This window comes from Bombyx mandarina, chromosome 28, assembly GCF_030267445.1.
Source record: "Bombyx mandarina strain Sakado chromosome 28, ASM3026744v2".
Taxonomy (NCBI): domain Eukaryota; kingdom Metazoa; phylum Arthropoda; class Insecta; order Lepidoptera; family Bombycidae; genus Bombyx; species Bombyx mandarina.
Genome location: NC_143233.1, coordinates 9,554,356 through 9,659,969, shown reverse-complemented (window position 1 = coordinate 9,659,969; position 105,614 = coordinate 9,554,356). Strand labels below are relative to the sequence as shown.

Here is a 105,614-nt window from a genome sequence, read left to right as displayed (position 1 = left end):
TGCATTTATTTTTTTGGCACAGTAAGTTTATAAATATTAGTGGGACAGCAGCTTACGTATGTAACGAGTAGCCTTTACAGAAATTAACTTGAGGGAGTTCATATAGAGTCCCTTCTTTATTTCGCCGTAAAGTCGTGTTTTATATAATTAACACCACAGTTGAAACAATATAAATTTTATTGTTGTAGCGGCATAAGCAATTCTAAGTAATTATAGTACATTAGTTATTAAACACATTATAAATTATTTTTTACGTTTTAATTTTTCGGCGGTAAAAAGGTCCCGTGTCACAGACTATATTCTTTTTTCCACCTCTCGTGCGTTCCGGCTTACGCATCATAAAAAGGTGCGTTCTTAAACGCCACAAACTATTGCAATTTGCATAGCAACGTGATATTCCGACCTGATAATGGTGATATGTAGTTCGTCATACCACTATGCAATAAATTATAAAGAACAACTAGTAGTGTCGTACAGTTTACCCATTAGTAGTAATTCACGATTCACAAGATGGCAACACATAATGTGGCTCAAAATTTTAAGTTTTTTTTGTAGGTATTCTTACCCACTTTAATGGGTGAAAGAGCTTCCCGGCCAACCTGCTTTTAAGTGGTTACCATAGGTCAGAAAAATCACATCCAAAACTGCCACTCAGCCTGAGATATGAAATTGATATCTCATTTTTATTGTGTAACGGTAATGGCTGTCGACCCATTAAACTTTTTTCTCTACCTAAGCGCTGGTTGCCTAAGGGCCTATTCCAGCTACGCTCGGAGTTAGGTGAGCTCTTGAACCTAAGGGAATTACCAACACTGGACCTAGCAAAGGCAGTGCTTCACTGAATCTTATCACCAGATCAGAATCACGACTCACTGAGAATATCCGGCGTGTAACTCAGTGAGTTGCGTCTATAGTCTACGTTGCATGTCGAACACTTCGTCGTATTCGACAAGAATGGTGACTAGTGCTTGGAGATGGAGGTGAATCTGAAGAATCGAAACCGGAACTTGAAATGGTTTCGCAACAGAAGTGAAGTTTCAAAAAATTTGCGAATACATATAATTTTATTGCTTACACAAGACTAGGCAATTAGTTAAAAACAACATATTAAATAATTTCGAATCATGTCAACAATTTAAAATTAAACAAAACTAAATTCACTCATAATAATAGTTTTCTATGTAACAATAAGAAATCAGCTGATGTGCGGGGTCAACGCCCCTACAATGTAATAAGTTACCAGAGCTTGGCTTCTGAATTACATTGGAATTTTACAAAAACTTAACTTCTAACTTAATGAATTGAACATAGGTTTTTTTTTAATATTTGTGTTTTTTTTAATTTATTTCTTAGATGGGTGGACAAGCTCACAGCCCGCCTGGTTAAGTGGGTACTGGAGCCCATATTATAAGTTCTAAGGTCAGTCTCAGTATAGTTACAATGGCTTCCCTGCCCTTCAAACCGAAACACATTACTGCTTCACAGCAGAAATAGGCAGGGTGGTGGGACCTCCCTGTGCTGACTCACAAGACATCCTACCACCAGTGTGGTCCTTTCTTAATAAATCACTGTGTACTGATGAATTTCTTGACACTTTTCTCACTCAATACACAATTCCACTTATGAAACACTGCAATTTAACATTATCATCTGTCTGTAAGCACAATGTCACAAGTCTCTTGTGCACAATACTACATAATGTAGTATTCGTTGATATGTGATCAACGTTCAAGAAAAGTGCTAGTTTCTTTGCGTCAACACGACACTGTACTATTTCTGAGCTATCTTCATTTCCTTGGCTGTCCGTTTCAGGGTCCGAATTTTCTACTGGGCCTGTGAAAATCAGTATAAAATATTAAGATTATAGTTGATGACTAAGTCAGACGTTGAATTTTATAACGCTTGGCTATACTGAAAGAGCTGATAGAGAAACCATAAATTATGATACTTTATAAGATTTTTAAGAGTCCTAATCATAATTTGTTCATGAACAAGAACCTAGGAGGGGTTAGATTATGTTAATAGATAAGAATCACTGGTGGTAATCAATCTTGCGAGTATGCGCGGGTAGGTACCCTGCCTATTTCTGCCGTGAAGCAGTAATGCGTTTCGGTTTGAACGGCAGGGCAGCCGTTGTAACTATACTTGAGACCTTAGAACTTATGTCTCAAGATGGGTGGCGCATTTACGTTGTAGATGTCTATGGGCTCCAGTAACCACTTAACACCAGGTGAGCTGTGAGCTCGTTCACCCATCTAAGCAAGAAAAAAAAACTATCTAGTCTTTTTTTAATCGGGAGAGAAACGAAAGTATTTAATCAATGTCACATGTAACATATTCTCATGTTATTTCCTACCTAAATCTACTGTTTTGAGTGAAAAAATTTAAAATGACAGGGCAAAGGCTTAAGAAAAACTCACCATCAAAATGAGCAACATTCAAATCTTTAAACCTTGTAGACACTTTAGCCATGTCTGCTCTGATCTGTAAGATTAATTGACCACCTGCAGAAGCTCGCACCATCACCTCAGATGCCATTGTTCTCATACGATCTATCGTTGTACGTAGCTGTTTCAAACTTGGTAATTCTATCGATATCTAGAATTTCAAAGAATTGATTGATGATTGTGATTTCTACAAATCAATGTTAACAAATTTAATAGACATATTAATAAAATATTCTTCTCGTAATCTAAAATCCCAGGTATGTTTACTTTAAAATACAAGTCTTTGGAATGTTAGAGAAAGCAGCTAAGTTAAACTTTTATCCTACCTTATTACATACACAATTAGCAATAACAATCGTTATTTTTTATGATCAAAAATTAAATTAATACTGAGGTGGATATTTTTTAGGGTTCAAGTAATACTAAACATCTGTAATACTGGACATCAGTGGATGGACAGGCTGATATATTGATGATGAAGTAATACTAACATCAGGGTCTGGTACTCTGGGCTCATAAAAGTCCGGCCAGTTTTTCCATGGCACAACTGCTACTGGAATGTCATGCACAATCTGCCTCGTCTGATGAGAGGTTGTAGACGGCTGCAAACAAGCGACATGTACATCAAAGATTTCCATTTTTCAAACTAAGCATTCCAAATTGTAATTGATTTTTAGTAGATGTATCATAAAGATTTATGGGGTGTTTGGAGGATTTGTCATTAAGCACACAGGCACAGCATAACTTTACCTGATTTTATTAGACACAACTGAAGACTAACAAGATGCAAATAGCAATGCAGCGGCTTTTATGGCCTTTGTAAACAGACAGGCTTGTGGACACCTGATGGTGAGTAGTTGCCCTCGTACATGGAGCAAAGTCAGCAATGCCAGGGGCACAGCCAAGTTGCTACCGCTAAGTACTCTTTGTAAGCCTTGTTTGAAGAAGCACATGTCATAGCGCTCGGGAAATACTGGAGGAGGAGTTCATTGCAGAACCAGATGGTATGTGGAAAATATCTCTGCAAATGCACTGTGAATAAATACAACACTTTCAAATAGTATTGACAAATTTTATTCCAAAGGCGGGGGTGCATTTGATTGTTTAAAAATCGAAATAAGCACTATACTGGAACTTGATACTTACAACATACAGTGTAGTCTTTGATTTCAATAAAAATAAATGTATGCCTTTTACACATTCATACATTCTACATCGAATGAAACTTGCATTAGTACTTAGAATATAAATCAACTAGGTGGAAATCAATTAAGAATAGTACTGGCAGAGGGCGATTTAATTTCCCTAGTTACTAAATAAATATGAATACTGAACATTTCTAATGAGGAACCGCCTAATAACACTTGGATGGACTGCGTGAAAGAGCACATGCGAGAGAAGGGTATGAGTGCAGAGATAGCGTATGATAGGTCTGAATATAGAAAGAGGACATGCTGACATGAATGAATAGGTCCTCTACACAACGGGATGAAGGCAACAATTAGAAGACTCAAGATTTATAATGTGTTACATATTAACAACAACAACAAATTCGTGGGGCTTCATTTTATTAAGGTCATTCCTAGGTCTACGTTAACCAAGTCATAAGTGAACAGGTGCTATTTATTAAAAGCATACCACTTCAATTTCCAATGTTAGGCACGGACACTGCTTCTTTGTTAATTTCATTTTTAATGATTTTACATTTTTCAAGGAGACAAAAGATCTTGCGAGATTACCTGAAAATTACAGTAAGTTGTATTACGGCATTTTACAATTTTGCTATCTGCCACAGCCATGCTCCTAGTATTACTGATATTCACGAATGATGATGGGCTTTAGAGGGGCCATGATTCTGTTTATTAGCAATAAAAAAGGAACACATTAAAATTCAACATTCCTTATAGTAATTTACTGCACAGTGACATGATTTTTTGTCTGTCTGTCTGTAATATTTATCTTTTAAGCATTGTTATTGATACTTTGCTATAGGGGTGGTTGTTACAGGAAAATCAAGGGTTTTTTGTGATTTGGTAAACTAAACTAAATGATGCATAATGAAATTGATGGATTGGTTACAAGAACTAACTATGATAACTTGGAAAACGATCTAACAGTCCTCAAGTATTCAATATAAATAAGTATCTAAGATACTGTTGATTATTTTACTTTAAGTACACTGGTGGTAGGACCTCTTGTGAGTCCGCGCGGGTAGGTACCACCGCCCTGCCTATTTTTGCCATGAAGCAATAATGCGTTTCGGTTTGAAGGGCTGGCCAGCCGTTGTAACTATACTTGAGACCTTAGAACTTATATCTCAAGGTGGGTGGGGCATTTACGTTGTGGATGTCTATGGGCTCCAGCAACCACTTAACACCAGGTGGGCTGTGAGCTCGTCCAACCATCTAAGCAATAAAAAAAAAGTGCAACACATTGTCATAAAAAACTAACAGTTTCAGAACTGTTTTTAAACTGCTAACTCCTACACACAAACACCTAAATCTTACAGATACACCTTAGCACACACAACCTAACCATGCCAAACACTTAAATTACATTTGTGTTCAATTGTCTCTATGTTTATTGTTATTTAATTTTCTCTATGTTGAACCGTGTATTAAACAAAGAATACTAGGCAAAAAGTAAATACATGTAAAAAGCGGTTTAAGCTATTAATATTGCACGATTCTCATTTAAAACATTTTGGAGTGCAAGTAAACAATGATTTCTAATATCTGATTATAACCCCTAAATGTCTGGAAGTCTGGCATCTTAAGCATAAGCTTAAGGTCCGCTAGTCCTACAATTTTTCCACTCTTTATATATTTATTTATTTATTTTATATATTTCTAGACGCCATGGAACTTTATACGGTATTGGGAAAACAACAATTTATTATTTATTTAAGATGTATCTGAATGAAGATCACCACTTTTTTAAATTTAATGGCTATTAAGTTCATATCAATGATTATCAATATCTAAACATTCGATATTGGAAATATTCACCAAGAATAATTTATTTATTTTATCATAGCACTTTTTAATGGAAATTATAATACCCGAATTCAATCCTAAATAAATGTCTTGGTGAGTTTCATCCATTCCAACCAATTGATATTCAGAGAAAAATAGACTTTGTGGTATTTCACACCATAGTACTGGAGGGGCTGGTCCAGTGTTTTCATCGCTGACAATGAAATACAACATATCGTCTGCTATCCTTAGGACACACTCCTTAGACAGTTTTGATATCGTACTAACAATAGCTGAAAACAAAATTCTGGTTACAATAATCAAAAACTAGTAAGCAACACCATTAAAGCGGAGTTTTACTTGAGAATTCGCGTATTGGAGAAGAGTTATTCATAACAGCACGGAATTTCATAGTGATATGTTTTTCGTCTTTTGAAAACAATTGTTTAATTCGTGCAAAATGAGATGATGAATTGCACACTATTTTAAGATATATAATAATTAGTGACTAAACACAGTTTCGACATGTAATTTATGTTTTATTTTTCCAATAATGTGTTGTTTTCAAAACTTAAGCAGCGCGAAAATTGAGTGAGCATTGACAATAAAGATTTGGCTAGTATTGCTACTGCACAAAAACTCTTATCAGTATTGAAATCGACTTAAAGTGCAAAGGTGCAAACATTTTGGTTCATTGAGAATAATAACGAAGGCTATCCAGCTGTAGTTTCTGTGGACTAATAATAATGAGATACCCCGATGAAACTGTTAAGAAAGCCGAGAAATAAGTAATGGCTTTGATCTTTCACAAGAATGCTCCTACGATATTCAATTTGTAATTTTAAACATTCTTGCTAAACGGTGTAATAGCAGAGACTTTTAGCTGATTAAAGTTTTTCGGAATGTGTGCCTAAGATATATTACAGACCCAATTGATTTAGTCCCTAAATGTAGAATGATGCTCGTAAGAAAATATTAGGATATTTCTACCGTTTTTGTTGATCATCTTCTGTTAAAGAAGAAAACTCTCGTTTACGCCAATCTGAATCTACTATATCTGTACGTATAGAATATACTACGTGAGCCGGAAACACCTAAAAGAAAAGATCAGAGTATATTTTCAGCGTGAGACGAAGTTTGATACAAAATTCGTTCTATTGTAAAGAATGGTTAATATTGGCGATGATAAATATATAATACCCTACACGGCGTGAATAACTTGACAAGTCGACTAATATCAAATTTTAAGTTATAGCAGAATTGTCGTCCAGATTACTTGTTTTATATGGGGAATAAATGAGTAACTCGATTCTCTCACGTATTTTTGGGATATCGCACTTGTGAATTACTAAACAACTCTGTTTCCAACGAGAACATAATGACATTTAGATATGTCTAAACATATTAGTGTTATTTATTTAATTAACTCAACACGTTAAGTTATTTACGTCACATAATTAAATGAACTAACAGAATACCTTTAGATGATCAATTATTCACATAGCCCATAATTGTGTTCGCGACTATACATATCCGATTGTCAAGTTATTACCGGCATGAAAAAGCATAATAATATTCAGAAAAAAGAAAGGATAAAGATGAAGCAAAGTGCAACTCATCCAGTCGAACATATACATATGATCTTCAGCAGTGCTTACCCACTCCCTATCTTAAAACTTCTGTTTCTTTTTATAAACGACCGCTATGGTCCTACAATCTCACAATCTATGATTTAGCAACTAATAAGGCTACATGTTACATGTAGGACGAAACCATCGGTGCTCGTCAAATCGCGTCGTGTCTGTGGCATTTTCTTCAGAATTTGCCTTCAAAAGATAAACAGGGTACATTTTATTCAGATACATGTGGAGGCCAAAACAAAAATAATACGGGTGCAATGATGTTCATGTATTTACTTCATGTGTATCCAACGCTAGAAACTATTAATCACAAGTTTCTTGGATTGTGATTCACATGATGTGTGATTCGGATAATGCCTTGATTGAGAGAACCAAACAGAAAAGGCGACTTAAAATTAACTATCTATTTTAATGACTGGGTGCAACTAATAAGATCTTGTAAGATTAATAACGCATATGCCGTTGTACCAATTAAGTGCGAAAATTTCCTAAATTAAGTTCGAAAAAGAGCCATTCACGATTTAAAAAAGACAGTTCTGAAGATAAATTCTTGCGGCAAACTGTAAAATGGCTGCAATACAAAAAACCTATTGGAGAAATACGTTTCAAGATAAATTTGACAGTGAAAGCTCTTTTAAGGTAATCAACTTTCAGAAAAGGAGCAAATATAATATAGACGTAACGTATATAACGTCCAGATAGAAGTTGTCTCCAAAAACATCTTGCCAATAAGTACAGAAAAGAGAAGAATTTGGTGGATTTATTACCTTTAACAGACAGAACATTTCACGATTTTTATAAAAACATAAAGACTGACAACCCACCAAAAAATGCCACGACTTAGATACTGAAGACCCTGATTTAGAGGGAAACGGAGAAGAACAGTAAAGAATAATATAATAGTAATTCCAGAAGCAGAATAATTTCAGTTTCTTTTAATTAATAAAAAATAAAATTAAGTACAAGTTTTGGGTTTTAGTTTGAGATTGATCAATTCAAATGACTTATTATTACATCATTATTCTCCTGCCCTTCTCCCAGTTACCTGGGGTCGGCGCAACTTGTTTTCTCCTTCCATACTCCTCTATCATATAGCATTTCTTCGCTCACTCTTACACATATTGTCTTTCACGCAATCCATCCATTTCATCTTAGGTCTACCTCTTCCTCTATATCCTTCCACATTTATAGTTAACACTCTCTTACCAACCTCATTATCATTTCGTCTCAGCACATTTTTTTTATTGCGTAGATGGGTGGACGAGCTCACAGCCCACCTGGTGTTAAGTGGTTACTGGAGCCCATAGACAACTACATCGTAAATGCACCACCCACCTTGAGATATAAGTTCTAAGGTCTCACATGTCCATACCATCCCATCACATCCCATCCCATCTCACGATCCAACCACCCTCAAATGGCTATTACGTATTTATGTATTTTTTTTAAATCTCTTATCTTAACAATCTTATTACTTTTCTCGGATTTTAATAAATTGCTTAGGTGAATAAATTGACAAGTCGTCGGTGAGCAACTTGATATGTCATTTTTTTCTTGATTAAAACGTTAATTGATTATTATACTTACACTGTGTGAAAATTCCGATGAAATTACTTAAATACGCATAAAAATTATATAAAAGGATAAAAAAATACATTTACCAATAATATGTAAACTTAAAAATGGCTGCCCTGAAAAGTATGTATTTTCGACTTGTCAATGTATTCACGCCGTGTACGGTATAGGTATAGGTACATACATTTACATGTAACTGTCTCTATCACAGAGCTTAGTAGTTTGGGCGTTAACAACAAAGGTAAGATCTTACACCGAGCGGATTAAAATTACTCGGTAAACTAACGGTTCTAATGTTGTGGTTCGAAACTCGTATATATGCAAATTTATCTTGAAAATTTTGTTAGCAAGATTCAGGCTTTATTGCTTAGATGGATAGACGAGCTCACAGCCCACCTGGTGTTAAGTGGTTACTAGAGCCCAAGGACAACGTAAATGCGCCCACCTTGAGATATAAGTTCTAAGAACCCAAGTATAGTTATAATGGCTGCCCCACCCTTCAAACCACAACGCATTACTATTTCACCGCAGAATATAGGCAGGGTGGTGGTACCTACTTATTATAATGTTATAATGTTCGCCGAAGCACGAGTCGATTGATTCTTTACGACCATGCGGAAAAGATGCACATCCCTGATTCGCCGGGTCCGGGTCAGCCCTAACAGCATCCTGAAGGCATTAACATACCATTAAGACTGTTGGTACTTGAATCATTGTACCATGGGTCATTTGCGGACTAAATAATAATAATCGCGTTTGTAATAATGGTTGGTTCGAAGTAATTATCAGTTGAATGGAATATTTTAGATGTATTCAACTGATAATTATTTTTACTAAATGTATCTTTTGATGATTGAATGATGATTTGAACTTGATTTAGTCGAATCCATTCCTTTGAGATCTGGCATCTTTGACCATAGACTACAAACGTCACTGGTCTTGAAGGTAGATGGCGCTAACATGTCATCCATGTTGACAAGTTTCTGTTTACGGTTAGGTATTTGTCTCTATCTTGCACGAGAGTTTTACGGTATGCGAAATAAGGTAAGCGATGTTCCATTTTGAGTGTAACGAAAACTAACGAATTGTGGTTATACTATGACTTAAAAAGTTTTTATTTATTTTTATCAAATTATTGTGCAATTCAAACTATTTTGATTCAATTACACGTATTATTTATTTTTTAACTTTAGATTCACGACCTTTGTTTTGTTAAATATTTGTTTAATCAGAAGAATTTATGGAGAATAATGAACGGTCAAGGTATGTTTGCGATCGATAATGTCGTCACACGGATGTGGAATACACGTAATTACTTATAAATGCACCAAAAGATAGTCGTAGTCGCCAAATGTAACCGATATAACATAAGTTTGAGTTATAAATAAGCATTATTTGTTCTTATTAGAATGTATGTTGATACTGGCTAGGTTCACGGCTACCGTTTCATTCTTTTAACGTATTTCCTTCGAATTCGATCTTCGAATATATAACGGATTATTTTTGAAAACCTTTCGTATTTGTCAAATATGAATTACTGTACGTCTCATTGGCCGCTCATGTTAATAATGTTCCTATCGCTTAATAGTTTTTCGGTCCAGAAATATTCCATTTACGCTGTTGTTGTCAGTTCAATGTCGGACGCGATATTATGCAACGGACGGCCATTTTATTAGCGAATGTACGATTTCTAATTCTTTAGGTTGTGCACTTTATACCTACTAGTTCACCTTTGTTTCACTTATTATTTTGTAAAATTTAACAACGATATGAGTAACTACACAGTCATTTGCAATGTCCTGTCAATTATTTACGTTATTACAACACATTGGTATATATCCTACGTTTGCGTTTTGGATTCTATAATGTAGTGCACAGTATAATTTAGCCACAGCTGGTTAAATTGGTTTAGTGGCACGCATTATTTTTTAATTGATCGCCTTGATCGCCATATTCGAGTTCCGAGTTGGCTTTCACGTATGAATCGGTATTTGTCCGAGCTTTATCCTCCCTAATTGCCACTTGAACGGAAGCTTTGGTTGACAGCGACTATTGTTTTTTTTTCTTACCTAAGCTGATGGTCTAGAGAAGCCATATCAGTGTAACCTTAACTAGTAAGTGAGCTCATGGGGCTCAAACATCACGACGTTGCTATCACGAACCCTAGCAGAGCCATGCTTCGCGGAATCTACCACCGGATCGGAAACGCAGCCCACTGACAAGATCTGGCGAGAAACTCAGTGGGCTGTATCTGTAGGTTAATTTACTTGCAGAGCCCTTCGTCACAAGCGACGGGTTCGACGAGAACGATGACCGGTGCTTGGGGTACCTAAAAGCACATGGATCGGGAGGATCCGACATGACATGCGACTATTGTGTGCTCTGGCATTGCTGTGCTCGATGATATATAGTAACCAGTTATGATTAATAGGGCATAAGATGGTCCAGCTTAGACGACAATAAAACAATTCGTATTCAAAGTCTGCCGGGATCTTGTCTAAGTCTGTTTCCGGTATTTACAATGCAGTAGAATGTTCGAGGTTTGGGTGGTACATACATACAATATTTTTTATTATTTTTGTATTGCTAGATGCGTGGACGAGCTCACAGTCCACCTGGTGTTAAGTGGTTACTGGAGCCCATAGACATACAACGTAAATGCGCCACCCACCTTAAGATATAGTTCGAAGGTCTCAGTATAGTTATATAGTTGCGGTAGGTAGCGGCTTGGCTCTGCCCCTGGCATTGCTGAAGTCCATGGGCGACGGTAACCACTCACCATCAGGTGGGCCATATGCTCGTCTGCCTACAAGCGCAATAAAAATAAAAAGTTATATGGTATACATACATTCAAATGTAACTTAACCTTCCGAAGAATACGATAGGTCTTTATGGCAATTAAAGTTAATCAGTTTGATTGATTTAGTAATCGATGTTATTAATGACGTGGCGTTTTAATAGATCGTGCGTAAGATTCGTATTAATAACATTAACGATAATAATATGGTTCGAACGACAAATTCAACATTGAACTTACGGAAACATATATGGACTGTGGTTTTCTAACTAACGAATGAATTAATTCATATTTCTTTTTCTCTTTCGATATTGATAAGATGACTAACAACTTTACATATAGTTAATATAAGTTACACGTACTGATAAATTATAACAATCACAATAAATATGTTTACGTACTAATATAAAAACATCGCAACATCTGTGCGTAATTGTAGTCTTTTTTTTTATTGCTTAGATGCGTGGACGAGCTCACACACACACCTAGTGTTAAGTGGTTACTGGAGCCCATGGACATCTACAAGGTAAATGCGCCACCCACCTTGAGATGTAAGTTCTAAGGTCTTAGTATAGTTACAACGGCCGCCCCAGCCTTCAAACCGAAGCGCATTACTGCTTCACGGCAGAAATAGGCGGGCTGCTGGTACCTACCCGCGCGGACTCACAAGTGGTCCTTCCACCAGTAAAGTACCGTAAGAGGTGTACCGTGAACCGTAAACATCTGCAATAAATAACGAAATTCGTAAACCCACCATATATCATTTATTTTATACTTCGTGGGTGTAATGTATGCACGAGCTTCTAGAAGAAAAGCTGCTCTTTTAGCCTTAATAAATAGACACATTTAGACGTGCTGTGTAAGCTGGTATCTTAAATTGGTTTGACATTTCTATCTGTGACTGTACTGACTGTGCTATTCAGTGATTGAAGAGAATAGATAAAGAATAGATTTGAAGTCGTCGTCGCCTTAAGGATAAGACGCCCGGTGCATTCGTGTCGAGGCAACGGTGTTCGAATCCCGCAGGCGGGTACCAATTTTTCTAATGAAATACGTACTCAACAAATGTTCACGATTGACTTCCACGGTGAAGGTATAACATCGTGTACTAAAAATCAAACCCGCAAAATTATAATTTGCGTAATGATTGGTGGTGGGGTGGGGACATCTTGTGAGTCCACACGGGTAGGTAACCACTATCCCACATATTTCTACCGTGAAGCAGTGTTTCGGTTTGAAGGGTGGGGCAGCCGTTGTACTGTTAAAACCTTACGTCTTGAGATGGGTGGCGGCATTTACGTTGTAGATGTCTATGGGCTCCGGCTACCTCTTAACACCAGGTGGGCTGTGAGCTCGTCCAACCATCTAAGCTATATAAAAAAAATTAAGTTGTTCTACGTTCGATAATGCTCAACCCGGGTCTGATATAATTTTAATCAATAATAGGAGTATCAACCTATCAACTTGACCTAGTATTTGAACCTTACATTAATCTAATTTTAGTAGACGAAATCTAATGAAATCTTGAGCGGCTCTTCCGTCCTAGACAGCCAAGCTTCTGGTCACTGCTAAAAGCATTTAAAGCTCTATAGCAAAACGAAGATTCTGCCAGAAAACTACTTTGAGGAAAGATCATCCTATATCCCCACGGCGGCAACAAAGATCCCTTGAAGAAAATCCTTGTGGAAGAACGTGGTTGTTAATTAGAAACCCAATGGCATTCGATCTAATGGTAGAAACGAGATGATGAGATCTTCTCATATAATCACTCCCCCTTGAAACACGGTATAACAGTCAAGGTCATTCCGCGCTCTAGAGGTTTCAGAGAGATCAGCTCTCGATATCTATATATTAATACGTGAAACAAAAACTTTGTACCCCTTTTTACGAAAATTGCGCGGACATAGGATTATGACATATCCCACACTTATAGAGAATATAGGGAAGGAGTGCAGAATATTATATTTTTTTTTTTTATATTATACGTAAAAAATATATTAAATCAATAAATAAAAAAACCTTACACATGCTACCATGTATTTGACACAGACACGCATGCATACTATTTGTTTATTGTCAAACTTTTCTTATTTCTTAAAGTCTGTGGTCAAATCGAGAATAGATTAACATTGTTTGTCCATAGTTAAGTAGTCTTGGTGAAATCTGTAATTAGATAAGTATAGTAAGTAGTCTTTGACAATAGAACCATAATAATGTTCAAACTTATAATTTCAATTATAGTCGGATTTCGACTACCAGGGGACCACTAATCTGGATAATTTGTCATCAAAGAACATCAGCAACATCAGTGTCTTTGTTTGTTTCAGCATGGAGGAAGGCAGCACGAAGTCGTATCTGCAGTTTCAGATCGAGAGATTGAAAGCTCTGCAGGCGAAGCTTTCCACTGAAGAGGAGGACGACTTCGCCATCGTCAAAGAAGAGTGAGTGGTAGATTTAAGAGTTTCAGATAATCAGAAACCGAAGACAGTATAAGGACGTAGCCTTCACTACATAGTACAAAACAAAGTCGCTTTCTCTGTCCCTATGTATGCTTAAATCTTTAAAACTACGCAACGGATTTTGATGCGTTTTTTTTAATAGATAGAGTGATTGAAGAGGAAGGTTTATGTGTATAATAACTTCCATTAAATAGTGGAGAAATCAATAATAAATTACAGTTTCCGAAGCGAAGCGAGGGCGGGTCGCTAGTATATTTATAAAACATCGGGAAGGCTAGGAAAAATAAACGTGATTTACAACTTTTCTATCTTTGATGAAGTTACCCTGACTTGTGTACCACAGCGTCTGAATTTAATTCTGTATTGGAGCATTCTTGTAATAGACAGTTCGTATTTCGTCCTGTGTGTGGTATCATAGATCATAGATATATAAAAATGAATTGCTGTTCGTTAGTCTCGCTAAAACTCGAGAACGGCTGGACCGATTTGGCTAATTTTGGTCTAAATTATTCATGGAAGTCCAGAGACGGTTTAAAAGGTGAATAAATATGAAAATGCTCGGAATTATATAAAAACAAACAATTTTTGTTTTTCCTTTGATGTGTCCCCTGTCGGTCGGATTCCTTTTGGTTTTTTCAAGTTTATTTCATACAAAAGTTTAGGTCTTTTATTTATCGATTGAGGCACTACGAAATCGGCCGGGTCAGCTAGTCATAGATATAATACACATAAATTAGTTACAGATAAGCAACTCAAGCACTCAACAAAAATGTTTACGGACGTCCGCCACTAGATGGCTTCGCTTAGATTAGTTTCTCATTGCTCCTGTAGATGGCAGTAACATATTAACTATCCTATATTTTATTTTTAATGAAGGATTTTGTAAATTTTCAGAAACCACAAATTGATAAAACTTAATCAATTTGTCTATAACAAATTAAGCTAGTGTGATTAATATTTTTTTTATTTTCTGTATTTAGTTATACAGTAATTAAATGCCTTAACTTTAACAAAATATAAGTTTAGGGGCATCCGCTACAAGATGTCGCGTTTCCATACCGAAAAATATTTGTCTTAAAATATCGGAGTTTCAGGGCCCTGTGTGGTATACCTATGGGATACCATATATGATAATATACCTAGTAGGTAGGTAGGTATTACCTACTATTCCTAATCTCGTGTGTGTTTCTCGCATACACCAAAGAAAGCGGTTTGGAGATAGTTTATGCTAAGTGTTCCATTACATTCACGACCGTATTGACATGCTTAGGGCGACTTCGACTGCTTACCATTTGATCCACAGGATCGGGTATGATTTTACGTATTAAAATAATTACATATCGATAGGCAGTTTATCGGGAATAACGTGTTTAATTCTGTTTGAATTAAATCTTTTTAGGCGAACGAAACCGCGCGGCATTTTATAACGAAATATGACGTCATATGATTAGAGTGACTCTCTCAGCTGTTTGAAAATATTACGATGTTATCATTCGGTAAGTAACGGCTTGGCTCTGCTCCTGGCATTGCTGTAGTCCATGGGCGACGGTAACCACTCACCGTCAGATGGGCCGTACGCTCGTCTGTCTACTAGGGCAATAAAATAAAATAAAAATAAAATTGTATGGGCTGCGAATTAATGAGTTTTTATTGTCATTATAGTATTTCCTAAATTACAAGTACCTACTTTACGTTCAAAGACCGAATAATTATAATCTATTATTTATCATTAACTAGTTTATATGTATTATCTATGGTTTTAATTATGTCCACGTCACGTGAATACTAAAGAAAATACTATATTTAAATGTTATCAGGTACATAGTTGATTGGTCACATTGTTGAAATGCTTACACGGAACAGAGAATACAGATGTTTACAATTTTATTTTCGGTTGTCTTACCACAACCGCTTGAGAGGTTTTTTTTGCTTACAAACTACTTACACGAATTATTTTAAAGCACTATATAAATAAGTGTTAATTTAATAATAAAAGTGTGGTTTACTCGATCGTCTAAATTTTAATTTTAATTAAAAAAAAAAAACTTTTATTACAATTTTATTGATACATTAAGTACAGATACAGCATTCCAGGGTTATTTTGTTAGCGCGGAACTCGCATTCTGGGTATGTTCGGTGTTGCAAGCTCAAGAATCTGTTTGGGAATTACAGAATTTAAAATTACATTTTAAAAGAACGCCAGGTTCGACAAATGCTTAGTTGTTTTTCTAATTTAAGTTATATTACTAACATTGTATATATATATTAATTTCTATCGTTTATTACTAGGCATATGGGTTGTTATTTAGACTTATAAGTTAACCTTTTTTTCGTGGCTTTTTCTTACACGCATGTTGAAATTGTATAATAGGTTTAATCAAAATTTACAAAGCGTGTGGTATGCATCATATCACATTTGAGGCAGTAAAAATGCTACCGTGTCAATTAAAATACTCCATATGTCCAGGGAGACCGAACCTCCTACAAGGTTTGTGGAACTAAACGGTCCGATGATATTGGAACTGGACCGCGGACACAAGGATGGTATTTAGGGCTCTGTCCATGAAACGACTTCCCTGCATTATTACCTAAGCATCCATGTCTATTAAAATACTGACTTCGGTCTTCTTTTTTTTCAATTAACTTACATATCAGAAGACAACCCTCTAATGGTATGTCATCACGTCACCTATTAATTTCAGGCATGCTGAGCATGAATCATAAAGTTTTTCTGTTTCGAGAGCTGTTGGACATCTACGTTCACGTAAATCAATAAATATAAATAATACTTTAATGTTTTGTAACGATAGAGAATCTAAATGTAAAAATCAATAAAATAAAATAAATAGATATATTAAATAAATAAATTAATTAAATAAACCCAGTACAATTATGCAAATTCCTAGTAATCTTAATATTATTACTTTGCAACCCCGAACAGCCGGCCCCTTCGGCAAAGCGTGCACCATGTTCATTTCGTTCATTCAGTCAGTCTGGCTCCGCGTGCGCCACGGCCGTGATTCCGCGCGGGTCCGATCGCCTAAAAACTTTTTTAATATTATTATTTCCCGGTTTTTTTTTATCATTCCAAATATCATGTCGGAATAAGATATTTATGTGATCCCTATTTAATGTGATGATGTTAAAAGTGATTTATTGTCGTACGTTTGCGTGTCTTCGTAGTGTTTAAGCAATGCAATATCAAAGTAATGATGATGACGATTTGCAATATCGGATTTTTGGAGAGTCCTTCGACTTCCCCGTCGGGAACAACTCGAACGCGGGCCGCAGGAAAAAGTGAGTTTTTTCTCTTTAAATATAATGAGGCCATTACTTACGAAGGCTCCGTAATTTTTTCTCGAAATTAGTTCGAAAGAAAAAGTTTTGCAAGCAAGTTTTGTTTGTTATATTACTGTGCCATAATAATATGATAATTTTCTTCAAATGGGGTTTTCAAGGGCTGATTTACGGTAGGCCTAGTTTTACCTGGTATTATTGGGCTCCATATGTTTTGGCAAATATTCGCACGAGGGTCGATCACTCTAACAGCGGTCAAAAATATTAAGATCGCAAAGATACTGTCTATTCTTAATTTACCCTCATTTTAATACTGAACTCTGACAGCAATGAAGAGTTTTAATTTCAATAAAATTTAACTCTAAATACTAAGTGACCAGAGATGGTAAGTTAATGAAACATTATGTAATATTGTAATGATTTTGATATGTATCTTATAGGTATTTTTGAAAACCGGTAAAGGTCGTTTACCGTGTTTCAACTTCTTGATATGCTCATAACGTGAGGATGCATGAGGAATTTGAAGTAACGCGGTTTTTTAGAGATCGAAGACAATATCGCCATGGCTCAGATATGCTTTGCTAGTTTGTGGACGAGCTTAGGGGTTGGTGTCAGACGAAGCCGGGAAAAAGACACATGTTTCATTATTACAAATTAGCTAACTATCGCTATTACAATACTATAAAACATTCAATCATTAAAATAATCTTTGATACTAAAATCTACAACTGTCTCTATCCTGTTCTAACTTAATATTGAAATAAAATAGTGCGAACAGGACGCAGAAACGATCGTCGTGCTTTGGATTATCTCTCGTGCTTTTGTTGACCTTGAATTTCGTGATTGAGATTTATACACAAGTCAAGGCCTCACGTACGATGATATGTGCTTAGCCTTCTCGATAGAGCCACCTTGAGGTCGCAACGAACGAATTTCGCGAGACAAAAAAATAATTATTATGAAGTGTATTTAAATTACAATTGAATATGCAATTTCGAAAAGGGCACATCTCTGAAAATGTAAAATGTTCAAGAAATGAAAAAAAACTGATTATTTTCTAAAGCAGTGTAAAATTTAAAATATTAACTTTTGAGATATATTTTAGTATTAATTAGCAATTGAAAATTACTGGAATTATTATAAAATGAGTGTAGGTAAGCCTCAAAACTACATGTATGTATATGAAAAAACGTATTTGACAAAATATGCGACATGTGCCCTTTTCGAAATTGCATATTCAATTATACTCATCAGTGTGTGGAAGTTGATTAGTTAATACTGCCGTGCTTACGATAAATACAGTAAGTCACATTTTTGTCGATATTGAGTTAAGTATATATTTGAAATGTAGAGATTGAGATCTACATTTCTGTATATTTAAAATTTTAAAATGTGGTATAGAAACTTAAATAAGCTTAAGCATAATTACAGTAAGAAACATTTTGCGCCAAAACATACTTATTATAATTGCAGTATGGGCACATACAGTTGATTTTTTCATAAAGCTTAAACCATTTCCTATGTATTGATACAGTAAGTAATTTTGTTGTTATTATTTTTAAGATATGAGTATTTTTCATCAAGTATCACTGAAACATATTAGCAGTAAGTACCACATACTATTATTATATTAATTGTTGAAAATAAAGCATTAGTTACTAAACCTTAACATATCTACAGTAAGTTGAACTTACTGTGTATATGATAAGTCAGCAAATTAAAATATTTATTTTTATGCATAGTCGTAACAACAGCAAGATTCACTACTGTAATTATATTAAGGAATACTTCATATTATGCGTAGACTTTCCTGGAACATGTGAGGTAAACACGTTACTTACTGCAAATATTATAAGGTGTTTAGTTAAAGTTGAGAGGGCTCATTTCATACTAATGTATAAAACAGATCATAATGAGATGTTTCAATCATTGGACTTTTTACAAGCTAAAATTGTGAAGACCCAAAAGCTTCCTGAGGTGAAGTCTAAAAATAGTCCCAGAGGAATCACTGCAGATCGTAAAGTAGATATTATACAGAAGCTTGTACCTCTGATGCCTGAGAATAGAAGAGATTTTTGGTTAAGTATTTCGAATTCTGCAACAAATCTATTAACCGAAGAGTTTTGAGTTCAGATATATTTTTTTAAATAACAGGGGTTATTTAAAATTGCCGTTTTATTGTAATAGGTACCTACTTCGAATTGACATAGAACCTTTATGGTTTGAGATTTTTTAGTGAACATGTGTAACGTTCGATTATCGACTTTCAGTTTTTTATTATTATTCAGCATAGACAAGAAAGATGGATACTTCGAAAATTCGAGTGATTTTTTAATAAGAGTTCCGACGCGGAACTAACGCTGCAAAAGCAGCACGCAACATCAATGTTGGGTTTGGAGAAGGGACTACTAATGAACGCAGTGTGCGTTTTAGTTTAAACGCTTTCGTGATGGAAATTTTGATTTGAAGAACGAACCACGTGGAAAAGATCGCCCACAGAAGTGAATAACAATGAATTGAAAGAGATGGTGAGAGCTGATCCGAGCCAAACTACCCAGGAATTAGCGATATGGTTTAATGTTACCTTATCAACAATATTGACTCAAATGCACCAAATCAATAAAATTAAAAAAAGGGAAAAATGGGTGCATTATGATTTGACTGATCTGCCGAAAGAAACGCGTGTTGAACCTTGTGTTGCCTTGTTGAATCGATACAGAAATGAAGTACTATTGGATCGAATTGTGACATGTGATAAAAAGCGATTCTTTACGATAACCGTAAGCGAAAAATGCAATGGCTGACCCCAGGTCAAACTCCGCAACAGTGTCCTGAAGCAAAGCTTACCAATATATGTATAGTAATGGTAAGTGTTTGGGGATCTCAGCATGGTGCTATTCACCATAGGTTTCTCCGATCTGGTCAAGAAATAACGGTAAATGTCTACTATGCCGTACTCCGAACAATGATAGTAAAACTTGTAGTGAAACAGCCCTGAATCCTGAATCGATCTTCACCATTATTGCTCTATGATGACGCCAGACCTCACACAGCACGAGAAACCGTTTTAACTCTACAGGAACTGCAATTAGAAACCATTGCTCACCCCCCGTATTTGCTAGACCTTGCTCCAACGGAATACCATTTTTTTCGGATTTGGACAATTTTCTACGTGATAAAAACTTTTCTTCCCAGGAGGCAGTACAAAATGCTTTCACACAGTTTGTAGAATCTAGATCACCAGAGTTCTATGGCAAAGATATAAATGACCTTTCTATTAGATGGTAGCAATGTATAGATAATAACTGTAGATATTTTGATTAAATAAATATGTTAAATAAATAAAAAACGCATTTCAATTTTTCAGGTCAAATCGGCAATTTCATACTTTAACCCCTAATATGCCTATATTATGTAAGCCTACATATTACTAGTCAATTAAAGGACATTTACTATTTTACCATAAACTGATACACAGGTGCTAATATTATTGATTTGTAAGATTGACTAATTTGATAATTTCTCGTATCGAGGATTTCATAATCTACATCATAGTTTAGTAGTACATAATAACCGTCTTAAGAGGTTAAATGACTTATTAAAGATTTTAAAGTACCTTATTAGATCAGGGTTGTGCAGTTGCGTTCTGTCAATCTACATATTATTATTTTTATTATAAAGATTCCAAAGAGAACGGTATTCGTTTTTTTAGAAACAAAGTGTTTATTTTTGGTGCTTTTTTTATTGTGTACAAAGAAGTACAAACACGAATTTTAAAAAAATAAGTACGGTAAAGGTGTTGTTTGTGTAGATACCTACAGAGCTTAGTTTATTTGGTTTATGATTCTGTCATGTACGAAGGAGATTGTATAAACACGAATTGATTCTTTATAATTAGTTTATAATATGATTCTCAATGCATAAAAAATTCAATAAATGGAACTGATTTTAAAATTTTATAGTATTAACAAAGTTGTGTAATTATTCTATTAAGCTGTGGTTTCATAAGATCTCTTTTGTTTCTTTTATCTACAAATAATATCGAGGAAGAGTAATTAATTATGGTTCCAGTGCTTTATGGTAGATGCCATAAGTTTACATATTGCTCATAGCTATAATTACAGTAAGTGATTAAGTTTCATTAGGCAAATTGTGCAATTTTTGTTATTCTATTTAAACTTTCACCTCATTCCGTAATCATAATTGCAGTATGTAGTTCAAACTAAAGATTGGTACAGTAAGTCACACACTTACTGTACCAATGCTAAAAAAATGTTTTTTTTTAATTATTAATTCCTTAATATAAATAATTTTTCAAGCTTTATAATTTAAATATTATTTCTGAATAAAAATAATAATAGGCAAATTGTTACAAAAGCCTATATTTATCTTAAAAAATTATAAAAACTTAGGTATGCTTTATACTTCGCGAGAAACGTCAAAAGTAAAATTGAAATCTTTAACCGCGTTTTTCTCAAAAGTGTCTCCAAGGCACTTACTGTATATATCACAAGCACGGCAGAATATAATAGCTAAAAAAATATTGCCGCTTTGGTTCATTGCAACGAAATTACCCGCCAAATGTGTATCATTTCTAAATCTATATATTAATACGTGAAGCAAAAACTTTGTATCCCTTTTTACGAAAATTGCGCGGACGGAGGAGTATGAAATTTTCCACACTTATAAAGAATATAGAGAAGAAATGCACAATGCTAATATTTTTTTAAAATAATGCATAAAAGATACATTAAATCAATAAAGAAAACATTACACACACTACATACCATGTATTTGACGCACACACGCATGCATACTATTTATTGTCAAACTTTTGTTCTTGACGTCTGTGGTCAAATTGAGAATAGATTAAATATTGTTTGTCATTATTCATATTTTTTTATAGTGTAGTCTTGGCGAAATTTGTGATTATAGAAGTATAAAATACAATCATAATAGTGTACAAACTTACAATTGCAATTAATTGTAGTCGAATTTCGACTACTGCGGGTCCTCTAGTATAAATTAAAAATGTCAAAAGGATCTTATATGTGAAATCAGATTAGGACATATTGGTACACGATGATTACCTACGTCGACTTATGTTGTACCTGTTGTCTATTTGAATTTTGATTCCTATCGTGAGTTCTGATGGTATGGAGTGGTAGAGAATGTACTCACTCATACGAAATAACACTATCATTATGCTTATGTACCGAACCGAAATGACATTCCAGTCTAAAGGATAAAATATTTATTTGACTTCCGCACCGGTAACGTCATTTCGCTTTGAGCGTAGATAATAGCTACATTAAACTCACTGAGTTTCTCGCCGGATCTTTTCGGTTTGTCGCGATTCCGATCCGGTGGTAGATTCAACTAAGCACTGCTCTAGCTAGGGCCAGTGTTAGCAAATTCTCTCAGGTTGAGCTCACGATCTCACCTACCGGTCTGCGCGAAGTTGGAATAGCTCTTTAGGCTATCAACGACTTTGTAGTATAAAAAGCTTACACAGCTAGACTGGTCTGTCTAAAGAAAAACTAGTATGACTTCAAAGGTTTTGCGTCATCGGTTCTCTTGAGTTTTTTTTTAAAGGTTTATATAGGCTTTTTAGCATTTACGTATAATAAATAGCATGTGAATATTAAACGATTTTCTCGACTTCTGACATAATAATTTGTAGGTACACGGCAACACGTAGAAGAATAGGGTGCGTAAAGCGGAAATACAACCCTCAGACACAGCCCACTGAGTTTCTCGCCGGATCTTCTCAGTGGGTCGCGTTTCCGATCCTGTGGTAGATTCTGCGAAGCACTGCTCTTGCTAGGACCAGTGTGAGCAACGTCGTCAGGTTTGAGCCCCGTGAGCTCACCTACTAGTTAAGGCTACGCTGATATAGCCTCTCAAGGCTCTCAGCTTAGGTAGGATAAAAAAAAGAAGGAAATAGCAATATTACTTGTTTTCGAGGTGCGAAGTGCTTTTATTGGTAAAAACGGCTAAAAGCTTTTTGTGACCCGACTATTGATCACGTTTTGTACATAAAGATTTTATGGTTTTAATTGTCTTCACAACAAAACATGCAGAAGCTATTCGTGATTTAAACACTTATGTTGTCTTATTTTGATTTCACGCGGGATTAATTGAAACGAAAAATCCTTGGTCTTGTCACGCTATCTGTCACGAAGAAGAGGAGGGTCTTCTCAGCCCACAGACGACCACTGCTGGATATAGGCCTCCCCCAAGCCTCGCCACAAGAAGAGGAGGGTATTTGACAATAATCTGAATCGCGCTATCAATATTAGCTGGGTAGGCTTGCCCGGGTAGTGGCTTAGGACTGTAGTAACTACGAACTTCGGGATCTGAGTGCATACGTCGGACGAGTTTGTATCTCTCTGAAAGTTATTTATCATTTAAGTTATTGGGAGCATTTGTTCTTTTATCGGATGTGTAGTTGACACACACATCATAAGAAGAAGTGTTAGCTTGTGGCCCTTAAATATTACATATTCAACATTAAATCCTCGAAGACCCTTTAGATATCTTTAACAAAAGGGTCTTGAAAGGGTCCAATTGTAAATCTAAAGTAATCTAAACCATCCAGGGGTACATTTCAAAATCAATATATATATAGGAAAACATTTGTATTAAATTCCAATTTGTCGTGATGAAATTATCCTACCTTCATCGACGATTTCACCATTACCGCTTAGCAGCAGGTGGGCGGTCAACAAGTCTACTCTAAAATATTGTACAGCACACCGCTATAAATCAACTAATAGCCGCGTAACCTCATTAGTTAAATTCTAAGTGTTGCGCTTTGAATAAATTAAGCAATGATAAAGGTGTGCCTGAAATTAATTTATTTTGATAATACGGTTCGAATTGTGAGACCGTCGTCATTACTGTGCAAATCTTCTAGGTAATCGGATCGTGATTCAGTTTGTGAAAATTAAATTGGAAGATTTCCTTAGGTAACAATAGTTTAAAAAGTAGGTAAAATTGTCTTCTTCAAGCTTCTATGAGTAGGTAGGAAAGTGTCATAGATGGATTCGCAAAATGAAATAATCTATCCATCTGTGACATGTTTTCTTCTGACTAAACCTGCATAAAAACATGTCGTCCGTAAAATCAAACTTAAAAAAAAAACTATATTAAAATACTAGCTTTTGCCCGCGACTCCGTCCGCGTGGAATAGTTACTTTGGCATTACGCTAAATTTTACCCCCACTTCATTTACGTAGAAAGTGAAAATATTTTTGAATTATAGAATGTTAAGGAGCTACTTATTTAAATCCTTATTTTGAAACATTCTTTATTGGTGCTCCACTTTTATTAGCCTTAACGTAATTTTATATAGCCTATAGCCTTCCAGTAGTTCCTGAGATTAGCGCGTTCAAACAAACAAACTCTTCAGCTTTATAAAATTAAGTATAGATAAACATTCTCGTACCGTGAGAAAAATACGTACAGCAAACATCGCGGTGCATTGACCACCGTATCCATCCCCTCTGCACGGGGGTAACGACCAGCTACCAGAGGGTGGCACCCCCGATGCATTAATTGCCTCACGTGCATCGGGGCAGATGTTACGCAAGGTGCTGCAATAGGGATGCCCTTTTGTTTATCGATAAAATTCACACGATTTCCGGTCGTTAGCTACATAAATATGGAAGCTCTAAATTACGTATGTGACTGCTCGTCTTTAGAGTTTAGTTTTTTTTTTAGGTCGAAGTTAATCTAATTGCTTGGCTTAATTATATTCAATTTGATGGATCAATATGTAGTATTTCTCACAGGGTTTAACATATCGCGATTTTTTTTTTATATATTCTATAGACGGGTGAATGAGCTTACGGCCTACTGGTCCTAAGTGATTGCCGAAACCATATATAGGACAACATAAATGCTGCTACCCACTTTGAGGCTAGAGATATGCTGATTCATTTGTAGTTATGATATTATATTCCTTCATCGTGGAAGTAGGTTGGCAGCGGCTCGGCTCTGCCCCTGGCATTGATGAAGTCCATGGGCGACGGTAACCACTCACCATCAGGTGGGCCGTATGCTCGTCTGCCTATAAGGGCAATAAAAATAAAAGTTATTCGTGTACCTGCCTGTGGGATTTGAACATCGACATAGTAGCATGGCTGATATCAGTACACCAGCCATCTTATCCTTTCGGCCACGGTGACTGTATACGAAAGATAATTGAAGACATGAGTGAGGGAAGGGGATATGAGATAATTTTGAGAAAACGGGCAACGAATTTTTGCATTTACATAGCTTCTTAATCACATGCAATTTCTAAAAATAGTCTTTAAACCTGGAGTTTTAGGTGTAATATCGTTTATAGGCACACAACATCATTCAATGTAAAATCTAAAAAAATCTTAAAAATGTACTTAACCCCTTCATCCACTCATGTCTTTAATTAACACGTTGTACGCTTTACGGTGGGCCTAGCGTACCATACCATTCAGGTCCAGCCAAGATCAGGGAATCAGCAATTTTTATAGCTCTTTATAGCCCTTTAAATAATATAAATAAATTCTAAAATAAAAAAAATATCGTTTATTTGGACGGAAGATAAAAATTAGCAAGAGTCGCTACTCGTCGCTACCGTCTAGTTTTGATATTTTAAAGAGCTCAATACGGGTGACCCTCATGGCCCGAATGGTTCAGTAAGACAGGCTCACCAGTGAGCACCGTAGTCTCAGTGAAAATACTCGATCTTTCATATGGCGTTGAACGTGTTCATTCGATACTTCTCTATGAGGTTCGGTGACCACTACATAAAGTTTAAGCTTATCTACCCATTAGCGGCAATAAAATACCCGCTTCGTTTATGCCAGCTTTTATTTTATTTTACCGTAACTACGAGTTGTGATGTTCTTCGATTTCGTCATAAATATAACGATTTAATTTCAATAGGGCTCTTTGCAAAACGTCACAGCTTCTTAGGTATACAGTATGTATAAAATGTCTCTGTAGTTAAATTCTTAGGTATACAGTAAGTATGTGTAAAATGTCTCTGTAGTTAAAGTATACTGTTAAAATCGGTACAGAAGGGGCACTTGGGCCCTACAAAATTAGTTCAATTCATCCGTGGCGTGTCTTAGTCCATTTAATACAAAGTTTACGATCTTTCGATCTGTTCAATTCACAATATTACATAGAGACCCGTCGAATTTCCGACAAGCCTGCTTTTTTTGTTGATAAAAAGCTTTGAATAGACCAGCTGGTTTGACGCCCGGCGTAAGAAATATTGTATAAACTCGCAAGGGGAGCCCAAGAAATAGAGGGAACCCCATTATTTTTCGTTACACGCCAAAAGGGACAAAAGTACTCGTTCGATCGTCTTGCCTATTCCTTTTGTTCACCACGAGACAGATTCGCGATGGTCTGACAATGTTTTTTTTATGCATTCGGATTATGAATACCCAACATGGGTCGCGCCGCGTACCTAACGTGTCAAAGTTCATCAAGGTCCCTTGCGAAATCTTCGATGTTTTGTGTGATTGCCACGCTGTCGAGATCCATTGTCAAGCTCCTACCCGCTAATGTAACTTATGATTAGTAATCATTGCTAGCGGTGTAGTTGGGTAAAAGTATTTTAATATGCAGAGCTCGATTGTAAACGGGCTATAGCTATGCACGTGTAGGCGTAGATGAGGATTACTCGGCCCGTGGCATCCAATAAAAACAGGTATCCGATGTAGGTACCACGCATCCTGTCCCTACAACTTTTGTAGTAAACGATTTTGATTTCTCTTTTGTTACTTTGAACTCTCCCGATACGAGATCATGGGCTCGTTTAATAGAAAAACTGAGATCGATCGTTTGGTAAAGATACACTCGCAAAGGTCTTTTCGGATTTAGATCTTACCTGGAAAATATCCTGCTTTATTTTTATTTCAGAAGAATATTTACTTGTCCGATGCATTAGAAAGTTAAAATACAACAAGGCAATTGTAATGTACCAGTAATTTATGAAGTTTATTTTTATATATGATGTACCTGAGACATGCATGCGCGTGTTATAATTGATGCCGCATTCACAATTGTATATGCAATGAAGATAGTCTTACTCTTTTTATTTATGTAAATGAGGTGTTTACTATCGATGCGTCAGATTTCTTCGTACCCTCAACCTCTTAGAATTCAAAAAGGCACTTAACTTCACCGATAACAATGAAGTTAGGACGTTTTATGATCAGATTATCGTGCGTTTAAATCGAGGAAATTCCATTCATGTCAAATTATACTTGGAAACAACTGTTTTTCTGTTTTTCTATTTAGCCATATGGTCGCTGATGGATAAGTTAAGTAACAATATCAAAATAAACTGTTAAACTTTAGCGATGCTCACAATACATTTGTTTGTTGATTCGATAACGTAACCTTCAAATGTTGTGTGAAGAGCTCTGAGAAACTGCGCCGGAATAATTACCATTCATGATTTGCGTTTTCAAAGGAAGCTTGAAAAGGAAGAAGAACGAAAAATGCTTTGCGACAAGTATCGGTGGGACTGCGGTTGTAACCACATGTCCATGGTGGGCTTCGGATTTTCGACAACGATAAATTAGATACACAACAAAGCTCTTGCTTGAAGCGAATCACATAAGATATACAATATAAATATTAAGTGGTTTGCATTAAGCCTAGTAAACATGAGAATGGCCAAAGACAATGACCATGTCACTGTATCACCTGTACCACCTGCTCCGACTTTCCGCATTAATATTGACCACCGCACCATTAAAGAACTTAGTTTATATTGTTATAAAACCACAAATGCCGCTAAAACTAAAAAGTTGCCTACATGCGGGTCGTAACACCCGTATGCGTTAGGTTCCTTTTTTACTATCATGTAAACTATTTTTCGTGTACCTTTTATCGTTAAAGAGGGTAGTTATCTAACACTTAGAAATACGGCTAGCTACTAGCCTATTTTTTTGTTTAATCTCCTCAAAAAGTTTTGTAAAGTGAACAAAGAATATAAACAAGCTCTAAATTCTTTTCGATTCTCAGTTGTGAAACAGAATAACGAATCACTGGTAAAGACATAATTGTTTGGAAGAGCTTTTAAAGGCCCATTGGAATAAAACGAGTCAATTTTTTTGTAAAATCTTAAATCCAAATCTCCTAACAGGTAAAACGTCCAGTGTAGTTGTCTAGAGAGAATGTACCAGGGTTTACCAGTTAGGTACCGAGAAATTAATGTTTTTTTTATTTTTTATTGCCCTTGTAGGAATACGAGCGTACGGCCCACCTGATGGTGACTGGTTACCGTCGCCCATGGACTTCAGCGATGCCAGGGGCAGAGTCAAGCCGCTGCCTACCGCTTAATACTCTCCACCTTGGGTATCCGTCTTGTGCTGCTACACGCATTGTGTAGTGTATTGTGTAGTGAAATATCGTTGCCGTTAATATGGGTGTGCGTAATTAAGATGATTCTACACTGGTAGGCTTCACTATTCTGTATTGCCTGTTTCTATCGCGAAGCACTTAGTTTTTCATCTTGAAGGTTGTAATCACACAGTTGAGCCTTGCACTTGGTTTGCAGGTTGGTTTCCTCGATGTAGCTATGGAATTCATCTTCCAATTTAAAGTATTTAGTATCCAGTCGTAAATCAAAGTAATCGAATTGGTTGGACCACATTTCAGACATAGAATTTGAAAAATTGTGCACCGATTTCGCACTAAAAACTATTGAAAATCTATTCGTCAACCACTTTACAGCGAATTATAATTCTATCCTTGCGAGTTTTTAAAGTTTACAAACACGATCACGTATGACATTTTTTGAAGTTCACACGACTATCTCGAGAATCGGTCGGGACTGTTTTGATTCGATTTCAATAACTTGATTCTGTTTACGGGTATATTCAACAGCGAGGCTATTGTTGTTCACTTGAAAGAGCGAGAACCGTGAACCGAAAAGTGAAAATCGGCTCAGTAGCTTAGGTGTCCATGGCGGACAAACAACTTGTCACGTAATTTATATATAATAAAATATATAGATATATACGTGTCCAAAATATCGGAGAATCCTGGATTGCACTGTTGACGATGACCTTTGAGAGATATTAAGTTCTTTTAGGATCGAGGCGTTGGTGCGATGCTCAGTCCAAGATGAGCGGAGCATCCTTCTCCGGCACCATATTTCTATTGCATCGGTCCGTCTTCTTTCTCTTTCTTTAACAGTCCAGCGGAGTCTATCGAGAAACTTGTTGTTCGGGTAGGGTCAATGGTAAAAGATCTCGTGGACAAAACTCAATGCGCTAGACTGATCAGATGAAAATCCTTACCAAAACCCCCCTTAACGAGTGCGTGCGCCAAGCTTCAGTTCGCGAACTATGGAGAACAGCTGTCCAGGCTTTAATAAACAAGGACTCCACATGACCACAACTGCTCTGCCAAGAGTAACCGATTATGATGATGATAGATATATACGTACATATATAGATTGATTCTCTCCATGTAAACGACATTAACATTCATCTCGTAGTACTGTTAAATGAAATACAAACACCGAATCACCTAACCGTGTAATGTTTAACATCCCTTATTAATTGCATCGAATGCTGATCGTTTAGTTAATTAATAAGCATGACGCCTCGTTCATGGTCCGACGACCGCAGGATTCGATGTGGGAATCTTTTAAATGCTATGTACTTTGTTTATTTCGGTATGTTATGCAACATGTGTCCGAACTCCCATGGGGTTATTGGCGCCGTATTTAGATCGCGTATCTTACTTATTGCCTTTATGGACGCTTAAATTAACGAAGGTCTTAAGTGCTGATCTGAGCTAATAATATTTTAATGACAACTCATCTCAGTCTTTGAGCTCTTTCCAAAGTTTCGTGGTCAACTACTACTAGGTACTCTGAGGCGCTGATGTTGCTAGTTGAATGATGACACGCCTATTAAAATTTGAAGCAAATCTGATGTAAGATCATGATGACATGATCTGGTTAGACAACCACATGGATGAATTCTCACGTAATTTGTTTCCTCCTGCTACGCTTTAGACGCCAAGTGATTGTTTTGACGGAGAAACTGAAAAATACTAGTATTCACTTAGATAATTGATCCTGAGTTCTCCAAGAGTCGAGAAATTGGTTTGGTCTATGATTTATACAACATTATTTGTGACTGCATAATCATCTTGTAAATCTATGGATTTTTATCGGTGTTCTGGGTAACTAAAACGCATATCAGCTGATGATACGGCAGCGATGGTGATTCGACCTCGGACTCAGTGGTCCGAGGCACCTAGATGACCGAATTGTGACGAAAATAAAGAGGCAATATAATTACAAGATTTGTATAATTATCACGGTTCTCATGATAGCTTACATCCTTTTGCAGCTGAAACCAAAATAACGTTTATACTTATATCCAACATACGCGATTACTATAAAAATAAAATGAACCGTAAGCACAGACATAAAAATAGCCAAAAATACGTACTGATTATAATTTATTGCAGGTATATAATTAACGTGTTAATAAAACTACCCTACTTTTTGAATAATATATGTTTCGTGTTCCCACGTTTAAAAGTCGCGCCCCTAACATGAATACGGACAGTGGGGACAATGCGAACAGCGTGGTCGCGATTCTTTTCAGTGGGCTTGTGTTTGAGAGAGTTATCTTTTTCAAAATCTAAAGAAACAAATATTGACCTATATATATTGAAATCTTATTTCGATACGAGACTTTTATCAATATAGTATATTTGAATGTTATTCGTTATCGTATTGTTCTATATTATTTTAATTCTTTAACCAGAAGATTAATAGAAGAATAGATAGAAATCTATTTACAGCATTAGTGGAAAAAGTAATTAAATACTTAATTGTTTTCGTTTTTCTTAGAGTCTATCGCTGTAAATAGCACCGTTTTGCCTTTACCAATTTCGATAATCGACCGGAATCAGGTAGTTTCAACTCTTAAAAAAGAAACCTATTAAATACGTGGTATTATGTATAATACCAGAACTATGTTTTTCGGGAATACAATGTACCGAATGTCTTTTTTTGGTTCCACACAAATTTATTAGGAAAGTTCCACACTTAGTTGTCTGTCTTCGAAAACCGGTTTCAAGAAACAATTCTTCGTCGAACGTCATAGAAATTCTACCCCCTTCAAATTCGAGGGTTAACTAACCTTTTGTTGAGATTATTATTATGTACGAAAAGTGCATTGCCCTGAAAATTGGTCAGACGTAGTATTTATTTTATAATATTACGTTTCACGAAATCTAAGCCTTTTAAATAGACTCACTTTCGCGTGATGAGGGCTCTTCCGTAATTTAATACAACGGAACTTCACGCCTCTAAGATCGCCAGTTATTGTTTCAGATGAGAGATTTGACTGTGTATCGAATGGCTCGCAGAAAAATTTGTTAAGACATCCGGTGTTGTGTTTCTATTTGTCTGGGTCGGAGACATGGATTATTTTAAGTAATTACGTAGTTCTAATGTCGGCCCAATTATCAGAATTTGAACCTAATCACAGGAACCTCAAGATTTAAATTCGTTTTCATGTATTTTATTATTTCTTTTATCGACGAGACCGTAATATGCAATGCTTAAATAAAAAAAATGCATATGTGTATGTTATTATCATTTTCAAAATTTATAAAATGTGGGTAGTTGTAATTTGATGATAATTTTTCGGATTAATAAAAATAATATATGTAGTTATTATATAATATTTATATCGGATTATTTAAGCTCTATCGCTTGGTAGCACATGTGTGGTGATTTTGTTGGCAATAGAGGATTTAAGGTGCCGTCCAAACTCGATTTAAAATTAGTTTTAATACTTTAACTTAAAGTTGCAAATTGCATATCATATTTGATGATGCGTGATTGTTTTTTTAATCTGATGTCAAAGAAAAAAAATCTTGTTGAAATGTTACTAATCTTTCTCTTTTATGAATATAATACTGCAATTACATTTGTTTCATATTAATATTTTTTATTCAGCTACCCTCATCTACCTGCACTCGGATCTAAAATACAAAGTTTCGTCCTTTTTATGATCTGATAACGCCTCAATTATAATAAACCTCAAGGAATCCACTTTGTAGTATCCAAACTCCGGTGTGTTTTCTGAGGTGTGTGCTTTAAAACCCGTGCAAAGTAACGCGTTTGACAGAATGTCCTCATTGTTCGAGGGCGAATGCCAAATATAGCAAATATCGAATCGGAAGTTTGCGTCCGGTAACGCAATTGCTTTATGGCGTTTAATCAAAACGTAGAAACTTTATTGATGCTTTACGTTGTCCCTAGCTTTTATTGCACTTAATGAGTTCGAACCCATAGACACTTTCAACTTTAACGTACAAGACTTCAGTCAAAAATCTAATTTAAAGATAATAAAAACAGCAATATACCGTCGAGGCATCAAATTCACCATTCTGCTAAACGGTAGGCAATAGCTTGGCTCTGCCCCTCGCATTGCTGACGTCCATGGGCGACGGCAATCGCTCACCATCAGGTGCTTCGTATGCTCATCTGTCTACAAAGGCAATAATAATAATTACAATAAATAATACGACAACGTCCCGAACACGAAGCCGCTAGTCCTCTATTAACCGGTCACCGTCCTCGTCGAACCCGTCGCTTGCGACGAAGGGCTCGACGAGCGAATTAACCCATAGACACAGCCCGCTGAGTTTCTCGCCGGATCTTCTCAGTGGGTCGCGTTTCCGATCCGGTGGTAGATTCTGCGAGGCACTGCTCTTGCTAGGGTCAGTGTTAGCATCACTCCTGTTTGAGCGCCGTGAGCTCACCTACTAGTTAAGATTACGCTGAAATAGTCTCTAAAGGCTATCATCAGTATGTTCCATGGGGAGTGCTCTGAGGAATTGTTCGAGATGATACCGACATCTCGTTTTTACCATCGCACCGCCCGCCACCGCAGTAGAGCTCATCCGTACTATCTGGAGCCACTGCGGTCATCCACGGTGCGTTTCCAGAGGTCTTTTTTGCCACGTACACTCCGGCTATGGAATGAGCTCCCCTCCACGAGGCTTGTGGAGGGTATTAGGCGGTAGGTAGCGGCTTCGTCTGCCCCTGGCATAAAAAAAGCTTAGGTAGGAAAAAAAAACCTCTATTAAAAATATCGATTTATCGTTTTAAACGCAATTCGTTCTGTGCGCGTGCGACGGCGACATATGCGCATACGCGACCCCCACGCACAATGCGATGCTGATTACGTAGCAGCTGCGAGCACATTACAACACACCGGGGGATGCGCCTATCATTACGTGAACTATACATTAAAACTTTATATCAAAACTTTATATCAAAACTAGCTATACTTGAGACCTTAGCACTTTTATCTCAAGATGGGCGCCTTCACGTTGTAGATGTTTATGGGCTCCAGTAACTACTTAACACTAGGTGGGCTGTGAGCTCGTCCACCCATCTACGCAATAAATAAAGAAACTACCAAAAGCTACTAGTCTTAGTTACCATGTCATAAAATCCCTTAAAAAAAACTCATGTTCGAATTTGACTATGGGCTTCAGTAACCAGTTAACATCAGGTGGGCTGTAAGCTCGTACACCCGTCTAAGCAATAAAAAAAAATTGCTGACCCGGCAAACGTTGCTTTGTCGTACACGTTATTTCTAGGAATTTTTTTTTTGGGTGGACGACCCTTAGTGTTTTGGTGTATGAAAAATAGATGACCGATTCTCAGACCTAGCCGATATGCACATAAAATTTCATGAGAATCGATTGAGCCATTTTGGAAGAGTTTGGCAAAAAACACACGAGCGACACGAGAATTATATATATTTGATATAAAAATAAAATTTCCCTTTACACCCTATAGGAAATGTAATAAAAAAATCAATACGATTGATGGAACGATTTCCTTTTGTTTTTGCATGATTTTGACTTAAGGGCTTTAGTTGACTGGGTCCTTCGTCGTCACTTTCACGAGCCAACATTTTTAATGATAATTTTAAAGGTAATACTAATTATAATACAATTAATCCGAACAATGTAACCACTATTTCAAAATGAACACTTCATTGTAAGGCTATAAATTTGCCTACTATTATCCGCAACATTACAGGGGTAGCTTACAGTAAACAAAGAATATGCTAAATATAAACATCTTGATTTTGTCAAATAATAGTTATTATTCCCCGTTCTGTGGGAATTCCCCGGCCCAAGAGGTATTGCTTACTTGAAGTAGAACACAGTACGGTTCGTTTCACGCAATGAATGGTGAATCTACTTTTTTTTAGTGATTAATATTAAAAGTAACTACATTTTTCGCGGTTTACTGTATACTGTGTAGCTGGAATACAGTGTACAGCAAAAGCAGTAAAATTACAGTAAATCTACTGTAATTACAGTGCACCTGGCATCACTGTTTGTACTATACCTTTAAGACAGAAATAAATAAATTATTAATCTATATAATAAACGTGAAGCAAAAACTTAGAATCTCTTTTTACGAAAACTGCGCGGACGGAGGAGTATGAAATTTTCCACACTTATAGAGAATACAGAGAAGAAGTGCACAATGCTAATACTTTTTTTAAATAATGCTGAAATAATGCATAAAAGATACATTAAATCAATAAAGAAAACATTACACACACTACATACCATGTATTTGACGCACACACGCATGCATACTATTTATTGTCAAACTTTTGTTCTTGACGTCTGTTGTCAAATTGAGAATAGATTAAATATTATTTATAGTGTAGTCTTGGCGAAATTTGTGATTATAGAAGTATAAAATACAATCATAGTAGTGTACAAACTTACAATTCCAATTAATTATAGTCGAATTTCGACTACTGCGGGACCTCTTGTATTATTTATTACAAATCTCACGTGTGTAATGTAAGGCTTCGCGTGCAACAAGCAGTCCATGTTAACAAAGCATAAATACTCATTCGTCTATTAACGTAAGCTCATTAAAACAAATATAATATAGTTTATAGGGTTGACCTTAATGAAGTGAATTCTTCCCTACATAGGCATCTCAAGGTGGTAAAAATGCAAGTAACCTAATGTGAGCGATTATAAAATATTCTTACATTGTATATGACTTGGTTTTTGTTTGCTGGCATTAAGGTCTCTATTAAAAAAACAACTTTCTGTTCGTCCCTTCGCATTGTAGTATTGTAGTTCAATAGTATTTTGATAGAACATTAATGGAACGTTTGTTCTATAGTTAAACCCTATTAATAGAATAGAAATGTGGTACCGAAATTTTTTATTTCACAAGAGCTTAATTCGTGTCGTAAGTACTTATATTGGCTTAACGAATTAGTTACAAATGTTCTGAGGTTTTTTTTTTTGTTTGGACTGGTAAATTATACATGGCATGATTAAATAAAGTAGCGAAGTGGTGGATACGTAAGGTTTTAGTAAAAGACGATCCCATTGAATTTCTTGCTGGATCTTCTCAGCCCACGGGTCCCGATTCCGATCCGGTGTTGGATTCTTTTTTTTTATGATTGAAAGATTACTGGTGGCCCGGAGGCCTTTTCAGCTTCACCAGGACAGGTGGGCGAGCAAAGGCTCAGCCAGGAGGGGTGGGATTTGCGAACAACTGCCCGAGCGCCTCCGAAGGAGACCCAACAACTCTTCGCAATTGCTTCGCGAATGAATCTACTACCGGATCGGAATCGCGACCCACTGAGAAGATCCGGCGAGAAACTCAGCGGGCTGATGCATGGGTTAGGTTCGTTGGATTCTGCGAAGCACTGCTCTTGCTAAGGCTAGTGTTAGCAAATTCTCTCAGGTTGACCCCGTGAGCTCACCTACCCGACGGGGCATAGCTAGAATAGCCCCCTAGGTTACTATAAACAGGGCTAATAGGCAGGGTTCGTAGTCCTCGACGAGGATTTCAAGTGTATAAATGTATAACACTCGCACATATATTTCAGATTTACTGTCATTGTGTTTGCCTAAACGTGAATGTGTATCCTTACAGTGAAGCGACTTATTTTGTCTCAAAGTAAGACTAAGATACATATAAAAGATAAGATAGATAGATATATAAATAGACTCGCGCGACTTGATGCTGTTGTCGATGTGTACATGTCCTTTTGTGTCGAATATTTATTCTAAAATACATTTCGTTTTCAAACTTCCGAAACACGAGAAAACATTAAACTAACGCGTGATTTGCTTGACAAATTCCGGTTTAGCTGATAATATAATAAGTGGTTTTATGTTATATATCTCTATTGCTTTCTATTAATGTGTCACAGTTACTTATCGAAAGTTCTACGCTTCAGTTAGGACTTGATGATAAACGACTGAAATTATCGCTGTTATTATCGCCGTATTAACAATTAAACAAAACTAAACTAACTTGGTCGTATTACGGTGCTGGCAGAATGCGAGGTTCTGTCAAATGAGAATCTTGGTATTGTTGGTAACGTTCATTTTCGTATCGTAACAGGAATAATGTACTGGTGGTAGGGCTTCTTGTGAGTCCGCACGGGTAGGTACCACTGCCCTGCCTATTTCTGCCGTGAAGCAATAATGTGTTTCGGTTTGAAGGGTGGGGCAGCCGTTGTAACTATACTGAGACCTTAAAACTTATATTGCAAGATGGGTGGCGTATGACGTTGTAGATGTCTATGGACTCCAGTAACCACTTAACACCAGGTGGGCTGTGAGCCCGTCCACCCATCAAAGCAATAAATAAAAATAATTAAACTGTAACGATGCAATTGATTTGTATCAAAAACCGCGTATTTACCACTATACCTAGTTAGGTATAACTTTTTAAAACCAAACTAGTTAGTTTGGTTTTAAAAAAAAAACAAATAAATACAAACGAAATGTGAAAACATAAATCTATTCCTAAAAATCAGTCAACAGCATTTTAATTTCACGCTGGACAGACAGCGCGCTTATTTGTACAATGACGTCAACGTATAAAGAGCTCGCGAAGTCTATGACAACACTCGTGTTGTGGGAAAGAGAGAACGAGCTTCCCGTCTTGATCTTCACCAAAAGTATTGAATTCTACAAGGTTCAATTATTTCTGGAATATTTTAAATTTTATTTAATACTAGCTGACCCGGAAGACTTCGTAGTGCCTCAATCAATAAATAAAAGGCCTAAACTTTTGTATAAAATACACTTAAAACAAACAAAAGGAATCTGTCTGACGGGGGACACATCAAAGGAAAAACAAAATAGTTATTTTTATTTAATTCCGAGCATTTTCATATTTATCTACCTTTTAAACCTTCCCTGGACTTCCACAAATAATTCAAGACCAAAATTAGCCAAATCGGTCCAGCCGTTCTCGAGTTTTAGCGACACTAACGAACAGCAATTCATTTTTATATATATTGTATATTAATTAATATTAATGTGTCAATTATTTCTTCAATATATATTTTTGCGTCCACCCTTAGGCTCTTTTGGTAATCTATAAACACGACACTAGTTGACTACCCGATCGCTTATATGACTACTCAAGTGGTATTCTTCACTGCTCCCAATACTTTACCACCCATGCCAACTTTTAAAAAAAAGTTCTTCTTCTTTTTCTCCACCTTATCCCACTAGGTGGGGTCGGCACAGCAAATTTTTCTCTTCCATTCTCTTCTATCAGCCGTCATCTCAACACTCACTCCTCTCTCTCTCATATCGTCATTCACACACTCCATCCATGTCTTCTTCGGTCGACCTCTTCCCCCTCTACCTTGCACTACCATTTCCATACATCTCCATACATTAAAAAAAAAAGTTCCGTTATTAAATTATAACCTGGCAAAACTATAATATATCAAAATCGATAAAACTCATTGGAATTAACACATTACAGTTAATTTCATACAGGAAATATAATCGATCAAATATTCTTAAAAACGTTCCCACCCGTTTCGCATCCACGTGGCCGACACCATGTGTTATCTCACCTGCCCGATGCCGTCTGAAGACTAGTAGGTACCCGAGGGTTCGGCGCTCGTTGATTCCGTAACTCGATGTCTAAATGTTCTTTCATGGTTTTATCGCTGTGTGATCTGTAAGCAAATGTTCCATACGCGATTAACATAAAAAAATATTTTTACAGCTTTAATCGTACGTGGTTTGTTTTAGTCTCACTTTTTTTATAGTATTTCTCCAGATCTGCCATTGATATATATTATGTTGTTTATTGTAGTCTTAAAAACTTATATTGATCACGGCTAAATTGAAAAATGAACGTAAATTGATCTGAACATGTTCGAAAAAGAATTGTTATCAACTTACTTACTATGTACTTCTATTTGGAGAAATGCTTACAAAAAGCAACCCACAACTTTAGACCCATTGGAGTATGGTTGGATTGAGCAGGACAACATATATGCCTTCAAATGGTTCGAAGGTGATCAACTTCCATCTTTTGTGAGTGACTTAATCACCAGTGTTCCTGGGGTAATCCTAGGTACAATGATCCTAGATACAAACATAATCAGTTCATGTAACATGCACCTGATTTATTTTAGAGCTTCTCTGATCCTAAATTATTCAAAAGGTCAACGAGTTCAACCGGACCGTAGAACAATAACTCATACCAAATTTAGCCGTACGACTTGGCGCTTGGAACAATGATCTCATAGAATAAACAGTCTTCCTCTCGAACACTGCGAGGCCCCAACAAGCGGGACGCTTCATTCATTTAAACAAGTTGTAATAATATTTTAGAACTGGGACAACGCGTATACGATCGCAACTACCGAGCCTTAATTCTTGTCACAATGTTTACGTTACGTAATTTTTGTATAACGCGTAAAGCTTTTGTTCACGATCGACTTCCACGGTGAAGGAATAACATCGTCGTGTAATAAAAATCAAACCCACAAAATTGTAATTTGCGTAATTACTGGTGGTAGGACCTGTAGTGAGTCCGCGCGGGTAATTATTAATAAATAAATTTAAAAAAATATTAATATTCTGCATTCCTTCTCTATATTGTCTATAAGTGTGGGAAATTTCATACTCTTCCGTTGGCGCAATTTTCGTAAAAAGGGGTACAAAGTTACAATAATATATAGTACAGTGTAAACATATCCATAGCAATGTATGGTGTGCGATATTGTTGTGCTATGAGCTATATACTATTATATCATAGCGTAGTCTGAAAGCAGCGTAAGTTTTTCTAACTGATTTGTTTTTATTCCACAGATGGGACTAGCTCACGGCCCAACTGGTGTTTACCAAAGCCCATAGACATAGAGAACGTAAATGCCGCCGCCCACCTCGAAATATGAGTTCTAAGTCTCAGTTTTACTGTGCCACAGCTGCACCGCCCTTCAAACCCAAACCAATACCCAACCCGAGCTTATAATACGTCATACCACCAGTACATATTAAAACCATTGGTGGTAGGACCTCTTATGAGTCCGAACGGGTAGGTACCACCACCGACTATTTCTGCCGTGAAGCAGTAATGCGTTTCGGCTTGAAGGGTGGGGCAGCCGTTGTAACTATACTGAGACCTTAGATATCTCAAGGTGGGTGGCGCATTTACGTTGTAGATGTGTATGGGCTCCAGTAATCACTTAACACCGGATAGGCTGTGAGCTGGTCCACCCAACTAAGCAATAAAAAAAAACGCACCAAATAAAACGTCCCAAAAATCTTGAAAATTAGCTTCGTCAATTACTATAGTTCTCTTATCGAAAATATATAACATAGAAAACACATTGAATAGTCAGAATATGAGTGACCGACAATTAAATATCAGCCATATTCATTTACGAGCAATAAAATAATAGCACGAAGCCGAGCTTAATTAGAGCTTTCACTAAACACCTTTCGAACGCGTGTCCTCGTAATTATTCGTCGTAACGAGGGTAGGAAGTAAAAAAAATAATATGGAGGGTGCAAATGTCAGCCATGTGCGCGTGCGGGGGTGTTTGTTCCCGAGACATTAATCTTAGGGCTACCGGCCTGGTGAATAGCCTTTGTACTTTCTTAATTTTTTTTTGTTGAGAAAAAAATATTTGCGAGCATATTTATTTGGGAATCATAAATTATGTCGACCTAAAGGTTTACGTAAAATTTTTAGGATAATCAAAGGATTAAGTTTGGAAACTTATTTTGTTGCAATTTCAATATCTCATCGAATACATTTGCTGAGGTTTTGTGAAGTATATATTATTATGTTTTTTTGTCACTTCTAAGTCGATTTTTTTTTATTATTAAAACAGAAGCAATTAAACTTATTATAATTCGAAAGGGCCATAGACGTGCGCGTGAAATCAACAAAATTAATAGATTATTTTTCCATAAAAAAATGCCAAGAGTAAATTATATTTTCATTCCTTATTTTGGACATAATTAAGTATTATAAACGAATAAATAATAAACAATCATAAGAAAATCATTATTCTAAACCTGTGTGTAAAATTGTGTATTTACCTTGACAATTAGTTTTTTTTTATTATTGTAACAAAAACCTTTTTTTTTAAGTCGTGACCCCGCTGAGTTGGGATTAAAATACTTACAATATCTCACCGAAACCACAATAGTGCTGGAGACCACTTCCCGTTTTAATGAAGACTTCCGTTTTGACTCACAGTTCCTGTGTTCGAATTCAATGCTGTAGACGAAGGAACGAATTAACTGCTTGTAGGGCTGTCTTGTGAGCCCGCGCGGGTAGGTACCACCTGCCTATTTCTGTCACGAACCAGCCACGCATGTCGCCTTAAGGGCTTGTACACAAAATTGCGAGGCGACGTCGCCAGAATTTTCGAATTTATTCTTTGTTTCTTTCTTTTTTATGATTGAAGGATTACTGGTGGCCCGAAGGCCTTTTCAGTTTCACCAGGACAGGTGGGCGAGCAGAGGCTCAGCCAGGAGCGGTGGGATTTTCTATAAGCTGCTCGAGCGCCTCCAAAAGAGACCTTCGCGTTCGGAACCGCGACCTGCTGAGAAGATCCGGCAAGAAACACAGCGGGCTGATGCATGGGTTAAGTTGCACATCGACTTCTTTGGCAAGTTCGACGAGTACGGTTACCCCTAAGCCTGCTCCTAGTGTTAGAGCTGAAGGCGTCTAATGTAAAGATTATTGGATCTGATGGATTCGTAAGGACGTGTCTAGGACGTCGACGGTGATTGGCTCGTGTTTCTTTTTCCGGTGTCTCCTCAGCAGTAACAAAGTTCTTTTTATTATCCATGTCACCATCTAGTTTACAAAATACGTTAAGTACTATTTACGGTCGTCGAAGGTCGAAGCATTGTGCGTTGGGAACTTGCATCGCGCTGATTCGCAGTTTTTTGCACAAACCCTAAGGAGTAAGAAAACCAACTATCTATCTAGTGCGGTGATGCTCGTGTGGTCGCACACCACATTGCCCCACCAGAAACTAGTACCTTCGACATACTGAGTCTAGAGACTAGAGACTATAATGAGACCTTAGAACTTATATCTCAAGGCGGGTGGCGCATTTACGTTGTAGTTGTCTATGGGCTCCAGTAACCACTTAAACGCAGGTGGGCTGTGAGCTAATTCACCCATCTAAGCAATAAAAATAATAAAAAACTGGATTTGAACAGTGGCGTACTTGCAGCGCTGGGTATGAAGACATCGCGAATGGTATTTATCAGGTCACAATATTTGATTATTTAAATTTGAAAATAAATATATACACACACATTTCATGCTGTTCTTTTCTTGGAATAAATAAAACGTTAGTTTCTATTTGATTGTCTACATAATAATATGCTTGTTATTAAAAATGTTACGCAAAAGCCTGCATTGTACCACAAGAAAACCTTTTTGTATTTATCATAAATTGGATAGTTCTTGAAATAACATAATATAAGAGAAGATAAATGAAGTTTATTTTTGCTTGTCTAATAAATAATTAAAATAAAGCACAACCAAAAAAATAAAACTAAGGCCGCGTCTACACGATAATTCACACTTGACCGATTTTCGTTAAATTAATAGCAAAGACAATAACCGAGCGGACCGCATGTCGCGTCGCGATGACACATTCGGAACATATGCGATCTCGCTGGCCCCCCAATTTAGGAGCATCTGTAGTAGGCTACACCGGTTGACTTCCATAGGCATGTTTGTAACAAAAATTTACTAGCTATAATGCCTTTGTGATTTTTTTCCGTACGTATTCACTGGTAGCCTATGAGGCTATTTCAGCTACGCCCCACGGTTAGGTGAGTCTACGGGCACAGCCTGAAAGAATTTGCTAACACTAACCCTAGCAATAGCAGTTTTTTTTCCTACCTATGCTAGTAACCTCGAGAGGTTATTCTCAAACCGGAAGTGTTGCTAGCACTAGTCCTAGCAAGAGCAGCGCTTCGCAGAATCTACCACCGGATCGGAATTGCGACCCACTGAGAAGATCCGGCGAGAGACTCAGTGGGCTGTGTCTCTGAGTTAATTCGCTCGTTGAGCCCTTCGTCGCAAGCGACGGGTTCGACGAGGACGGTGACCGGCGCTTGAGGGTCCTAAAAGCACCGATAGTGAATCCGGGGGATCCGACAAGACATATTTCGGGCGATGGCGGCTTGGCATTGCCCTGTCACAGTCGGATAAGCCTTGTGATTCAAAAAAGATCGCGGCCGACGAGAGAATCTTCTCCTCCCGGCATTCTGTCACCGGGAATTCTTGGACTGCGAATGCTTCGAGGTCTTTTTTAACTTCGTCAAGCAAACGATGTCTTGGTGGACTTTTTCCGCTAGGGTGTTTAAAAAAATGCTTTTGTCATTTATCTTTCATTGGATACAATTGAAAATACTTCAAGTTTACTTTTGCTTTTGTTTCATTCCTTTGATTTGCACCTAAGCATATGCATCAAAATTCATTCGATATTTTTTTGTTTTGCTATTTTTATAATATTACTAGCTGACCCGGCAGACTTCGTGCCTCAATCGATAAATAAAAGACCCAAACTTTTGTATAAAATAAATTAAAACAAACAAAAGGAATCCGTCCGATGGGGGACATCAAAGGAAAAACAAAATGGTTATTTTATACGGTAACCGTACTCGTCGAACTCGACAAAGAGGTCGACTTGCAACCTAACCCATGCATCAGCCCGCTGAGTTTCTCGCCGGATCTTCTCAGTGGGTCGCGATTCCGATCCGCTAGTAGATTCATTCGCGAAGTAATTGCTCTTGAGTTGTTAGGTCTCCTTCGGCGCTCGGGCAGTTGTTAGCAAATCCCACCCCTCCTGGCTGAGTCTTTGCTGCCCAACTATCCTGGTGAAGTTGGAAAGGCCTCCGGGCCACCAGTAATCTTTCAACCATAAAAAAAACCTTCTCTGGACTCCCACTAATAATTCAAGGCCAAAATTAACCAAATCGGTCCAGTCGTTCCCGAGTTTTAGCGAGACTAACGACAGCAATTCATTTATATATTTATATAGATTTACGTTTAGTTTCAGCCAAACAAACAAACAAAGTGTTACAATAAAACCTGTTAAAGTTGCACACGTTAAACTAAAATAAAAACCTTTTGTTTTGTAATTATTTCAGAATTACGAGAACATCATCATTCATCATTATCCTGCCCTTCTCCCAGTCACCTGGGGTCGGCGCAACATGTTTTCTCCTTCCATACTCTTCTATCATATACCATTTCTTCGCTCACCCCCCTCTTACCCATATCGTCTTTCACACAATCTATCCATTTCTTCTTAGGTCTACCTCTTCCTCTATATCCTTCCACATTCATAGTTCACACTCTTTTACCAACCTCATTTTCATTTCAGAATTATGAGAACAAACACGACAAATAAACTTCCTAAACATTCTAAAGCTAAACTAACTATCGTATAATTACGATTCATGACACGCATACGTGATGTTATACATCACACAGATGACGCTTAAAGCGACAAAGGTGAGCTTAATAGACATCTGCCCTTCGAAGTATAAACATCGCACATACCCTACTATATTTTCTCGAACTTTGTTTATTTATTTTATTTATTTATTAAGTTGCACCAACAAAGTGATCATCAATACAAAACATTGAACAGTTGACAAAAGTTCATGGCAGATGTCACCTCAATTATAGGTGCAATCGACAGTGCATTAACATCAAAAATAAAAAAAAATATACAGCTAAGATTTGATTACATTTCATTCATTGCTTAAGATTAATTTATATTTAATTGGGAGGTGATCCGGTGATTAGAATATATCTATATATATTAATACGTGAAGCAAAAACTTAGTATCCCTTTTTACGAAAATTGTGCGGACGGAGGAGTATGAAATTTTCCACACTTATAGAGAATATAGAGAAGAAGTGCACAATGCTAATATTTTTTTTAAATAATGCATAAAAGATACATTAAATCAATAAAGAAAACATTACACACACTACATACCATGTATTTGACGCACACACGCATGCACACTATTTAATGTCAAACTTCTGTTTTTGACGTCTGTCATAGATAGGTTTGGTACTTCAGTGACGTCTGTGGTCAAATTGAGAATAGATTAAATATTGTTTGTCTTTATTAATATTTTTTTATAGTGTAGTCTTGGCGAAATTTGTGATTATAGAAGTATAAAATACAATCATAATAGTGTACAAACTTACAATTCCAATTAATTATAGTCGAATTTCGGCTACCAGGGCATCACTAGTTAGAATAAAATTATCATCATTACGACTATTGATAACTTCCTATCTATATTCGAGAGGCCTCAATCTTACATTTATTCATTAATTTCTACGTATCGTGAGTCACTGAAGAATATGTGCTTTAGATTACTCCGCAAAGAGGTCAGAAGCTTAACACGTGCGAGCTCTGTGCGTTTTTTTAAGGGATTTTATGACCTGGTAACTAAGACCTTTAGGTCAAATTTTAATTTATATTCTTAATTTAATGAAAAATGATAATATGGAGTGAAATGAAATGAAGATTATTAATTTAAGACATTAATCAACTGGGATGAAATTAAATGAGTTGAGATGATATGGGATGAAATATAATCTCAGTAAAATGGTGGTCATTTACTGAGATTATTTCAGTGGACTGAGGATCCCGAGAAGTTACGTCTAGCGGCTTTGTTTCATTTTCCCGCATTTGTGCACTTTCACAGATATTAAACAGTTAATAAACCACGGTTACGGTTAAACTCTGAATGAATTTTGTGTCTGATTATATTAGGAAAACATTTAATGTCGTCGTCGTGGCCTAGAGGATAAGATGTCCGGTGCATTCGTGTTGAGCGATGCACCGGTGTTCGAATCTCAGGCGGGTACCAATTTTTCTAATGAAATACGTACGTACTCAACAAATGTTCACGATTGACTTCCACGGTGAAGGAATAACATCGTGTAATAAAAATCAAACCCCCAAAATTATAATTCGCGTAATTACTGGTGGTAGGACATCTTGTGAGTCCGCGCGGGTACGTACCACCACCCTGCCTATTTCTGCCGTGAAGCAGTAATGCGTTTCGGTTTGAAGGGTGGGGCAGCCGTTGTAACTATACTGAGACCTTAGAACTTATATCTCAAGGTGGGTGGCGCATTTACGTTGTGGATGTCTATGGGCTTCAGTAACCACTTAACACCAGGTAGGCTGTGAGCTCTTCCACCCACCTAAGCAATAAAAAAAAAAAATTACTGAATGTGTATCAACGGTGACAAAAATTAAAGAAATACGGAGAATTGAGATTTAGTATAGTTTAATTTTCAAAGTATCAAGAGTGACAATACCTACTTTTGTAATTGTAAATATCTAAATCTGGAAGATTTTATCTTTAATGTGCAAAAAACAACTTTATTACATTGATAATTTCTCACATGCTCTAATCAAATTATACAATAGGTATACTGTAGAATTATTACTAGTAGTGATTATTTATTCTATAATATTATTTGCGGTTTACCCTTTGCGTTAATTAAATGGTACAAACTATAATAAAGTCATGCAACATGTGCTTGTTCAGTAGATTATGACCTTCAATGGATTAGCTGACTGTATAGAAAAGTATTTGAATACACAATAATAAAATAATCTGTTACTGGTGGTAGGACCTCTTTTGAGTCCGCGCGGGTAGGTACCGCCGCCCTGCCTATTTCTGCCGTGAAGCAGTAATGCGTTTCGGTTTTAAGGGTGGGGCAGCCGTTGTAACTATACTTGAGACCTTAAAACTTATATCTCAAAAAAAAAAACACTTTCGATGGGAAAAAACAGGACGAAGGTCCCATATTCCATAGCGGATACCGCTGCACTGATATTAGGTAACGGGACTGGGTTTTTGCGTTTTGTGAAAAGACTACGGGAATTTCTCGAGATATTATTCTTGAGATATGCGTTTCGGTTTGAAGGGTGGGGCAGCCGCTGTTACTATACGGAGACCTTAGAACTTATATCTCAAGTTGGGTGGCGCATTTACGTTGTAGATGTCTATGGGCTCCAGTAACCACTTAACACCAGGTGGGCTGTGAGCTCGTCCACACATCTAAGCGATAAAAATAAAAAACACAATTTAATTCACGCCATTCAAATATTGGGGGAGGCCTATACGAAAGCAAAACAATCTTATCCGATATCAAATGAAAAGAAAGAAAAAAAAGTATATACCTAAATATGAATTAAGGTTGTTATTAAAGGCTTCATTATCTTTATCTTTATTCAAATAACTAAAGAAGTTTTTCTGTTATGATATTTTTTTCAAATTATAAACTTTGAATGGCTCTGAATGTAATGTTGCAAAAATGTCGCATGACTCATATAGCCTTTCACCTTTCGTTATATACTTTAACCTTTATACAGAAAAGTGAGTTATATCTAAGAATATATAATATATTATTGTTTTGATTAACACTTATCGGCTAAGTCACGTTATGAGGAACGCTCTAAGTTTGGTAAATTATCTTATGATGTCACATAATATTATTGTAGACTAGAGGTCCCGCAGTAGTCGACATTCGACTATAATTAATTGAAATTATAAGTTTGTATACTATTATGATTCTATTGTCAAAGACTATTATACTTCTATAATCACAGATTTCGCCAAGACTATGTATACTTTAGACAAATATTAATGAAGACAAACAATATTTAACCTATTCTTAACTTGACCACAGACTATGAGCAATAAGAAAAGTTTGACAATAAACAAATAGTAGTTATGCATGCGTGTGTGTGTCAAATACATGGTAGTGTGTGTAATGTTTTCTTTATTGATTTAATGTATCTTCTATGCATTATTTTAAAAAAATATTAGCATTGTGCACTTCTTCTCCTATATTCTCTATAAGTGTGGAAAATTTCATACTCCTCCGTCCGCGCAATTTTCTTAAAAAGGGATACAAAGTTTTTGCTTCACGTATTAATATATAGATTTCGACAGTAAAGTGACTTGTTAAACAAAAGAAGAGTTTTCATTCGCGTTTTCTTATTCTAAATATATAGTAATATTATAAGGCGGAAGAGTTTGTTTGTTTGAACGCGCTAATCTCAGGAACGATTGGTCCGATTAGAAAAATTCTTTTACTGTTAGATAGCCCATTTATTGAGGAACGCTATTATAGGCTACATAAAACCACGGTAAGACCAATACAAGTGGAGCACTAATGAAGAATGTTTCAAAATAAGTGTTTAAATAGCTTCCATAACATTATATAATTCAAAAATATTTTCACTTTCTACGTAAATGAAGTGGGAGTTAAAATTTAGCGTAATGCCAAACTAACTATTCCACGCGGACGGAGTCGCGGGCAAAAGTTTGTCTTTATATATATTAGTTCTGTGCGTGTTTTTGTCACTGAACTCCTCCTAAACGGCTGGAACGATTTGAATGATTTTTGAAGTTATACTTCTGTAGGCGCGTTATGAAAATTTGATGAGAGTGAAATTTTACGATGCGCGCGCACCGTGACACAAAATTAACAGAATGAAGTTGCCCACTAAATCGCTCCTTACAATACGACCGACGTAACTTGGCGAGTCTGAATATAGTCCGTAGGTGAACTTCAGAACCGTACCGAGAGCTACCGAATTTATACGATGTCAAGAAAAGGGATGTCCAATATGCGTGTTTGAGGATGTAGTTTAATCGATTTTTTTTCAAATTGAATAAAATTTAAATAAATAAAAAGAAATAAATTTAATAAAAATAAAGTATAACTTCTTACGCGCGTACATAAGTATACGCACCCTTTTTTTTGTATGCGTTCGGGTGGCATCCTGGATGGTTTAGATTCACAAATCGGCCCGGCAGATGGCGCTGCAGTCGGTATCTAGGTTATTTATCTGTACTACAACTAAACGACTGGATCGACTTGAATTAATTTTTGCAGGACAACCTCAGTCCGGTCTGCTAGTATTGAATAAATTGCAAACATGCTCTGTGTGATTTTATGTGAGCAAATAAACAAATAGGTAAATAAAATTTACGTAAAACAATCACATTATACCGTATTAACCAAGCAACGTGATTTTAATGAATTTGAAGCCTCTCATTGATGTGTATGGAATATTAGCCGTATAATAAAATATAAACATAATATTCCATACAATAAACAAGAATAAACTTCTAAACACTTGTCAGATATATCGTCAATAAATAGTAGACAATAGGAGAAACACATTTAGCGCAAGTTTTAAATTCTATCGCCCTATTCTACGATGGTCGAATTGTCACGCAAATTCAAAGTAACTTTAATTCCTTTTATGAAACATCTATGAAAGGTTTGTGATTAATAGCGTATGACCACGTACGGTGGCTCCGTGAGAACTATACCGTAGACAAGCAAATTTCTCATGGCATCTTCTCTAGTCCATTGTCCGGGATCCCTCTTCGAATTTGCCTACGATCGAAGGGATGATCTGTCCCTTTTTACATTGAAAACCTGTTTAGAAATCTATCTAATAGTAGATGCATACAATGGTGTGTTAGTAATGATGTTAAAAATCTTGTGAATTAACAAAACATGGCTATTAACGATAGCGTAATTTAAGATCGCAATCTCGGCAGTAAAATTTATTCATCTATATATTAATACGTGAAGCAAAAACTTTGTGTCCCTTTTTACGAAAATTGCGCGGACGGCGGAGTATGAAATTTTCCACACTTATAGAGAATATAGAGAAGAAGTGCACAATGCTAATATATTTTTTAAATAATGCGTAAAAGATACTTTAAATCAATAAAGAAAACCTTACACACACTACATACTATGTATTTGACGCACACACGCATGCATACTATTTATTGTCAAACTTTTGTTCTTGACGTCTGTTGTCAAATTGAGAATAGATTAAATATTGTTTGTCTTTGTTAATATTTTTTATAGTGTAGCCTTGGCGAAATTTGTGATTAAAGAAGTATAAAATACAATCATAATAGTGTAAAAACTTACAATTCCAATTAATTATAGTCGAATTTCGACTACTGCGGGACCACTAGTATACCTAAATTAAAAATGTCAAAATTATGTTATATGTGAAATCAGATTAGGACATATTGGTACGCGATGATTAATTACGTCGACTTATGTTGTACCTGTTGTCTATTTGAATCTTGATTCCTATCGTGAGTTTATTTAGTTTATTTAGTTGAACAAAGTGATCATCAGAACAAAACATTAACAAATCGACAAGAAGTACATGACAGCTGTCACCTCAATTATAGGTGCAATCGACAGTGCAATAGTTGACAAAACATCTTGAAATTAGATAAGTAAAAATACAATGAGCAATTTTAAGAAATATGAAATCCAGAATACACGCAATACTTGGTCACTAAGTAACAAAAGTTTTAATATCTACACTTATTAGAAGAAAAACAAAATACATATATGTGGGATGGTATGGCGAAATATAGTGGATATTTGGTTTAACAACAAAATCTTTTATTTTTTCCAAAAAATACCATTCGTAAAATCGTTATGTCAATTTTATATCTGTCATTTATATTTTCTTCTTTTAAAATAAAATTGGTGTGCCAGTGTGAATTAACCAAAAAGTACCGATATCCCACTTATATGACTAAAACTTGATTACATTTGATTGGTTATGATTAGGTTAAATTTAGTTCGGAATTGATCCGGGCCGGACTTTTCCTGTAGATTTGTTGTAAGGCAATTAGAAAAAACATCTATTTCATGACTTAAAATTAACGTAACTTAAAAATGACGTAGTATATTGATGATTTTTAAATGTATCGCAAAGAAATGACTTTAATAAAAACAAGCCCGTTCACTTCGGATGTGTGGTATTTATTTACGCGTCATTGGTTAGTGTAGAGTTACGTGCAACCCACCGCGGAGTTCTCTCTTCTCTCTTTTGCATGGATTCCGGTGTCGCGTTCCCCGACAAAAACAATAGCCTTACACAAGTCTATGCTATAGGCGCTTTTTAATACGCTTTTATTAGCTTCAGACGTATGTATTAGTATGCAACTGAATCTTTGAACATGATTTTGACCCCCTTCAAAACGTCGGATTAACTCGAAATTTGGTATACTTATTAAGAACCGGTGAAAACTCAATATTAAAAAAACTGAAGAAATTGAAATTCAACTAAAAAATGAAAAATAAATAGTAGTTTAAAAAAACTAACAAAATATGATTTTGTGCTTTTAAGGAAATTACCAAAATAACCCTTCTACTCATATCTGTTCATAAAATATTTATAACTACTGATACCATGCACCCCACGCTTTTTTTTTACAATAAAATAATTTTTCTTAGACTATTTTTAATTCAAATTTATTAAAATTTATTTTCTATTTTTTTGTTGGATTTTCTATACAAAGCGTATTTTGTTAGTTTTTTTAAGCTATTATTTATTAAAACTAATGTGCATATAAGTTGGATGTCTATTTAGCTTTTAACAGATTTCTTAGTTAATGGGATTAAAATGCCCATTCTAGTGTTATGATTCCTTGTCCAATTTCGCACACAATTACCTAAGATATCTTTGGCAGTGAACAGAAGAAAAAAAAAACTGATTCAATTAGAACATAAATCTTTGTTTTAAAAAAAACTTCAAAAAAACAAAAACATCAAAGTAACGCAATGTATATTTTAACAGCATTATTTTATTGGGTCAAGTTTTGATCGCAAACATTTCTCCTACAAAAACCACTAATAGACCCTTTAATAGTAAGTCTGCGCGCTAATTGCTTTAGAAATTGCTTAAATCACTCATATCACATTCATGCACTCGTTGTTTTGGTCCCGCATGAGTAACTATATGTATATAACAGAGAATGAGTTTCTTCAAGGACGTTTTATTGCAACTAGTTGAATGGTATGGTTTTATGTATAGCTAAAGATTGGGAGATGGGTTTTTCTGCATAACCGTTACACCGTACAATAAGGACATAGATTCTTTGAAGGTGGTTAGGGGCATTTGCATTGTGATGCCCTGTTGTGGCCTTTGGTAATCTTTTAACGGCATGCTCCCAATTATAGGGTGTAATGAGCGATATTTTTTTCTATATTTTTTTATCCTACCTAGCTGAGAGCCTTGAGAGGTATTTCAGAGTAACCTTAACTAGTAGGTGAGCTCACGGGGCTCAAACCTGACGACGTGGCTAACACGAACCCTAGAAAGAGCCGTGCTTCGCAGAATCTACCACCGGATCGGGAACGCGACCCACTGAGAAGATCCGGCGAGAAACTCAGTGGGCTGTGTCTGAGGGTTAATTTACTCGTCGAGCCCTTCGTCGCAAACGACGGGTTCGACGAGAACGATGACCGGTGCTTGAGGTACCTAAAAGCACCGGGAAGATCCGAAATGACGTGTTTGGGGTGACGTCGACTGCTTTCTATTCTCTGCTCAGGATCGGGAATGTTGATTTCCTTGTAGTCTGTGCTCGTATGAACTCAGGTTTAGAACTGTATTCCATCAAGGTAACCAGATTCTAAGTATAAACAGTTGCGAACGGCTCGACATAACGCGGAATGTAATCAAGACGGGACGCGGCTGCTTCTGAGAATTAATTGCTGTTATGTCTTTAGAAGTGATGAGAAAATAGCTTAGAGCAAGGTGACTTTTTTGCCTAGAAATAAAATTAGAGTATAAGATGATAGTACTTCAGTATGCTCACAAGTGTTCTTCATATTGATAAAAGATCTTGGATGGAACCCGAGTTTATACGCCATAGACGATCATACTAGCTCACAGTTCGCTTTGTATTAAATGTGTACCGGATTACATACATTGCTAAGCGTCTTGAACGATAAACTCGAAATCTGAAATGACTTAAAGTAATCTATCTATCTATCCTTAAAATCTACTAACAGGATTGCACAATGATTATAAAAAAATAAAAAAGCCTTTTATTTCGTACACAAGTGACATAAAAACAAAAATTAACGCAATCTGTACTATGCTATTAATTAACTAATATGTTTGTTGAATAATATTAGGTATTATTTCTCACTTGCAAGAACCCCTCCTCGGGTAAAGGTCTCCTCCAAGGATAGCCAGCCAATCTTCTCTAGATTGAGCAATTTCAACCCAATTTGATGATTACCTCTTTACAAAAAAAAAAAAAAAACGACTAATTGACCTCTGCTCAGAATTACTATCAGTAATATAGGATACTGTGGCAAAAAAATAAAGACAAATCAAATCAAATTAATTTTTTTATTAAATATAAATGAAAGTACATACTTGTTGAACGTCAAAAAGAACTACCGCTAATTCACAAAAACTAGCTTCCATCCTGAGAAGAACTGACAAGAAACTCCGCGGGCATGTCTTTTTTTTTAAATATTAGATTATAATTTTTGAAATATTAGATTTTATAAATATTCATTTTGTCATACTGTCTTTTATATTTAAGTTTTAGCTTACCGTAAGTGTCTTCGTCGTTCCTGAACAATATCTAGCGCACACAACAAGCTGCTACCTTCCGCTGACCATAATTACTTCAATCCCATGTCAAAAGCTTGGAGTCGTCTCATAGTCGCCCCGAGACGAGCATGGCCGCTTCTACATGGCCATGTCAATTAAAAAGAACATGCTCGTAATATTACATCATCAATATTAAATGAACTAATCATTGAAACGCACATAACCTTTTTACTATAGATTTAATTAATATTATCAGTGAAGTCATTACTAAACTCCGCAAATGGGTCAGTCAGATAAAGCTTTTCGCTTTTCGTGTTACGCACGCATTGTGTTTATTAATTGTCGGTATTTTGTGAATGAGATATAATTGTAAATATTAAGATGATTTCTTACGGAATTGACTGTATTTGAAGTTTGAGAAATAGTGTCTAAATTATGCTGGTGGTATAGATATTAGATGACAATCCTTCCTTCAATTAGGTTCCAAATTGCTAATATTTTGTTAACCTTAGTAGACGAACAGTCCATTTCAGACACAGTCTATTTGATATTACGAATGATCACAGACTATAGACACCGCAGTGTAAAGGTTAAAAACAGATATTCTGTTGGAAATTAGATGGATACTTAACTAGGAAAGAAAAATGACGAGCCTATTACTACGAACCAATGAGGGTAATATACTAAATTGGGGGTACTTGGAGTCGAATAACCGTACCTCCAGATTAACCAAATTATAACGTAAAATCCTGACTTTTAATGAGATTTATCAACAAAGTAACTTCGGCCGTGCCAGTAAGATTAACATCAAACCTTTAAAGAAATTACGTCAGTTAAAAAATTGAACAATACAAAACGGTACACAAGTTGTACCAAAGAATTTGAAAAGCAAACAGCGTAGCAAGTTTGGAACTTTCTCAAAGCAAACAGAGCACACAAGGTTACGAAATATCACTCGTGTCAGTAAACTTTACACAATCCGTAGCTTAGTTATTCGGAAGCGACTGTTATGTGCTAATAAAAGGGTCTACATAGGGGACATAAGACAGGAAACACGGGTGGTGCGCGACTTAAGAACAGCATTTCCGAAGCCACCCCACTCGGACTTCAGGAAATAGATAATTTAATGTCCCCTGCAAGCTAAACACTGGTATTTTATGGCTTGCGGCCCACCGTGATGTGAGACCGGTACCGGAGCCAGTAGGCTCTATAACCCATCTTTAAATGAATCATTGCAACAGCAAGACAAGCTCTGGAGGGGTTACAACCTCATTAAAAAATACCTTGATGCCAGGAATTAACTCTTCCCAATTACTCTATCCCTGCTCTCTTTTCCTTATTCCTTTTCCTTTATTTCTATGCTAGGTTCTTGTGGCCTAAGTGATCTAAAACAGAACCTCACATAGTCCAGCAGAGGCTAACTACAATGAAAATTCTCAAACACTCATAAATATTCTTCATAATACCCTATTACCCTAGATTTGAAGAGTCCGATAAAGATTTACATTTTGAAATGGACAGGTGTTTTGGTCAAAGCTGCGAAGAAGATTGATGCTCGTAGCTCAAGATCGTAAGCAGTGGAAATGCTGGAATTAACTAGTGAATTAACGATTTAGAAGTTAGGGAAGTATAATAAATAGTATTCGGTTGGTTGGTGGTAACGATGGTTCGTTCGCAGCAACCATGCTACCAAGCATAGTAATAGTTCTTGATTAAAATACGTTTAATGCCTACACTACCACCATGCGTTTTATTGATAGACCAATCAAATTAAAGTCAATGACTGGACGTGACATTTACAAAATAAAACCATATTTTTTTTGTTTGATTAAAATACGAATGACTTATTCTAAAATCACTTGTAAAATAATAATAAGAAAACTATTAGCATACTAGCTGACCCGGCAGACTACGTAGTGCCTCAATCGATAAATAAAAGGCCTAAGATTTTGTATAAAATAAACTTAAAACAAACAAAAGGAATCCATCCGACGGGGGACACATTAGAGGAAAAACAAAATTGTTATTTTTATTTCATTCCGAGCAACTTCATATTTATCTAAACCTTCTCTGGACTTCCACAAATAATTCAAGACCAACATTAGCCAAATCGGTCCAGCCGTTCTCGAGTTCTAGCGAGACTAACGAACAGCAATTTATTTTTATATACATAGATTAGAAGGAGTGTATTTAGGTCGAAAGGTGCAAAAGTTCAAGACTAAAACTTAATATTTATCAAAGAGTCGTACATCGAATTTTATCGGTGTTTGAAATCAAAATTTCCTGGGCGTGGCCGAGAAAGGACAGGTGGAAGCAACAATGTAAGAGACCATTTCCTTGTAATAATTAGTAATAGGTACCGTTGAGGGTCAGGTCTTATCAGATTTTGAAACTGGGACACTGCTGGCCTGCATTGAAGCAGGGTAGGGGTGTAGCAAATATAATTATAATTTTATTCATTAGAGTGTGTAACGGATTTTGTCGTATTTATTTTTATAATTGAATGACCTTAATCTTTGGTGCATTAGAGTAATTTGTGCTTGGCATTTAAATAAAAAAAATAGGTAGTAAGTGGAAGTTTTACTAACACATATAAGCTTATTCTACCTACGTATGTATAATATATAAGCATTAGCGGATCTTACAGACTTTTCCTGTCCTAAATTCGAAATCATAAAATATTTTTTTTACAATTTTTTATTGGGCCGAACTGTGAATCTAAATCATTCTCGAATTCTCTGGAACGCACACAAAAAAATTAACGAAAATCGGTCCAGCCGTTTAAGTGGAGTTACTAACATAGACACGGAATTATATACATTACGACAGGTTTGGAGCGTATTGCGTAGCAGAACCTGGTTACTAATAAAAAAATAAAATATGAATAGAGTAACTACCAAAGAATCAATATCGGGTATCGATTTTATTGCAAACAAGCTGACAAAGTATCGAGCTAATTACTTAAGCATAGTGAATAATCAGCTAAGCATCTGGGCGTCCCGTCCCATAGGGCATTTGAGACCACTGTAAAATGTACCTAAACTTATCTAAAAAATATCTGATTATATTGTTATCTGGCAATGCCCTCATATTAAACAGGATCGCGGGCTGATTCCGGAGAACCCTTATCGTTATGTGTGCAACAAGAGCGACAGGAAGTATTCATGATGATGTAATCATCGAAATTATACTATACGAATGTGAACGATAACGGGTTTTTAGAGGCATTTTAAAATATTCTTCTCTTGACGACTAAAATTAAGGAAACTGATTGTTCTTTGGCGTGGCTCGATCAAGACTTTTCTGCTTATAATTTGATAGGTAAGACGAGTTTTGAAGAAGTCACGGAAGCCACGAGAAATGTGGCAGATGTGGCAAACTTGCGATCAGCGTTTACAATTACCGTTTACATTCAAAGAACTTAAAGAGTTAATAAACATGCATTATGCATGAGTCTAGACTTACATCGTCGGTATTCAGTAGTGGCGTTTTCAAAGCTAAAGGAACTTTATTATGATTTGGCTGACTGCATAAAAGTAAGCTTTTGCGATGTCAACTTATTTTGACGCTAAGAGATAAATTGATTTTATCATTATCAGATCACATAGATCCTGCAGGACACTAGCAAACTTTATACGCGACGTTGAGTAATTACTGATGGTAGGACCTCTTGTGAAGCCGAACGGGTGGGTACCACCACCCTGCCTATTTCTACCGCGAAGCAGTAATGCGTTTCGGTCTGAAGGGTGGGGCAGCCGTTGTAACTAAACCTGAGACCTTAGAACTCAAGGTGGATGGCGCATTTAGGTTGTGGATGTCTATGGGCTTCAGTAACCACTGAACACCAGGTGGGCTGTGAGCTCGTCTACCCATCTAAGCAATAAATAAACTAAAAACCTTAATGGGCATTTTCTAAATATTCTGGCAAACAATTTGTTATTGAGAGAAATATCTCAAGAAATTCCCGTAGTCTTTTGACAAAACGCAAAAACCCTGTCCCGTTACCCAATATCAGTGCAGCGGTATCCGCTATGCAATATGGGACCTTCGTCCTGTTTTTTTCCCATCGAAAGTGTTTTTTTTTTGCTCAATACCCATATGGTTGTTTTGCATGGGGGTGCGTATTGAAAACATTTCGCAGATGCACGTTTTTTTCAACAACGAAAGTGGGCGAGATACAGCTATGCATTTGCTAACCAAAATTCATTCAAATGCATGTTGATGCTTATAATATTTAAGTATTTAAGTTTAGAGAAGTTGTTCAGTAAATTAGATCAAATTAAATTCACATTAGGAACACACATACATCAGGCTGTTTGTTATGTTATACTCTGTTATAGGTAGGGAGGATTTTTCGTTTGAATGTAAAGCTATTAGAAATTTTAATAGACTTTCATTATACACCCTAGACTGACCTATCCCACAAAAACTTCTTTGTTCCATGCTTACACCTGCCTTACCCTCACATTGCGTCACATGCTCATGACGGGGTATGATTTCTGTACCTGATCTTTTGTCTTCTTCGCTCTTAACAGCAAATAGATTTACTGTCTCGCTCATTGGTATTACGAGGGTTTTTATCCCTACACCCTTATAATATGCGTGCGAGCATCGTGTAGGTGTGTGTGTGGGAAACAAGCGGGAATTCTTTATTTTTGTTGATGATTAGTGGCTTTAGTTGCTTTGGTGAGGTTGGGTTCTTGTGCGATCACGTTAGTGTGCTGGATGTTTTGGCGGGAAACGTTAATTGAAAAAATATACGTTCAGTGAGATACTGGAATGTCTCGTTCGATAATTTTCAGTAATGTTTTTTGAGTGAGAATTTGTTTGAAATTTATTTTTGTTGAATTTGCCAGTGAATCTTGGCGTATGATTGCAATTGAGTCTTTGCTTTATTAAATGTGGCTATTTAATGTTACTCTTGATCATTGATTCCATCCCGAATATGATTTGTTCTAAAAATTATCTTTAGTATGAAATCTGTTAAATTACGGATTCAATTTATTATCGTTAATGACATTAACTAATGATGAGATAGACACAGGATCTCGGCTCTCTCGTATACCGGTTACAGAAAACCGTAGACACCACATTATCTTGGAATTAGACACTCGCATGAGCGAGGTCCAACCCACTAAGTTTCTCGCCTGATATTCTCAGTGGGTCGCGATTCCGATCCGGTGGTAGATTCAGCGAAGCACTGCTCTTGCTAGGGCTAGTGTTAGCAATTCTCTCAGGTTGAGCCCGTGAGCTGACCTACCGGTCCGCGCGTATTTGGAATAGCCCCTTAGGCTACCAATGATTAGGTAGGGGAAAAAAAAGAGCGAGGTAACTTGTCTAAAGCAATTTTCCGCTGTATGCTCGGCAGCGACTCAGCTGTACCCTGGCATTTGCCCACGAAGACAATAATCTATATATTAATACGTAAAGCAAAAACTTTGTACCCCTTTTTACGAAAATCGCGCGGACGGAGGAGTATGAAATTTTCCACACTTATAGAGAATATAGAGAAGAAGTGCACAATGTTAATATTTTTTGTAAATTATACATAAAAAATACATTAAATGAATAAAAAAGACATTACACACACTACCATGTATTTGACACACACACGCATGCATACCATTTGTTTATTGTCAAACTTTACTGTTAGAGTCTGTGGTCAAATTGAGAATAGATTAAATATTGTTTATCTTTATTAATATTTGTCTAAAGTGTAGTCTTGGCGAAATCTCTGATTAGGGAAGCATAATAGTCTTTGACAATAGAATCATAATAGTGTACAAATTTATAATTTCAATTAATTACAGTCGAATTTCGACTATCGGGGGACCACTAGTATAAAATAAGAAAATCACATACTAAAGAATCGTTTGAAAAGATTTATCCTAGTATATTTATCTATACATTAATACGTGAAGCAAAAACTTAGTATCCCTTTTTACGAAAATCGCGCGGACGGAGGAGTATGAAATTTTCCACACTTATAGAGAATATAGAGAAGAAGTGCACAATGCTAATATTTTTTTTAAATAATGCATAAAAGATACATTAAATCAGTAAAGAAAACATTACACACACTACATACATGCATACTATTTATTGTCAAACTTTTGTTCTTGACGTCTGTGGTCAAATTGTGAATAGATTAAATATTGTTTGTCTTTATTAATATTTTTTATATATTATATTTTTTATATATAGCCTTGACGAAATTTGTGATTATAGAAGTATAAAATACAATTATAATAGTGTACAAACTTACAATTCCAATTAATTATAGTCGAATTTCTACGACTGCGGGACCTCTAGTCCTAGTAAAAGCGTCAAGGAATTTTTACATGTGGCAAGCAAAAATTCCGAAGCAACCTTCAAAAGTACGAAGTCCGCGAATGAATGAGAAACGAAACTGGTTGGCCTATCAGCTGATGTCTCGGCGCGTTGGTATGCATAAATAAATAGCTCCTTGGTATAGTTTTTTTTATATTTCTTACCTCACCGAGAGACGACGTTGATTATCCTCAGATAAGTTCGTACGTAAAAACCTTATTCTTCTAGATTAAATTCACTAAGTAGTGTGTTATACGTGCAAGCGAAAACTTTTAGTATTTAAAAACCTTTAAAACCCTTTAGTTTTAATAAAGACTAGCTCTAACCGTCCGCTTCGCTGGGCATTTAAAATTAACATTATTATTTCTCACCCCCACAAAGATTCTCATCATTAACGCCCCCACAACTGGTGTAGAGAGTCCAACACTCATATAAATATTAGCCTATCCATTAAGTACATGTATTTTCTATATGGATACCAAGTTTCAAGTCAATCGTATGCACGGCTTAGTAGTTATAACGAAACATCTGTAAAAACCACTGTAGATTTATATATTATAGTATAGTATAGTATATAATAATATATACATTTTTCTTACACGGATTCACTCACCTGTCGTCATTCAATGAACTATTCTCGTTCAGTTTTCCTTATTATTGTAATACTTTTTAAAATGTCACTTTAAAAAGGAGATTATAAGCTTTAAAATCTTGTTTTCTTAGTGTATTACAGAAAATGAAATTAAGTCTTTTATTGCTTATTCATTCTAGAATATTCCATATCATTATATATGTTTGGAAACGTTTTGTGTTTTTGTAGTTCTATTTATTCAATTGTTTATATTCATCTATTGGTGAGGTGTTTTTTTTTTGGTATTCCACTATGATCGCGGATGTAGTAATGCATTTGTTTTTTGTGAGTCCGCGCGGGCAGGTACCACCACCCTGCCTATTTCTGCCGTGAAGCAATAATGCGTTTCGGTTTGAAGGGTAGTGTAGTCGTAACTATACTGAGACCTTGAACTGATTTCAAGGTGTGTGGCGGCATCAACGTTGTAGATGTCTATGGGCTCCGATAACCACTTAACACCAGGTAGGCTGTGAGCTCGTCCACACATCCGTTGTTGTTTCTTATGGATAATTAAAAAAAAAATTAGCATTCTGCACTCCTTCTCTACATTCTCTATAAGTGTGGAAAATTTCATACCCCTCCGTCCGCGCAATTTTCGTAAAAATGGGTACAAAGTTTTTGCTTCACGTATTAATATATAGATATAAAGCGTCTGTAGCGAATTCGAAATCAGGCTGGACACTTGATTACGTAATTAATTGAATATTATGATTTAGAAAGAAATAAATATTAGCTGGCCTGTATTTATTTATTCAAGGCGAAGTTTTCTCTCAATGTTCATCAACTCGAAGACGACCTATTAACATAAAAACTTGCAAACCTATCAATTATATTATTTTAGTTTTATAATCCTGACTAGGATCGCAGATATAAAAAAAATCGTTTTAATCTTTAGTTATTTACGCTACGTAAAAGTGTTTTTAGTAGTTTTTAAACTAAATTTTTTTTTTTTGCTTAGATGGGTGGACGATCTCACAGCCCACCTGATGTTAAGTGGTTACTGGAGCCCATGGACATCTACAACGTAAATGCGCCACCCACCTTGAGATATAAGTTCTAAGATCTCAGTATAGTTACAACGGCTACCCCACCCCTCAAACCGAAACGCATTACTGCTTCACGGCAGAAATAGGCAGGCAGAATTATTTAATCTGGCATTGTTTTTATACTTTTACGACCTCATTATGTTTCTTTTTAAATTCTTTGTAAGATTCTTCGTAAGGTCTTTGTAAGATTTCAGTTGTTCAAATATAACATTAATGTAAAAAAACTGCTGAAAATCTTAAGGTATATTTGTTATGTATTAATTCACGCTACAATAGATACTATATAATTACTCCGGACACTTGTCTTTAATAACAGTAGTTATGGCGAAAACATTGCAAACATTACGAATTGACTATCGCGTATTGTTGATAAGAGCGACTAATATTTTTGATATTTATTTTATTCTATTGGCTGTTTTTTTCCTTCTTATGTCGCCAAATTCACGTGCTATACAAAATCTCAATTGTATTATTTATGTTTTACATAAGACCACAGGTGCGGGCTGCAAATAAGCCGTTTGAAATTTTCTGGTCATTTTGAGGGTTTTCAACTTATTAATTTTTTTTTATTGCTTAGGTGGGTGGACGAGCTCACAGCCCACCTGGTATTAATGGTTACTGGACCCCATCGACCGACCATCGATAAATGCGTCACCCACCTTGAGATATAAGTTCTAAAGTCTTAGTATAGTTACAACGGCTGCCCCACCCTTCAAACCGAAACGCATTACTGCTTCACGGCAGAAACAGGCAGGATGGTGGTACCTACCCGCGGGGACTCACAAGAGGTCCTACCACCAGTAAAATGTTGAAATGTACAAATAAAATATAAAGGGTTTGTCAATGTTAATATATTTTTTTTCATTGAATATTTTTTGGAAATTGACGTAGCAGTTTTTGAAATTCGTTTGGCTTTGGGAATGGATAATCATTGTTAAAGTTTTGCCTCTTGACAGATGGCTCACAGTCATGGTCAACTCAACAGTCTAATTACTTGGAGTAGACTGCTGTACATGATTTGCCCAATTGTGCTTTGTACTCACCAATTAAGGTAACGCGTCACTGTATGTCGCTGTCATTTATATGGCATTTATAACATGCACTCAAGGGAATCCCTGAGGGAGAAATTTAAAGAAATTAAAGTTCTCACTATGCCATCCCAGTACATTTTTGAAAATTTGATGTATGTTCGTAAACATATTGAGGAGTTTCCTAAAAAGTCGGACATACATAATAGAAATACTAGGAACAAACACAAGCTTGTTGTGCCGATGAGTAGGTTACATAAGATACGAAATTCATTCGGGTGTTTGTCTGTGCGCCTGTACAACAAAATCCCACATGATGTTCAGAACCTACATATACATAGGTTTAAGAAAACTATTAAAGAACATCTGTGCAATAAAGCTTACTATAAAGTCAATGATTATCTAGAAGATTGCACAAAGTGGGAATGAGTTGCTCGCTCCAGGCATTTCAATATTGTAGTAATTGTTACGTTATAATACTCAGTGTAAAAAATTCATATTTAAAAAAATCTAATATTAAAAAATAAATAAATAATAATTTTACATGTAAAAAAAAAAGACATGCCCGCTGAGTTTCTTGCCAATTCTTCTCAGGACGGGGGCTAGTTCTTGTGAATTGGCGGTAGTTCTTTTGACGTTCAACAAGTATGTACTTTCATGTATGTTGAATAAATTTTTTTTGATTTGATTTGATTTGTCACAAATCTTCGTTGGTTCACCAGTAAATAATTACATTCTTAACTTCATATATTTATTAGATCAAAAATTGCATTTAGTAAGGCTTTATTTTTATCTTTGGTTGTGTCTTTGTCTAGTTTAAAAAAGAATACTTTATGTGTTTGCTTTGTAAGAAAAATTTTGAATTTATTCACACAAAAATAAAAACTACATCTTGCTAACCGAATCAAACGAGAAACTCACTGCTGTACCACGATATCTTTTGTCGGCAACAATCCGTCTACAAACCTGTATTTCATCTGGAATTATAATGAATCGTTTTTAGTTAGTTACAAAAATAGACCACACATCATACTTTTAAAAGCGTAATACATAGCAATAACTCACTCGTAGATGTGTCCACAAAAGTGTATATTCTTAGATATATATACGTGAAGGTCCCTTAGTCCTTATCGCGATAGGCAGTGTTTCGGTAAGCTCTTTGTAAAATGATGTCTTCTGAGATAAGGAATGTTCTGTGCGTGTTTTATTTCGTATGATGCCACGTATGAAACTGGATAGTTAAGGTTTCGTTTTTTATTTACTAGGTAAATCGAGCGTGACACAAATTCTAAGTGAGAAAGGGATAACGACTAGTCCTTGAAGCATATGTGCTAATTATTTATTAGGCCAGTCGCGAATCTGTGGAATTACTTTTATAGTACACTTTACGGGTAGATACCACCCCGCCTATTTCTGCCGTGAAGCAATAATGGGTTTCGGTTTGAAGGGTGAAGCAGCCGTTGTAACTACACTGAGACCTTAGAACTTATATCTCAAGGTGGGTGGCGCATTTAAGTTGTAGATGTCTATGGGATCCAGTAACCATTAACACCAGGTGGGCTGTGAGCTCGTCCACCCATCTAAGCAATAAAAAATTGTTTTTTCGCCATTAAAATTTAATTTCACATTTGTCTATAGCTTCTGAATGTTCATTGTCAACAGAAAAAGCGGCTATGATAGCGAGACGAGCGAATATTCAGAGGACTCGACGGCGGCTTACGAGGATGTGCAGACTTCAACCAAAAGCACTGGGTCGAGGAAGAATATCAACAGGGGAAGGTGGAGTAAAGAGGAGGTAATGCTTAGAAATGTTCCAACGCAAAACTCAAATGTCCGTAACCGTCTTGTATCTAATAATAGAATGAAATGGCTTACGTTCTTGAACTTGAAATTCTTGCGTAAATGTTGGGGCTATGACCCAAATGTAATTTGGATAAATGATTTGTCGCGTTTTTGTTGCCCAACAGTCGTGGTGGTACTTTTTGGATATGGCGCGATTCGGTATTAGGCTTGGCTTTGGTTTTACCAAGCGGTTCATCAGTCCCTTGGAATCGATAACGGAACGCTAGGCTCTAGCAAATAGCATCACTCGGTCTGTTCAAATGTGGCCCAGTAAAGGAGATGAGAAGTTACAATAAATCTACAAAGCCTCATGGTTTTTAGAGTTTAAAGACGTCACAGGGTTAAAGCTTTCACATTCAGACACGAGATAAGATCCTCAATTGTAATGTATAACGGATATCCGTACTTAAAACTGCATCGAATGACTGCTTCAAATCAATCTATCTATCTATCTATCTATATGTATAAAAATGAATTGCTGTTCGTTAGTCTCGCTAAAACTCGAGAACGGCTGGACAGATTTGGCTAATTTTGGTCCGGAATTATTTGTGGAAGTCCAGAGAAGGTTTAAAAGGTAGATAAATATCAAAATGCTCGGAATTAAATAAAAATAACAATTTTGTTTTTCCTTTGATGTGTCCCCCGTCGGACGGTTTCCTTTTGTTTGTTGTAAGTTTATTCTATACAAAAGCTTAGATATTTTATTTATCGCTTGAGACACTACGAAGCTTGCCGGATCAGCTAGTAGTACTTACAGCTTATAAATTACTAACACAATCTTATAAATGCTTGTTCATTTGACATCATATGTTTATGCAAAACAATAAACCTTTGCAGTCTGAAAACGGCTAATTTGAATTCCGAAAAACGAGTTTTACATATATTTCTGGACATAGGCTAGTTTGTCGTAATTTTTTTGAAATGTAATGAGAGTCATTTAAACCATCATTTTCCACGAGCATTATCGTGTATTGAATAACCGGTTATGAAGTACAATGAAGGAACTACCTTACATAATTCCAGTCCAGTAAGAATTCGCAATCGCTGCGGACTAATTTTGTGTCGTAATTTTACAAAGGAATTCATCTCATGGGTTTTCTTTTATTGTCGACGAAGAAGACCGGCTTCCGAACGTAAGTGGTAACCGCTGTCCAGTCACTGGGGAAATCGAGGGTCATAGATCGTTTGATGAGCGCAGAATCTATCCGATGTCAAGGATCGAGCTAATGGGCACCATAGTATAATGTACACCCATGTTAACATGCTCTTCAAACTAGAAGACATGATTGGTTTGCGGTAGAAATTGGCATAAGATAAGCGCAACTCAGCATAGTAACTAGGGAGCTCAGTAAGTCGGTAGTGTGGATTAAACAGACACAGCCCACTGAGTTTCTCGCCTGATTTTCTCAGTGGGTCGCGTTTCCGAACCGGTGGCAGATTCTGCGAAGCACAGTTCTTGCTAGGGTTCGTGTTAGCAACATCGTCAGGTTTGAGCCCCGTGAGCTCACCTACTAGTTAAGGTTGCACTGAAATGGTCTCTCAAGACCATCAGCTTAGGTAGGATAAAAAAAGTAGTGTGGATACAGACCTGAACTTAGAATCTTCGTTTTTTTTTTCAGGACAAGAAATTAAAAGCATATGTTAGGACTTACAAAGAGAATTGGGAGCGCATAGCGGCCGAGTTTCCTGACCGTTCTGACGTTCAGTGCCTTCAAAGATGGACGAAAGTCGTCAACCCTGAACTAGTCAAAGGCCCTTGGACCAAAGAGGTAAGTGTCAAGTTGTTTTGACTTTTGTCGAGACTGCCATTAGGTTAGGCTTCTGAAGTCTTCTTCTTCGGGGTCGTCGTACTCCCTTACGGGGGCACGGAGCGGGCCTCGGGGTAAACCCCACTACCCGGGCAGACGCTCCCTGCCACATAGGGCAGGGGTGAAATGGATGCAAGACTGGATTGGGGGGGGGCTGTTCGCAGCGTGCTTCGGCACACTCACATCGACAAAAATACATACATATATTTAATACGACGGGCTTGATGCAGGAGGAGTGGTGCCCGCGGACGACGCACCCCGGCGCCGGCTGCTGTCCTCTGCTTCCTAATGCTAATTTTTTTTTTTTTTTTTTTTTTTTCCCTTACTATCTAACTACAACTAACTACAACTAAACTAAAGCTAACTAAACTACTATATACAACAGGGACAACAGTCAGCAACCGTGGGGCCCGCCACCGGCCCCATGCCGCGGCCCCACCTCTACAAACCAGAGGAGGAGCCGCGGCACTAGTTTGGCGCTCACCCGTTCTGGGCTCCCCAAAAGGAGAAGACCATCGCGGGGAGGGACCGATATGAAACACTCCCCAGACGGGGGAGTGGTCCACCCAACGGGGGTGGAAAATGGGTCCCCATAGGGGGGCACCCCAACGATGCGGGGGGAAGTGAAGAGTGTGGACAGCTCAGTCCCATGGGGGCACTCATTATGAGCACTCCCATATCACTCCGGTTAAGCCGACTATCTTACCATAGCCGGGGGTTCCAGTAGCTCCCTTGGTAGCGCCCGACCATCAGGTGGTCTGGCGTGCAAGGGAGCTATATTGTGGAGGTGCTCGTGGGGTCCACCGTCAGCCCGCTCGTAAAGATTACGAGCTAGCCTCCGGATGAACTCCTCGAGCGACTCCACATCCAGATCCCGGGCGATTACGTCATTTCTGACGTAACGCCCTGCTCCGACTATCGTGCGAAGAGCCAGATTTTGCTGGACCTGTAACCTCGCCCGCAAACCCTGCGGGATGAGGTGATACCAGGCCTCAGCTGCGTACGTGATACGGGAACGGACATACGTCTTATAAATGCCGAGCTTAGTCCTGACCGGCAACCTGGAGGCCAACACCGGCCGGAGGAGGAATCTCGCACAGCGAGCGGCCGCCAACGCCTTATTGGCGTGGGCGGTCATCCTCAAACTCCGGTCGATATCGACCCCCAAGTACCGGACGCTGGATCTAAACTCGACATTAGCGCCACGGAGACTGAGCTGTCCCGGGACGACTGTTGTGCGGACCGGACCGAAGAGGATAGCCGCAGTCTTCCCCACGTTGACCGCGACCCTCCATCGGTCCAGCCACTGGGGCAGTAAGTCCAAAAGCCTCTGCATCCTCAGAATGGCCGCAGAGGGGACGTTGGATGACGAGAAGTAGGCGCTGTCGTCGGCAAACAGCGCCAACTTCACGTCTACTTCCCACGCTTGGAGGTTACCCTCGAGCGTGGGAATGTCGTTGGTGTAGAGAGCGTAGAGGAATGGAGCCAGGACGCTTCCCTGAGGAACTCCGGCCGTGACTGGGCGCACCGACGACTTGGCGCCCTCGACCGCGACAAAGAAGGATCTTCCCTCCAGGTACGACCCCAGCAGTCGCACGTAGGCGTGCTGGAGGTCCGTGTTCTGCACCAGCTTGTGGATCAGTCCCGCATGCCAGACACGGTCGAAGGCTTTCTCGATATCGAGAAAGACTGCGGCCGTGTACTGGCGCGCGTTGGACCGATCCGCCAAGTGGTGCATGACGCGGACCAATTGCAGCGTTGTCGAGTGACCGCTGCGAAACCCGAACTGCTCGGGTCTGGGAAGGATGTGCGGCGACACCCTTCTCAGCAGCAGCCTCTCGAACAACTTGCCCACATGCGACAGCAAGGTGATCGGACGATAACTGGAGGGATTTCTCCTATCCTTGCCGGGTTTCCAATTTCCAAATTCCCGGGAAGTGTCCTGTGGACAGAATGGAATTGAACAGCCGTGTCATATATGACACGACCGTTTCAGGGAAGTGGAAGAATGCGAGGGAGGGAATACCGTCCTCACCCGGCGCCTTGCGCCTCTTCATCCGCTTGATGGAGAGGCGCAATTCACTGGGAGTGATGAAAACATCATCTCCCAACGGAGGCACCGGGGAGGAGAGTAGGTTCGCTACGCTCTCTTCCACCGATTGGTGGAATGCGGCCTCTGAGGGTGCAGAGTCATTCGGAACGAACTGCCGCTCCAGCATTGCGGCCAGGACATCGGCGCGGGCCTGAGCCGAGAAGCATCGGTTGCCCCTCTCGTCCACGAGTGGACAAGTCGGGGCAGGCCGATTTGAGAGCTGGCGGCAAAGTCGGTGGAGGGACACAGAAGAGGGGTCCTCACGGGCCTCCTCAATCCGTTCCTCCCACGCGTAGCCCCGGAAGGAGCTAATCTTCGCCGCCAACTCCGCTTCCAACTCATTAAGCTCGCGCTTGATCCTGGGACAACGAGTTGTCGCCCAGAGCCTCCTCAGGCCCCTCTTCCGGCGAATGATCGCCTTCAGATGGGTCGGGAGTCTACCTCTGGGCCCGCCGCTGGGCACAAGAGTCGTCGCCTGGTCGATCGCTCCCCTGATGGAGTCGACAAGGTGGACTGCCGCATCGTCGACCCCATCAGGGGTATTGGGGTCCTGAATCACGGGAAGGTCGACTAGTCGTCTCTTAAAGAGCTCCCAGTCGACCTTCGGTCGTAGGGGCGAAGTCGCAACCCGGGTAAGCCCCATTCCCAGTGTCACCAGGATAGGGAGATGGGGAGTACCCAGGTCGTACAGTGCCTCGATCGTTACGGGGCACCGTAGCCCCTTATGAACACACACGTCCAGCACATCGGGCTGGTATCGCGCGGCGGTAGGGACGTGCGTGGGTTCATCAGGGCCGACCACAGAGTAGTCGCCCCTATCGGCATCTTCTAACAGCCGCCTGCCCACTGCTGTGTTAAGTCGGGAGCCCCACGCGACGTGCTTCGCGTTGAGGTCCCCGACCAGCAGAGCTGGGCGGCTGTCGTAATTCAGGGCCCGTCTTATATCCTCAGGGTGAAACTCAGGCCCCGGGGGTCTATACGCGGCATAAATCCGCATATCCCCCCCCGAGGTGTGTACCCTCACACCGACCGATCGTGTCGATGAGAAGGACAGCAAATCCAACTGATCATGCACCACGTCCCGCCTGACGAGGGCCGCAGTGCCCCTGAACGGCCGCCCGGCAGGGGTAAGCTCGTCACGTCGGTACATGAAATAGTTGGGAATCCTGAACTCAACCTGAGGACTTAACATGGTCTCCCCCAGCAGTAAAACCTCAGGGTTGTACTCCCGGGCGAGGACCAATAGCTCGTTTTTACGGGATCTTATCCCGTCGGGGTTCCAATAGATGACGCGAAGCTCTTGGCTAGCCATTGAGCCTCGCTATCAGCTGGTAGAACCCCGACAGGATAGCCCCGACAGGGCTAGCGCCCGAGGCGATCTCGCGGATCACTCCGGAGATCACCTCGGCCAAGTTCGCCCAGAGCGCCAGCAGCCATGCAGCAAAGCCGGCAGGCTGGGAGGCCTGTCGACCGCTGCGGCGCTCGCGCTGAGGGCGGGGGGGGAGGGGGGGCTGAGATGTGCCCGAGATGGCTGGTTGGGCCTGAGGCAGTGGGGTCGTTTCCGGTATTGAAGCCGGTTGCGAAGGGTCGATGGGGGGGTTTATATCAACCTCCATTACTAAATTTGTTGACGGGGGAGCCGATGCAGTAGGAGCGTTCGCTACTGCGTCCCGTTGCGCTCTCTTCTTTAGTTTTTTTTTTTGTTTTTTAAGCCTGTTTTTATTTGTTTTAGGACCTGGTAATTGGGGGGTTTGTACTCCAGCACGGGCTGGAGCGCTGCGTTGTGAGAGGGGCGGTCTGCTTGCAGCGTTTAGACCACGAGGGGTAGGAATGGGCATACCCCGCCGCGGAGCGTTGGCTTCAGCCATCAGCGTTGCCGCTGATGGATTGGCCTCCACTGACACGGCAGGGAGGATGGATAAGGACGGGGGAGGGGGTTGGGGTTGGGAAGATTTCCCTTTCCCTTTCCCCTTCCCCTTCGGAATGGGAGCTACAGAAGGAGGAGCTGTGTTCCCGGATCGAGGCACCAACGGCGCAGGAGGAGGGACGGTTACTCCCATCATCCTGGCCCTCTTGCGGTAGACCGCGCACCGCCTGTCGACGGCAGCGTGATCTTTCCCGCAATTGGCGCAGGAGAATGGGCCGTCCCTCGGCCTCGGGCAGTCCGCTACGACATGCTCCCCGGCACATCGAACGCAGCGGACCGCTCGGTGACAATTATTGGAGGCGTGCCCGAAGGCCTGGCAGCGATGACACTGCGCAGGCCCGCGGGTTGGTCGCCATCCCTCAATCGTCACCCCCGGCAAGTACAGCAGTTCATTGACTGCGTACAGGCGGGCGAGGTCGTCCTTCGAGAGGTGGTCCAAGGCTACGTGAAACACGCAGCCCGGGCGCCCTCTCTGGGACCTGATGCACCTGGCGTGACGAGCCGGAAACCCCAGCTCCTTCAGGGCATCGGTTACTTCTGCCGCGTCAGTATCGGCAGGGAGGCCCCGGACAGCCACCTTAGTCGGAATCTCCCCTGTCAGGGCATAGCAGTACCATTTTATGGTACCATCCCTGGCAGAGGCCTCCGACAGGTAGGCCTGGACCGCCCTGTATTCCTCTACCGACGTCGGCAGGAATCTAAAGCCGGCGCCGAAGGGTCGCACCGAGGGGGCGCGACCGAGGCGCTCCCTAATGGCCGCCATGTGGCGGGACCAATTAGGGAGGGCCTCCACCATTATTGGCGGATGTCGGCGCAGCTCCTCTTGGGCACGACCCCTCGGCCTCGGGGGAGGGACATGAGAGGATTGGGATGTCCTCTGGGTGGAAGGAATACTCGGCCTAGCTGCCATGGCAGCATAGGAGGTAGAGGGAATGGGGTTAGGCTTAGGGGCGTGATGTGGTCTGGTGGACTCTAGGTCCATATACCTGGTAGAGTCCAGGTTACCCGCCGTGCCGCTTAGGGCGGGGGCACCTCGGGTAAAGTCCACCGGGATTGGGGACAAGATTGGGGAAGGAGAATGAGGAGGGGTTCTTAATTGCCTAGGAGCAGTCCCTGTCCTGGCGGGAGCCCTAGGCTTGGGTACGGGTTGATCTGGGATTGGACTCCCAGAGGGGGAAGCAGATCTAGATGAGGAAGGAGTTACAGACTCAGTAGAGGAGTGGTCTGTGGATGTGGTCACGCTTTCTTCTCCCTCCGACCTGGAGGAAGGGCCTATTCGCGGGCGCTTGTCTTGGTCACCCGATGAGCCTCGGTCAGACTCGGACCTGGCCTTCTTCCGCGGCCGAGAGGCCCCAGAGGGATCGGTCGACGGAGGAAAGATACTTTCCACCGGACCGATCCTCGGGGCCCCCTCGGCCGCAGCCGAAGACCCGGACGAATTGTCCAACCGAGGACCCATCGGGGCCATACGGATAGCAGGTATCGGTCTGGTACGTAAATCGGGCATCGCCTGACGTCCCCTATGAGACGGGCCGGGTGTGCTGGTATTTGGGGGTGAGTTCCCCCTCGACATGATCTTGCTGGTTTTTTATGGCTATGAGGTCATTGGTACCCCGTCTCAACGGTTGACTAAATGTTTCTACCCTACTAGTTCAATGGTTCACTGGTTCCCCGGCCGACCAGCAATTACAGTCACTACTTACTACTTGACTATTACGGAACTATATTTAATAAAAAGAAAACTAATTAGTCAAAGTCAGTACTAAAAGAAATTTACTAACGTAATAAATGTAAAATAAAAGAATTAATTCAAGATAACAATAAACTACTACTACAGGGATCAATAATCAATTCAGCTTCAGCTGAAATCCCGTCAGCGACAGCAGAGCCGGTAGGTTCTTACTCCGGATTCTACTATTAACTGTATATAACTAATAAAAATTAAACTATAATTCCCTATAATTAATTAAAGAGTTTATGTAAGGTACTTACCCGTTATACTTGAGTCCCTTAACCAGTAAGACAATTACTGGTAGGGGAATCATGAACTCCAACCTATTATTAACTAATACTATAAAATAGAATGGAAATAAAATAAGAATAACAGTTATCAAGAATTTTAAACTAATGAATTAATAAAGAAAACAAATAAACAAATGTGACGGGAACACCCCTCCAGACCCTACTATCGCTAACACAACTGAAGGAATGAAAAAGAATAATAAAAGTTAACTCAATCAATGTAACATAAATGGGTGACCACTTATGATAGTCGGCCGGAAGGCCAGAATAACAGAATTACGATGATTGTAATATTTGGTAAAATAAAATAAAATATAACACTTAAAGTGGGTAGAAATGAAAAAAGAATTTAATATTATATATAAAAAGAAACTACAGCAGCGCCACTAGTTTTAATTAATAACGGGTAGGTTAATATTTAATATGAAATAAAATGAATTAATTGCTATTGTATTGTTAGAATTTAAATTTAAATTTACTACATAATCAAGATAAAATAAACCAAAAGGACACTAACGCTACGACTAACTTAAACTAACTATCGGTAGGGGGTTCCAACGTCAATAACCCTGGACTACTTGGTAGTCCATTGGACCAGCTTATCGGGTTTAGCGACCGCCCCGCCTAGCCCCGAAGGGTAGGAGAGGACTGGGAATGACACAGGAGGGCCAGACTCGGTGGCGCTAACGTTCGCCGGTTTTATATTCAAATAAAACGGTAACGCAGCTTACACAGGCTGGTCGACACCTACCCGTATTAAACTAATCGTTTAAGGAAAGAAGTGTCGATCCACTTACCTGTTCCCGGGTCCTTCGTCTCACTGTTCGGGGCGTTTCCACTCCGAAACAGCAACTCCAGATGAAACACTCTCACACTTGGGCACACACAATCGCACAGCACAAACAATAGGGGCCACTTAGCACTGGTGTCCCGGGCCTTCTGAAGTCGTCGTGGCCTAAAGGATAAGGCGTCCGGTGCATTCGTGTTGAGCGATGCACCGGTGTTCGAATCCGAGGCGGGTACCAATTTTTCTAATGAAATACGTACAATATACAACAAATATTCACGATTGACTTCCACGGTGAAGGAATAACATCGTGTAATAAAAATCAAACCCGCAAAATTATAATTTGCGTAATTACTGGTGGTAGGACCTCTTGTGAGTCCGCGAGAGTGGGTACCATCACCTTGCCTATTTCTGCAGTAATGCGTTTCGGTTTGAAGGGTGGGGCAGCCGTTGTAACTATACTGAGACCTTAGAGCTTATATCTCAAGGTGAGTGGCGCATTTACGTCGTAGATGTCTATGGGCTCCAGTAACCACTTAACACCAGGTGGGCTGTGAGCTCGTCCACCCATCAAGGCAATAATAAAAAAAAAAGGTATTATGGCCACTGAGTTTCTCGCCGGATCTTCTCAGTGGGGCGCGATCCCGATCCGGTGGTAGAATCTTCGAAGTACTGCCCTTGTTATGCCTAGTATTAGCAAATTCTCTCAGGTTGAGCCCGTGAGCTCACCTACCCGTTCGGATGTAGTTCAAATAACCTTTTACCAGCAAATACTTAGGGAAAATATTACGGTTATATTAAACAACTATCGACCCGTCTTCGCTTCGCTTCGCTTCGGAAACTGTAATTTATTATTGATTTCTCCACTATTTAATGGATGTTATTATACATATAAACCTTCCTCTTCAATCACTCTATCTATTAAAAAAAACCGATTCAAAATCCGTTGCGTAGTTATAAAGATTTAAGCATACATAGGGATATAGGGACAGAGAAAGCGACTTTGTTTTACAAGACCACTATTGAAAGAAGAGGAACAGGGTTGGACTTCTAACAAGACTCATTTAAATCGCTCATCTAAAATTCATTGATAAATAGAGATTTATTACAACAAAAGAAATGGTTTAAATGGCGTGTTCAGAAGTTAGCTTAACTACGAAATCGTTTTTCTTGTATAAATTATTATTTAAAGCTGATTGAAAAGTAAAAGTGAAACGTTAAGATAAAAAGTATTTGTTTGATTATATCCGGCTATTATATTTATTATATTAGTTCCGGTGACAACAACAAAATAGTAGTTCGTTCGATCCCGAAAAACCGGTAAAACATTCCATACGTCGGAAACAATAAAATTAAAATAATGAAACACGAGATTGACAAAAGTAAAAAGCAGTTTAATGTTAAGTCTGCGATTCTTTCGAAATCCAAATAAAATACCACACGAAAAAAGAATAAATAATAGTTAAAAAAAAACTAAAAAACACGCTTTATATAAAATTCAACTAAAAATAGAAAATAAATTTTAATAAATTTAAATTGAAAATAGTGAATTTAAATTTTCTATAAAAGCGTTTCAAAAATAAAACTATTAAGTACTTTCACATCGATTCCTGCCTTATTGAATATAGATAAAAATTATATAAATTGTCAAAAATATGATTTTGCAAATTGAATAATAATAAATTATAAATAAATAAATATTTACTAACAATCACGCCACGTTAACTGGTCCCGTGATAAGTTCGTAAAGAACTTGTGTTACAGGTACCAGATAACGGAAATAAATGTAAGATTTTTATTATACACATACATATATTTAATATACATCCATAACCCTGGAAAAGACATTTATATTTATCATACAAATATCTTCCCTTGGCGGGATTCGAACCCGCGAACCCCTTGTGTAGTGACCATGTCACTTACCACTACACCAGACGGCCGTTAAATAATAGAATAATCTTATCAAATTAGTGTACTGTCATCGGTCCTCGATAAATCTACAAAGTTTGAATGAAATCTGGCCTTTTAAAGTGGGTTAAAATCACGTCAAAAGAAGTCAGTTACAAACATGCATACAGGTGAAGATAATATAAAGCGTGTAAAAAAAAAACGGCGTTCCACAACTAGAAGATAAATAATGACGAATACGTTCTCACTTCTGAATTCTTGAATGGGCAACGTTTATTTACAACTAGCGACCCGCCCTCGCTTCGCTTCGGAAACATTAAATTTTATTATTGAATAGTTGAGTCCCGCGATGCTACCCGCGGTTATTGTCGTATCGCGGGTGACGCCGCGGGGCGAAGCTAGTCTAAAAAAAGTAGCCTAAGTTACTCCTTACATCATCAGCTACCTGTCAGTGAAAGTCTCGTCAAAATCGGTCCAGTCGTTCCAGACATTAGCCGGAACAAAGTAACAGACAGACAGACAAAAAATGTAACAAATGTTATTTTGGTATATTTGTAAATTCATATGCATGTAGTAAAAAGCGGTTATTTCAATATTACAAACAGACACTCCAATTTTATTTATATGTATAGATACATACGTTGCATTAATTGCGCGGATGTGTGGTGCGTGCAAGCGTGCAAGCGATACTATGAATCATTCGATACATTTCATTGATGGAGACCTTTTGGAATTTGAAAGGGGCGACTTCGATCATAACTCGTACAGTTCAATCGGTGTTAAGGGGTTATCGGAGCCCCTAGACGAGAAACATCGCCACACACCATGAGGTCGAATTGGTTTTTTTTTTCTAATGCTGTGATCACGGAGTGCGGTCATAATATTATTTATTTATTTGAGAAACAAACAGTACAATACAAACATATAATTTTTTTTAAAAATAGCTAGACGATGGCCCTGTACGGTGCGCCTGTATGGGCTGAGCCACGCAACCGGGCCGCTATGGCTCGGTTCCTGCGCCGGCCGGTGCAGCGCACCGTTGCTATCAGGGTCATCCGTGGATATCGCACCGTCTCCTTCGAGGCGGCGTGTGTGTTGGCGGGGACGCCGCCATGGGAGCTGGAGGCGGAGGCTGCCGACTATCGGTGGCGCAGCGAGCTTCGTGCTCTGGGCGTGGTGCGTCCCTCCAAAAGTGAGCTGCAGGCGCGGAAGGCCCATTCTCGGCGGTCCGTGCTCGAATCGTGGTCGAGGCGGTTGGCCAACCCCACGTGGGGTCTACGGACCGTCGAAGCGGTTTACCCAGTCTTTGATGACTGGGTGAATCGTGGCCGAGGACGCCTCACCTTCCGTCTGGTGCAGGTGCTGACTGGGCACGGATGCTTCGGAAAGTATCTGCACCGGATAGGAGCTGAGCCGACGACGAGGTGCCACCATTGTGGACACGACCTGGACACGGCGGAGCATACGCTCGCTGTCTGCCCCGCTTGGGAGGTGCAGCGCCGTGTCCTGGTCGCAAAGATAGGACCGGACTTGGCGCTGCCTGGCGTCGTGGCGTCGATGCTTGGCGGTGACGAGTCCTGGAAGGCTATGCTCGACTTCTGCGAGTGCACCATCTCGCAGAAGGAGGCGGCGGGGCGAGTGAGGCAAAGCTCTCCTCACTACGCAGAAATCCGCCGCTGCCGAGCAGGGGGTCGGGACCGGGATCTTGTCCGTAACCCGGCCCCCTAAGAGCTTCGGGCTCCACCCGTTTTATGCGGGAAGGAGCCTAGGCGTGGGGCGGCGTGGTAAGCCGCGTTCCCCCGACTGCTCCGGGGGAAGGTGTAGCGCGGCGCCATCAATGCGGGCTCTTGGCCCGTCGACCGAGGGAACCGGCGGTCGTGTCGCTGGCGGCCGCCGGTCCGGCGTCTGGGGGACGGCGGGATGGATGTAATATGCTCTGCGTAAACCCTGTCCCGCCGTCTTAATAGCTCCGACTGGGTTCCCACCCGGTCCGGGGTAGGGCGCCGGCTGTGAGCGGCAGGAGTTTTTAGTGAGGTTCGACTCCCACATACCCCATTTCTCCTGCGGAAAAAAAAAAAAAGCAATAACCAAATATGTTTCCACAACCAATATCACATATAGGTAGAAAGTGAACTGAGAAGAGAAATTTAGAAATTTATGTTACAAAAAAACAAGCAACACATATATACCCACATATTATTTTATAATGAAAAAAAAAATACCAGTTTAATATCGTTACGGAAATTAGTGAATTCGTTTTGGTCCCCGTATTTACTTAGATTTGCATCTTCCAGTGTACTTGATCGCCGGATTGTGTCAGCGGGTCGCGATTCCGATCCGGTAGTAGATTCACCGAAGCAGCTGCTCTCAAGTTGTTAGGTCTTATTTGGAGACGCTCGGGCAGCTGTTAGCAAACCCCATCCCCTCCTGGCTGAGCCTTTGCTCGCCCACCTGTCCTGGTGAACCTGGAAAGGCCACCGGACCACCATCCTTCATTTCTTAAATAAAATATTTGATCCTACAATTGCATCAGCAGATAAGAGTATCGGTAGATGCATTGGTGAGCTCACGGCGGTTTTCGCCGCGAAGGAATTATGGTGTTTGCTTTGTTGGGACCTCAGGCCTCACGCTGGGCGGTAGTACCCGTGCTGTGGTCTTCATGGGTTAATCTGCTTATCGACGCCAATAAAATAAACCTAGTAATTTTATCGCCCGAAAACCTTCACAAGTCCCAAGATACGAATCAAAATACGTGCATGTCGTATGAAAAACGTAAGCCGAGCTGTAGATAAAGATTTTTATTAAGCATTCGTTACGTGGGCCCGCGCCGGACAATGGATTTCATTCATAAAAATCATAGAAACTATTGTATTTAAGATTCAAGGTCTGCGCGCTTTTATTGGCCCTTACGTCATTCTTGAAGTATGCTTAGTTGGGTCAAAGCGATGAATTAAACCATAGTGTGACAACATATTATTTTTATAAATGGAATTATTTCAGTGGTTTCATTTTGATTATTAATGATGATTAGGGGCGAGACCAAATAATTAAGTTCATTTTTTTCATAGCGATATTTAGGGCTATCAATAAGTGCTTTTTTCCACGTTACAAAAAAAGAAATTACAATAACAAATCAGAAGAGCAAATTAAAAAAATAAAACGAATTTAAATCTAGAGGTGCCGTTGATTAAGGTTGAACTAGGGCTGGGTGGAACACAGTCATATTTATTTCATAAATTCCCATTCCGCGAGTCCGCAATCTATAGCAATCAGCTGGCGGTTCGTTGACCCCGCGTTCCTCAGTTTGCGGCATTGCAAAAAGAAGAAACATCGATGAATAGTTTTATCATGCTGAGTCCGCGAGCACCCGACTTCGCCATCGTAAACTGTGTTTTAATGTAACTATGAAAACCACTTTTATTTGTTTACTATGTCTTATTGTAATGTAGTAAAAACATAAAATCCCTCGGTAATTGTACTTTTTAATACGCTTTTATTAGCTTCAGACGTATGTAGGTTTGTAACGGAATCTTTGAACATGATTTGGACCCCCTTTCGAAACGTCGGATTAACAATTCAATATAAAAAAACACTTCAATATAAAAAAAAATTGAAAAAAAGAATTAAAAAAATTGAATTTCATCTAAAAAATGAAAAATAAATTATTAATTTAAAAAAACTAACAAAATACTCTTTTATAGAAAATCCAACTTGGTATCAGTAGTAATAAATATTTTATGAACAGATATGAGTAGGAGGGTTATTTTGATAATATCCTGAAAGGCACTCCACGCTTTTTTAACAATAAAATCATTTTTCCTTACACTATTTTCAATTCAAATTTATTAAAATTTATTTTCTATTTTTTAGTTGGTTTTTCTATAAAAGCGTATTCTGTTAGTTTTTTTTAACTATTATTTATTTTAATTGAAAAGTATCCTATGTCATTTTCTGTAACCTTGACAATGTGTATGTCAATAGTGGTCGGTTTAGGAATATGTACGTGATTTTTTTTCCTACCTAAGTTGATAGCCTCAAAGCACGGGGCTCAAACCGGGAGTGTTGCTAACACTGGCCTTAGCAAGAGCAGTGCTTCGCTGAATCTACTACCGGATCGGAAACGCGACCCACCGAGAAGATCCGGCGAGAAACTCAGTGAGCTGTGTCTGTAGGTTAATTTACTCGTCGAGCCCTTCGTCGTAATCGACGGGTTCGGCGAGGACGGTGACCGGTGCTTGTGGTACCTAAAAGCACCGTTATTAGATCGGGAGGATCCGTAATGACGTGCTTAGGGCGACGTCGACTGTATACCATTCGGTCCACAGGATCGGGTATGAGAATACTTGAGACGTGATAGCGTTACACACAAAGACTATTGTACTAATTTAATAAATTGGTATACACTTTAGTGTCACACACGTGTCGAGGAATCAAGCAGGCCACGTCTCAAATAATTTCAAAGTTTACTGATGATTTTTTATTGACTATGATATATTTCACGAACGAATATTAATTTGAAATATGCAAATAATTGTATGTTCCCACGTTAATTCTTGGGTGCGTCGTCTAAAAGAATAGAAAATATTTTTATGTTAGTGTTCAATGGAAATTTCTTGTCCGTTCATAATAAAATTTTATAGTGCGGAAAAAATATAATATATATTTTTACTGGTGGTAGGATCTCTTGTGAGTCCGCACGAGTAGGTACCACCGCCCTGCCTATTTCTACCGTGAAGCAGTAATGCGTTTCGGTTTGAAGGGTGTGGCAGCCGTTGTAACTATACTGAGACTTTACAACTTATATCTCAAGGTAGATGGCGCATTTACGTTGTAGATGTCTGTGGGCTTCGGTAACCACTTAAAATCAGGTGGACTGTGAGCTCGTTCACCCATCTAAGCAATAAAAAAAAACCCCTCAAACATAGCTCAATTAGTTTCTCACCGGATCTTCTCAGTGGGTCGTGTTTCCGATCCGGCGGTAGATTCCGCGAAGCACTGCCCTTGCTAGGGTTAGCGTTAGCAACTTCCACATGCCAGAACCCCATAAGCTCACCTACTCGTTCTGTGAATCTAGTATGACCCCTCGAGGTCACTAGACTACGTAACAAACAAAAAACTTCTAAGCTATTAAAAATAAAAAGAATACTTCAATAAAATTTAGAAGTAATAAAAATACATCATATTAATCGAAATGAGATCATAGCTGTTTGGAGTAGCCGCGCGCCCTTGACTCGGTTACGATTGGGTTTTTTTTTAAATGTTTTTATCGCAATTCAATCACCACGTGTCAGGATATATGCGGATATCTGTATCCTATACTATGTATACACCTAAGTGCTCCTATATACGCAATACGTTCAACCAAAGGGCATCGCATATCTCAAACCGGTTGAGAGTTTTCAAAGAAAGTATTTCTCGTGCTGGGGAGAGGTTTTCGAATTCCAACCCTCAAAATGGTAAGAGCTGTTTTGGGGGCTTTGTTTCGTTGGAGGTTCATGTGTTTTTAACTACTAACTGTGAAAGTGTGTTTGGTTGGGTGTTTGTTTGTCCTTCTATCGAAATAAAGCAATAGATTGACATGATTTTGCAAGAATTAGCGTAGACTATACCTTTTATCCCGATATATAATGTCATATCCACTGGAAATTACACTTTTCATTGACCGGGCAGGCAAACAACATTTGTTTTACATAATATCGATCTGTGAATTGAAAAATACATCTTTTTCTAAATTCTCGGTCGAACCTATTTGCACGGTGAATCTAGTATGACCCCTCGAAGTCACTAGAATAGGTAGGAAAAAAAAGTGTTTTATTTAAAATAATCAAAAAAGTATCATAAACCATGCATTAGTTCAGTATATTCATATAATTTATACAAATATGATAATAACATAATTGGGAAAATTCTGGCAATTGTATGAAAAATTAATATACTTCTTCTCTATATGGATATCCCCATGATGTTTCTAATAGACTCCTATTACCAATATATTATAAAATAAAAATGCGATTTGCGTAACTTCAGCACAGAGGTAAGTAAAGAGACGTCTTGAGGTATTCGTCTTCAAAAACATTTATTTATTGTGAATGAGCTTACGGCCCATCTACTGTTAAGCGCGTGCTGGAGTCCATAACATAACAACGTGAATGCCCTCATACTGACCTTGATTTTAAGGTCTTTGTCGCAATTGTTTTGTAATTACGCAATTTATGATTTTTTAAACGAGTTTGTAAATATTAAACTATACGATGTTATTCCGTGGAAGTCATTCTGTTATCCGAACAAAAACTAATAACATTAAAAGAGAATATTAATTAGTGCTATAATGAATTGGACAACTTGTTAGGAATGAAAAGTTCAGCAAGTGCTATATATGTATGCTTTATACAATATTAGTTATATGTGTCTTAGAGTAAAGCCTTGTTCGGACTAGGCGAGTATTTTAGTCGATTACCGAGTAATTTAGTAGCTAAATGGGTCTGAACACCAAAAATTTAGTCGAGTAGGTTAGTAAGTATCGAAGTATTCTTTGGGTTCTCTTCAAATGCTAATTCCTTCAGAAGACAATTAGTAGCTCCTAGTTTATCTCTTCTATCGATCCATTTTCGTACCCATAACTTATTTTTCTTAATCAAAGAATTTTCCTCATCCACCTCTTCTAAAATAGCCATTACGATTAGCTTAATCAGTTTATTCACTCTGTGGCGTTGCAGCCTGTTCATCTCGCAAAACACCACTCACTTGTGTACTCTACTGGACCGTAATGCGAACGATTTCTGTGCAGTAGCGAGTAGTTTAGCCACTAAATTACTTGATACTCGACTAAAATACTCGTCTAGTTCGAACAAAGCTTTAGAGAGTGCTGATTAGGCGCCTTTTCATCTGTTATCCCAACGATTCGGAGATAAAATAGTTAGCGCGTTATTTTACGTATTTCAGTAGTACCGTCATCGTGATTCGAACACTGACACAGTCGATCGATACGAATGCACCGGGCGTCTTATCCTTAGGCCACGACGACTTCATATCTTAATTTTCTTACTGTCGAGCGCCTTGGCATACAATGGTCCGACAATACGGCCATCTTTCGTCTCAGTAATATAACAAAACTTGCCTGCCACCCACACAGCTGATCGGGCAACGAGTATGTTTTTTTTGCTCACCCGCGTATAGTAGTTTGCCTTGTGCCTTAACGTATTTTCGCACGCTCCAAGATCAGATGATTCAATGATCTTTGTGTTTTTTTTTTTTCTATCCATATTGTAAATCGCTTTGTAGTTTTTGTGTGTTAGTGTTATAACGTAGTTAGGGTTGTCCGTTATATTGTTTTATTGAGAGCGATTTATAATAAGTTGGATTGGATTGAACGTTGAAAAAAAAAGTTTCGCAATATAATGAATGCAGTTAGCAAACATAGCTTTATTATATGACATAGTTCACTACCGTAGCCTCACACTCCTATAGGTTATGGTAAAAGCTGGACACCAGAGGTTCAGCAGAGGTGGTATAAAAATTAACTGATTTAAATCTTGTCTATAAATAAAAACTTCGTATCATACTATTTGTCCGCGAACTTAGATGACTGGACGAGCTCACAGCCCACCTGGGGTTAAGTGGTTACTGAAGCTTATAGATATATACAACGTAAAAGCGCTACCCACCTTGAGATATAAGTTCTAAGATCTCAAGTATAGTTATAACGGCTGCCCCACCCTTCAAACCGAAACGCATTACTGCCTCACGGCAGAAATAGGCAGCAGGGTGGTGGTACATACCCGCGCGGACTCACAAGATGTCCTACCACCAGTAATTACGCAAATTATAATTTTGCGGGTTTGATTTTTATTACGCGATGTTATTCCTTCACCGTGGAAGTCAATCGTGAACATTTGTTAAGTACGTATTTCATTAGAAAAATTGTTACGGGCGGGGGCCTGGGATTCGAACACCGGTGTATCGTTCAACACGAATGTACCGGACGTGTTATCCTTTAGGCCACGACGACTTCATATTTTCATGTTTATATTATTTCTGTACGGACCCCCTTCGGGTACAGGCCTCTAAGGTGTGCCGCTTCTTCTACCCTTGGCGGTGTTCAGACAATCTTTACCAGCCAATTTGATCTACTATGTTTCCTAGTCTATACTTCTATACTAATATTATAAAGAGGAAAGATTTGTTTGTTTGTTTGTTTCGAATAGGCTCCGAAACTACTGGACCGATTTGAAAAATTATTTTTCCATTAGAAGCCGACATTGTCCCTGATGAACATATGCTACTTTTTTTTTTTTTTTTTGTCTCATGTGTGTTTTAATGTTTCCGAAGCGAAGCGAGGGCGGGTCGCTAGTTTTACGAAACGACAACCCTAGTGTTGAGGCTGCGTGTAAAGGAACTGACACGGTATTTCCGAATATTGAATAACTATAATGGTAGTTCATGAATATTACTTAATGGCTCCTTGTCTTTTTTTTGTGTAATTAAAAAAGCTAAAGCTGTAAAAAAAAAACCCGAAAATAAAGCTTTTAATTTGATAACGTGATGACCCTTTTGAAGTTGCTTACGAAAATAAATTAAGAGGGAACAATTAATTATCGGGTCATTTGAATAAAACTGTAGCGGTAGCTATCATATAATAAATCCGTCTTATACTTATTACTTGAATCGCCTTAACAATAATTTCAAAATAATCTTACAACTGCTCGTGTACAAGTTCAGAATTTACAATGTACAGTTAATTTTCAATAACTTTGAATATTTTACTGTAAAATTGATTGTTTTAAACATAATTTTGATTGGCACTGTAATATTTAAATGAAAAAAAAATCTAATGCGGATGCTACAGTTTTATATTGTACATACGTGGCTAATGTCCGTAAATTTTTAGAATCATTTTGTTTAACGGGCTCTTACAATGATTTTACTTGATAAGCTTACACGTGAACATGGCTTATGTAATCAAAAGATTTGAGCTATCGGTAAAACACATTAAAACTGTGAAACTTGATAAGAACCCATCAAATGATAGTAGTGTTTATAATGTAGATACCCCGCGAATGTTTCAAATAATTCGCAAGGACGTTCCATAATAAATTTGAATTTTTCTCTAAATTTCAGGAAGACGAGAAAGTCGTTGAGCTGGTCGCGAAATACGGACCGAAGAAATGGACTTTGATAGCCCGACATCTTAAAGGGAGGATAGGGAAGCAGTGCAGGTATGGTTCACAGTGTAAGGTTGCGTTCACAGACATCGACAGAGCATGCTGTATTCTATTTGTCACAAAAAAAGATGTGTGGCGTTGTGGGACACCAGATAGCAACGAAGTTCCTTAGTATAAAAATATTAATTTATTATTAATTAAGTTCTATGCGAGGTATAAAGAAAATCCCCGGTTAGTACACTCCTCCGCATCGTCCCATAAGGAACTTCGTTCCAAAAAATCACCATTGTCATCAGTTCAAAAGCGGCCGCTACTGGACATAGACTTCTCCTAATCCACACCGCTGAGTTCTGGTCTTTGGCTCTCCTCATTCATTCTCCTTGAAAGATACCAAACAAATTGAACAACCCAAACTATTGTCCCTAACACTACGCTACGATTTCAATTTTAATCCTTAGTTACCACTAAGGAGTCCAATCCCGCTTTTGATGTGACATGGATGGTGGATATGGTCGACATGAAAATTGATAGCGCCGAACTAATCAAATGTAAAAGGAAATAGATGAATCGCGGTGTACTCTGAACGTAATTTTGTTTGCAGAGAGAGATGGCACAATCATCTGAACCCTTGTATAAAGAAGACGGCGTGGACGGAGCACGAGGACAGAGTGATATATCAGGCCCACCAGCAGCTCGGGAACCAGTGGGCGAAGATCGCCAAGCTGTTACCGGGACGGTACGTCAACTTATTTTTTTTTAAGGGATTTTATGACCTGGTAACTAAGACCTTTAAGTCATGTCTTATTTTAATTTATATTCTTATTTTTATGAAAAACTAGCGGACCCGGCACACTTCGTAGAGCCTCTAAAAATAACCCTTCTACTCATATCTGTTCATAAAATATTTATAACTACTGATACCATGCACCCCATGCTTTTTTTTATAATAAAATAAAATTTTCTTACACTATTTTTAATTCAAATTTACTAAAATTTATTTTCTATTTTTTAGTTGGATTTTCTATAAAATCGTATTTTGTTAGTTTTTTTAGACTATTATTTATTTATCATTTTTTAGTTGAATTTCGATATTTTCTTTAAATATTGAATTATCATCGGTCCTTAATAAGTGTGCCAAATTTCGAGTTAATCCGACGTTTTGAAGGGGGTCAAAATCGTGTTCAAAGATTCCGTTACATATATACATACATAAGTGAAGCTAATTAATAAAAGCGTATTAAAAAGTATATTGCTTTCAGAACGGACAACGCAATAAAGAACCACTGGAATTCGACGATGCGTCGTAAATACGATATGGACTTGTTGGACACGCACGAGAGGCGGAAGGGCAAGGCGAAGGCTCGGTTTGGCGACGGAGCCCCGGCCGCCGCCCCGGCGGACGAGCGCGTTCAGGTCTCTTACATCGACGTGAGTACTATAGCACGCTCACAGTCTCACCGATTTTACTGGTGATAGGACCTCTTGTGAGTCCGCGCAGGTAGGTACCAGCACCCCGCCTATTTCTGTCGTGAAGCAGTAATGCGTTTCGGTTTGAAGGGTGAGGCAGCCGTTGTAACTATACTTGAGATCTTAGAACTTATATCTCAAGGTGGGTGGCGCATTTACGTTGTAGATGTCTATGGGCTCCTGTGAGCTCGTCCACCCATGTAAGCATTAAAAAAAAAAAATTTTTTTACAATTCGGTTGTGTCTCTACAAGCTTATTTTACATGTCGTGAATAACGACTTTAGTAACATAAAGACATTGTTTTGATTATTATTTTAAATGATAAAATGTTGTTTTGATAAATATCACAAAAATGTAGGGTAGACGCCGTAACGCCAGAGTATAAAATGGCGGTACGTTGGCATAGTCGTTTCAGTCAGTCAGTCAATCTCAGTCAGTCAGTCTCAGTCAGTCAGTCTCAGTCAGTCAGTCTCAGTCAGTCAGTCTCAGTCAGTCAGTCTCAGTCAGTCAGTCTCAGTCAGTCAGTCTCAGTCAGTCAGTCTCAGTCAGTCAGTCTCAGTCAGTCAGTCTCAGTCAGTCAGTCAGTCTCAGTCAGTCAGTCTCAGTCGGTCAGTCAGTCTCAGTCAGTCAGTCTCAGTCAGTCAGTCAGTCTCAGTCAGTCAGTCTCAGTCAGTCAGTCTCAGTCAGTCAGTCTCAGTCAGTCAGTCTCAGTCAGTCAGTCTCAGTCAGTCAGTCTCAGTCAGTCAGTCTGTCAATCTCAGGCAGTCAGTCAGTCTCAGTCTCTCAATTATTGCAATACACTAAGTTGTACCGACTACAAATGATGACGAAACTGCCGCTCAGCTATCTCTGGCGCCGTCATACATATTCATATTCTTATTATTATTTTGAACTCTCACATTTAGGCACCATGCTCTACCCGTTGTGGCCACGAAGCATGCGCGTTCCGATGTGAAGGGTGGGGCGGTGTTCGTATTGCAATTGATACATCGGTCTCGTTGGCATGTGGTTGTCTTCTTTATCGTTCCTTCACTATTGAAGGTTGCGACCACATGTGACCTTACTCCGTAGTGTCCGGTCATAGATGGCTTGGACCACACAGTATAGACTACCACCAACCGCTTTCTTAACCAGATCTTTTTTTTTATCGCTTAGATGGGTGGACGATCTCAAAGCCCACCTGGTGTTACGTGGTTACCGGACCCCATTGACTTCTACGACGTAAATGCGCCACCCACCTTGAGATATAAGTTCTAAGGTCTCAAGTATAGTTACAACGGCTGCCCCACTCTTCAAACTGAAACGCATTACTGCTTCACGGCAGAAATAGGCGGGGTGGTGGTACCTACCCGCGCGGACTCACAAGAGGTCCTATCTGATACCTAGATCTGACCGTCTGGTTGGCGCCTACCCTCTATGTCTTAGATTAACTGGTTATGTTGAATTTCAGCAAACCTGGTCGGACCCGTTCAACGAGTCGACCCAGAGTAACGCGTCCAGCTCGAGCCAGCCCTCGAAGCAGATGCTCCACTTCCGCCAGGTGCTGAAGAACCAGCTGACGAACCTGCAGCAGCAGCCCCGGCCGGAGTCCCCGGGCCGCGCCGGGCTCGTGGCCGCCGACGCAGAGATCGTTGATTCTCCCTTCAAGTGAGTGGGCTCATAATACACAAATATTTACTGGTGGTAGGACCTCTTGTGAGGCCGCGCGGGTGGATACCACCACCCTGCCTATTTCTGTCGTGAAGCAGTAATGCGTTTCCGTTGAAGGGAGGGGCAGCCGTTGTAACTATACTTGAGACCTTAGAACTTATGTCTCAAGGTGGGTGGCGCATTTACGTTGTAGATGTCTATAGGCTCCAGTAACCACTTAACACCAGGTGGGCTGTAAGCTCGTCCACCCATCTATGCTATAAAAAAAAAACTATTATTTACTTCCCTGAGGAGGGTTCGGTTTTAAATTGAATGAATGAATGAGCATTGGAATATCGGATCGGGTCAGTGGAACGATCACGGTTTTGATGAGCACAACCCTCGTTACAGGTTCGTGAACATCGAGAACCTGCCGACGGACTCGCCGCTCAAGGGCTACCTGAGCCAAGCCCCCGCGGCGGCCGACCCCGGCGGAGACTCCAGTGCGTACTACATAAATATTTCTTAACTGAAGTGAAACTTCTTTAGAATCGTTGTGATGAAACGAAAAAATAAGTCGATAGTATTTTTTTTAAAACAGCGCCATCTATGAGATTTTTTAATACTAATATGCGTATGAAACCTCTTGTAGTGAATTTTAATTTACGATTATACGTGAAGTTAAAGGGAAGTAAGAGGGCGCTACCTCATACTATAAAATATGATTTACAATTATTTAGTAATGACAAAATTTTACATAGACATTTAGGATAATTGTATTTAAAATTTTTGAAGGTTTCACTTCTAACACGTGTGAATTGCACATGCACATGATTCTTTTTTCACAACTGTTTCTCTTGCATACGAGCAGATATGACGGTAACTCTCCTTTAATAGTATTATATCATTTTCGAACGTATTACACTAGTCTTAAAGCCGAAATTTGAGCCGCCGCGTTGCTTGATCCAAACAAGGCAGGGTTGCCTGCTATCAAGGGAGTTTTTAGTTCGAACGAAAACAACTGTCTTGTACGAGTGTTGGTCTAATACTACTTGATTATTACGAATTACATGACTTATATCGCACCTTTAGATGTGTTTAAAAAATGTGTTTTTGGAAAACGTCGCATAAAGTTTTCAAACCGAAAAGACGTAGAGGAAGGGACGGAGTGAGGAGACCATTGGATAAGTTTGTCTCTTTCTAAGCTACTTTTGGTCATTTGAGACTTTTTGGCGGGAACGCGAGGAGTGAAGTTGTGTGATTTGTTTTATTTTGTCTATTTAGTGTTTCTTCGGGTTTAAATGTGTAATAATGGTGGTTTATTATTTGTTTAATATCTGTGAAAGTGCACAAATGTGGGAAAATGAAACAAAGCCGCTGGACGTAACTTCTCGGGATCCTCCAAAAAGTCCACTGAAAAAAATCTTAGTAAATGACCACCATTTTACTGAGATTATATTTCATCTCAAATCATCTCATTTCATTTCATTTCACTCCATATTATTATTTTTCATAAAAATAAGAATATAAATTAAAATAAGATTTGACTTAAAGGTCATAGTTATCAGGTCATAAAATCCCTTAAAAAAATATGGTCATTTGACTATTAAGAGTCCCTGAAAAAGGTCTTTCTAGGTCCATTTTTGAATTTAATTCGAAATCCGAAAATTTCGAAATGGGTCTCTATAATTCTAAAGTTATGATTATGTACTACACTACATATGCTTTGTGGTAGAAACACGCGCCTCTCCGACCCTTGGTCCTGCTAATGACCGACGTGTGTCCCACAGTGTCCTTCTCGATGCACCAAAAGGAGCTGCAAGAGATAGTGGTGCCGGAAGTGTACACCTCGCCGGGCCGGAAGCTGCCGGACGCGAACTCCCCGCCCCCCATCCTGAGGCGGAAGAACAAGAAGCAGATGACGCCGAACCCCAACGTGAGTACCAGGTCGAGAGGTAGTAGGAACTCTTGTGAGTCCGCGCTTGTAGGTACCACCGCCCTGCTTATTTCTGCCGTGAAGCAGTAATGCGTTTCGGTCTGAAGGGTGGGGTAGCCGTTGTAACTATACTGAGACCTTAGAACTTATATCTCAAGGTGGGTGGCGCATTTACGTTATAAATGTCTATGAGCTCCAGTAACCACTTAACACCAGGTACAAACGACGCGCGCCGCCAGATATTCACCTCCTTATGATTATTAACGTCCGATGTACACTTTCAGAACTGGATGGAGTCGATGAGCAAGCTGTCGGAGTTCGGTGCCACCCCGCTGAAGGCGCTGCCGTTCTCCCCCTCGCAGTTCCTCAACTCCCCCCTGGCGCTGCACGCGGCAGACTCCACCCCGCTCCGGGACGCGCACGCCAAGGTACGCCCCCTCCCAACGCCCCGCCACCAACCCCCCGCCCCCCGCGCGCCACTCACCAAGGGCTCGTTGTGTTGCAGGAGTGGAGCTCGAGCCCGCTGCTGCACACGCCGACGCCGGCCAACAACATCACCCCGGTGCACGTCAACAGGTTCAAGACCAACACTCCCAAGTCAGTACCGACGCACGTCGATGCTCTTTGAATTAATTTATCTAACTATTTAAAATTTAAAGAAAAAGGTTGGTAGTCGAGCTCACGGCCCGCCTGATGTTAAGTAGTTACCAGAGCCTATAGACGTCTACAACGTAAATGCCGCCACCCATATTAAGACATGAGTTCTAAGGTCTCATTCTTAACAGTACAACGGTTGCCCTCTCTTCGGAACGATCCTTCAAATCAAAACGCATTACTGCTTCACCGCACTAATAAGCAGGATGGTGGTACCTACCCGCGTGGACTCACAAGAGGTCCTACTACCAGTAATTACGCGAATTATAATTTTGCGGATTAGATTTTGATTACACGATGTTATTCTTTCACCATTGTTTGTTACTGGTGGTAGGACCTCTAGTGAGTCCGCACGGGTATGTACCACCGCCCTGCCTATTTCCGCCGTGAAGCAGTAATGCGTTTCGGTTCGAAGGGTGGGGTAGCCGTTGTAACTATACTGAGACCTTAGAACTTATATCTCGAGGTGGATGGCGCATTTACGTTGTAGATGTCTATGGGCTTCAGTAACCACTTAACACCAGGTGGGCTGTGAGCTCGTCCATCCATCTAAGCAATAAAAAAAAAACCATGGAAGTCAATCCTGAACATTTGATAAGTACGTATTTCATTAGAAAAATTGGTACCCGCCTGCGGGATTCGAACACCGGTGCATCGCTACATACGAATGCACCGGACGTCTTATCCTTTAGGCCACGACGACTTCAATCTTTTATGATGCGTGTTTCCAGAACGCCGACCCCGTTCAAGATCGCGATGGCGGAAATAGGCAAGAAGTCCGGTCTGAAGTACGAGCCGTCCAGCCCCGGACTCCTGGTGGAGGACATCACGGAGATGATCCAGCGGGAGGAGAAGTCGGACAGCACCGTGCAGCTCAGCGACTCCCTGCTCTCCTGCGCCGCCGAGCACGAGGGGGGCGCCCAGGTTAGTGGACTCCTCTCAATATTCTCTTCCGACATTGACAGTGTCGGAGGCACAGCCAAGCTGATACCGTGTTCAAATACTCTAAAATATAAAGCACGTCGCAGTCAATCATTGTAACACCATCGCCGCTTGTCAACTCTTCGCCCCCTGTCAGTGAGGAACAGGGAAAAAATATCATTGAATCTATATATATATATATATAAATAAAATTGGTGTTTCCGTTTTTAATATGGAAATAGCCGCTTTTTACTACATGCGTGGTACATACACCAAAATATTTTTTTTTACGATTTTTGTCTGTCTGTGTGTTCCGGCTAATCTCTGGACCGGCTGGACCGATTTTGATGAGACTTTCACTGATAGGTAGCTGATGATATAAGGAGTAACTTAGGCTACTTTTTTAGACTAGCTTCGCCCCGCGGCGTCACCCACAGTTATTGTCGTACCCCGCGCAACATGGCGGGACTCGCCTATCAATAATAAAATTTTATGTTTCCGAAGCGAAGCGAGGCGGGTTGCTAGTAATAAATAAAATTTTAAGTTTGGTTTAAAAATGTAGCTGCTGACGGTACAAATCTGACGCAGGGTAACGACTCCGGCATCGGCAGCCTGAAGCGGCACAGCCTGGACGGGCGGGCGGACGGGCGCGCGGACGGCAAGGAGAACCTGGCCGCCACGCACAAGCGCGCCCGGAAGGCGCTGGCCGCCTCGTGGGGCGCCGCCACCAGCACGCCCAGACACGACGCGCTCGAGACGCCCGTACGTATGCGCGGGCTCGTGGGACGGCATTCCGTATCTGGCTGGACGAGCTCACAGCCCACCTGGTGTTAAATGGTTACTGGAGCCCATGGACATCTACAGCGTAAAAGCGCCACCCGCCTTGAGATATAAGTTCTAAGGTCTCAAGTATAGTTGCAACGGCTACCCCGACCTTCAAACCGAAACGCATTACTGCTTCACGGCAGGAATAGGCGGGGCGGTTGGTACCACCAATGATCCCCTCAACAGTGATCACACCGACCTATCCTGTCTAATGAAATGTTTGTCACAGAGTAAGACCCTGGTCGGAGACAGCTCGGTACTGTTCTCGCCGCCGTCGATCGTCAAGCATTCGTTGCTGGAGGAGTCCACCAGCCTGCACAGCTACATGAGCGCGGACAGCACCCCCGACGCGCAGCTGGACATCGAGTCCGTCATCAGCGAGACGACCAAGGTACGGCACGGGTCTGTCCCTACTAATCCCCCGCCCGACCCCCCGGAGCCCTTAGCGTGCCAGTACCAGCCCTTCAGAGACGTGACTAACTCGGCCCCCTCCCGTACGTTCGCGCGATTGGATGCTGAGAGACTGCGCGCTATAGCTGGGCCGCCCCCCCTCGCGCCTAGAGACGCACTAGCCCACGCGCTGGCCGACCACATATACAGGGTGACCAGCCAGCGACCCTGCGCCACCAGGATCGACGATATCCTCGCCAACAAGGCACCGCGAGCCGACCGCGACACCTGGTGGGCGGCCCCCCGCGACACAGGGCAGGGGGACACGCTCGACACCTACTACGCGTTCGACGATATGTAGCCCACCCCCTGCCGATCGAATCGAAATAATAATGTATTCGGATCGATTTTTCGAGAAATTAAGCTTAACACTAGAGTCTAGTGTTGTGAAATAGCGGCTCGGCTCTGCCCCTGGCTTTGCTGAAGTCCATGGGCGACGGTAACCACTCATGACCAGGTGGGCCGTACGCTCGTCTGTCTACAAGGGCAATAAAAAAGAAAAAATGTAGGACTTCTTAAGCGGTACAGTCGTGGCTCGTAGGGTACGTCTCTCGGTAGAGTTTAGTAGCTTTAGTAGCTTTTAGTCTCTTCGACTCCGAAGTCAGTAAATACTAAAATAGTTACTCTGAAATTTCATAGAAATTAGTTGAGCAATAATGACTCCCTCGCGTTTATACTGAACCTATCTTGAGCATGCGAATACTATTTTGGAATGCCCGTATGTATATAAGTGTCTAGTGAACATGAGCTCTGATTGCATGCTGCATTAGGTTGCAATTCAATAATCATTGTTTTATTCGAGAAATAATTGAAAATCAATATATACAACAGACTACTCGAGAAAGTAATCCACTTTTTATTTATTTATTCTAATAATTGTGATAGTTTCATTAGTTTAAATAAGTCAAATAAGGTTGTGATCGTACGATTTGTAAGAGCTGTATAATTTATCACTCGTTGTGATTAACCTATGACGTTACGTGAGTTAATAAAAATGCGGGTTAAAATAAATAATAACAGATACAAAGACCGAATCCAAAGGCCGTAAAAAAATTACTAAAACTTCGTCTTGTAAATATCAAATGTTACCAGATATAAAAAACAAATAAAAAAAAGAAGAAAAACATTAATAATTCTTAATAATCATAAAGGTACATTTGAAATGACGGTATTAATCGTAAAATCTCGATTCAAATTCGCATCAAACGTATGAGAAGTCATAATGTAAATAATATACATAGAAAATAAGCTATACAAACTCGATTTGAAACTTTTAATTAAAATAACTTAATTTTAATTGATTTATTTAATTAAAAGAACTAAAGTACCCTACTATTGCTTAAATTTTAGGGAACAGCTTGAATGTTAGGATATAAGCTAAGCCAAAGATGAGCATTCATCAAATGAATAGTTGTTTTGAATTTAATGTATCTGTTAAACAAACACTAAAATCTTTTGTACGTCAAAATTGCGTGTTGCAATACTAAAAAAATGGCTGCGTTCACATTCTACCATTATGCGCGCTTTAGAAGCTATATCCTTTTGGCGTGACCAGATAAATGAATAATTAAAAAAAATTATCAAAAGAAAATCAGTTTGTTGTCATTAAATTAAATAAAAATTTACTTTATCTTAATTAATCTAAACAAAGATAAAGATCTTGGCTGCGAGCTCTGAATCTTTTTCAACCGAACTTTTGCTGGATATGGGCCTCCTCTAAGGTTCGCCACTATGAATAAGAAATAAAAAAACTGAATTTTTACAATTAATCATGGCTCGAATTTTTACTTAAAAATATCGAAAAATAATCAAAGCTCGAAAATTTGTATAAAGAACGTGTAACGATTCTTTGACGTGCGACTCTATGCTGCTCTTGGCACGTGCGTGTTTTGCGCAATTAAGCCATTATACACATGCGTACTTAGTACATCTTGTAATTGAACTGTATGCTTGCGTATTTGTGTGACGGTCGTCGACTAGTATAGGACACTTAGAATACCTCAAGTTTACCATGCACCAAATTTTAAATAATTCTTTAGTGTTACTAGCGTTAAAAATAAGTTTTCGAAGTATTATTAGGGACCTCATCGAGGTGTATCATCGGGGGAAATTTAATTTTAGGATTTTCTCTCTGTCTCTCGGTTTAAAACTAATTTATCCTTTTTGGTATTACAATGTTATGCCCTAACCCCGTAATATTTATTAATCCAATTGCTTTGTAATTAACGCCTGTAAAATGTGATTTACTAAACTTAAAATTATCACCGGATCAATTTCAGTTGTGAATATTTTTATATTTTTTTTGTATTTTTCTTTTTTTTTTTTTTGTTAAATTTGTAGATATTTTTAAATCGGCAGCTATACTTAAGAATACATTTATTTGGAATAAACAAATGACATAAATCACAGTCCTTGAAATTCCTAAAAGCTCCTCTATACACATACATTTATCCCTGATTTTCCAACAATATTGACAGACCAGTGTTGGGATCTTGAATATATAAAAAATAAAAAAAAAACCTTTTATTTTTATTGTTATCGCTGTTTTGTTGTTGTATGTTTTTTTTTGTTTAATTTATTTAAGAGAAATTGTTTTAATTTATTTTTCTGTAATAGTTTTTAATATATTTTTTTTCATTGTAAATGACAGCATTTTTGTGTTTTTCATTATTATTATTTTAATTTTTTCTTATTTATTGACTCTTAGCTTAGTCAGCTGTCAATATTGTATTGTGAGTCCGCATGATCCAAAGTCCGTTTAAAATCCAATGTCATTGTTTTATTTCAATAAACGTATTTAAGAAATATTATATTTGTTGATTTTTATTTTTAAATAAACCCGCTGCCTTTTTATTTGTCTACTTTGAAACTGCTAAGGGTATAAGTTTTAATTAAGAGTGGATATGTTTTAAGCAGGAATGTTGTCTTAATTGAACTTTAGTGTTCTTAGTGGTGCCCAGAGTCCGCAAGGGTACCACCACCCGCAAAAGAGTCACGCGTCGAATTTGAAGGGCGAGGTAGGCTCTTATAACACATCTGTGACTCGGTGACCTCATGCCTCAAGCCGGCTTTTTAAAAAAGATATTGCTTAAATGGGTGGACGAGCTCACGGCCCACCTGGTGTTAACTGGCTACCGGAGTCCATAGACGTCTACAACGTAAATGCCGCCATCCAAAAAGATATTAAAAATATATATTTTTTAAAACTCATATAATATAAAAATAGATTGCCGCTGATGCCGGTATCTACGATACAAGCAACCAGTAGTTAGGACTCCAGAGTGAGAAACCTCCTCACAATACACGTTGTATAGAGGATAGCTGTCTTCTGTATCAGGCCCCTAACCCAGCTGGATAACGAAAGTTTCTCAAGGTGTTGATCGAAACTTTTTGATATCAAACCGTGTACCGATACAACTATGGGAACAATGATGGTTGAATCAACATGCCAATTATTATAATTATTATTAAACGAACTATTTAGAAATCAATGAAACTTCTGGGTGGATAATTTTATCTTTTTTTAAGTGAACACCCTGTATAGACTCGTGTAGCCAACGTACTTGGCTCTCAGTTGACGATTACCGTTTTTAGATTGGCGACGACGGCACCTCGGTGACGGTCAAAAGATCCGCCGTCCGGTCAATACGGTTCGAAGACGACCAACCCGACAATGAGTCCGCCGAGGAAATATCCTTTATAATGGTTTGTATCATTTTAATTAAATTAAACTTATTTAATTGTTGTGTTGTATTATCTGAAGAAGGCACTAGATGCGTCTTTTAGATGTTTTGAAGTGAAACTTCTTTAGGCATTTTGAGAGTAAAACTTAACTCGCGACAGATTCGTTACGGCTAGAGAGAAAAGATACAATTTAGTATGAGCGAGAGTGAGAAAATAGACAGAGCGTCTCGCAAACCACTCGACCGTGGAGAGGGAAAGGACAAAGCGAGCTAGGTCGTACACAGCATTCCCTATCACATGAGAAATCTGATGTAAGGATGAAAAATAAAGAAAACCAAAGCAAGCAAAAGAAGTTTCACTTCTTTCAAGTACACCAAGTTGCAAGCGCCAAATTTTTTATGCTTGATGGTTCTAGTATGCTGTAAGCAGTGGTACGGTTATGACCCTAACATTGATGATGTCCATGATAGAAGATTTACTTACCGTGTGGAAATATCCTGTAACCCTTAACTTAGCAAAAACACTTATTACAGATCAGGATCAGATCTTAATGACGTAATGTAGTATGGCGTTATTAGTGTTACAAGCGAATAGAAAAATACATATTTTTAGGGAATTATTAAATTTTAATTATTGAATTCGGTTAGTTAATTAAGCGCATTTTCTTTTAATTGCCTCTGACGGCGAACGAGTCCACGGCTCGCTTGAAAGTGAATGAGCACCGTCGCCCAGGGACATCAGCAATGTTCAGAGCTCAAGCCAAGTCGATGTCTACAGCTTTGTGTAGACAATTTCGGTCGGTTTTAAGTTCAATCGGTGACTGACATCATTACTGGCGCATTATCTTAGTGTCTTACGTTCAGTACTAGGTTTTGGAATGAGCACCTCTCTAGGGAGTTTCCCGAGCGCTATGACATGTCCTTCTTCAAACGAGGCTTGCGGAGAGTAGTTAACGGTAGGCAGCGGCTTGACTCTGCCCCTGGCATTGCTGACGTCCATGGGCGACGGAAACCACTCACCACCAGGTGGGCCGTATGCTCGTCTGCCTACAAAAGTCCACTGATTACGTGATGTTCCCATAGAGCGACAGTAAGTGGGAGCAGTACGCTTGCGGTAAGACCCAGGATCAAGTGGAATTGACGATGTTAGCCCACCAGTTCCTGAGGAAGACGGCTCTCAAACCGCGCTCGCTCAATTTCTAGCATTTAATCACGATTCGTATAAATTTTATTCAAAGCAGCAGTTAAGCAGTTTTATTCGCAGATTAATATTTCTTTACTTTTTTAATGTTTTTTTTTTTGTAAATAAAGTTATTGTAAAAATTATGTAAGTTTTAATGTGTGAGAATGGTTGAGCTTTTATCATTTTATTAAAGTCGTAATGTTGTAAAAATATCAACGTATTTATGTATTTTAGGTACGATAGCTGTAGATTTGTAATTTTTATAAAATATTTTTATAACTATTTTAGTTTTTGGTAAAGAAAAATCGTGTGATTTTCAAATACGCTTATAAATAGTTTTAGGGTTTTATTTTTATTTTGTCGACAGAATTATCGTGTTGCGAGAATGCGTGTGTTAAGTAGCTTAGTTGTATTCGTTATTGTATCAGCAGACAGTATGTCAAAAGTTCAAGTCGAGAAATGTCTTTCACCATAGTCCGCTGTTGATGGTAGATGGTAGATTGCTTGTCACCATCATCTGGGTGTTCCATAAAAAATCCAATAATAAAAAAGAGCAAGAGATATTTTCTTACAAATATTTTTATAAAAATTATTATTGAATTATTCCCTACTTGTCCACAGTGTATTGTATATACAGTAAGTCAATACTTTTTGTTTGTGTTATTATTTTTATAATATTATAGATAAATGTCATGTTTTTAAACTAATTTTAAGTAACGAAATTATGAAGCGTAATTTTTAAAACGTTCTTCTTTCTTTTTTAAAAAAAAATATGTAATAATTCAATTGTAAAATTCAAAGAAATTATGTCCAACGTTATTTGTGTGTTATAGTTTAATTTGATTAAGATTTATTAACAGGCGCGTTGCCTGAGTTTTATTGAGAACGTTCACTAATAAAATTAAAAGAAAAATATTTGCCAAGAAAAATTTGAAGATTGCGATGATGTTCAGGTCTCAATCCGTTTTGGTTTGGGGAGAGGATGCTGTGCGGTACAACTGACAATTCGACCTCATGACTCAAGGTCGCGCAATTAACGAAGTTAATAATATAGATGATGACAGTTTGAGAACCAGTGAATACCGAGTGAACTGTGAGTGTCCGTGTAAAGTGAAACGGATAAGTGCTACCCTGCTCTCCATCAGGCAGCTCCTAAGGAACTCGTCTCCTCGGAGCACGGAACTATTACTGGTGGTAGGACCTGTTGTGAGTCTGCACGGGTAGGTACCACCACCCTGCCTATTTCTGCCGCGAAGCAGTAATGCGTTTCGGTTTGAAGGGTGGGGCAGCCGCTGTAACTATACTTGAGACCTTCAAACTTATATCTCAAGGTGGATGGCGCATTTACGTTGTAGATGTCTATGGGCTCCAGTAACCACTTAACACCATGTGGGCTGTGAGCTCGTCCGTCCATCTAAGCAATAAAAAAATAAAAATAAACTTACAGTCACAAAGTATGGAGTCTGTAACACCTTGAATGATGAAGTGGAACCGTCAGGTGTCACTAGATAATTAAATAAAATAAATAAAATAGGTTTTGTTTTAAGTGTATTCATAATGCATGAAAGAAATCAAAACATTGTACGTCATCAAAGCAATAAATACATTGCAGTAGTTCAATAAAGTGAAGTTATATTTTGAGGATGCAAGAAATGAATTTATTAAATAATGGTTTTTAAAGAGAAATACTTTGATGGATGGAGAAACAAATAATTGTTCATTAATGTTGTGTGCAGGGTGACTTACAATAGTAAATTCAAACTGTTTATATCAACAATAAATTGCCACAGTCCAGAGAAGAGCTAGCGAAACAAACACAACGGATAATCTAAAAAATGATGTATGAGAGGCATAAAAATTAAAAAAATGTTACAGTGGGGCATGGCACAAAAAAGGTTGGGAAACACTGGCTTAGACTATATTATATAGAGACCCCTGCACCGCTAGACTAGTTAACATCTGCGGTTAGTCGAGACATGTTTCGCGTCTCTGTTTTTAAATAAGCTATAAAGGGTGTTATAAAAACGATTTTTTTTTGTATGATAAAAAATATATTATTTTCTTTACCGTAGTGAAAGCACGGGCAGTTCTTTTGTGTTGCCAGAAACAATTAGGATGCCACCTCTATATGCGAGTAAATTGATTGTCGCGTTAGCCTTCGTAAGCAGTGGTGGTTTTAGCTATGGTGCAGAGTGTAGGCCCAGCTATCTTAGCGGGCGTCGGACTTACAATCAACCTGTTATATTTCTACCTATTTCAGTTTAACCACGCGCTTACTAGAGGGCGCTAGGATGATGATTGCACACCATACACGAACTAGACCTTTGTATGTAAGGCGGTATCTGATTGGGATTTGAAAAGAGCTTTGTACTCAGTTGACGTAAGGTCGAGAATCGCATGTCATGCGAGTTGCACATGCTCTTCTTAACTCCAAACGGAAAGGTCGGATATCTCTTGTGCTATATAAGACTTTCTTTTCATCTCCCAAGGCGTGTGTAGGCGTTCATAAGCCCGTGAGATATTAACTAAAAAAATGTAATGCTGTTTTAAAATCCTTACTTTGATCGAAGGCAATATGCTTTGGACGCTAGTCGCTTAATTTTAATAATCTTGTAATCAATCCAATGTATTGTTGTAACTACGTCACATAATATAGATTAGGCATTATTATTAGCAGTAACGCGTTTCGGTTTGAAGGGTGAGGCAGCCGTTGTAACTATACTTGAGACTTTAGAACTTATCTCAAGCTGGGCGGCGCATTTACGTTGTGGATGTCTATGGGTTCCAGTAACCACTTAACACCAGGTGGGCTGTGAGCTCGTCCTCCCATCTAAGCAATAAAAAAAAGACAATCTAATACGCTACTTTTCAATTCATGATTGGGCAGCAGCTGAGATTCATTTCGCTTTGTCTGATGAGTGATGTGAATGAATTTCTCGATTCTTTTTATTTTTTATTTTTCAATAAACTTATGTATTTGTGACCGATTTGAAACTTTACATTCGAATGTTTGTATAATGTATTAATTTTGTTTATTAAATTTTAACTTTGTATTTAATTGTGGAAGTAATTTTTAATATGTTATTTTAATATATATTTTACAAATTATTTAATTTCGGTCGTGGCTCTTTGAATTAAGATTTAAAATCGGTTACGTGGTTCAGAACTAAACGGAGAAATAGCGACTTTGTGTTTACACTATTTTAATATTAAAATTGCTTCCAAGTTTTATATGAAAAAGACTTTATAATAATTGTATTTTAAGTTTTATATAAATGACTGTGTGTCGTGTTGTACATAGTTAAGTAAGTTTTAATGTGTAAGTGAAGAAATAAAGAATTCTTGTGTATATTTGTTAAATAGTTTTATTTAACTAACTTTTCTAAAAATTTTCTAAAGTACACAAAACATGAATTAAGAAATAATAAAAATAGTGGATATTCATTAAAAATGTCCACATATTTAGCGTACGCCATTTAGCATAGAGCTAAATACATAAAATATCTAAAGAAAGAACCTACTGAAACTTAACTACTCTGTACACATAATGACAGACGGGTGAGTGAATCCGTCGAAGAAAAAACTTTTTTAAAATTTTTAAAAGTTTTAAAGGTTTTATATGACAAAGGTTTTTCTTTACATGGATATACACATAAAATATTACGTATCTCTTTGAATTAAATCCCTTGCTTTAAATACTATTTTCTTATTAAATACATGAACAGTAATAAGTAATAACAGTAAATACAATTAAGTATTTTATTGTTTATTCATTCTGAAGTACTCCATATCAGTATATCCATTTGGAGTGTTATTTTAGTCTTATTAGAGTCACCTAACGTGGTACAATATTGGTGAAACAGTAATTGCTTTGTAATGTAATGCTTTCCAATGTAATTCGATCAATAATAGACATCGGTTCCGGGTCAATGGGCCCGTGTGACGCGGGGGGAGGCTGTTTAATCTCTTTCGTACCAACTTTATCACTGACTAGCAGCCCGCTCCGGCTCCGCTCGGGTCTTTAACAAACACTTCAACGATATTTGACGTTGTTTTATTTTTTAAATAAACGAACACTTATTGCGGCATAACTATAATAGTTAGACATATGCTGTCGCGACACTTTTTGTAAAGAATAATGTGTTCTATAAAGTCGTAGTACATTATTTTATTCTATCATCAATAGTTTTCGCAGGACACGCGATGTAAATAATATTTTAGGTAATTTTTTCACACCTTGGGTTACATTATTGGAGTTTTAGTAAGGATCCCAAATTTTTTTCAAAGAAGATTATAGCCTATATCACTCGGGAATAGTGTAGCTTCCAAACAGAGAAATAATTTTTCAAATCGGTTCAGTAGTTTCGGAGCATATTCAATACAAACAAACAAACAAATCTTTCCTCTTTATAATATTAGTATAGATAATATTTTTTTTTTTTTTTTTTTTTGCGTAGATGGGTGGACGAGCTCACAGCCCACCTGATGTTAAGTGGTTACTGGAGCCCATAGACATCTACAACGTAGACGCGCCACCCACCTTGAGATACAAGTTCTAAAATCTCAGTATAGTTACAACGGCTACCCCACCCTTCAAACCGAAACGCATTATTGCTTCACGGCAGAAATAAGCAGGGCGGTGGTACCTATCCGCGCGGACTCACAAGAGGTCCTACCACCAGTAAAAACATAACATAATATAATTTATATTTATAATATTCATAACATAATTTATCTCCTAAGTTTCAAAGTAATACAGTCGCTATGAATTTAATGGACAAAGCTACGTTAATGTAATTTTATAGGAAATTCAGTATAATAATTTATATTCTGCAGATGTTCTTTGTAAAAGTAACTCACTGAAACTGGAAAGGCATCCGGGCCATCAGTAATCCTTAAATCATAAAAAAAATAACGACAAAATCCAAATATTCGTCAGTGAAAATTAAATATTACCAACACGTACGGCGCGCGAGGGCGTAATCATAAAAACAAACCCTAACTTTAATAAGCTAGTTAGTTAGCCCTTATCTAACACCTGGTAGCTTCGTGTCGTGAAAATGTAAACGGAAGGCAAGCAAACTGCCCACACATACAATCAACTCGTTCCGAGTGAAATAAAATGTAAAAATATAGATATTCTTTTTTAAGAAAATAAACTATAATTCGTTAGCAAAACACAACTTAATCACCGGTGACCACGTATATTTCAAAACATTCAAAGCGCGAAAATATGCTTTAAGTTTGGACCGTATTCGCGCTAACCCAAATATCGACGGATCTTCTCAGCTGGTCCCGATTCCGATCCGGTAGTAGATCACTCGCGTTGTGGTTATTGGAGCCCATAGACATCCACGACGTAAATGCGCCACCCACCTTGAGATATAAGTTCTAAGGTCTCAAGTACAATTACAACGGCTGCCCCGCCCTTCAAACCGAAACGCATTACTGCTTCACGGCAGAAATAGGCAGGGTGGTGGTACCTACCCGCACCGACTCACAAGAGGTCCTACCACCAGCTGTGAGCAAATTCCACTCCTCCTGGCTGAGTTTTTGCTCGCTCACCTATCCCGGTGGAATTGGAAAGGCCTCCGGGCCACCAGTAATCCGGTTTTCACAAAAACAATACCCAAATCTATGTTCCCGCGTTAATTTATTTCGTCTTAAATAAAGTCTTGAGGCGATATTACCAAGCCTTACGAGTGGCGAGGGAGGCTCAGAGCTTCCTCTGAACGAGTGAAATCAAAGCCTTCCTCGTTTACATACAGCTGATCAATTCGAACGAAACCCTTCCAATTTCTTATGATGAAAACACACGGACGTCTAAATCGTATTTTAGTTTTCGTTATTTGACAAGACTCTAGGTTTTTGAAGTTATATTGAAGTTATACTACTTTAGGCGCGTTATGAAAAATTGATGAGAGTGAAATTTTACGATGCGCGCGCACCGTGACACAAAATTAACAGAATGAAGTTGCGCACTAAATCGCTCATTACAATACGACCGACGTAACTTGGCGAGTCTGAATATAGCCGCAGGTGAACTTTTGCGCATGTACCCTCGTAAAAAAAAGTGTTATTAGCATTCATTTTTTAGTAATATAAATGACAAAATTATTATTTAATATAATTCTTAATTATTAACCTTAAATATTTATTATTATTAATATTTAAAAAAATAAAATAAAAAAAAAGTATAACTTCTTACGCGCGTACATAAGTACACGCACCCTTTTTTATTTATTGCTTAGATGGGTTGATGGGCTCACGGCCCACCTGGGGTTAAGTAGTTACCAAAGCGCATAGACAAACTAAACATCTATAACGTAAATGCCGCTACCCACCTTGAGACATTAGTTCTAAGATTTCAGTTTTTACAACGACTGGGCCACCCTTTGAACCGAAAGGCATTGCTGCTCCACGGCAGAAATAGGCAGGGGTTTGCGGGTTTGATTTTTATTACACGATGTTATTCCTTCACCGTGGAAGCCAATCGTAAACATTTGTTGAGTACGTATTTCATTAGAAAAATTAGTACCCGCTTGAGATTCGAATACCGGTCGCATCGCTCAACACGAATGAATACACCGGGACGTCTTATCCTTTAGGCCACGACGACTTCAATGTTATTTGACTTAATTTTTATGCGATCGCGAAGGTAAAAACTCGCACTAAGCACATTAATAATGAGAGGCATACACAGGACAATAAAGATTACAAACAATAAACAAAATGTGTGCAATTCACACGTGGTAGAAGTGAAACCTTCCAAAATTAAAATACAATTATCCTAAACGTCTTAAGTATATGTAAAATTTTGTCATTAGTAAATAATTATAAGGTAGCGCCCTCTGTGAATTGATATTTTAATTTCACGTATAATCCTAAATTAAAATTAACTACAAGAACTTTCATACACACGTTAGTATTAAAAAAATCTCACAGATGGCGCTGTATTAAATAGTATGTATATTTCTGTCTCATTCTTTGCTGGCTTCATCCTACACATTTTTGTATTTGTGTCTCTTACCTGTCGTTTTTTACGTTGCATCCGGTTTGAAATCACAACGATTCTAAAGAAGTTTTCACTTCAATAAAAATAGTCTTATTTTAATGCTTGATTCGCGGGCGCGAGTGTGTTTACAAAATTACGTCGCATCAAATAGAACGAAGAAAAATACACTCGTGAACATTTTGGCTATTTACGTTTCGTGGGAGTTCATTATTGAGTTTTTTCCTTAACAAATATTTGGACGGTGCCCTTATATGTAGTTCAAGTTTTACTTACTGTTGGCTTATGCTTATACTGTAGGCTTAGTGCGAGTTTCAAAAATCGAATCGAATGACTTGCATCGAGTGTACGCTCTTCACGGTGAAACGTGCGGAGCTCTGAGTGCGAGTTACTCGATTTGCAGGACGTTTATTCATCTTTAGAAGCAATAATTTTTTCTTTTATGTTGGTAGCATGCAAGTTTTTTTTAAGGCGTTTAATTGAAATGCCAAGCTTTCTAACGATATTTATAATTAGTCGGGTAATGGGTAATGTACCTGTGCTTAGTGCGAGTTTTTTTAATTACTCAGTCGATGTTAATGTTATGTTTAATTTGTGTGAGTTTGTATCAGTGCCACCTAGTGGTAAGTTTATGAATCTCATTTTGTGGGAGAGAGAAGGTTTGTTTATGTTGCTGTCTCATGTATCGAATAGCTTTACCGAAGTGAGCCTCTCGATTATTGTATGTGCGAGTGCGAGTTACAAATTAATGGATTTTGAGAGTATTTCTTCACTTTCAAGCAAGTTAAGTAGTCACTAAAAATTTTGCCGTGAAACCAATACAATATCAAGATTTTTTCTTTCGTTTTTAATAATAAAGTTGTTTTTTAAGGTTTTATGTATTCTAATGGTTTATACACATATATTTTTTCGGTTAGAAAATTTTATAGACGTCTAGCTAGTTGTAAATACATATTAATTCTTTGCTTTTTCATTTAATTCTTATTAAATCATTGCTTTTTTTTAAAGAGTTGTTTGATGAGAGAGAGAGAGCGAGATAGAGTTTTTTTTTTTTTTTATTGCTTAGATGGATGGACGAACTCACAGCCCACCTAATGTTAAGTGGTTACTGGAGCCCATAGACATCTACAACGTAAATGCGCCACCCACCTCGAGATATAAGTTCTAAGGTCTCAGTATAGTTACAACGGCTACCCCACCCTTCGAACCGAAACGCATTATTGCTTCACGGCGGAAATAGGCGGGGTGGTGGTACCTACCCGTGTGGACTCCCAAGAGGTCCTACCACCAGTGAAAGAGTATTCTTTATTGTACACAAAATGAATAAATATTGTGAAACATTTTTTCTTGGTCTTATCGCTAAGAGTGATCTCTTCCAGACAACCATTAGATGGGCAAGAATAATTTCGAAATGAATTGCACACTGTGTATCTATCTATTATAGAAATATATACACACACGCACATACACACGCACACACACACACACACACACACACGCGCGCAATATACATATTTACAGGTACATACGTACAGATTTATATTTATAAATTATATAGAAATTTGAACAATGTAATAATAATTTTGCTTCTTTACACATTTATAAAATTAAATAAGGATGGATGCTCGTAATAATTTTAGTATATTTGGGCCACCTAATGAAGATCATCAACACTATTACCGTAAATACAATCATTTTATAAACGTTCAACGGGTAAAAGATTAAACCTATGTAAAACATAATTTATTTAATTAAAAAAAGCTGAAATAATTACCTATTCCAAGATTAATTATGTTAAGTATGTCTAAATATGTAATTACAATTAAATAAATTCTATAATAAACTTCTAATTCTAATACTTCTATTAAAGTTACTAAAAAAATATGTTTATGCTGGGCAGTTTTCGTGTATTTTAAAGGTTACGCCATTACGGCAAAGTTTGTTTACGAAATTGCACCCTTAGAATGGAAGTGGTATAACTAAAAAATTTAAGATTAGTTTTATATTTCAAAACACTTATGTATTATTATTAAGAACCTACATTTTAAGTAGGTAATACGTGCAGCAAAAATGTTGGACTCCTTTTTACGAAAATTGCGCGGACGGAGAAGTACGAAATTTCCCACACTCATAGAGAATATAGAGGAATAGTGCAGATTGCTAATTTTTTTGTTTTAATTGTGCATAAACAATAAAAAAATAAACTAAATGAATAAAAAAACCTTACACACATTACCATGTATTTGACACACACACA

General features: G+C 38.5%; 2 protein-coding genes across 7 annotated transcripts; one reads left to right on the top strand and one right to left on the bottom strand.

Annotated features, from left to right (window-relative positions):
* Window positions 1–1,045: 1,045 nt before the first annotated feature.
* Hus1-like (Hus1-like checkpoint clamp component) lies at window positions 1,046–6,042 on the bottom strand. 4 transcript variants are annotated; one of them, XM_028179548.2, is made up of 6 exons: window positions 5,783–6,042; window positions 5,509–5,715; window positions 4,086–4,186; window positions 2,939–3,049; window positions 2,421–2,598; window positions 1,046–1,833 (listed from the first exon to the last, which is right to left on the bottom strand). In XM_028179548.2, the coding sequence occupies exons 1-6, from the start codon at window positions 5,832–5,834 to the stop codon at window positions 1,604–1,606; spliced, it is 879 nt and encodes a 292-aa protein (XP_028035349.2). In that variant the 5' UTR covers window positions 5,835–6,042; the 3' UTR covers window positions 1,046–1,603. The 4 variants fall into 4 exon arrangements, with proteins under 4 accessions (XP_028035349.2, XP_028035350.2, XP_089595150.1 ...); XM_028179549.2 differs by having other exon boundaries at window positions 5,509–5,729; window positions 5,783–6,020; XM_089739024.1 differs by lacking the exon at window positions 2,939–3,049 and having other exon boundaries at window positions 5,783–6,036.
* Window positions 6,043–9,695: 3,653 nt separating this feature from the next.
* On the top strand, window positions 9,696–99,698 carry Myb (proto-oncogene like protein Myb). Of its 3 annotated transcripts, XM_089739018.1 has the most exons (17): window positions 9,697–9,900; window positions 13,762–13,875; window positions 63,710–63,842; window positions 65,509–65,658; window positions 83,554–83,651; window positions 84,199–84,333; window positions 84,857–85,025; window positions 86,515–86,711; window positions 87,105–87,196; window positions 88,484–88,629; window positions 88,914–89,057; window positions 89,135–89,226; window positions 90,015–90,207; window positions 90,793–90,966; window positions 91,259–91,420; window positions 95,074–95,184; window positions 96,246–99,698. In XM_089739018.1, the coding sequence occupies exons 1-17, from the start codon at window positions 9,878–9,880 to the stop codon at window positions 96,363–96,365; spliced, it is 2,253 nt and encodes a 750-aa protein (XP_089595144.1). In that variant the 5' UTR covers window positions 9,697–9,877; the 3' UTR covers window positions 96,366–99,698. The 3 variants fall into 3 exon arrangements, with proteins under 3 accessions (XP_089595142.1, XP_089595144.1, XP_089595143.1); XM_089739016.1 differs by lacking the exons at window positions 95,074–95,184; window positions 96,246–99,698 and having other exon boundaries at window positions 9,696–9,900; window positions 91,259–94,289; XM_089739017.1 differs by lacking the exons at window positions 9,697–9,900; window positions 13,762–13,875; window positions 95,074–95,184; window positions 96,246–99,698 and adding an exon at window positions 16,861–17,190 and having other exon boundaries at window positions 91,259–94,289.
* Window positions 99,699–105,614: the final 5,916 nt, after the last annotated feature.

What these genes read in the sequence shown, in the direction of transcription:
- Hus1-like (XM_028179548.2), bottom strand. Translation starts at nt 5,834, where the DNA reads ATGAAATTCCGTGCTGTTATGAATAACTCTTCTCCAATACGCGAATTC. An exon ending in TCCAATACGCGAATTCTCAA is followed by an intron (nt 5,716 to 5,782) that starts GTAAAACTCCGC and finishes TTTTGTTTTCAG; the next exon opens with CTATTGTTAGTACGATATCA. An exon ending in GAATGTTGCTCATTTTGATG is followed by an intron (nt 1,834 to 2,420) that starts GTGAGTTTTTCT and finishes TGATTTTCACAG; the next exon opens with GCCCAGTAGAAAATTCGGAC.
- Myb (XM_089739016.1), top strand. Translation starts at nt 9,878, where the DNA reads ATGGAGAATAATGAACGGTCAAG. An exon ending in TTCGCCATCGTCAAAGAAGA is followed by an intron (nt 13,876 to 63,709) that starts GTGAGTGGTAGA and finishes CATTGTCAACAG; the next exon opens with AAAAAGCGGCTATGATAGCG. An exon ending in TTCAGGTCTCTTACATCGAC is followed by an intron (nt 85,026 to 86,514) that starts GTGAGTACTATA and finishes GTTGAATTTCAG; the next exon opens with CAAACCTGGTCGGACCCGTT.